A 144,179-nucleotide genomic window follows, 5' to 3' on the forward strand; every position below is an offset into this window, starting at 1 on the left:
ACACTAGTAACTGTCATTCATCCCTATTCTCTGTTCATAGTGCTTGGAGCTGGATAATGAGTGTCTGCTTTTTGGAATTTCATTCTTTTTACTGAGTGCTATGGATATTTTTTGTAATGCGCCTGATCAGAAATATTAAACATCACACAAAATGTCAGATCTCCAAAAATGTCTTAAACAACACGAGAAAACGATGCAATGCCAGTCCTTACTGTAGAATGTATCATAGGTTGTATTTCTGAAAGAGGAAGAGATTTCAAAGATTCCTGTTCAGACCAGGGAGGGGTGAAGACAAAACATCAGTCAAAAATAAACATCAAAGAATTCAGAAATACCAAAACATGAGATGAGAGATGAAATAGCCTTTATTTGTCATTTGCAGGCCTTTTGCCCACAACCGAGATGACAGACCTTGCCGACCGTACGTACAATACACAAACATCACATTGGGGAGACAGGTCAGGCTAGGTAGCGAGGAAAAAAACATCGAAATGTGTAACACAAAAGGGTAAAGTGTGTCAATAGCATTCAGAGACCAGTTGATCAAATCCATAATTCTCTTTAGGTTTTAGAAACAGACTGTGAGAGAGTGTTCCAGGAAAAGTAATACAAAAAAACACAAGACTAGACAAGGACATAAGAGCTAAGCAGGAAAGATAAGGGAGAGGAGAGGAGAAAAAGTGCGTCCGCCTCCCCCGAGAGCCAAAAAGAAGTGCAGACACATACTGTAAGTACTCGGGCTTTATGTTTGAATCCACTAACAAAAAGATTTAAGCATTTAAGCACATGTTTATACTGTGAGACCCTGATGGGAGTCTCTTATGCTGCATAAACCTGCCTTAATCATTGGCTCTAGAAGCTCTCCATGTTTATCTTAAAGCAATTAACCTTTGCCTCAGCAGTTCCCCTGTCTCTGTAACTGGGCAGCATGCTGTGAGACAGACATGCATGTAAAAGGTTACTGTAAATGCTGCTACACATATGTTCAACCCATTTTCTTTGTTTTTAACATTTTAGCATAACGTGTTTAATATCTTTTTTAGCATTTAAAAAATAATGTAGCATATTTTTTTAAAAACTAGATGCTGTGCAATTATTGCTGTTAACTCAGTAAAGTTCTGCCAACTAACAATGGACTCTACATGAGGGAAGTTGACTTTTAACTGGGATAAAAAAATAAATATTTCTGTTTACACATTAATTCTTATAATCCTACTCTGACCTTTGTAGTTGGTGAGGACTGGATGTCTCTCTGCCCCTGGCGCCGATTAAAATATCAACCACTAATTCACAATTAGTTGTGCATATTGAATATTGCACAGGAGAAGTACTGGAATCTTTAACTGTTAATCTGTGCCATTTTCAAGATTTTGAATATTCAGATTTATTAATTAATTCTATATTCTGCTGTATTCGTCACTAAATATCATCCCCCTAACCTTAGACATGGTTCAGAGGAAATTGATGGATTTCTTTCCAAATATACAACATAAATTGCCCTATGTCTGTGAAGGTTCTCAGTCATCCAGGTCATCGTAGTCAAAGGAGCTTGCAAAGAAAAGCGTCTGGACTTCTTTAAGTTGCTTGAAGACGTTTCACCTCTCATCCGAGAAGCTTCTTCAGTTCTGAGGTCAAATGGTGGAGAGTTGGGACCCACACCCAGTTTCACACCTTGGCTCAGGCGATTAGAGGATCATCAGGGGGTCCTTTTGTCCCTCTGTGGGGGGATACTCCCACTAGGTTTATATCTGGGACTCTCCACCATTTGACCTCAGAACTGAAGAAGCTTCTCGGATGAGAGGTGAAACGTCTTCAAGCAACTTAAAGAAGTCCAGATGCTTTTCTTTGCAAGCTCCTTTGAATAAATTGCCCTAATTGACATAATTTGATGTATCATTAGTTCAGGGGATATAAATATTCACACTGACAACAGCAACAATGAAAAGTGATATAAAACAGACAATCCCTTTATTAGAATGTTTTGACTTTAAATAGCATGTGAATGGACCCATTCATACAAAAGGTCACACACTTGCTCTAATTGTTTCCAAACGCCTTGATGTCACATTTACAAATGTTCAAAATGTTGCTCTCTCGAATCATTATTGTGTGTTTTATTTGTCTTGTCAAAACAAATACCAACCGATTAATTAACGAGCATTACATCAATGGCATCACAGGTGACATATTTATCAGCGAACTTTCAAAGCACACATTACAAGTACTGTTATCATATCATTAAATGCTGCATAATTTCTCCGATGCAATTTCTCAAATAATTAATTATATTGATTTTGCCAGAAATGTAGATATACATAATCCACCTAAAGTTCCTGGAAGAAACAAAGGAAAGGTAAAGATGGCAGAAATAAAATGCTGCAGACCTTTTATTCAGCTCACAAGTCAATTGGTTTAAGAGTTGGTCAGGTCATGTTTTTCACTGGTACTCATCATACCAAAAGTGCAAACGTTTTTGTGTTTTAATTCGTAGCTTTGGAACTGCTCAAATAAAAATTCAAAGGATTTTCCTTTGGGTCTATCACCGGTCTGTTACACGTTAACCTTCACATAGTCCTGCTTGGTGCTGTCATAAAAAATCTCAATATATCCCATCATTCTTATGCACATGACACTGCTTCACCTAACCTGAACCCTTTTCCTAACATGATCTAACCTTTTTTTTTTTTTTAACAAACTAATAAGCTGCACTGATGACATTAACTCTGGATGTCTAGAAACTTTATAGAATTTTTTTTAGAACAGAATTATTTGTAGTCAGTTAGTTCACATTTATCTTTCCTGCCTCTGAAACACAGCAAAGAAGTCAGAAACCTTGGCATCATTTTGAACAGCGATCACAGTTTTGATAATAAGGTCTGCTGCCAGAGTCGTTACACGTACATGGAAATTTGAACATGTGCTGAAGTGCTTAACTACTTCATTGGCTCCCAGTTCAAAAAGTTAATTTTAAACTTTATGAACTAAACGTTCGCTGCCTTACTGCTCACTGTCTGCAACCCAGTTAAACAACATCAGGTGTCCCCCGAATTAGAGCTACATGTCGTGAGGGTGGTTTCTGTTACTGTGCTCCTATATTTGTAACAAGTTGCCTGCTGACCTGAGGTAAGTTACAGCTGTGCCTGCATTCAAAAAACGACTCAATAAGTCAAAAGCTGAGTGTCTGTGAGTGTGTGTGCATGTGTATGTTAGCTGTTTTAACTATTATAAGATTTATTTTTCAGCTGTCATTATAAACCTATATAGATTTGTGTTTATTTTTACTCTCTGTAGTAAGCAGATTGAATTTGAGTATGACGAATTCTGCAACATGACTAAAGTTGCCATTACCATGATTTGGTCAAACATTGCAAATATTTTAGTATTTCTAGTATGTTGTTTGTATGCCCACAATTTTTTCCTTGTTGCTCCTTGTTTGTTGTGTGTCTGAACATCTGGATTGTTTTTTGGACTTTACTTTTGCCATATTTGGATTTGTTTGCCTCCTCTGCCTTCCTGTGTACAGCTTTCTGGATTAAAGATCTGGATTTTTGGGTGTCCTGCTTGTGGGTCTTGCTCCTTCATGATCATTGTAATTAACTGTTTACTCTTAAAAAGCTATAAAATAATCACTAATATAAAAAACATTAATAAGCAACAATCTCAACTCGTCACATTTTAATACAACCTGTTCAAGTTCAAACAAAATGAAACAGTGAAAATGAAGCCGGACACAAACATCAGCGATATTGCAAAAAAAAAACAAAAACAACATCCTAATGTTTATAAATGCACTACCTATAAATTGCTATTTTAATTGCAACCATCCATATAATTAATTAATTAAACATAATATAAAAACAAACTAGTAACCAATTAGCACAAATATTGTTTCAGTGTTTGTTTTCGGTAAGTGCGATTATGTTAAAGAATCAGCGGCTTTATGTCTCCACTGGGTTTTCAGTCTAAAAGATAGTTTCAGAAGCACGATGACAGTTTAAAGCCGCAGCAGCTTGACCTCTGCCTATTGATGCCAATGTACACTGTATGTCTGTGAAGGTTCTCAGTCATCCAGGTCATTGTAGTCAAAGGAGCTTGCAAAGAAAAGCGTCTGGACTTCTTTAAGTTGCTTGAAGACGTTTCACCTCTCATCCGAGAAGCTTCTTCAGTTCTAAGGTCAAATGGTGGAGAGTCCCAGATATAAACCTAGTGGGAGAATCCCCCCACAGAGGGACAAAAGGACCCCCTGGTGAAACTGGTTCACCCGAAAGACAAAACGCCAAAACACAAACTTAATAATGTGGTGTATGCTGTACAGTGCAGCGAGGAATGCTCAGACCTCTACATTGGAGAGACCAAACAGCCACTTCACAAGCGCATGGCACAACACAGAAGAGCCACCTCCACAGGACAAGACTCAGCAGTCCATCTGCATCTTAAGTATAAAGGACACTCTTTCGAGGATGCCAATGTTCACATTTTGGACAGAGAGGACAGATGGTTTGAAAGAGGAGTGAAAGAAGCCATCTATGTCCACTGTGAGCGACCATCTTTGAACAGAGGCGGGGGTTTACGACACCAACTGTCTGCCATCTATAATCCAGTTTTGAGATCCCTTCCCAGACGCCTTAACGCCCACTCACATCCTGGGCCATCTGACCTCAGGAATTCGCATGATAAGGTGGGGCCAGGTTTCACAATGAACACACCCGAAACTGGCTGATTGGGACCCACGCCCAGTTTCACACCTTGGCTCAGGCGATTAGAGGATCATCAGTGGGTCCTTTTGTCCCTCTGTGGGGGGGGGGGGGTTACTCCCACTAGGTTTATATCTGGGACTCTCCACCATTTGACCTTAGAACTGAAGAAGCTTCTCGGATGAGCAAGCAACTTAAAGAAGTCCAGACGCTTTTCTTTGCAAGCTCCTATGTACACTGTAATGTGAATTTGAAATTCTGTAATGTGAAACACTTCTATTTGTTTCAAAGATTCAACTCTTCAGAAATAATTAACCAGATCAACAAAAATGGGAAACTGAAACTTCAGCAGAAAGGTGACACTGTGAAAACACTGTCAGCAGTGAAGTTTAAAATGAACCGTAATAGCACTGAAGAAATAAGGTAAGTGTCATGTACACTTATTTTGTCATTGAGAATATTCCATCCAATTAAGACTTCTTTGTTCTAATGGGGCTAACAGGCCAACATTAATGTTGCACACTGAGCTACCACATCATTACATGGTTGCCTCCTACTGGGTGGTGTTGTAAGAAGGGAGGAAGGGGAGGCACTGGAAACATCTAAACCTTTTCAAAACCTTGTTGCAGAAAGGTATATCATAGCATGACTGGTCATGCATGTTTTTGCTTCCATCTTGCACCTTGTCCTGCCAGCTCTTGATACCTCTCTCTTTGTCAGTACCTGAAAAAGATGGGATGAGGTTAGATGATAGAACTTACTTTATAATTGATTGTCTTTAACACAAGTATTCTGTCATTCACCTGGAATGGTGTTATCCAGTATGAATCCAAAAAATCCACCGATGAACATATGTGTGGTAAAAAGCACTACAATCAATTGGTCCAGCTCTTTTATTCCTTTAGAGACAAGAACAAACAAAACAAGTCGTTAACCTTTATTAGCCAAAGATAAAAGAACTATAAATCTTGTACAAGATTATCGTTGCGCTTGCCTCTTCCATATGAAGGCAAGGATTCATTCTTTTTAAAACTAAATCAAGGCTTAATCATCCATCCACCCATTTCCTTAACTTCTTATGCAGTTTAGATCACAAGGGTGCTGGAGCCTATCTTAGCTGACATGCCAGTCCAGCATAGGGCCAACACAGAGAGACAGACAGCATTCACTCTTACTCAGTTTACTGTGTGAGGAAGCCAGAATGCCTGGTATGCACTTTTACCACGGTTGCTGAGTTTACCATACACATTTTTTTTTGTGTGGTGTTTGGTTGTATTCAAGCATCTTAGAAGCAAACGGGTGAATCCCTATATGTCTGACTGAGATGGATTTGTCTGAGATATTTTATATTTTATCAGTGGCCTGTAAACTGTTTGTGGTATTTTTTGACAGTTAAAAACTTTCTTTGTTTGAGGTTTTCAAAACATTCGACTTCACATAGACACAAATAAATGAATATATTAAAGTATCTTAACTTGCCCTTCACTGGGAGTTGCACTGTGCTCTTGTTTATATAAAATTTTTAACTGGAGAGTGGATCAACTTGGTGAGGTTATCTGGTTATGGCTTACCGAGAAATGTCTATTTCAAATTAATTAATTGTATTCACACATTAGGCTAAAAACTTGATAGTGCCAAGAGAAAGGATTTTTAAATCTTATCAAACCTTATTAAAACTTAAAAAAAATCACATTTAACAGGATATTTTGTATAAGTAACTTGTATGTTCCCTTGACCACTGAAATCAAAGACAAGCTAGATAATGCTTCCAAATAACTATTCAAATCACTTCCCGGATACAGTTAAAAATGGACTGACTTTTTGAAGCAATCTGGGTCAGTACAGAATGTGATGTCACTAGGTTGTTTGGTTGCTAATAGATTCCCATTAGTTTATGTTAGCTAGTTAGTGACAAAACCAATAACGCCATGGAAAGTGTTTAATTCAATTCAGTTCTATAGAAATAAAACTAAAGTGGCTTCATGGTGCTTCATATTGTAAGGTAAAGACCCTACAACAGGGGTTCTCAAACTTTTAGGGGCCAGGGACCCCATACAGGGGGTAAAATATTTCCAAGGACCCCCTTATAACTCTCATGCTTTGAGATGAGATGCCACTTTAGCTTGGCTGGCTTCATTGCTTCATTTTCTAGCACTTGAAGACACACAATGCATTTTGGTCTTCCATCAACATTCTCGATAAAGCCAAACTCGAGGGGACTGTTGTCACTGGCACATGTTTTTAAGTGCCACTATGCGCCAGGTGACACTATGTGTTTTCACAGACCCCCAATCTGCACCTTGCATACCCCTAGAGGTCTGGGGACCTCACTTTGATAGCCACTGCCCTACAATAATAGAGAGAAAACCCCAACAATGAAATGAGCAATCACTTTGAGCAATCACTTTGAGCAATCACTTGGCAACAGTGGGAAGGAAAAACCCCTTTTAACAGGAAGAAAAGTCCAAGAAGGAAGTGGCTGCCTGCCACCACTGGTTGAGTTTAATGAAAGGAAGAGAGAATTAAAAAAAGCACACTGTGAAAAGAGCCAGAGATTAAGTAAATCAAGGTGAACTCAAACTTAAAAGTGGTCTGATACTGTCCTTCCTGTGTTTTTTCTTTGTCTGGTGGGTAAACTGAGAGGGGCAATTAACTAGCAGAGCAGATGTCCACTAGATGTGATCAGTACCATTTTATGCCATAAAATACTTTCTTTACCCAAGCACATCCAAACATAACTAAGTTTCTTACCAAAGCACGATCAGGAATCCTACCATCCAGTGATATGTTCATCTAAGATAACTCTTTATTGTCATTGCACAGTCATACATAGTACAGTAGTACAATGAAATCCATCCATCCCTCCATTCATTTTCTTTCGCCTATCAGGAGCAGGGTCATGAGGGCAGAAACCCAAGCAGAGAAGCCCAGACTCACTGTCCTCAGCCTCCTCCTCTGCTTATCCAGGGGAATAACACCAAGACACTTTCAGGCCAGCCAAGAGATGTAATCTCTCCTGTTTGTCCTAAGTCTGCCCTGGGGCCTCCTCTCAGTGGGATATGCCCAGAACACCTCAACCAGGAGACACCTAGGAGGCATCCTTATCAGATGTGCAAACCACTTCAGCTCGCTCCTTTTGATGAGCATGTCCACGGAACAAAAAAAATCTCCCTGTGGACATGCTCATGCATTCTAGGATTATCAGTTATGCTTCAGTTTCTTGTGTGATATATAAGTAGTAAACTGGTTGGATATGCTTTTAAGAGAAGAAAAACTATTTTATTGCATAAAATAGCACTGATCGCATCTTGTAGACATATATCTGCCAGTTGATTGAACTGCTCAGTCTGTCCACTCAACCTAACAACAAAAATCACACACAGAGGGGACAGTGTCGGACAGTTTGTCTGTGTGGTGAATCAACCGTGAGCCTGACTCAAACAAGCTCTTTTGCACATAGTCTTCATTTATTAAACTGCTCGACAAACTCTAACACTACAGTCAGCAGGAGAATTTTCCCATTACAGTGCAGCTAGCCAACAATAAAGAACAACTTACTGCTTAGGAGACAGAGAGTAAAGTTGATTGTAAAACAAATTAGTTTTTTAACATAAAAGTTATTGCTACAGCCAGGGGCGATTTAAAAGTGACACCCCCGAGACTGCTTTTTACTTTTAGTTTCCCTGTTTTCTATTGAGTTATCAATTCTGTTACTAGCTAGCTAATGCAAGACTATTAGCAGCAACCAACCAACTTAGTGATCTCACATTCTGTACTGGCACAAGATGGTGCTACGCATGCTCTAAAAATTGTAACTCTAAATACTTATTTCTTAAATCAACATTCACAGATAGTGCTAAATCTTAGAGTATTTTAAGTTGGGCTCCATGGTTTATTACACATTAATACACAACCACAGCAAAGTGTGTAATAGACAGGCTGGTCCAAATCGAGAACTGGATACACATGCAGAATCTGCATTACCAACAGGGGGAGATAATATATTTAAAGTCAGGAAGTCAGTAGTGAGCACAGAAAGGTATGATTTACATTCTTGGGTCGTTAATCGACAGAAATGATAAAGCTAGTTGGCTAATATGTATTTACATATGAATAATGTCTGTTTAAAATGTGTTCCCATGATTATTTCAATGTTAGTTTGAAATAAAATATCTCACTCTGCTGGTTCTGCAGCTTACTGCAACTTTGCATGCGTCTCCATTTCATGCTTTGGAGAGGCAAAGTATAAAATGGCGAACTGGCGTGTCTGTTGCACATTTTGCCGTGATACTGTCATGTCCACTTTAAGGTGATTGCTTTCTTTATTAACATACAAAAAGTCTGCCTTTATAATAATTTTATAGTGGCCAGGAAGTCATGATGATAAAGCCATGATGTAAAATCTGCTTATGTATTAACCACAGTATATGTGACAGTATGTGTGACTGATTACTTCTTTTTGCTGCACTGCCCCATTACACTGGACCTTAGGGTTCCCCCACCTACCAAATCCTATTTTAACTCTTTTTTTTTATTAAGATTTGTACCATATCAACCCTTATTTATTTTCTTAGGATTGGGGTATAGAGGAAGGACATGACTTCCAGAAAACAGTTTGGAGAAACATGGTGCAGCGGTGCACAAGGAGATGACCTAGAAGGGGACAACGTCAATGTAAAACTAGCTACTATCTGATGCCAATAGTAAAAATACATATATTTTTGTAACTGATGAACTGATGTAAATTAATCTTTTACATGGAGACATTTTAAGTGAAGTGGATAATAAGAAACAGAACATGTAGTAGCATTCTAAAAGTGTCATGAATCGCTGTGCGGCAGGCAGGAGTTGGACCCAAAATGCAAGACTCACAGACTCAGGGGATGAACTCAAAAATCACAGCTTTATTTGCTGGTAGGACAAACATACAAACTAAACTAAACTAACCTAAACTAAACTAAACTGGGGAAACAACAAACTAAGAACTCACAGAGAGACACAGGGCGATCCACACAGCATGAGGGACGACACGACACTGACTCAGAGAAACACAGGGTTTAAATACAATGGGAAGTAACGAGGGGAATGAGACACAGAAGGAGAGCACAGCTGGGAGAAATCAGAACTGATGAGACAAGGGAGCAAAGTAGGATACACTCACATGAGACACAGACCTTCAAAGTAAAACAGGAATTAGCACAGATGCAAACTAGACTAGGGGAGACAGCAACTAAGAAACACAGAGGGCAGCTACTAAATAATCAGAGAACTAAACAGAATACAAGAACACCAAACTAAGACACTACACTAAAGAACAAGCTAGGACAACAACGAGAACTAAGAACATAATACAGAAAACTCAGAGGCACAAGAAACTCAAAACACTGGGTCACTGACCCAGGACCGTGACAAAAAGAGCAAATTTGCTGGTAGTTTAATAAAAGCCACATTGTTGACACAAAGTGGTAACATAGGTACAATTTGCCTGTAGCACCTCACAAGAGTGTCCTGTGACATTGACAAAAGAGCCACGGATGTTTAGATATATGGATTTGTAAAGGTTTCTGTTGACCAAGGGGTACCGTTTTTAATCACTAGAGACCACTAAGATACTCTAAAATCCTGAGTCAGAGTTGGCTTTTCATGTGGCATGTGTGACCATGAGCACATGGTGGAATACAGAGGGCCATTCAAAATGGAAATGCCTGCAAGTCCAAGGCCGTGCTTTCATAATCCTTCTCAGGCAATAAACTGCATAATGAAGTTGTACTGAATTGAATCAAGAACTGCAAACAGCGCTGACGTAGTTTGACTCTGAAAAAACTCTTGTTCAAATAACCCATCCCAAAACATATACACACAAAGGAACACACACACATTTCCTGCCCAAAACGACAGCAGTCAAAAGTTCAAGGCATCCACAGAGTTGATTTTAAATCCAACAGCTTGTACATCGAAAGACGTCGGGATGAGCAAGAGTTTGTTTACAAAGAGCATTGACAGGTTTCCTCTTGTCTGGTGCTATCAGCTAATGTTGAGGCTGGGGACAGACTCTGGAGCAAGAGTGCTTTATCTGAGCTGGGCAGATTACAGCCAGTTACATGGGGGCAAGCCAAGAGGATTGGGAGGTAAGCAGCCTAGACCAGAGAAAACCAGACAAGCCCTCATGCCCAGTATTGCACTCTGGATTAACACTTTCTTGGGAGACACTAGCATCACATGACACATAGGATCAAGGTCTCATGTCTGCGGAGAAGAACTGTTTAATCTTGAAGATTGCTCTTTTGATGGCGCTTCATAGGAGGTGGTCACAAAGCCTATGAATCAGCTAATCAAAATGTCATCAAAATAATGTACTTATCAGTTGTCAACCTGTGACGATCTATAACTCTCTTACTTCTAAGATCTCTGACTGATCATATTTATTTCACATTGTGTAATTTCATCTATTAGATTAATGTTTGGATTGATGACTGCATTAGTGTAAGCTGAGAGTGATCTATCAGTTGCATATGAATGCATATTTTATTATGTTTAATAAAATGTAGAAAAACATTTAAAGTATTACAAAACAATTTTACCCTATTCACCTTTCGCATTTAGCTTTATTATTATTATTTTTCCCCTTTCTGCTTTTTCACTATTGTTTTTCCCTGTTTAGTCATTCCTCTTACCAATAGGCCAATAGGCAATAATGTCAATGAAGAATTTGTGCACACTACATAAACAGAAGTGCAAGTAAACCTAGAGTTATCTATGATTATACCCTTGGAATGTTTTATAGATTTGACCTAGGCACTGTGAAACCTTTATAAGATGTATGTGATGGGATTACCATATTACAAATACTTACGAAGTTGCAGTGCTTTTTTTCTTTAAATTGTTTGCAAAATTGTCAGAGACCTGATTGAAGTTGGCAATATCTGCAATCAGCAAATTCCAGTATAACATAGAAAAAACTATATTTTTACAAATGAAATCTAGAGTAATTGTTAAAAACTAACAAACAAGAAACCCCCCAAAAATATTTCAAGCATTAGGTTCTTTTCTGATGTTTTCTGCAATCTGCACATCCCTAGATGTAGAAGTTTTCCAAAGAAGCTAAAGTCACATATAACCAAGCCAAGCCCTTAAAATTCTATTCTCAAAGCTGCCGACAACATCTACAGTTTTACACTTTAAATAAATGTGATTCCAACCCAGCCTCCTTCTTGTGCTAAGAAGAAAAGTCATGCATGGATGTACAAAGAATCAAGCTCAAGAGCCTTATCAGTGCCCCCTACTGGCTGTTATGCTGGTTTTATCCTATTCAACCCATATAAAACATGCCTTAAAAGACTGGACTCCAAACTGAATGTTTTTCTGTCCTAAGTACATAAAGGTAAAACCAAAGATTCCCAAAACACATTTAGTCTAAAAGACAATTTGCCACCTTTAGCCTAAAGACTAAATGTAAAATGTTTGCCATCTGGGCCTGTGGGATTTTGGAACACCTTGGCATTAGGAGCTTAGGCTGGCAAAACTACTGCATCTTTTCAAGGGTAATCTCTAAGTGTCTGTGGGAACACAGCCTGGAATTCACCGTAAGAGGACTATGTCACTGGATGTTTTATTTTTTGTCATTGTTTACTGATTTTGTTTTGATTAATAAAAAATAAAATGGTCAAACTTGTGTAATATCTCAAGCAGAAATCTTACAAAAGTGTCCCACAGCACAACTATTTGAACAATTATAAATGTTATTAAAGCACCATAGCTTAGTTTCTTCAATTATGCACCAGATGTTTAGAGCACTTTCTATTGTGATTCCTGTTAGATAAAATCATAAAGGAGGTGGTGAAATAAATGATAGATCACACCCAGTGTGGGTACAGACAAAGAGTTTGTCATGGTACAGTGGCTACTGTGTACCGAACTGAGAAGAAAATGACGTGAAACTGCTGCTTTCCAACATTTTTAATGCTCATTGATGCATAGTAACAAACTAGCGCTGTGCCATAACAAACAGACATGGGTTGTGTGGGCTTAAATAGACAAAAGAGCAGGTGCATGTGCCATCTTGTGTATTTTATCGTCCTATTTTGTTGATATTATGCTGTGAAATAAATTATTATAAACCAGGCTGAATAAGCTAAAATAGTACAGTGTGTTAGCAAGCTACATTCTTTGCTGTCTCTATAGGTATCAGATATCTTTTGTGCTTGAATTTTTCTCTGCACTCGTCATGTGATACCTGGGCATCGGGGTGCCAGAGCTGGGCCATGTACTATGAAACAAGTTCAGCATACACATGATATTCAATACCTGGCTTCACTTACCCTGCCAATTGTGTTAAGCAGTCACATGAAGGTGGTTATTAGCTCAGTAAGCCCAAGGTTTCCTAATCTAGCTATGCACACATTCACATGAAAGACGTGGCATATGACCAACCAGATGACCATTAGAAACGTGGTCAGATTTTTGTTTTATCAACAAAGTGTCTGATTTCACAAACGAAAGGAAAACTATTTAAAATATAAAGACATTAATAACATGATACAGCAGTGACACAGTTGCTGCAGACAATGATATCAGTTACTCTTAAAACAACTTTTGCTATCTATGCATCTGAAACTAATTTCTGGAAAATTGATTGGTCAGTGAGCAGCGATTTTATACGCTACTGAGCTATAACCTGCTTCCGAGCAGGTTAGTTCTGCAGCATATTTATAGCTTGATAGGCCCTAACCATACTTTGTACTATTTTGGAGGACTGTACTATGTACAGGATTGATTTTTTTTTTCATGTCCTAAGAATAACATCCATCCATCCATCCATCCATTTGCTTCCGCTTATCCTTTTCAGGGTCGCGGGGGGCGCTGGAGCCTATCCCAGCTGTCATAGGGCGAGAGGCAGGTTACACTCTGGACAGGTCGCCAGTCTGTCGCAGGGCTAACACATAGGGACAGACAACCATTCACACTCACATTCACTCGCACATTCACACCTAGTGGCAATTTGGATTATTCAATTAACCTATCCCCACAAGCTGCATGTCTTTGGACGGTGGGAGGAAGCCGGAGTACCCGGAGAGAACCCACGCAAACACGGGGAGAACATGCAAACTCCACACAGAAAGACCCCGGCCTGATGGTGGAATTGAACTCAGGACCTTCTTTTTTTTTTCTTTTTTTTTCTGGAAGTGACATCAGAAACAGCAGCATGTGACATCACGTGATGGCGGAGCTTCAGTTCATCCTTTGTCATCCTTTTCTTTTTTTTCTTTTTTTTAATAGGACAGGGGGAAAGAATGAAAGAAAGAGGGGGAGAGGAAGAAAGAAAACCAAAGGGGAGAAGAGACGGTGAGAAGGGGGGGAAGAGAGAAAAAAAAACAAAAAAAAAAAAACTCCTGGGTCACCTGTATGGAGAGAAAGAAAAACAAAAAAAACAGGGGAGACAGCAAACAACAAAGAGCAACATAATAATAATAAAAAAAAGCACCACCACAATAAACTAGCTAGTCATAGATATCAATAGTTACTAAATAATAAACGATATTGTGCAGCACGCAAGATAGACAGCGCACAGTGTGCTTTGAGGCAGCAGCCAAGAAAGCTGTAGTCCGCATCTGTGAATACCCGTGTGTACACCTGTGTGCATACCTGTGTGGATCAGCATGCTTGCATTCCAAAGGTTTCTCCATGTAATGATCTGCTAGAGAGTGTGGGGAGCCACAGCCCCGTCCTCTATGGTATCAAGCAGGTATGGAGGAGATCAAAACTCCAGACATCCAGAGGCCCCCAGAACACAAGAGACCAAGGAAGACCCACAGAGGGGCAGCCGCGCCACTGTCCCAGTAAGCGCTAAGGAGAGTCCCAGATGAGAGCTCATTCAGCAGCCGCGGAGCAGAAGCCAGGGGGAGTTGCAGTGACGCGCCCGTGAGCTCCGCCGGCAGCCAGCTGTGCCTGAGTGACCGAGCCCCAGGCCGAGAGGCCGGGGGCACCCCACCTCCAAAGTGGCCCGAGCGAGCCCCAATAAGCGGCCGCCAAGGAGTGAGCCGGTGTGTACCCGGACGCCCACCCCCAGATACAAAGAACCACCAACGCACCGATACCTGAGGGAGTCCGCCACCGGCAGGGGAAGTGGTGGTGGGTGGAGATAGGCCTCCAAACCTTGGAGGGCCCGAGATGTCCCCAGAGAGGTGGCGTCTGATACCCAACCTGACATATAGACACAGACATACAGGCACACACAGACACAAACATCCATTCCCACCCTCATGCTCTCATATGTACTTCACACTCAACCGACGTGGAGACAGACATAAAGGGACGCTGTATACACGATCACACTCCCCAAGCGTACTCTACTAACCGGGTCTAGGTACCCTTGCCCCTGGAGGGGGGGGACTGCACCCAGACTCAGGACCTTCTTGCTGTGCGGCAACAGTGCTAACCACCGTGCCACCGTGCTGCCCTAAGAATAACATATATACATATATAAATGACAACAGTTTCTCAGTTAATGACTCAGTCAGTGAGGTCGACTGTAGCAAGGTGTACAGAGTATAGACACAGAATCCAAATGTAGGACATAGAAGGCTGACTTGAACAACAAATGATGAGTCTTTAATATTGGCTATAAACAAAAGTCCAAAGCACATTTCTAGCGTTAACTGAACTTCCAAAACACTACCTCGATCACTTAAATTACACAATTGAAAGTATATGTGTATTGTTTGTGTATTTATACACAGGCACTCATATATATTCAAATAATAAAAAAAAAAAGTTCATTTACCTGTTACTACCACACACCTGTAAGAACCATCGCCTTAGATCGAAAAGCGTGGAAGATAATCGCTGGTCAAGCAAGAGAACCTGCGGCACCTACAGCAGCGTACTGGTACCGCCGCTGGTTGCCCGCTAAAGGACAAGACTACCACACACCAAATCTGGTCATTGGTACTTGCTGGCTTGTGTAGCCACTAGGTAACAAAAGCTCAACACTCCCCCTAGCATCCTGGAGCATTTCTGTTGTGTTTTGTACGTGTTTTGGAGTTTGTACGTGCTTTGTCTCTAGGGGCCACCGTAAATAGACTTTTATTTATTCACTCCACATAAAATGTAATAAATAAATCATACAATACAAAAACCAACTATTAACATTTCAACTTTTAACTATTTAAATTTTCAGCTTTTTCCTTTTAAACAAATTTAAAGTGAAACAACACAAAACACTGCAAACCACAACACAATAAAATATAAATATGAAAAAGTATGAAAACAAAAGGAAGATGCACATTCTCTTTCATATGGGCCTGCATGAATAAACTTTGAATCCTTTATCTTCCGCAACTGAAAATAGTTGTGGATGATCATTACACCTTTCTAATGTGACGTTGTTGTGCCTGGCGAGTGTAACTACCGCCCCTCCCCCCTCTTCCCAGCGCAAAGCACAAGGCTCGCGTGTGGAGTGAAGCGGGAAAAAAAGTGCAAGAGAGAGGGTGAGAGAAAGAAGAAAACCCCGGCTTGCGTCGTTCACTTCAAAGAGTCTGCTCTAAGAGCCGTTTCGTTCTCGACCGACACATCACTAATTAAGACAAGCAATAAGCAAGAAAACACAGAGCTGCACAGGAGCAACACAACTAATGCTTTAACAATATATACAGAAAGAGTTGATTACATGCAGACTGCAAAGGAACAAGACATAGGTAAAACTAAACACACAGAACTAACACAGGACACAAGAGGGGAAAAAAGAAAATAACATAAAATACTAAACAGAGAGAAAAGATGAGTCAAATTAACATGAAAACACAGACAAAGGAGCAGTGTTACTCCAGTGATGTAAAGCAGAGGAGTGAGACAGAAGAAGAAACGATTCAGGAAACAACCACAACAATAAATCACAGAATGAGGCATGAAAACTAGACAGGAACCAGAAAAATAACATAAAAGCTCAGGATACTGAGAAAACAAAGAAATTATGAGCCAAAACAGAAACGTATTATAAGAACATCATGTTATATTGGAATTAGATATCAAAGATTCAACAATATCACAAGGAGTCAAACTCAATATTAAAATAATAAATCAGCTCAGTAATCCAGAAATTAAAGTAGTTTAAACTTCACACACAAAAACAATAAAACACAAACAGGCACACAAGCTCAAGGATGAGCTCAAAAAATGAAACCTCACTATTGGCTGGTTTAGAATACTATTTAGTTAGATTCAACAAACAAATTTTTTTTTTTTAGTTTACTGGAGTAATTTATGTTCTTTCAACAGAAAAAAAGGTTTGTGGATTTACTTTAAAAAGTTATGTCAAATAGCTCCACTCAACCTTTCGGTGGAAGTAACTCCTGATTTTTATTTAAAAAGTTGAACCAAGTCCTGACGTTAGCCTGCCAAAACGGAGTGTCGTACTGAAAGAACACATGTGAATCAGGTAAAACCAGCGGTTCCCAAACTTTTTTTGGTGGGCCCCCCTTTGTTTTACAAGAAAAATGTTCGTGCCCCCCCGGGCGTGCGTGCACGCACAAACACATCCTCCAACCACACACACCCATATTTTGCTCCATTGCGGTTTATTTCACACCTCAAACATTTAGTAAACAATTAAGCAAATACAAGTAATTTGCAATAAATTACAGGTAGAAAGAAAGTAAACTACTAACTCTTTTACACTAACGTCCGCACCTACACGGGTATTTTTGAAAACGTAGCTGTTTCGTCCACACGTAAACGATGTTTCGAATCACCGAAAACTGAGATTTTTTAAAACTCCTTTTTTGCGTTTACGTGTGGACGAGGAATACAAAGTTTGTCACGCAACGTCAAAGGTATGTGCTTTATTTCACATTACACTGTGCGCCACGTTATTGTTTACGTGAGATGAATTGCAGATAGAGACAAAATACTGTTACTGTTAAATTGACTATGCGCACGCTTACACACACGCAGTTACTGTCCCTCTATTTAGAAAGGCAGAGGCGTCACGGTGTGATTATTTTACGTGTAGTTGTTTTTTTCCTGTGTTATAATATTCAACATTGCTATCAATACATTTTTCAATAAATGCCTCTCTGTGCAAAATGGGTTTAAAAACATAAACAACTGTGGCATACTGTTTGTCTGTGATTTGAACTGAGGGAACAAATCGTGGCAGGATCTGTCTGATATTATTTGTATCCCACTGTAACTTTACTGTATAAATAGCTAACATCTCCAAAATGTCAGGAGAAGTTTAGTCATTACAACAAGTGTTTGTGAACTAAAAATCAAGAATGTGGGATATTGTTTGTCCGTGATTTGAAGAGCGTCCGTGATTTGAAGAGCCCAGCGCTGCTCCCAACAAAGGGAAAAGCAGTTTTGCAGTGGAGACCTACCTTGCCACTTGTGCAGGTGAAACCAAAGGGCAGATATGCTTCACCATATTTTCTAGTCTTTGGCTTAGAATGAAGTTGGTTTGGAAACATATTCAGCGATGCTTCATCTCCTGCTTTGTGTTTGTGTGGGCACCTGTGCTAGCAGTGTCCAAGCATGGTTTTTTTTTTTCTCCTTTTCATACCGTGCCCCCATACGTGGGCGGGCCCCACACTTTGGGAAGCTCTGGAGTAAAACTAAAGTAAACTAAAAAATAAATAAATAAATAATAATTTTAATTTGTTCAGTAAATTCAAGCAAAGAAGACTTTGAGTGTGTTTTCACAGGTTGGATGGTACCACTTGACATTAAAAAAAACCACACACACACTTTTTGACAGACTATGTTTCACAGTCAATATGTAGATTATTTTAACTGTATTTCTATACTTTCATGCAAATACTGATTTTAAAGCCCTAAAAGTGTGTGTGTGTGTGTGTGTGTGTGTGTGTGTGTGTGTGTGTGTGTGTGTGTAAAATCACCAGTGTCAATGATGCCAGGATTGGATTGAAACCAGGTGGGTAGAACCAGACCGCTGAAGGTTGAAAAGCCCAGGATGACGAGGTTACGTGAAGAGTTAAGATCCACATACTGGAGAGAGAAAAGAAGACAGGATGGTGTGTGAAATAGGGTGAGAAAGAAAGAAAGAGAGACAGAAATAATGTGATACAAATTTGCTAAAACTGGTTTATTGACTCTCAGATGCAAGCCATTATTTTGTTGATCTGTTTCAGCTAGCTGACATTTCTGCTGTGGAAGTTCACTAAAATGAGATTAGGAATAATCAGGAAAAAAAGAGACCCAAATTCTATTTTGGTATGGGATTCACATTTATTTGGTCATGACAGGTTAACACGGGTCACAGTGAGGTCAGTGTAGATATATATATATATATATCTGTGTGTGTGCGGATGTATGTATAAGACTATATTACCTGCCTATAGTAATGAAACATGATACACAATAGTGTTACAACAGTACAAAACGAAATAGCTACAAAATATAGCTTGGGAAAACACCGTCATTTTTCATCTTTACAAAAACTGATAGAGCAAGTTCTTTAGCCAAAAAATACCATAGAGGGGTGGAACTAATAATACAGTTGTGCAACAATTCAGTTAAGGTATTTGCATTTACTGTATTTTCTAGCAAGTACTTCCTTAAACGCCGTCTCACTTATGTTTTTCAACAATTAATTAGTCTCGAAGTCGGAGACTTTTATAACAGCTAAAAATTCACAGTGTTTCGTTTTCAGTTCTCATTTAGGCATTAAGAAATATGTTTGTGGTTGAAAAACAAACACTCAAAAACCTTTTTTGGAATATCATTAAATTACTATCTTCTTGTCTGTATGTTTGTCCAATATGTTTGCTGTAATCAAACTGAAATAGCTTGATACGGGAAAGGTGATTACTATTGACCCTTACTCACTCAACCTAACCTTGAAATCACATATTACTGTACTTACATTGAATTTCATGTATTACGGATTACACTTACAGTGCGCTAACAACTGCCAAGCTCAATATCTAACATCAAAGCAGTTTTACAATATTGAGACATTTTTGTGCAGCAGATTTCTTAAAGGTTGCTTAAAGTGCCAAATGGTAGACAAGTTAATGACAATAAAAAGCAAATAAAGTTTTTATTACACACATGATCCTTATTTTCTGTTTTTGCCTGTATTCTAAATAGATTTAACAACACCGCTCACTGTGGAACCAGTGAGTCCAAGAAAGCCTTAATAGAGATGGTGTTTTGTTTAGCAGTGTTGTTTTATTTGAAGGGGTTAAGGATTAGGGCATCTTATTAAGCTATGCTCTAGTTACTCTGAATAAAAAAAAAGGTGCACCAAATAAAAGACAAATGCAATTTGATATGCTGTGAAATTAATTGTGTTTACCTGGAGGTTGGATATCCCAACTGCTGCAATCATTCCAAACATAATAAGGAACATGCCCCCAATGACTGGATCTGGGATAGTGATAAAAATTGCTCCAAACTTTCCAAAGATTCCGAGGATGATCATCAGAATTCCAGTTGTCTGGAGGACCAGCCTGCTACCAACCTAACATAAAAACAGAGCACAGGGACTCACTGTAAGGTGTACACAAGAAAACTTAAACCATCATTATTTTTGCAAGGATGTTGGAAGAATCTCTGGGTCTCACTGGACATGTGACATGACAACACAGGAAGAGTGGTTAAGCGTTTCGATGCCATAATATTAAATAATAACTATATCTGAAATTGTCCTGTGATAAGACAGGGTGTACATGTTTTTAACAGGTGTGTACATACTAATTGCAATTTTTTTTTAATTGAAAATACAGTAACCTGCACTTTCAAACAAGACATGAATACAAGTGGATTTAGATTACCATTAACCAATGCACAAACAAACATATATACATAATACATATAAATCCATCTTGAATGTTGTCAGTAGTCAAAAGTAAATTTGGTTTTGGTCCCTTTCAGTAATTGGTGAAAATCTCCCAAAGGTGTTCTTTTTAAATGGTGTGTGGTAGGACTTGACTTAAGCGGTCAAAGAAGTGCAGGAGACTGATGCTGCCCAGTGTAGCAAGTGATTTATTCACCATTTTGTGACCCAAATAATATTTACAAAAAAACAAATAAGAAACTCAACTCTATAACTAACTCAGTTCAAATAAACATAACTGAACTTAAATCAACAGAAATTAAGGTCAAACTGCACACAGCTACACTGACCTGAACCTTTCTTCTCAAACACCCGAGTTCTGCTTAAATAGTCCACTTAACCAAACGATTTCTCCTCTGGACTATTCCATTCGGTAGGTAAGATGAACATAATTATATTCAAACCTCTACTACTACTCTTTACTGGCAACATGAACTCTGTGGTGTAATCAATACATATTACAACAATAAATCTATTTCTTCATAAACCCTCTAAAATCAACTTTATTAAATTATAAGAGTTCTTCCCCTCCCGCACTTGGTCTCTTCCTGTGACCTCAGATGAACCCAGAAGCTATAAAGCAGGAAGTAAAACTACATTTCCTCCTTTTGTTTCTGGAAGACAGGTAGGTAAGGTAAGTTCTAAACAATACAAATTAACAGTTGAAATAAAGAACATGTTAACTTAACAAACTTGTAGGAATTGATTTAAACCAAGATGTTATATTATATAATCTGTAAAAGTGCAAAACATAAACAAACCCGGGATAGTAGATGTTTGCCTATTGCAGATTACATGTGAAATATGGTTAAATCAAAACAAGAATGTTAACTAAGAATATGGACAAGTGGTACTCTCACCCACTTTGTCACATGGTACCTATAGAGTATATTGATGTCATTGTCAAGTTGTTCAAGGAACAGTTTAAAAATATTTTTGTGCGTTGGGACATAGTATATTACCCTGCTGGAAACATCCCATTTAATATGGGGACCCCATGAAGTCTTTGGTTGGTGTAACCCACTAAAAGTGGTGTAAACCACTTTTATTCCCTGGCTTTTTGTCATCTCTTTTGATTGTTTTAAATGTACACCACTTTGCTCAACAGCTGTTGTTTTAAATGTGCTATATAAGTACATTTGACTTTGACTAACCCATGTGATTTGAAGTGATGTGTATTCAGAAATACTATTCTGACTAAGACCCTCAGGGTGTACACCGCACCCCTAGCGTCGTTGCCCACCTCTCAATTTTAAAAACACGTAGACACTGAGGGCTATCAGGAGGGGCTATGCGCTTACCTGCTGCTCTCTGGCAGGTAGCTCCATGCCCTCCTGGGTTTTAAATGCACCTTAGAACACACATGCATCAACACTACATAGGAGCGGGCGGAGGGAGGTTTGGAGTCTTCTCACACCCCTGTTCTCTCCGACCTGCTGGAGCGGGGGGCCAGGAGGAGGAGTTGGCCGTCCGACTGGGGTCTGGAGTGTGGGGCCTCCCTGCTGCTGCGGAGTCGGGGCGGTCTGCCTCTCCCCACCGCAGGGAAAAGGGTAACACCACCTGGGTCTGGGTGCAGTTTCCCCCTCCAGGGGCAAGGGTACCTAGACCCGGTTCTTAGAGTACGCTTGGGGAGTGTGATTGTGTGTACAATGTCTCTCTGTCTGTCTCCACATTGGTTGAGTGTTGAGTAATTGCATATGAGAAGATTAGTGAGTTACATTTGCCCTCTTAACTTCAGGCAGCCTGGCCATTCTCCTCTGACACCTGACATCAACAAGGCCAAGATAAGTACTGTTCAGTAGTAATCCCAGTAGATCATCCATTTCTCAAATACTGAAACCAACAACCATGTAAAAAACTACTTGAATTACCTTTACCCCTATTCTGATGCTTGATTAGAACTTCTGCAGGCTGGTGAGTGTATATTGGCACTTACAACAGCAATTTACAAAATCTGAGCTTTAACTTCTGCTATGAATCAAAACAGGGCTGCTTTGACTCTGTAAATTAAAAAAAAAAATAACAGTGACTGCTCCATCAGTTAAACTGTATATGGTTGTCAGTGTCATGGTCCTGGGTCGTTAGACCCAGCGTTTTGTGTTTACTGTTCCTATTGTCCTGTGTTCTAGTATTTATTCTGATTTTGGTATTTTGTTCAATAGTTCTCAGGGTTTTGATTCTTAGTGTTTTTTTATTCCTGCCTGTGTGCTTTCCCGGTGCTGTGTTCGTGTTCCTGAGTTTGTTTGTAAAACTGTTTATGATTTCCTGTTTTACTTTGAAGTTCTGTGTCTTGTCATGCCCATTAAGTTCAGCTGTGTGTTCCTCCTGTGTGTTCTTTCCTGATTACCTTGTGTCTGTACTTATAGTGTGCTTCTACCTATGCACCCCATGGGTTCGTCTGTGTTATTTTGCGTAATCTGGTGTTCTCAACGTCTCTCTGCTCCTCATCCCGTGTGTCTCCGTATATTATGATTTCAGGTTTGGTTTCTAGTTTTCCCAGTTTAGTTTTTGTCTAGCCTGTTCCACATTTCCTGTTTGCCACTTGCCACACTGTAAATAAAATTCCCTCACATCACCACCACTGTCTGCAACTTGGGTCCTCCTTCAATACATCACACGACTGCTTCCCCAGCTGTGACAGTTAAATATGTAGTTTAGTCTGCAGCACAAACAGTAAGACTCACAAACAACAACAATGCAATATAACTAAATCATTCGTGTTTATAGCCTTCCTCTCCCATTAATTGTATCACAAGACCATAATCTAAAGGTCAAATAAAATCATATTTCACCCTGCTTGCCCTGCTCACTATCTCTGGTTCCACTGAGTCCATCCAAAAGTTAAAACGGTAGTTATCCACTAAAATACAAATGTATAACTTATAAAAAATCTTACTTGTATAATCGCAGTTCTACTGAACTATTTCTGTATATAGTATGGATCTGCCAAGGCTGTTAACTGCTCCAACCACCCATCTGTATGGAAAAATATTTACAGATATTTCAGTCACATGGCCATTAATAGTATGTGTTATTATTATTTTTAGGCTGTTTCAGTGAATATTTTAGAATACTAAATTAACATCAAACTCTCTTCTTACAACTACAAATATGCAGCTAGTATTTATATTAATGGCTATGTACATATATCACCACCAAAGCTCTCAGACAGATGAATCACCATTGTTTGACATGAATCAACATTATTTGTGCATTGCAAAGTTAATTTAGTTTTCTCTCCTTTCATTTTTTTTATGGGGTAGGGGCATCATATGCCCAGATAATACAGGGCACAGGACATCATATTAAGTGAGGAATGAATGTTACTTATAGATACTTTAATGACAATAACATCTGTATCCTAAAAATGTTTTATTGCATAATAATAAAATAAAATGAATACAAAATTTAAGAAATCTTTATTGCAGTCACTTATTATTTAAGTGTTCAAATTCTTTGTGACAAATTATCCAAGTACACAATAGATACTGTGTGTGTCTCACCAGAGTTAGAGGGGTTAGTTTAGACCAGACAACTTAATGTAGCAACTTCAGTAACAAAACTACAGATAGTACTTCTGAGGACAGTCGTCTGAGGAAATTCAGTTATAAATTTGCTCCTCTATGCCTTTAAATGTCTTCATTTACTCAAATGCATGCCAAATTACCACAAAAGCTGATTGACATATGTGACTAATTGCACTTCAGAATTTCAGAATTTATGTAGTCTTACAGCCATTTTAGGAAACCCTACCAAAACTGGTGTGAAGACATGTATATTAACATGTTTAACTCTTACCTGGCAATGAATTAAGTGTCTGTAGGTAATGTGAAAGATTTGTTCATTGTAATATATCTGGATGCACACTCTGTGTCATAGTCCTTCTGTCCTCCTGGTAGTCCTGCCAGTTTTTCTTTCTCTCCAACTTGGCTTTCTTATTCCTCTTGACTGTTTGTGTGCCTATATGTGTGTGGGCGTGCATGTGTGGTAACCACACCTTAATTTCAGAGGCAGAATCCTCTTGTTTTTTGCACTCCAGCCTGGTATACCTACGGTAATCAACTCACCTGCTCCTCATCTGGTGATCAGTTGGCTCCCTTCAAATATGGAGGACATTATTATGCCCCTCTGCAGCCCCTAATCTCTTTGCAGTGGCAGTGCAAGAGTGTTCAGCTGTTGCTAATCAATCACACCTAGTCAGGTGTGGATAAAGGCATACTTGAAGTGGGCTTTCATAAAGGCTCACCAGTCTTTGTCTTAGTGGTACCAGCTACAGTATTTTAGCCACCTTCTTATGCAATTTAAAATAAAACCTCTGTGAAATTCTGGTATTAGTCTCCAAATTTATGTTGTGGCTTTTGAGCTGAGTCGTAAAATAAATGGGGGCTTGTCCAGGATAGTTTGGACATTTTTGTGGAGACAGAATATCAGTTTTTTGTGTCTATGCTTGATCGTTTAACTCTTAGTGGTAGATACTCATCCCTGTTCCGTAAATCTGTTCACCTGTGTAAATGTCATCCTTCTCTCTTTGGATTTATGCATGAGAGTTGGAGAAAGAAAACTGTTTCACTATCAAGTCTAAAGATGGAGTGGAATCTATCGGCCCATCAGCTTGGATTCTGTATATAGAAACTCTGGATGTCTTCCCTTTATTGAAAGACACTGTAAATACGTTTTTTCACATCACTGTCAATAAATTCACCAAACTGCATTCTGAGTCTGTGTTTGAGTCCTGGCTGTGTGACAGAATGCTCGAGCCAAAAATGGGCTCAGTGGACTCAACTGTGTTCTTGTCGCCGGCTTGTCCAGCAGGAAACTCAGCTGGCAAAACACAAAGCTCTGCTGCTCCACATATCAACAGAACAAGATATATGGGAAGAGCATGTTTTGAGGGGAGCATATTTTCATAAATTATTGGAAAAAATGAAGTCTGAGACTGTACAGTCTGTCCAAGCTGGAACAGGAGGCCATGGAGAAGTACATCACCCTCAGATGCCTGAGTCTCTGACGTGGTAGACTGAATCCATGATTTGTAATTGGTGGCATATGGTCTGGTTCACTTGCTATTCCAGCACTGACTGGACAATAACCTTCATCCAATGTCTGTTCTGCTGGTCCTCTCTCAAGAATGATGTCCAGGAATATGTGTCTGCTTGCCAGGTTTGTGCTAAAAATAAGGTTTGCAGCTCTCCACCCACGGGACTCCTCCGATCTTTTCCTACACCTGGGAGGCCTTGCCCTGGCCTTTCCCCGCTCGCCAGATAACATAGTCATCCTTACTATACTTTTCTAAAGCAGCCTACTTCATCAGCTTACCCAAACTGTATCCTCACTGGATGCCCAAGTAATGACTCAGCATGAGAATTCTTTGGGACATCTTGTTGGATTGTGGTCCTCAAATTACCTCCTGGGTGTGAAAAGAGTTTTGCTCTGCCCTGGGAACCCAGGTTAGTCTTTTTTCTGGGTTTTACCTGCAGACATTATGACCAGGTGGAGAGGATAAACCAGAAGCTGGAGGCCTTCCTCTGATGCACAGTGTCCATGAATCCCTCCACCTGGAGCTCCCAGATAGCATGGGAAGAATATGCCCATAACTCCCTGACATCATCAGCAACTAGGCGATCAGCCACCCTCGTTTCCCTCTGTGGAAGGAGAGTGTTCTGTACTGTCTGTGCAACACAATTTCTGCACATGTCCGCGGCTCTGGAGGGTGACACAGGTAGCTCTGCTTCGGACAAATGAGCAGAATAAATAAAGTGCCGATCATTGCAAGACATCCAAACCCTATTGCTTAACAGGTTAAAAGATTTTGGCTTTCCACCAAGCATGTTCTGTTACGGATTCAATCTTGCAGACTCTCCTACTTTCATTGGACCACTTGAGATTTACTCTTTATTTAACCATGAATGTGCATGGAACATGGTCGTCGGAGTCCATGTTTCTCGGATGGTATTACAAGACAGGACATGCCAGGGTTACAAGAGCATTCTAAATTCAGGAAATTTGGATAAAATACAGGGTCATCTACTAATTGGTTCCATTGTTCCATTTTTCCTTGGGAATGACAAAGAGTTGTCTTGTCACATATGAATTCGTGTGTGTGTGATTGATAAACCACTTGAGGGTACCAGTTTAGCACACTGGGTTTAACAGGCAAACCATATACTGTAAGGCCCCATGTCTTCCTCCTTGCGTTCCTGTCTTTTCTTTACTATTCTTTTGGACTAAAGGTTTAAAAGTCCCCCAAATGTTTGTTATGTTTTGAATCAAATGAATTAAAAATCTTACAAATTGCCTTCTTCAAGAGATCTACAACCAGATAAGAGATTGTATATACCTTTGTAATGCCCAGTGCAGCAATGTTTTGGCTGTAGGAAGTGGTGCCATTTCCAGTTCCCCACAGAGCAGCAAGTATGCAGCCAATACCCTCTACGGCGATGCCTCGGTTGACAGCGTGTATGGGTGGTGGAGGGGCACCAGACAAGCGAGCACAAGCATAGTAGTCACCAATAGATTCCATGGTCGATGCCAAGACCCCGGCCATCATACCCAGCACTGATGACAAACTCACTGTGGGCACACCCCATTGGCCTGTGGATGCAGAGGAGGCATACTTAAGCTTTCCTAAACTATAGGAACAGGAAGACTGAAATCATGTCAGTGGCTACAGTACCTAATAGATGAATCAGTCATTGTCAGTTTTAATAAACATGAAGATTTATTTATTTGCCTGAGTAAAAAATTGTAGTTTGAGTGCCCATTAGTTTAGTTTGATCAAACCATTTTTGTGCTTTTTAATTGTTTAACTTATTTTAACACTCTGGATACTTTAAATCATGTCGGCAATGATGACACCTGGTCTGTTGGAGCTCACTTGCATTCACATGTCATATTACATTTCATTTAAATTAATTTTTTTAAAGAGAACATTTTCTTAAATGCAAAAAATTATAAACACTTTCAAGTAGAGTCAAACCCAAATAAAATAAGATATATATGTATAAACTAAAGTATCTTTTTTTTTAAAATCTTTACTCATTTTGGAAGGTTTTATGAGTTTTTGTACATGTGTTGCAATGCGTTAAAGTGTGCAAGTGAATGAGTGAATGAAGAGACACAACCATATCAGCATTCTGAAGTTTGCTCTGTTCTTCAAAGTTTTTGTGCTGTTGAAAACAAGATGTTATGATGCTGTAGACGTTAATTAATATTAACAATAATTCATGGTCCAACCTAAAATCCCTCAGGTCAGTGGAGTTTTACAGGCCCATGTATATTTTTATTGGCTTGTGCAAAAAGCTTTAATATTTATATTTTTAATTATTAGTGCAATTTAATTGAGACAGTATTTTATATTACTTTACTTTCAATCAATGTTACGAAAACCTTGAAATACACACCATGCTCCCCTTTAGGTTCACCCCTGTTCGCTTCCATCTAAAATAGGAAAGCTGTCGTCAGCCTTCAGCAAGATGTATAATTTAACCATAGTATCAGACTAAGTCAGCATCTCATCTGCATATTTTAATGTAGCCTTACTTCTGATTTATTTACTAGATTATATTTATATATTGACTCTTTCCCTAATTGATCTTTTTTACTTAACTTCAGTAATTACTTCCTCTGAACCATCGGCATGTCTTTTAGAGCCCATTCCCACAAGACTACTCAAAGTCCTACCCCAATATCAAAAATTATTGAAAAAGTAGTTGTAAAGAGAACTGAAGAGTTTCAGCTATGAAACAATAGAGAAACAGCATTATTTAACGTTACAAATGAACTTTTAATGCCCTCTGACAATGGACTCATCTGTGTGCTTGTCTAATTTCCCCTTGTGGGACAATAAAGAAAATTGAATTGAATTGTCCTGCTAGACCTCAGTGCACCATTTGATACTGTTCACTTTAAATGTTTTATTACAGAGAATTTCCCATGCTTTAGGTATTAGAGGTACTGCAATGCAGTGGTTTGAATCATGTCTATCTAACAGACTTTAATTTGTCCATGTAAATGGCAAGTCCTCTTCACACACAAAGGTTAATTATTGAGTTTCAATGGTTCAGTGCTTGGACCTGTTTACAATGTACACATTTCCAATATTTTATTTTAATTTTTTCAGCATAGAAAACTCCATCAACAAACAAATACAGCTCAGGCGCTGAGATGATAGGACAAGAAATAGCACAATAATAATAGTCAATAGGGAAAGACAAAAGAAAAAAGAAAGAAAACATTAAAATCAGAAACTACCAGTATCCATAACAAATTAAATGTCATGAATATGTAATAAACAGGGAAATTGCAGTGCCATGGTACATGTTTATACAACGTGAGCTTTCTCAAGATGAGAACAAAACGGAGTCCAGGATTTTGAGAAAACATTTGCTGCAGGTGTTTGCAGGTATCGAACTTTTTCCAGCTGAATGACTGATAACATGTCATTGAGCCAGACACTGAAGGAGGGAGGAGCAGCGGACTTCCATTCCTTTAGAATAAGTCTTTTCGCAATCATCATTCCGAGGTCGATTGGCACCCGCACAGTCGCAGGGATAGTTCTGGAACGTACACAGCACAAAAACTGCAATTTCTGGATTGGGTAAGATGGAAATCCCATAAGCTTTAGAGTACCAATCAAATATTTTGGACCAAAAATTGGTCAATGAGGGGCAATGCCAGAAAGCGTGAGCCAATGTGCTCTCTGATGTTTTACATCTGTCACATATGGGGGAAGTTGAAGAATAAATTTTGTGTAGTCGAACCTTGGAATAATGTAGCCGATGGACAATTTTAAATTGTATTAATTGATGTCTGCTGTTAACAGAGCAGGAATGAATTTTTGATAGGCATTTGTCCCACATTGATTCTGATATTTCTATGCCCAATTCCTCCCTCCAAGCGTCTCTTATCCTCGTAGTCTGCACTTCAATGCTGTCATCAAACAAACGTACAATTGTAGAAATCAAATGTTTGGAGTAAGGAGGGCTCAGGAACACCTTAAAAAGGTTATGTTCATGTGGAACATCTTGGTAATTCTTCATATTGGATTGCATAAAATGCCTGACTTGTAGGTAACGGTAAAAATGTGAATGCGGTAAATCAAATTTTTGCTTAAGTTGATAAAATGATGCAAATTTTCCATCTATATAAAGATCTTTGAATTTGAGTAAGCCCTTCTCCTTCCAAACATAGTAGGATTTATCATCCCAAGGAGGCAAAAAGGCATGGTTATCACATATTGGTGCCTGCACAGAGGAGTTTGGCAGTTCAAAAAAACCTCTAACTTGGTTTAAAATCCGCACAGATTGTTTCGGAACAAACCCCAGTTTCTTAAGACTCTCAGCCCTCCCTACTTTTGAGAGAAGCAGGGCCTCTAGAGAGGAGCCCCTTACAATGCCAGCCTCCATTTTAACCCAAAGGGGGATGTTGAAATCACCAAGATCTGAGGATGTCTGCTGCCAGAAGGTCAAGGCTCTTAGATTTGCAGCCCAGTAATAATGTTTAAATATTGGTAAACTCAGACCTCCCTCCAATTTGGATTTTTGTAGATGTAATTTTGAAATCCTAGGATTCTTGTTGTTCCATATGTAAGAAGTAATAATTGAGTCCAACTCCTTAAAGAAAGAGGAAGTGAGATAAATAGGAAGATTTTGGCAAAGATACAGAAATCGAGGAAGAGAGACCATTTTTATGGAATTTATACGACCAACCATAGACAGGGGAAGAATTTTCCATGACTCGATGTTATGCTTTAATGTTGACAAGAATTCAGCAAAGTTCAAGCTAAAAATTAATTTGGGATCTTTAGGAACAGTTAATCCAAGGTATGTGAGATGGTCGTTAACTATCTTGAATGGAACGTTACAAAGAAAACTCGGTGAACCGGTTTTAGATAAAGGCATAAGTTCACTTTTAACCCAGTTAATTGTATATCCTGAAATTTTGCCAAATGAGGTGACCAGATTAAGAAGGGATGGTACAGAGTCTTCTGCATTACGCAGGTATAATAGTACATCATCTGCGTACAAACTAATAACAGTTTCAACCCCTCTGACCAAGAGCCCTTGTATTTTTGGATGTGCTCTTATCTTAATCGCAAGGGGCTCTAATGCCAGAGCAAATAGAGCAGGAGACAGGGGGCAGCCCTGCTGAACAGAGCGCTGCAAAGGAAATGGCGCCGACCTCTCTCCATTTGTGAGAACTGAACAGGTTGGATTTGCGTATACAAATTTTACCCAAGATATAAATATTTCACCAAACCCAAACTTCCGTAATGACTCGAACATATAAAACCACTCAACCTGATCAAAGGCTTTGTGTGCATCAAGAGCTAAAATTGCTGCTCCTGCCGAACTACCATGGTCAGAATAGATGGTGTTGAGAAGACCTCTAACATTGAAAAAAGAAAGTCTGCCAGGGATAAATCCCGTTTGATCGGGGTGAATAATAGAGGTCAAGTACTTGTTCAGTCTAGTTGCTAAAATTTTGGTTATCACTTTTCAATCAAAAATTTGAAGAGCAATTGGCCTGAAGTTAGCAGGATCTGAGTCATCTCTGCCTTTCTTCAAGATTAACGAAATATTTGCTTCATACAGAGTTTGGGGTAGTACGCCCCTGTTTTTAGAATCACGCATCATCCTAAGCAAGAATGGAGCAAGACCATCACAAAATTTCTTATAAAATTCTATGCCAAAACCGTCAGGGCCTGAAGCCTTCCCAGATGCAAATGACTTAATAGCAGCTACCACTTCTTGCAATGTAAAGTCCGAATCGAGTTGATCTCTGGCAGCTTCATCTAGCCTAGGCAGACTGAGAGAATCAAAAAAGTCATTTAAGGCAGACTGTGTTACATTCAGCTGGGATGAGTACAACTCCTGATAGAACTCTCTGAAGTGCTCATTAATTTCTATAGGGCTTGTTAGAAAAGCACCAGATTTAGATCTTATTTTGTGAATTGCTCTCGAAGCTCGTGTTCCTTTTAGTTGTTGCGCTAGCAATTTACCGGGTTTGTCTCCTATCTCAAAATGTTTATGTTTCAGCTTCAGTAGTAGGTTGGTAACCTGGTCACTCATAATTGCATTGTATTCGTATTTGAGTTTTAATATCTCTCTGTAATCCTCAGGTGATTTAGAATTCTGGTAAGCCCTTTCTAGACGAGGAATGGCACTATTAATTTCAGAAAGTTGCTTCATCTTCTCCTTTTTGAGGCCTGAGCTATAGGAAATAATTTCACCACGCATTACGACTTTTAATGTTTCCCACAGTGTTGAATCAGAGACCTCTCCGTTGTCATTTGAGTCAAGAAAGTCCTTGAGTTTGGGTGTCAATGTACACATTTCCATTAGGTAGTATTATTCCATTAGGCATAGCATACTTTTTTTTAAATACAGAAAAAGTTGGATATGTAAACCAAATGACATACACCAATTAGTTCAACTCCAGGAGTGTCTTAAAGACATAAAGAGTTCTAAGACGTCTAATTTCACTTTACTTCTAAATTCTGATGAAACTAGGGTTATTGCACTTGACCCTAAAAATCTTACAAATATGGTGTCCAACCAGATGCTTACACTGGATGGCATTACCTCCAGTAACACTGGCAGGAATCCTGGAGTTGTTTTTGACCAAGATATGTGGTTTCTTTCATTTGCGCAACATCTATAATATTTAGAAACATTCTGTCTCAGATACTGAAAAAGTAGTAAATACACGTATTACTTCTAGACTGGACTACTGTCATTTGTTATTATCAGGATGTCTTAAAAGCTCTCAGAGAAGTTTTCAGTTGATCCATAATGCTGCAACGAGAGTAGTGACAGGGACTAGAAAGAGAGCATATTTCACCCAAACTGGCTTCTCTTCATAGGTTCCCTGTTAAATCCAGAATCAAATTTAAAATCCTTGTCATTACATACAACATTGTCACAACTTTAACACAACAGGCACTAAAGCAGGGGTGGGAACTCCAGGCCTCAGTGGCCGGTGTCCTGCAGGTTTTAGATGTGTCCTTGATCCAACACAGCTGGTTTAAATGACCAAATTACCTCTTCAACATGTCTTGAAGTTCTCCAGAGGCCCAGCAATGAACTAATCACTTCATTCAGATGTGTTGGTCCAGGGTGATATCTAAAATCTGCAGGACACCGGCCCTTGAGGCCTGGAGTTCCCCATCGCTGCACTAGAGGATGCATTTATTTTTAAATCTGGCTCGCCAGTAGACTTTTTTAGCTATTGAAAAGATGATTTTCCCAGCATCTTTGAGAATTTGCAACATAAAACTTTGTTTTCAGTTCCTTGATATTTGGGGAAATCTCTTCCTTTAGCAATCTCCTGAGCAATTTTCCATTGATTAAAGGTATAAAAGGTATATATCTATTTCTACTGTACCAAAATCTTCAGATTATCACCAGCTAAACCCAATAAAACCCAAACATGCTAATTAAACTTATTTAACATTCACTATCTTTATCATTGTCTGCACTATTGCAGTTAATACTGCTTTCAGTCTTCAACTTCTAACATTAAAAACTATCATGTGCTGTCAAAATTCTTTGGGTTCACAACAGGACATCATTAAAAGGCAAGTGTTTTTCCTGCCATCATTTCAAACAATTTTGTGTATTTGTTTGGCAAGTATCGGCAAGTATTTGCTAATCTGCTCATCTGCCTTCACACACATCAAGTTGAGTGACATCCCATGGTTAATGCAAAGGGTTTAATATAATGTTGGCCCACCATTTGCAGCTATAACAGCTTCAAGTGTTCCGGGAATTTTTGACATTCTTCCAGAAGTGCATTTGTGAAGTCAGACACTGATGTTGTAAGAGAAGGCCTGGCTCACAGTCTCTGCTCTAATTTATCCCAAAGGTGTCAGGTTGAGGTCAGGACTCATGGACCAACGTACAAATTATGGGACCTTGTCCCCTTCTGTACTTTGCGTTGTGACTGGCTTGGATGCAGCTGTTTGGCCATTGAGACCAATTCCATGACATTCTCTATAAATTGCTCTTCTATATACACTGCACTATTCTGAAGGCCACATGAACTTTGGAGGTCTGTAGTGAGGCCAGAAGGTTGATGTCATATATACACTATGCACCTCACCTTTGTTATGATACCAGTAGCAGTTGACGGTGGGATAGTTAATAACGAGGAAATTTCAAGCCTGGACTTGTTGCACAGGTCGCATCCTATAACTGTGTCATGCTGGAATTCCCTGAGCTCCTGAGAGTGACCCATTCGTTCAGAAGAAAAGAAGGAGTAGACGCAGTTTGTACGCTTTCATCCTTGATTTTATATGCCTATGGCCACGATTGGAATATCTGAACTCAGTAATATGGATACTTTTGTACCATCTGTAAACAGCAGATGATAGGTGCAAACAACTAAAGTCCTACAGCTGACTTTCCCAGCATGTTTATTGAATAAAAAAATACTGACATCAAGCTGAACCTGTGAGTTTCCAACAGGGAAATGCATTTTATACCCTTACCTGGACTATATATTGTTCCTGTTACAAAATGATATTGTTTTGCTTTGATCTCCTTTTTGTTTTTGTTTTTAAAAAAGGTCCCAATCCTCTACAAACATGTGTTCTTTCAAACTACAAAACAGACATTCCGCAGTCAAATCCCACATGACTTCTTACCAGTCAGAGCAAACTGACTGTTGGCACAAGGTGTTATGCCCTGAATGATACAGTCAATCAATCTGTCACTCTTCACTTACATACCAAGGTTTTAGCAGATACGCATTAAGCAATCAATCATAAATAAATGTCTAGTTTCATATCTAATCATGTGTGAATCAGTTAACAGCAATTGTGCAACATTTAACCCTTTAAAGCCGGTCGGAGCAGGCACGCTCTGTTTTGCATAACTATTTTTAAATCCTGGTAGAACTGCAACCACGTAAGCTAGCGCAATATTTTTTTTTGCATATGAAACCGGAGGAGTTGTACTTACATCTTATGCCATCAGCTTTTCCTAGGTCACAGTTTCCTTCCACATGTAGCTTTGCAAAAATTGCATAAAAAGCGCTTGCAGCAACAAAAACATAATATTGCCGATCCGATCAGCTGTTCGTAACACTTCCTACGCTGGAATAGAACTATCACATGTCCGCCATTACCTGCCCGAAACAGGGAGTGACGTCATAATCTCGGAAATGTAGTTTTTTACCATCAGGGCCTTGTAAGCCTATACTGGTGTTTTTAAAAATTATGTTTGACTTTATGACTTTCTGTGTCGTTTCTGGGATGCTTAGGACTCATATTGCACTGCTGGAAATAGTTTATTTTGATGCATATGCTGTTTTTTTTTTTGTTTTTTTTTTGCAAATTTGCACTATAATATTTATTTTCGTTTTTCCTGCAGTACATAAAAATTGTTGTCTTTCAAAAATAAAACTATGAAGACACTCAAAATAAATTTCCTGTGGTTGGAAACTATTTTGTGCAACTATTTTGTATTTACAGTTTTGAGGGATAAGCCTCTTAAATTTCTGTATTATATGTTAAAAAAGCAAAAACTTCTTTCAACATTTTTTCCAACAATTACTATGCACTTAATGCATACATATTATTAAAATTTGGGCTATAATGGTTGTATTGATGTATAGCAACTTGAAATGCTCCCAAACATGGCACTACAGCATGTAAAAATATAATATAAGCTCTGGCGGACTTGGTTCTATGGTAGGTCTTAAAGGGTTAACTAACCACAGTTTTGCATGTTTATCAAGAGTAGCCTAATGAGAAGCAAGCAAGCCAAATGGTAACATAACTTCTAAGAATTTTTACTTTATTTGTAATACAGCAATAAATGGCAGATCTTTAATAATGCAGTTACTACAGGACTTTTGCAACTTTATATGTTTATGAAGCAAAGTAGTTTCCCTAATAAGGGTATTACAACTACTAAAATTAAAGATTTCTGAGGAAAGGTGTTCAAGAAAATTAAAAAAGTAAACAAAAATATATATATAGTAAAATAAAAGAACTGTTTGAAGTATGATACCTATTCACTTACCAGGATAAGGCACATGGAACCATGGAGAGTTTGTAACAGCATCCAGGTTTATGTCGGTTCTGGCTGAGAAGCCATACTTATCAGACTTTGAAGGCAGGACATCAAAAATGGTCAGCAAGAAACAGATAAGCCAGCCACCACACATGCCAAACAAAACCTGGAATTTGTTATCAAAAACAGAAAAACAAAAAATTTAACTAATACAAAAAATGCAAGTCCGAATTTGTTTTCAGTAACACTTTGAGGTGATAAGATGTTCCACGTGAATCTATCTTAAAACCAATAAACCAGCCCTTTCCATCCACACCCCTTCGTCAAATGTAAGATGGTGGTGACAGCTTAAGCACGATCACATTATTGATCAATTTGGTAGATGTACTTCTGCAGCTGTCATAAATATGAGCCTGAATACATGTGCATACAGTTTGTCTGGGACTCCAGTGGGGTTTTTTTAATCATCGCATTTGTACAGGGATTACATGGGAGAAAAGAACTGTGCACATGAATGCTTTTATTTAGGACATATCGAGGAAAGTGAAAGCATAACTCATAGTCAGGCAAACATGCAAGCAGAATGAGCTCATTATATTATCTAAATTTCTGCCTTAAAGTCATCATGATACATTGATCTGTAGAATCCATGAATGAAGATAACTGAGTGGGATTCATGGAAAGTTCATGGGTAAACTTGAGATAATTAATTCTAGAAGATTTCAGTTACCAAGTATCATATCCATTATAATGATAGCCTAAAAAAGAATATGACTTGACAGAAGATTGTGTGTACTTTTGTTTGTGGGTACACATTATGTGTGGGTACACATTATGTGTACACAATCTTTTCTTAGATAGAAAGAAAAATACCATATTTTATGATAATGAATACTGATGAATAGCTAGAGCAGTTAAGCATTGTTTACTCTAATATCAACAGGCATTTAGATGTTGTTGGTGTTTTCAGACTTTTCTGGAAATATTTCTACCCACCATTTGATCTTTTGCCATTCTTTTAAATCTCTATTTTTTTAGTAGCTTAAAAAGAAAGCCATGGATGATGCTGTCATCAAAACTTTTTTTAATTTTCTTTTATCTGCAGCAGAGATGTAGCTGCTGATATGAAACAGATCTCATTCTAGAAAAATGTTTATTGAAAGCACGCCAAGTTTTGATGCTTGTTGTCTTCTTGGGAGCCACAAAAGGATTGTGTTTCAGCCGAGCACAGACACTTTCAAGGTATCCCATTGTATGAACATGAAAGAGGAAAGAACAACAGCTTAAAAATAAATTATATTATTTTTTCTTTCTATTTTCAAAACGATTTTTTCAAAAGATTTTTTTCCCAGTGTAATGTTATCAGCACTATAGACTGCCATAATAATGTTTAAAAGTAGAGGCAACATCATCCCTACACAGAGTTAAAAGGCAGATTCAACATACTAGTGTTTAACAAAAAGTCAAATTGTAAACTTGTTTTCAGTATACAAATGTTGTCTATTATACAAATAGACAACATTTAGTTTTTTCAAGTCTAACTTGACTGGCAGACTTTGACTTGACTCCACATGATTTCACAACTTATTTTTCATTAAATTTTTTATGAAGCAAGGTTAGGATGGTCGAAACTGTTTTTTTGGGGTCCCATCATTTAATTTGATCTTTTTTATCACAACGGAAAGCAAGTGAAACATATTAGACTTGGAAATTTTGACAACTCACAGAGAACAGCTTGAAGAGTGGATACTGGAACACCATCCATTTTTTATTCTTGTAAGAAACCATTGGAACATCAACGTTGCTGAGATATTGGGAGAACAGTAGAATCAGACCCACTGTGCTATAGGAAAAAAGAAAATGGGATAAAATGTGTTAATCATAGTAATTTCCCCAAAGGCTTGGCCCTTGCTTCCAGCTATTTGTGGAATTTCTTTTTAGCAGGGCATGGTTCACTGTTACAGGGAGGTCAGGGCAAGTGAAAACATGCCACTTTACACAACAGGCATGGCTGGTACTTGACACCTGAAAATAATATGTTTTTGTAACACTTTAAATGTGATGAAAGATGTCATACTGTGCATGAATACTGGTCAGATAGAAGTAAAGAGGTGATTTACAAATAAGCTGTCCATGTCTGCTTCTACAAGCTGCAGGATATGGACTGACACTTCTATTGATGGATGAGGGCCAGAGAGAGACTGCTGAAGTTATGAAGGATATGACTGATTACTATCCATATATGGCACCAGGAGGTGGATGTGCTCAACCTTTTAAAACCCACAAATATCTCTCTATATAACAGGATTAGTCTGCATTATCTCAAGATAGAAATGTTAAATGAAGACAGATTTCACAGGGTAGCACTAGACAGGGCACAATTCTTAGCTGGAGATGTGGATTAACACAGTAGGCATTTATGTTTTAAAAATAAATGAGGGTAAATTTGTCAATATAGAATTAATGTCATGATGCTTGAGACTGATTGTGGTTTTTGAATTTGACCCCATATTTCAGTCTTGGTTAATGGTCGATGTTCATGGTGGTTCTAGTATTTGAAGATTTTATTTTTATTTCTATTTTAGGATTTTGGTTTGGTGTTTTGATTTCTCTCAGTGTCCATTTCAAAATGTCCGCATTCATGTTTGTCAGGCTCTTTTGGCTTCTTGTTGTTTTATTTGTAGGTTTGCATCATTTGTGTGATTAAATACCAAGGGTGAACCAGAAAGCAGAGCCAATGGAAAAGGTAATCAAATAGTTTCACAGCCTTTATTGGCACACAGAAAAGATGGATATAAGTACACAGGGGTCATGGGAGTTACCAAAGAGGAGGAGACTGGCTTCAGAATGATCAGCTCGGAGGAGAGAGAGGACCTCAAATCAAAACAGCGCCCAACTATAAAAGTGCTTTCTAGAACTGGAAGTATCATTTCTACTGGCGGATATGCATTTAAGAGCACGTCTTCCCATGGACTGGTTCTTATGTTGTGCTTTTCTACTTTGCTCTGAGTACTCAAAGCACTATACACTGACTCATTCACCGATTCATACCCGTTCATAAAAGAATTCTTTTTGTATGCTTCTTCTACACAAGAGCTTTCTATCTAACATTCACACATTGCATCGGAGAGCAACTTGGGGTTAGTATCTTGCCCAAGGAGCAGGCAGGGATCGAACCACCAACCTCATGATTAGTAGGTGACTTGCTCTCATAGGTAGAGCGGGTATTTGTTCTTTGCCAGGTATGGCATAGAACAGAAGGAGAGAGTGTTCGCCCTGGAGGCAATAAGATCTACTTCCGCCTGGCCAAATATATCCCATACCTGAGCTTCTACAAAGAGTGCTTCCAGAGAGAAGAGCCTCAGATGGCCTGTAACATGGGTGGCTCTTAAGAGACAGAAAATGCTTGAGTGCTGGTAAGCACTGGTATGTGGCTCATGCTGCACTGCATTTCAGACTCTTCTCATCGATGCACCATTGCACAGAGACATCTGTGCATACCACCTTGGAAAGTGACATCCTCCGAGTCTGAGAGCACTGGTGCAGCATCCTGGACTCCCTTCAGGGGCAGAGAGCTAGCATAGAAGGTGTGGTTATTGTCACCCTCAACTAAAGGTGATACAATGCCCACAGTGAGAAAGAGTACAGAACTGTAACATCATTTTTAACAGTGTGAGTGGCACTATGACAATGACAGATACCATCTTTAAGATCATTTTGAAATGTGTCACAATCAAATGTAGCCACTGGCAAACAAAAAAAGGAAAAATCAAAGATATTTCCAGCCTGAGGAAAATGTTCTGCAGGTTTGAGGTTAGGAAGCTCCTCTGAAATTTCACAGAGAAACCCAGAGCTTGGATGTTTAACACAGACAGAGCCAGCTGCATCTCTGCACGTACTCTGACCCACCAATCATGTAGATAGGCTAACATGTGGAGGCCCCCCACTCAGAGGTGAGCTAACGCTCCCTTGGCACATTTAATGGAATTGCAAGGAATGAGAGACAGCCCGATGGCAGCAACAGATATTTGCAAGCTACACTCCTGAAAGCACACTTAAGAAACTTATAAACTTACAGTTATGAACCGTATGTACAAAAAGTGCTCAAATATAAATGTGTGATGCATTTAAATCTGTCTTACATCTAATATTTGATCAAATGTCCTTTAGCAAGTTGCATATTCCACAGATGGTTTTGGTAGCTCTTGCCTGACTTTCAAGCATTGTTCACATTTTTGTAGTTTAAGGTTAAGACTTTGAGAAAGGTGTTGCAAAAGCTTACCATTGCCCTGGTTTATCCATTTCACAACCAGTTCATTACACCAGCCCATGTGTGCTTGGGGTCATTGCCCTGTTGTAATACCCAATTGTATCTAAGTTACAACTGATGCTTTCGAGCTATAATGAAGAACTCTGAAGTAGTCTGCCACTGTAATTATTAAGTCCACTGTGTTTTGTACCATTTCCACTGGTACACTGCAGTACGTTGTTATAGCTCTGTGCTTAACAGCTGGTATAGTTTTATTTGGGGTTGAATGCCTGAGCCTCACTCCTCCAACAATACTTGTGTTAACTATGGTCAACTTAATTTCTGTCTAATTTGAACATAAAACCTTTCTTTGCAAGCATTCACTTCAGAGGAATTATGGAAAGCTCAGTATTACCAAAACATTCAGGTCCACGGTGAGTCTATGTCTTTTGACAGCAACCATAGAGGCAAGTGGCAAGTAAAGCAACGTGTGAATATGGGTTTCCTGTCCAGTTAGAATTATATGCTTTGATATAATAAAGACAGAATTAGGACTGGTAGACACTTCTGATGAGCTTAGAGACTTCTTTCAACATATTTTCCAACATAAAGCTAATCAGGATTTTAACTCACAGAGCAGCTATTCCCCAGTGGCCTCCAGACTTCTTTCCAGCCTCAGTAAACAGTGACAGACCAATGAGATTGATGGTGGGAGCGATAGCCAGAGGACCAATATATCTTAGCACAAGGCCCACCAGCCCAGATAAGCCTAGTGTGAGCTGAAGGAGAGAGGATACCAGAATGGCTCCCTGGATCTGTGGAAGATAAGACAATAAGGACGTAATGTCATTCCCTATGCCAACATAAAGGTTTCATATCTAAAATTAAATGCTGTGCATCTTTTGCCATTATAATGCTTTCGTTTGACTTTAACCTTTCAAAATTAAGTTTTAGGCCTTTTGCAGAACTCAGTTTTAGAACATGAAACTCTAAAAACTGTTCAAGTTAAAAGTCTGACATTTTCACTGGTTTGACCCAAAATCTGAAATTTAGGACAGATAAAATTGAAACAGACTGTCTATTAGCGATTTAAAAATAGCAGAATTCAAGCAGTTGTGTAATTTGAGCACATGCTAACAAAGAACTTCACATTGACAGCTAGCCACAGTTTCTAAATAGTATGTACTGTGCAGCCTCTGATGAGAAATATCTATCTATCTATCTATCTATCTATCTATCTATCTTCATTGATTGTACTTATTTGTATTTTTGTATTTCCTTCTGATATCTGTACCCGAGCTGAGGTGACGCAGAAATTTCCCCATTGTGGGATCAATAAAGTCTTATCTTATCTTAATGTAGCTTTTCTCTCGTTGGGTTCTTCACACTGTCCTTTTTCCTGTTTGTCGAGGGACTTAAAATGAATTCAACTTCACATTTAAATGTTAAGTCTTGACAACATATTTTTCACTTCTTTGCTTATTTATACCCCCCCCCCCCCACACACACACCTTGTTTTGTTTTTTTAACCACACAAGTGAACATACCTCACGCATTCTTGTCATCCAGACCTCATCTGAATTTTCCATTTGTAGCGGACTGGTGCCATTATGAAACTGCACCAATGGTTTCACAGGTGCATTTGGCACAGGACACTGCCACTTGGGTAATGCAAGAATTGCCAGGGTTGGTGTGATGAAACTGAATGTGCCACCCTGGAGGATTGGTAACCTGCAAGTCAATAATTTTAAAGTTAAAGGTCAAAGGTCACTTGACCAAATGATGTAAAGTCTCTTCTGATTACGCTTGACTTTGTATACTCAAAGCAAACCTGAAGATAATTTTTATTTTTCAAAATAACTACACTGATTTTACTCTCTCACACAGGTATATACGTATATAGATCAATCTCATGAAATAACAATCCATAAGATTGGCCTAAAAGTTAACTTTAACCTTAAGTGGCAAATGGACAATAATCATGCTGATGTTTTTCTCCACACATAATCATTTAACTGTCAAAATAAATTGCTGCACATATTAGGCGGACTTATTATTTATAGCTGAGGAGGAACCATGGTTCATTCTTCATTTAGACACTTTAGGAATTGGCAGTTGATTATCACAAATGGAATCCCTTTCCTGATATTTCAAGTTTGTCAAAATATGTGACATTCAATTCATCCTGTCTTCCTCCCTTAGCCCATCAATCATTATCTGACTTGGTGGTATGTGTACCTGTCTGCATAGAGCTTACGACAACCTGTATCGATCAATCGTTTGTTTATTTTCTAGTCTATCTATGATATGACAGTGTTTTTCTGATTTAATTTAATTTACAGCATTTTACAAATCAGTTAGTGCTTGTAAAACCTATCTGCAAATGTATAGTATAGTGTACAATCCATTGGTTTTATTATACTGTAATCTGCCAAAGGGTAGTCAAGCTTTGTTATTACAGAGTCCTGTAATGTATTTTTTGGGAACGAAATCAAATGTTATTTCTTTCCTCTTAGTTTAGACTACACTCGTGTCATAGTTATGTACCTATTTTCCCCGTGCCATATGCTCATAATGAAGAGTGAGAATGCAGTTTGTGTTTAAAACTAATTCAAACATCCAGAGAAAAAATTTCAAACTAAATAAAATACACCCATAGTGTTCATTCTTTAAACAAAGGATTTGGCTGTAGTGCGATATTAATGTTAACCCCTCCTTGGTAGGACTTCCCAGCAAGTCCTGGCAGTAACCTGAATAGAATAGAATAGAATAGCCTTTATTGTCATTGTACAGAGTACAACGAAATTGGAGTGCCACTCCCTTGGTGCAAGTTTCAATAATAAATATAAATGTAAAATATAAAAAGTACAAAAAAAACAATCATAAGTACTCAAACAATAGTATGTACAATATATACAGGATAGCATCATTAATATAATGACAGTATGAATAGCAGCATAATATAATGACAGTGACGGTATGGAATAGGTTCAATTGTTTTTGTGCTTATTTACTACGGTGATAGCTCTGGGAAAGAAGCTATCCCTGAATCTGTTTGTCCTGGTTTTATGTGACCTGTACCGTCGGCCTGACGGTAATAGTTCAAACAGTTGGTTGCTGGGGTGAGAGTAGTCCTTGATGATGTTGCCAGCTCTGCTGAGGTACCGAGAGTTTGCAGTGACCTCCAGGCTGGGCAGAGAGCAGCCAGTGATCTTCTGGGCTGTGTTGATGACCCTCTGCAGTACTTTCCTGTCCGCAGCTGAGCACCCTGCATACCATGTTGTTATGCCGTACGTTAGGATGCTCTCTATGGTGGCTCTGTAAAATGTCACCAGCAGCCTCTCCTCCAGGTTGTTCCTCCTGAGGACTCTCAGATAGTGGAGACGCTGCTGGGCCTTTTTAACCACCGCCGTGGTATTTGCAGTCCAGGAGAGGTCATCAGAGATCTGCACGCCCAGAAACCTCATGGAGTGTACCCTCTCCACACAGTTCCCGTGAATGTAAAGTGGGGCCGGGTCTGCTCTGCCCTTCCTGAAGTCCAAGATAAGTTCTTTAGTTTTCGTTGTGTTCAGTTGGAGGTTGTTAACTGAACACCACTCACTCAGTCTGTTGACCTCATCTCTGTAGTCCGACTCATCCCCCCTTGAGATGAGTCCAACCACTGTGGTGTCATCCGCGAACTTTATGATGGTGTTTGAGAGATGGGTAGGGGAGCAGTCGGATGTGTAGAGCGTAAACAGGAGGGGACTCAAAACACATCCTTGTGGAGACCCGGTGCTGAGTGTGATGGTGCTGGACCGGTGGGGGCCGAGTCTGACAGACTGTGGTCTATTTGTCAGGAAGTCCTTGATCCAGAGGCAGATGGGGGTGGAGAGTCCCAGGTGAGACAGTTTCTGGACCAGGATCTCCGGGATGATATGATTGAATGCTGAGCTGAAGTCCAGAAAGAGCATTCTCACATAGCTTCCTCGGTGCTCCAGGTGACTCAGCGCAGTGTGGAGCGCTATGGTGATAGCGTCCTCGGTGGTTCGATTTGTCCTGTAGGCAAATTGGTGGGGGTCCAGAGTGGGAGGCAGACCGGCCCTGATGTGCTGACAGACCAGTCTCTCAAAACACTTCATCACTACAGGCGTAAGTGCAACAGGCCTGTAGTCATTTGGGCTGGCCACAGCTGTCTTCTTGCCGATGGGGATGATGGTGGAGGTTTTGAGGCAGGGTGGGACGGTGTTTGATGACAAGGAAAGGTTGAAGATTTTAGTGAAGACTCCGGTCAGTTCGTCAGCACATGCTCTGAGAACCTTTCCATGTATTCCATCAGGACCTGCCGCCTTCCTGGGATTCACTGACCTTAGAACACACCTCACTTGATGCTCCCTAAGTGTTAGTGTGCCAGTGCTGGGGGCGGGTGGAAGTGGTGTGGCAGCTGAGGGCCTGGTCGTCTCAAAGCGGGCGAAGAAACGGTTTAGATCCTCAGCCAGTGAGGCATCAGTCCTAGATGTTGCCTGGTTATTGCTTCTGCAGTTGGTAATGTGATTGATCCCTTGCCACATTTTTCTGGGGTCGTTGTCAGCAAAGTGATCTTCAATCCTCCTCCTATAGACAGCCTTAGCTTTCCTGATGCCTCTACTCAGGTCTGCCCTGGCCGCCCTATACGCAGCCCTGTCCCCTGACTTGAAGGCAGTGTTGCAGCTTTTTAGGAGGGATTGCACTTCGCTATTCATCCAGGGTTTTTGATTTGGAAACACCCTGACCCTTTTGTTGACGGTGACATTGTCAACACAGTTCCTGATGTACGAGAGTACAGTGTCCGTGTACTCCTGGAGGTTGTGGCTGGAGAATAAATCCCATACAGTTGTTGAGAAGCAGTCCTGCAGTTGAGAAAGGGCTCCTTCAGGCCAGGTTTTTATTGTCTTTGTCTGGGGCTTTGTTTTTCTCAGCAGGGGGGTGTAGGTGGGGGTGAGGGACATGCAGAGGTAGTCAGATCCAGCCAGGTGGGGGAGGGGTGTCGCTCTGAAAGCATGCCTGATGTTTGAATAGACATGGTCCAAAGTGTGTTCTCCTCTCGTAGCAAAGTTCACAAACTGGACAAATTTAGGAAGCACAGTCTTTAGGCACGCTTTGTTAAAGTCGCTTTGTTTGTTTATGGTGTTGAGCAAGAGGCTGAGAGCCGTGCTAACGTTAGCATCCGGCGGTATATAAACAGCTATCACAATAACTACTGTAAACTCCCTCGGGATGTAAAAAGGTCTGCACAAGACTGCCAGAACCTCCAAATCAGGAGAACAGTGTGTGTGAATGATCCTGCTGTTACAACACCACTCGTTATGCACGTAAACACATAGCCCCCCTCCTCTGCTTTTACCTGAGTTGCTGTTTCTGTCATGCCGGTGTAGCGTGGGGCCTGCTAACTCGACTGCAGCGTCGGGAATCAGCGGGTGAAGCCACGTTTCCGTAATAAGAATAATGCTGCAGTTACGTGCAAAGCTTGTGTTGGCTATCTGTAGCTCCAATTCGTCCAGTTTGTGGGTGATGGATCTGGCGTTCGATAGGAAAAGGCTCGGAAGTGCTGGCCGGTGTGAATGTTTGCGTAGCCTAGCATCTGAGCCCGACTGGCATCCCCTCTTCTGCTTTCTTTCCCCCGTCGCCTTCTACGCTTGCTGGGCAGACCATCCACGGTGACCCTGGCGGTCTCGCTATCGCCACCAGGATGTTGTGTGTTCGCTGATAGTCGCCAGAAACAGACAAACTATATTTAAAACCTAGGTCAATTAGGTTCTGGCGACTGTAAGAGATGGTGGTGTTGCAAACATTCAAAAATATCCACATTAAAAGTAAAAATTAGCACCAAACTGGAGAGCTAAGAGCCGCTGCACCCGTGCGCGCCGCCATCTTGCTAATATGCAAAGCTCATTTTAAGTTTTCTGTAGCCCGATAATAAAAACTGTCAATGCGTTGGAATCCATTCAATCCTTCGAATCACGTTTAAAAACCCACTTGTTTAAGCTAGCCTTTGAAACAAATTTGATTTAAAATTTTTACTCAGTTTGCGTTTGTGCCATACCACTTATCTGAAACTTTTCCGTAATGATAACTGTATTTTCTTCGTCACTCTATTGCTGTAACCCCGCAAATGCGGCTCTTGTGTGAAGCACTTTGATGTACCTTGGTCTTTTAAATCTGCTATAGAAATAAAATTGAAACTTAAACTGAAAAATTAGTGATGGGATTTCCGGGTCTTTTTAGAGAACCGGCTCTTTCGGCTCGGCTCACTAAAAAGAGCCGGCTCTTTCGGCTCCCAACCGGCTCTTCAGGTTGTTTTGTTGCTTTAATTTATTTATTATTAACAACTATATAAAATTATGCACAAAAGGAATTACTAATGTAAAAAAAACCCTGTAGTTATATATATATATATATATATATATATATATATATATATATATATATATATATATATATATATATATATATAATATATATATATATATATATATAAATATATATAAATATATATATGGTGGCCCCTAGAGACAAAGCACATACAAACTCCAAAACACACTTCTAGCGTTAACTGAATTTCCAAAGCTACCTAGATCACTTAAATTACACAATTGAAAGCATGTGTATTGTTTGTGTATTTATACACAGGCATTCATATATATTCAAATAATTTTAAAAAATGTTTACCTGTTACTACCACACACCAAGTCGTTGGTACTTCCTGGCTTGTGTAGCCACTAGGTAACAAAAGCTCAACACTGCCCCTAGCATCCTGGAGCACTTCTGTTGTGAATTGTATGTGCTTCAGGGTTTTTTTTATACACTCCACATAAAATGTAATAAATAAATCATATAATACAAAAACCAACTATTCACATTTCAACTTTTAACTATTTAAATTTTCATCATTTTCCTTTTAAACAAATTTAAAGTGAAACAACACAAATCACTGCAAACACACAATTAAATATAATTATGAAAAAATATGAAAACAAAAGAAGATGCACATTCTCTGTCATATGGGCCTGCATGAATAAACTTTCTGAATCCTTTATCATCTGCAACTGAAAATAGTTGTGGGTGATCACTACACCTTTCTAATGTGTTTCTGGCTCTCTTTCTCTCTCTTTCCCTCGGGCTCTGTTCTGTGAGTGTAACTACCGCCCCTCCCCCCTCTTCCCAGCACAAAGCACAAGACTCGCGTGCTGAGTGAAGCGGAAAAAAGTGCGAGAGAAAGGGTGAGAGAAAGAAAAAAAAACAACCCACGGCTCCCAATAAAGATCCGGCTTGCGTCTGTCACTACCCGATCCGTACCGGAAACCCGATCTGTACCCCGCATGTGCAAATCTTACGTCACTTCCTCTCTTTGCCAACATTGCGACATTCAATATATTTGAATGATACAGTTAGCACCCAGTTAGCTCCTAGCATTTCTCAACAGCTCTGCCTCCTTTTCGACTACCGGGACAGTTAAACAATGGATAACCCGTATCCGCAACAAATTTTTGCTTTTCTCCTCAACAGAGAGTGTTCCCCGATTGAACAACAGCGCCGTAAAATAAGAAGAATGGTGCCTAATGACAGAGTTAATAATACAGACTTTATAATATGTCACGTGAAGATTCAGAAACCAGATGAAGTGTTTACTGGCAATTGACAGTGATAGCGGACATTATCATCACTTTTGCAACAATCCTCTCCACACAGACAAGCATAAACACACTCGATTATCACTAAATCAAATTTAACACACGTTTGTAATGACGCTAATTCAGTTTACAATAGGGTTCATTCGCTCAGTCAGCAGGTGGCGGTATCCTCGTACACTGGGAGTACACTGCCATTAAACGAACAGAAGAAGAAGAAAACCCCTGCACATGCGCGGTACGGATTGGGTAGACCCGATTTGTATGGTCCGACTTTGCACATGCGCAGTAAGGATTAGGAGTCCCGATCTGTCACTATCTTTTTATTTTTTTGTTTTTGTCTACATTATATTAAATGTTTCATTATCGGAAACATTTTAAATGTCACGGCAAGTGAGAAGAGCCGTGTGGAGGAGGAAAAGGAGGATCCACACGCAGGCAGTCGTGAAGGTGTAAAAGGTGATTTATTGAACACAAAAGGAGAGGCAAACGGCAACACGGAGAACTGAACTAAACTGGGAAACAACTAAAACTACAAAGCACAAACCTGAATGAGAATGAGCAGAGAAGAATGATGATGGACAGCAGGGAGAACACACGGGTGAGACATGGTAGATACACAGATGAGGCAGGGTGGAATACACAGGGTAGTAATGAGGAAATGGGCCACAGAAGGGAGACACAGCTGGAAGAGATCAGGGCTAACGAGACATGGGGAACAAAGCTGCACACACTAACATAAGACAAAGACTTTCACAATAAAACAGGAAACATGAATCACAACTCAGAGACATGGACTCAACACAGAGACAGAAAATGAAACATGGAACTGTACTATACATGAAACCACCATTCCTAAAACATGGATAATAGAAACATGAAACTCTAATAATAATAATAATAATAATAATAATAATACTAATAATAAACATCACAACAAGAGAATGAGAAACAATCCAAAACACCAAGATAACTGAAACACAAAGTACCAGAGAAACAAAGAATAATCCATGATGCAAAAGTGAACCAAAACATAATAAACTCAAAATACTGGGTCCAACGGACCCAGAACCGTGACATTAAAAGATACTTGTTATTATTAACATCTTAACAGATACTCTGACCTGTAACTATCGTAAAATGCTTCGACCGGAAGTAGACACCTTTCGCGCATGCGGGGTACCGATCGGGTTTCTGGTAAGGATCGGGTAGTGACAGCGTCATTCACTTCAAAGAGTCGGCTGTTAGAGCCATTTCGTTCACGACCGACACATCACTATGAAAAACATCCTCCTTTTCACCCAAGCAGTTTTATTTGATTGCTCTACCAATGGCAATGCTGCTATTTATTTAACAGACTCTTCCTGTTGGATATAAATTTCATATCAGCTATCATTATCTGTTAACTAAGTAACTACTCTGCTACTGAGGATGCCGCTAAAAGATTTGAGAATGCTACATGTAGGACACATACCGCCACATTCTTAAAGAAAAAGAATGTGCATGAGAAAACTGGCTCTTATAATAAACTCAGAAAGAAATCGGAATCCAATCAGTGGAGTTCTTGGAAGAAAACAAACCCCTGGCCTTTGCAAGGTATTGTAACTTTTATATCTAACAGCAAAATAACAAAACATGTAACTATCATTTGCTGTTTTTATTCTTGTTTGTGAATCATAATAACCATAATAAAAAGTGATATGTCAAAGTGTTGAAAAGTGAAGTTGTTCTCTTTCAGAAAGTGTCCTAGCTAGGCAATTAATTACTACTGACATGAGATGTTCTAGAGCAGCGGTCCCCAACCTTTTTTGCGCCACGGACCGGTTTATGCCCGACAATATTTTCATGGACCGGCCTTTAAGGTGTCGCGGATAAATACAACAAAATAAAACTAGTACTGGTACCGAAAAAAAGAAAATTTATTCATAACACACGTGAAAAGACCCAGGAAAACCGAGTAAGATAAGATAAGATAAGATAAGATAAGATAAGTTAAGATAAGATAGAACTTTATTAATCCCTCGGGTGGGTTCCTCTGGGAAATTCGATTTCCAAAAAAGCACAGCACCGACAGAAGTTACAGAGTTATACACACACACATATATATATAAATACAGAGACAATATAAATAAAATATACAAAGGGGATAAATAGAATAAATAGGAATAAAAATAAAAATACAAGTGAATTGCACATTTCAAGTATTGAGTCTATTGCACCGTTGACTATTTACAAAAGTATTGCACAAGAGTAAACGATAAAAACAATACCAAAATAACGCTGAAAACCGATAAAAACCCTGAAAACTATACATTTCACGCCTGAGCCTCAACTCTCGCGGCCCGGTACCAAACGACTCACGGACCGGTACCGGTCCAAGGCCCGGGGGTTGGGGACGGCTGTTCTAGAGATTCCCACAATAAACTAACCCACAGTTTAAGTTCACATGAACCACTACAGGAGCTGGGCTGTTACTTTAGATCCTTTGTGGATGTGTTTTAGGAAGACTTATATTAATCCTCAAAAATCCTCACTGAACAAAGAAATGCTTCCCCAATATCAGGTGTGCCAAACAAATAAAACGCTCACTCATTCTTAGGTGGGGCATTGTCTCAGTTTGCGCACTGCGAAGCTAGTGCCAAAAGATATTACACAAGTGGAAATTCTTGTGTGAACTCTTGTGTCTTCGTCTGCTTTGGTTCACTGAAATCATAAAAGGGTGTTACCTGTTTCCAACAGTCGTCTGCAGCAGCGTACACAATCCTGACACAAAGAATATGGTGGAGATCAGCTGACTTTTAGCAATGTTGTTGTCCTTTATACAGAGCGGTTCAGCCAAGATCAGTGGAACTGCAATGATGCCACCGAAAGCAAGAATGTAATGCTGCAGAAAGTGGAATAATAGAGAGATTTTAAAGGATTAAACATATTTTCTTTTTATACAGATTAATTTATGTTTTTATCTTCATAAAACTCCTTTTTATTTGACTTTAATGCTTGCTGTGTTGTTGTTTTTTATTGAAAAACAGTCACAATGTGCAATGACATAGATGAGAATTAATTTCATACCAGACTGTACTGGATGTCATTATCTCAAAATATCTGCGTACAGATCAAATGCCAAGTGTAATTGAGGAAATGTCTAAATCTAAAACAGTAATACCAGTTTATCTGATGTTCTCTACTCAGTAAGCAATAAGAGTTTCCCTATATCAGTGTTTCTTTGCTTTAAATCATTATGACAAAGGCTATTTCTTGTAACTCAGAACTAGTGTGGTCAGCTAGAATAATAACAATCTTGTATCTGCTACATCAAAACACAACGGCCTGGCTGGCAGGATATGTTCAGTCTCAGATGTCTCACACTTTAATCTAATTTGAGTGATGCACAGACATATATCTGGACTCACTAAGGCTGCTTGCAGCCAAGTACAAAACACATTATATGTCATTGACAACACCATCGGTGTGGTCAGAGCTAATTCTCCTATCAACACAACCTACAATGTCGTCCAGAAAATGTTAAGTGATTTGTAAAAAAAATAAATAAATAAATAATATGGGCAATGGAGCGGGTATCCTTGGTGTTTCACCAATGCTGACAAAAGAAGGTAATGCCACAAGTATTAGCAAAAATGTCATATCCTTTTATGTCTTTGCAGCTGACATTCAAGGCTTTACTATACTTCACACAGGGGTGGAAAACACGGGCATTGTTTGTTTTAATCATTTTCCAAACCTGCAACAATCAGGGAGATATCAGTTCCATGGCAGTGAGGATTCCTTGTGGAATGAGATAGGCTGGTAGAAGTTACTCTTTCCAGATGTATAAACCTAAAAGATTTTACATTTTGCCCAACATTCATATTTTGTGGTCAATCCTAATCAGTAACATAAATGGCCTTTTGCCATGTCAAGTTAAAAGACACAATAGAACCTTCAGCATCACTTATTAAAAGATTTGAGTGAGTGGTCATATATATATATATATATATATATATATATATATATATATATATATATATATATATATATATATATATATATATATATATATATTAGGGGTGCAACGATATTCGTATCGATATTGAACCGTTCGATACAGTGCTTTCGGTTCGGTACGCATATGTATCGAACAATACAACATTTGTTATTTATTTTATCAACTTTCCTTCTGACGATGCTGTCTGTGTTGAGTGCTCAGTGAATCTGCGTTCGACTACTCCGCCAAGGCTCGACAGTGCAGCCTAGGCGGAGTAGTCGAACGTAGATTCACTGAGCGCTCAACACAGACAGCATCGTCAGAAGGAAGAGCGCAGGGCAAGCTAGCGAGACAGAAGTTAAGCTCTCCTTGCAACATGGACCTCCCCCACCCTCATTCAGATCTGGCGTTTGGAATTATTTTGGTTTTCATGTGACGTATGACCCTGAAGGTAAGCGAGTCATGGACTAAAGTAAAACAGTATGTTGGATGTGCCATGCAATGCTCAATTACATGGGTGGGAACTAGTGTGTTAGCTCGTTAACGTGTTGGCCGTCTAGCCCCATGCACGGGGCGATCGGTGGTAGCTCGTTAACGGAGATTTGCCATGTTGTGGCGTTAAGGTCATTTCAACGAGATTAACCTGAAAGCACTAGTGGGAACACGACGAATATGACTGCACATTTACGCCGACATCATCCTAGTGCAAAGACAAGTGGAAGCAGAAAAAAAACAAGCAAGCATGCTACTAACTTTAGCCGAGTCATTTAGACAGCTGTTAGCACATGATTCTCCTTATATGTTTAATATGCTGCTGAGAATATAGCCCAGAAGAAGCGGATAGTATAGCTTTTATTTTGGAAAGAGACATTTCTCTGTAATAAACTCTCTTTTCAAAGATGAGTGATTCCTCAATCAGATACAGGGCTCGCAATATCGCTAGCCCGACGTCCCGGGGCTAGCGATTTTTTTCAGTCGGGCTACCAAAATCTATCTCTGCCCTGCCCGTCGGGCTATTGTAGGAAGGAAAAATATATGTCAATGCTTTTGCATTCTTTCAGAAATGTAGCTGGGTAATTATGTCATTGGCATCGGTGAGCCGCTGTCAATATGTGACATATTGCAATCGCGTTTGAATTTGCGCTTGTTTTTTTGCTTTCACTTTGCAATCGCGCAAACTGTGTATAGAGAGCGACAGCACTGATCTGTGAGTGATGATAATTTGTGCACCAATTCTTCTGACATCGTCTTATTAATTGTTAGCTTACTATGCAAACATGACAAGTGAAATCTCACGCAGCAAGCTTAAACATGTGAGAGGTTGATCGCGCAGAGAATCGCTGAGCTTATGTGAGTGCGTGTGTAAAAGCAGCAGGATATATATTTGACTACGATGACCTGGATGACTGAGAACCTTCACAGACAGATATATATTTTAGTTCTGCTGAGCCAAATAAGACAGGTCAGGGTGAAGAAGTGACAGCCAAAGAAAAGCTTACCACAAAACGGAGAAGTTATGACAAATCAGACTATAAGGCAAAAAGAAAGTGCAGCTTTATGGTTTCATGGACAAAAGAATTTCTGTGGCTGCAATATGACGAGCTATATAACCAGGGGTGCACATAAGTGGTCCGCAGGTGCGCATTCGCTGTCAAAATAAAAAACACGCACAAGGGTTAGGGTTAAATTTAAAAACTGTACTTTTGAGTTAAAATATATATTTATAATTTTAATAAATGAGAAATTAAAAAGGCATGAACATTTTTTTTGTATCGAAAAAATATCGAACCGTGACACCAAAGTATCGAACCGAACCGAACCGTGAATTTTGTGTATCGTTGCACCCCTAATATATATATATGTATGCTAAAATGCTAACAGATTATTTTCAAATAAATACAAATCAATAATATGCTACAGGAGAAAATAAAGTCACCAACATTTTGGTCATTTCAACATGCCAGCCTTGGAGCTTAAATTTAATATATTTTTACAGCATGATCATATTTTCCTTGTCGCTGGTTCAACCAAGGTCACTCAGCCTGAAAGAAAACTGGTATTATTATAACCTTGAAAATATCTAAACTACTAACTTATGACCACACTTTGGATTTTAACCATATTGCAGGTCTTGTAAATAATGTTATTGAATGATTGAAATGCTGTTGCTAATCAGCCATGAAATTAACTCTTGACATTCTAGTCTTTGCTGCATGTCTTACCCACACTCTGGTATGTTATTAATAAAATAAAGTCCCATTTCCAAAAATGTTTTGACACGACTTAAAATAGTTTAACTAAAAATGTAAAGAAAATTACATGTCATATTTAGCTTTCCCTCCCTTTTTACTCAAAATCCCCCTTACTCATTTCTGCTCATGTCTAGAACCGTCTCACACATACAAGCACTCACATGTTAGCGACTTTACACTAAAGTCGCTAACGAGTCACTAAAGAATCAGGGTTAGGGTTACTGACAGACCTTATTGTGAGTAAATACATACTGTTGCCAACACACATTAATTATCACCCCTTTTTAAAGTGAGACATTTTCTTTAACTACATTAATGTCATTTTTTGAATTATTGTTTATTTTTTAGTTCGCAAATGTTGCAACAACAAAAAAGACATTACCATCAACTTGTCAGGATTATGGAAATCTTCTAGTTATAATTTCAACTACATTTACCTCAGCTTTAGTTACACTTCTCTTTCTCTGTATTAAAAAGCTGGAAAACACTGACAAACCCACTTTCCTAACTGTCCAGCACTAAACTGCAGATAAAGGAAGCTGATGGTGCAATATCGATCATTAAGTTACTGAGTTATAGAAAGTTTTTAATTGTCTCAAAAAGAAATTGAGAAGGATGTGGAATTTGGGATTATGAATAATGACTGCTAATTTGACCTCGCATTTGCTGTAGATGTAAATGAGAATTGGTTTAGCCAATGCAACTTTATTTTTACAGAGCTGTAGGTTTGTCTCCTTGCTTTGGCATTGATCTAACATCAAGAGGCTTCATTATAAGAGTAAATGGACTGTTTCTTATATACCCCTTTTCTATTTGAGCACTCAAAGCACTTATTCGCCCATTCACACAAGCACTTTTTTTTCTGCACCTAAGTGCTGTCTTTCTAACAGTCACACTTTCACAGTGAATGTATTGGAAAGCAACTTGGGGTTTACTATATTGCCCAAGGATACCTTGGCACGCAGACTTGAGCAGGCTGGCTTGCCCTACCAACCTTTCAATCAGTAGATGACCGGCTCTACCTCCAGAGCTACAGCCAATCAAAGATGTTCAATAAATGAAAGCAGAATGTTTTCCTGCAGTAGTAGCAAGGTTAGATACAGTTTTCTGCTGTGACACTGGGCTAAACCACCAGTGTGTGAATGCGAGAGTGAATGAATAGTGGCATTGTAAAGCGCTTTGGGTGCCTTGAAAAGCGCTATATAAATCCAATCCATTATTATTATTATCCATTAAACAAGTCAGAAGATAGATTTACCTGGAAGCCAAGCAAAATGCAGAGGTACCATGGTGGCCTGTCATTAAGGGAGTAAACTAAATCTATTTTTTTTCCTGTTGTCTCTTCTAGGGTTTCCTCTGTGTGAGACTCCCCAGGATCAGCTGTCAGCTGTGGCTGTTCGTCGTCTTTGTCCTTTAAGAGAAGCATAGCAAAAGTCATTAGTCATTAATTAGTCATTAATTTAGCAATAATTAGTTTAATCCACTGCAATGCATTTCTTCCTCTGCATCATTTCAGCAACTGTTTGAAATTTTAATTACTTTAAATCCCAATTAATTGTATGCACAAGTTTGAATTTATTTAGGATTTTTTTTTAATGTATGTATATATTTGAGCTTGTATGTATGTTTTTACATAAAAGGCCAATATACACTCAAATCTTTTAATAAGTGCTCCTGCAAATTGCTGTGAAAGTGTTACTTTCTCAGCTGGAGTTGCTTTTTTTTCCTTACAGATGCTGCCTCCAGTTGGAGCTTGTATTCCATTTCCTTAACTGCTTGCGGTAGTATTGTGCTTCCATATTCTGCCAGATGGCATTACTACATGCATGGTAGTAATGTGGCTCTGTGATCCTCTTGCTTTGCCCCTGCTTTGGCAGTTATGAATCCTGAATTTTTGTTTGTCTGTGACTTCCTGGTGAAATGCAATGCTTGTGCTTTGTGGGAAAACTGAGCTCAGGTTCACTGTCTCACTTACCTGTCTCTTTAAGTTGCTTGCCTGCTTACAAAAGACATATTCCCCTTTTACTCAACTGCCTGTCCAGTCTCCACCACTTTCTTCTTCCACTGTCCCTGGGATCCTCTGGCCTGCCAGTAACAGCTCCCCTATCTTATCTGAGTATTTATCTGTTGCTAATAACTTCTTGCAAAACACGACAGAATTATCTGGCCAAACACTGGACTCAAGAGACTCAGCTGCCATACCTATATGGCTTTATCTAAACAAGGTTTGTCTTTGGGCCAACACAAGCATGTGCAACATTTATTCATGGAGCAGCTATAGACCAAATGTGCACCGTAATTGTGACAAGTAATTCTGGCCTCAGTGACCATAGCCATTCACCCCACTTCTTCCACAGTGATTGGTATCAATTGGGAGAGCTTAAAAAGTGTTAAAGCTTTCCCTCCTATGAAGTTTTTCTTTGTCTAAAAGAAGAGTAAGACTCTTAGGCCATTTTCTGATTGCTGGGGGTTACCAGAGGTTAAATCAAATCACCAGATTTCTTCTGTTCAGTTCAGCTTTTGAGGCACCATAATGTTTTTACAAAATTAGATCTGTGTAATGCTTATAAACATAAAAGAAAAGGATGAGTGGAAAACTACTTTTACCACTCATTTGGGACATTTTAAATACTTGGTGATGCCATTTGGTCTTACTAATGCCCTTGCTGGTCTATGTAAAAGCAGAAAAATGTCCAAACAATAGCATTTCTGCTCCTTCTAAAATTGCATGGACACCCTCCATGCAATTATCAGTGCTTTCTTTTTGCTATTTATTATCAGTAATTTATGAAAAAAAAAATAGTACTCTTACTAAACTGGCCTTTAAGTGATTGGCCCCAGATGGTAAGTTAAACCCATGTGGCTTTTTCTCCCAGCATCTGTGCTGCTGAAAGGAAATATGATGTCGGGAAATGTGAGCTACTGGGAGTGTAATGCTACCATTAGACAAGTGCAAATGCTGGTTGGAGGGGATTGAGCAGCTATTTATCTTCTGGAGAGGCCACAAGAATCTCTCTTACTGTACATCTGGTTATGCTATGATGGAGAAAATAGTGTAGGGTCAGAACCCCTGATAGCCTGTCATGAAAATACCCCATACAACGTAATATACAGGGAGTGCAGAATTATTAGGCAAGTTGTATTTTTGAGGAATAATTTTATTATTGAACAACAACCATGTTCTCAATGAACCCAAAAAACTCATTAATATCAAAGCTGAATGTTTTTGGAAGTAGTTTTTTAGTTTGTTTTTAGTTTTAGCTATTTTAGGGGGATATCTGTGTGTGCAGGTGACTATTACTGTGCATAATTATTAGGCAACTTAACAAAAAACGAATATATACCCATTTCAATTATTTATTTTTACCAGTGACACCAATATAACATCTCCACATTCACAAATATACATTTCTGACATTCAAAAACAAAACAAAAACAAACCAGCGACCAATATAGCCACCTTTCTTTGCAAGGACACTCAAAAGCCTGCCATCCATGGATTCTGTCAGTGTTTTGATCTGTTCACCATCAACATTGCGTGCAGTAGCAACCACAGCCTCCCAGACACTGTTCAGAGAGGTGTACTGTTTTCCCTCCTTGTAAATCTCACATTTGATGATGGACCACAGGTTCTCAATGGGGTTCAGATCAGGTGAACAAGGTGGCCATGTCATTAGTTTTTCTTCTTTTATACCCTTTCTTACCAGCCACGCTGTGGAGTACTTGGACGCGTGTGATGGAGCATTGTCCTGCATGAAAATCATGTTTTTCTTGAAGGATGCAGACTTCTTCCTGTACCACTGCTTGAAAAAGGTGTCTTCCAGAAACTGGCAGTAGGACTGGGAGTTGAGCTTGACTCCATCCTCAACCCGAAAAGGCCCCACAAGCTCATCTTTGATGATACCAGCCCAAACCAGTACTCCACCTCCACCTTGCTGGCGTCTGAGTCGGACTGGAGCTCTCTGCCCTTTACCAATCCAGCCACGGGCCCATCCATCTGGCCCATCAAGACTCACTCTCATTTCATCAGTCCATAAAACCTTAGAAAAATCAGTCTTGAGATATTTCTTGGCCCAGTTTTGACGTTTCAGCTTGTGTGTCTTGTTCAGCGGTGGTCGTCTTTCAGCCTTTCTTACCTTGGCCATGTCTCTGAGTATTGCACACCTTGTGCTTTTGGGCACTCCAGTGATGTTGCAGCTCTGAAATATAGCCAAACTGGTGGCAAGTGGCATCTTGGCAGCTGCACGCTTGACTTTTCTCAGTTCATGGGCAGTTATTTTGCGCCTTGGTTTTTCCACACGCTTCTTGCGACCCTGTTGACTATTTTGAATGAAACGCTTTGATTGGTAAATGGCCTGTATTTATATAGCGCTTTACTAGTCCCTAAGGACCCCAAAGCGCTTTACATATCCAGTCATCCACCCATTCACACACACATTCACACGCTTGATTGTTCGATGATCACGCTTCAGAAGCTTTGCAATTTTGAGACTGCTGCATCCCTCTGCAAGATATCTCACTAATTTTGACTTTTCTGAGCCTGTCAAGTCCTTCTTTTGACCCATTTTGCCAAAGGAAAGGAAGTTGCCAAATAATTATGCACACCTGATATAGGGTGTTGATGTCATTAGACCACACCCCTTCTCATTACAGTGATGCACATCACCTAATATGCTTAATTGGTAGTAGGCTTTCGAGCCTATACAGCTTGGAGTAAGACAACATGCATGAAGAGGATGATGTGGACAAAATACTCATTTGCCTAATAATTCTGCACTCCCTGTATAAAGGTGTGGATGCAAGATAAGTGGTGAGAAAAGAAACAAAGGGATCAAAGATTTTAATAATATGACTAAAACCACAGAGAGTGTGACAAGGTTGGGCGTCAGCCAATCAAAGAAAAAGAAGACCAAGTAGTCTCATTCCCCACTGTCTTGTCTGCCATGGTGGATTCACAGCCACAGAGCACAGAGAGCCACTGTAAGTTTCCTTCAAATATTTATTTAGTACATTACTACTGTGATTAATGAGAAAACCAACACAGACATGAAAATCCTTCATGACTATTTTAGTTAATGGTAAAGGTGTTAGCTAACTAGCCATAAATAATGTGAGTGAAGTGGCCCCCCCACCTTCTTCAAATCCAACAAAAGTGGTATCAAACGTTTGTGCTACGTTTGTGCTGGTTTGTGCTGCAAAAATTTTCGTTTGTGCTGCTATCATTTTAAAGATATTAATAAAAATTTCTAGAGGTCATCAGAGGTCAACCAGCCCCCCCCACATTAATTAAATCAAACAAAATGAGTGTCAATCAACTGTGCTACGTTTGTGCTGGTTTGTGCTGCTAAAATTGTCGTTTGTGCTGCTTCTGTTTGAAAGATATTAATGAAAAGGTAAAGGTCAAAAGGTCAACCAGCCACCCCATATTAATGGAATCAAACAAAATTGATGTCAAACGTTTGTGCTGGTTTGTGCTGCAAAAATGTTTGTTTGTGCTGCTAACATTTTAAATGTTTAATAAAATAACGTCTTGATGCGTGCTTAATCATCCAGGTAAGTAAATCCCAAAAGGTTGATTCTGTTTATCTGGACATTTTCAGTTGGAGAAACGTTTCGTCACTCATCCAAGTGACTTCTTCAGTCTCAGCTGACTGCAGGTTTCCCCAACTTTATAAACAGTACACATTTGCATAGTGAAGGAAACTAGCACCACTGAATGAACAATGGGCTGAGGGGTTAGTTCCATGATTGTTAGTATGCAAATTCTTATGACCATTGATCAATGACAACTAATCAAAGCCTACTGATTAATGGCCATGAGTACCATTCACAGAAAGTGGGGAATGGCTACAATCACAGCATTGTAGGATGGTGAAAGATGTACCCTTGGGCCCCCCCTTCTCGATGGACGAAGCTGTCTCTCAGTCTGTGTGTTCTGGCCCGGAGGCTCTTCAGTATCCTTCCTGATGGCAGCAAACTGAAGACGCTGCTGAAGGGATGAGTGGAGTCACCTGTAATAGAGAGCACCTTCCAGATGAGGCAGGTGCAGCTGCTCTTACTACCCGTTGTCATTTTTTCCTGCAGGAGTCATACTTGTGCTTCTCAGTTTGCAGAGGAAGTAGAGTTGCTGTTGGTCTTCTCCACATTCAGGGACAGGTTGTTGTTGCTTTACCACTCTGCCAGATGGTTAACTTCACCCCTGTAGTAAATCTCGTCGTGGGTCAGCAGAGTAAAGAGAAGGGGGCTCAACACACATCCTTGGGGAGCCCCCGTATTCTGTGTTCTTGGGCTGGAGTTGTTGCTGTCGACCCGTACTGTCTGCTGTCTTCCTGTCAAGAAATCTAGCAGCCAGTTATACAGCAAGGTGCTGATCCCCAGCAGATCCAGTTTGTGAATGAGCTGCTGGGGAATGATGATGCTGAAGGCTGAACTGAAGTCTATGAACAGCGCTCTGACATATGAGTCTCTAGTGTTGAGATGCGTGAGGACTGAGTAAGGGGCAGTTGAAATTCCATCATCACTTGAGCATTTTGACGAAAGCGATAATTTGATTTGATGCATGACTAACCGTTCAAAGCACTTCATAATGATGGAGGTGAGTTTGACAGGACGGTAGTCCTTAAAGCAGGAGGTAGATGACTTCTTGGGAACAGTAATGATGTTGGAGGCTTTGAGGCATGTGGGAACGACGGTACTGATATTGGCAAGGGATCTCCACACACTGTCTGGGGATTGTGTCACCACGGTCTGCAGAGTAGGCTTGTAGTCTGTGATGGTTTGTATTCCTTGCCACTGCCTCAAGTATCTCTGCTGTCGCTGAAGCTTTGCTGTAGCTGATGCCACGTGACAGGTTTGCCCTTGCTGTTCTTTGGCTCACCTAATTCCCGGCTCTGAAGGCTTGCATTTTTCAACCTTAGGAGCATTTAAACCTGACCTGTGAGCCATGGTTTCTGATTGGCCCGGACAGTGATAGGCCTGGTGTCAAGATCTGGAGGATCGGCAAGGTGCTGATCAGAATCTCTCCACTCCTAGCCCTCCTTCTCTTCTCTTTTTCCCTCTCTCTCCCCCTCTCTTCTTCTCTGCCCTGTTTTGCAGGGGCGGAACGCATGGCGGCTTCACGCCCTCGGTCCACGCCTTCCTGGATTGGGAACACCTGGGCCTCATCAGACCAGCTGGTATATTAGAAGGAGGAGATCAGCTGTTCAATGCTGGATTGTTGTGAAGGCTCTAGTCAGTACACGTCTAGCTCAAGTTTCCTGTGCCTCCGTCTCAGAGACTTAACGAGTGTTTCTTTGTTCCTAGATTCCCCGTGTTTCCCCATGTGGAGTGTGGAAGGAGTGACTGGTCGCTAGCAGAGAAGAGAGAGGTTGAACTGAGCGCGTGTGTGATTTCCCTGTTTTCCCTGGAGCCCTGCCCCTCACGTCTTGTATATAGTACATACACTTGGTGAAGATCTGTAAATAAACAGTCTCTGTTTAAACGCTACTCATGAGTCCTGCGAGTGGATCCTCTAAGCAACCCGTGACACCTGGTCTCTGTGACATCATCAATGCATTTTGGGATGTAGGCAGTAACACTTTCTGTATATTCCTTAAAGTCTGTGGTGTTGTCGTGTGTAGCAGCCTGTGGTGCCTCAGTCTTGCAGTGCCTCTGAGGACCCTTCTGGCCACACCTGTACCTGCTTACGAACTGGTTTGGTGACTTTGACCAGGGGCCTGTGGGAACCCATGGCACACCTAGGTTTCCGCCAGTACTGACCCTTATGCAAAATGGAAGTGGAATTAAGACACAGTTCCAAAAGCAAACACAACTGATCAGTGCTGAGAGTGGTCCTGTTGCTGAGGTTGGGGTGATCCTGTAATCTCTTATGAACTACCTCCAACGCTTCTATGACTGGGCTGCAAGTGAAGACAGATGTAACATCTCTCTCTCACAGGTTATGTTTCTCACTCTTAGGGAAACATAACCTGCACAAACAAAATAATTTGCAGGACAAATGTTTGACATCAATTTTGTTCGATTTGAAGAAGGTAGGGGGGCCAATTTCACTCACATGTGTACTGTTTATAAGGTTGGGGAAACCTGCAGTCAGCTGAGACTGAAGAAGTCACTTGGATGAGTGACAAAACGTTTCTCCAACTGAAAATGTCCAGATAAACAGAATCAACCTTTTGGGATTTACTTACCTGGATGATTAAGTACGCATCAAGATGTTATTTTATTAAAAATTTAAAATGTTAGCAGCACAAACAAACATTTTTGCAGCACAAACCAGCACAAACGTTTGACATCAATTTTGTTTGATTCCATTAATATGGGGTGGCTGGTTGACCTCTGTTGACCTCTAGAAATCTTTGTTAATATCTTTAAAATGATAGTAGCACAAACGACAATTTTAGCAGCACAAACCAGCACAAACGTAGCACAGTTGATTGACACCCATTTTGTTTGATTTAATTAATGTGGGGGGGCTGGTTGACCTCTGATGACCTCTAGAAATTTTTATTAATATCTTTAAAATGATAGTAGCACAAACGAAAATTTTTGCAGCACAAACCAGCACAAACGTAGCACAAACGTTTGATACCACTTTTGTTGGATTTGAAGAAGGTGGGGGGGGGGCAACTTCACTCACATCCATAAATACACTGATCAGTGTGCTGCCCTGACATTAGCTTTCGCTCTGAAATTTGACAGACATTCTGTCCATATTTCAGCAGTCATTTTACTCAGTTTGCTCCGCTGTTGGCAGTAAAAGCGCATTTTACTTCACCTCAGAGCCCTCATTCTGTATCACAGCATTGTGACTCAGGGGCATCAGTACATCACACTTTAAGTCACTGTGGAGGCGTGTGGTTTGTGGCTCAGTTCTAGGGGAGGGATGGACCAGTGTGTTCAGTTTTGTGGTGTCGGCTGGAGAAAGAGTGTTTAAAAAGCATTATATAAACTGGATAAACTGTCTGGGTTGTTGCTATAGCGTTCCAAAAACTTAGGCATGTCACGATGGATCCGTGGTCTGCTCAGCCAGTGGAGGTGCAAGCCAAGATAGTGACTGACCTGGTGGGGACACAGCGCCATCTTCTAGACAAGCGGCAGGAACAGTCCAAGCGGCAGATAAGGCTGCTCAAATGTCTGCTTGCTTGGGCTGGCTCCTCACTACCGCTGTTTCTGCTCCCCAGAGTCCGAGCATTGACGCTCCACCCAATGGACAAGAGGGAGGACCCCCAGGACTTCCCTGAAGTTTTACAGGCCACGGCGGAGACGTGCTGGGCACCCGAGAATGAAAAAAAAAAATGGCCTGCATTTGTATAGCGCTTTTCTAGTCCTTAAGGACCCCAAAGCGCTTTACACTACATTCAGTCATTCACCCATTCACACACACATTCACACACTGGCGATAGCAAGTTACATTGTAGCCACAGCTGCCCTGAGGCGCACTGACAGAGGCGAGGCTGCCGGACACAGGCGCCACCGGGCCCTCTGACCACCACCAGTAGGCAAACATGGGGTTAGTATCTTGCCCAAGGATATTTGAATGCTCACTGTGGCTGCTGCTTCTGGTAGAAGTGGCAGCTTAGAGCTTAGCCTTTAGGTGGTTGTTAGGAATTGCTTTCTCAACATCCAGCAAATCATCATGGACCGACTGGGACTCTTGCATGAGCATCAGTGCTATTGGTTCCTGGAAGGGGAGATGGGGGTGAGAGGTTAGCCATTCGCCTACACTAGGAGGCTCCACAATTGAGTAGCCTGGGGGAAGCTTAGCTGTTGAACATGCTGACACTGATGCAGCTTATGGAGGGGTTCCCAGCATAAACAGCAGAGTCAGTTTGGCTGTCATCAGCCAGCAAGTCTCAAGCTGGCCATAATGCTGGTTAAGGATCACCTTGCAGCAGGGAGCTGGCAGGGACCCACAGCTGATGGCCGATCTCAGCCCCAAGGAGGCCCTGTGGTGCATCCCCATTGCAGCCAGTGGAGTCCAACGTTTAATCACACTTCCACTTCTGATATCTCTCCACGGTCCTGGCATCTAGCGTCTTTGTACCTGCTATCATTAATGGAGGTCCCATTGAATGCATTGGCATGGACCTCATTGAGCAATTTCACCAGCATCCAAGCAGATAGTGCTTTTTATTATTTCTGGTTGCAACACAATATCCCGAAGCAGTGCCACTGTGCACCATTTCTACAAAGACTCTATTTTTGACTGGTTTTGATCACATGGTTGCAGTTGTACATAGTAAAACAAATAACAATACAAAAATTTGCAGTTCTCGTTATATATTTGAGAAAATGTCCATCCTTGAATTTGTGAATATTTTTTCTATAAATTTAAATCACAAGTATGTGAACATTTTTTACACGCAAGCATTTCAAATTACAAGTTCATATTTTTTCTACACATTCTCTCCTTTTATTTTACAAGCTCTCACATTTACAACATATTTACCCTCATAGTAATGCCAACAGACAGTCAGGTCAAACAAAAGGGGTGCTGAGAGTGAACGGGTCCAACCACCTATGCTGCCAAAGTTTGTTTGGATTTAGAGAACATTAGTATGGACCTAAAATCCAAAATGAAAAGTGTCATTCACAAAGTCCTCTAAAATAATATGAAAACCTGGAGCAGCTCAAACAAGAAATAAACCGCAGTTTAACCTCATTTAACACAAAGCTATAGCGACATTATATTGCCAGATGTATTTGCTCGTCTGGCTTCACAGCTGTATGAACTTGAGTGACAATCTGTTCTTAATCCATAGGATTTAATTTCGTGTTGCACAACTCTTTGCAGGTATAACAGCATCAACTCTTTTGGGAAGCCTGTCCACAAGGTTTAGGGGTGTTAGGCTGTTAGGTTTGTTAGGTTTTGGAGTGTTGGGTTTAGGCTTACAGTCTCCACTCTAATCCATCACAACTATGTTCTGTTGGGTTGACGTCAGGACTCTTTGCAGGCCAGTCAAGTCTTTCCACACTACACCAAACTTGCTCATCCATATCTTTATAGACCTTGCTTTGTGCACTGGTGCAAAGTCATGTTGGAACAGGAAGGGCCATCCCCAAACTGTTCCCACAAAGTTAAGAATATGAAATTTTCCAAAATATCTTGAAATGCTGAACCATTAAGAGTTCCTTTCGTTGGAACTATGGGGCTGAACCCGGCTTTTGAGAAAAACCCAACTCTATAATTTGCCTCCACCAAACTTTATACATGGCACAGTGCAGCCAGATAAGTACAATTCTTCTGGTAACCACCAAAGCTAGACCTGTCCATTGCATTGCCAGATTGAGACGCACAATTTTTACTCCAGAGAACATGTCTCTACAGCTCTAGAGTCTAGTGCCAGTATGCTTTAAACCACTGTATATGATGCTTTGCATTGCACTTGGTGATGTAAGGCTCAGATGGAACTGCTCTGACAAGGAAATCCATTGCATGAAATTCTCCATGCACCGTTCTTGAGCTAATCTAAAAGCTACATAAAGTTTAGAGGTCTGTAGCAAATGACTCTGAAGTGGTGACCTCTGTCCATTATGCACCTGAGCATCAGCTGACGCTGCTTTGTGATTTACAGTTTTTTCTGATTGCTTAAGCACATTTATTGTAACTATTGGCTAATTTTGCAAAACTCTTCACACAAATAAGAAAACCTGTCACCCAATAATCAAAACATTGTAGTTCTCTTGTAAAAGAAAACACAGCTAGATTAACTCTTCACACCTTCGTAAAAATGGTGTTTCCGTATCAAACAGTACACACAAGCCATCATCTACTAAGCACACAATGCGCCAACTGCACACTGATGGTATGAATACAAAACACATCTGGCTTTTGCTTTCTCTGTGCACAAGGTAGGCTATGTCAGTTTGAGCTCATACTTCTGTCATAGATCCATAAGCATAGAGGGATCCAAACTTCAAGTACTGGTGTTTATTCAAACACATCAAAACAAACACAAGTGTTTATTTCCAAGTATAGGATTATTTGCAATCGCCATAATGACTATATGGGTTACTTGGTCTGCAGTGAACATGCTTCCTCTGCCCCCAGCATCTGGTCATCTAGCAATTCTGTAAAGTAACAATTTCAGTATTTTTACATCAATGGTATTGGTGTGTTTCTCATTGGCATATGGCAGTGCTACAAATCTTTGTGCGAAGTGACTATACTCACCGATTCTCATTTCAAGATGTCCTTATGGTACTTGCTACAGTGTAGCGCAGGGGTGCTCAATACGTCGATCGCGATCGACCAGTCGATCGCAAAGGTAGTATTGGTAGATCGCATGGCATTAAAAAAATAGATGCCAGCCTATCATCCATCCCGTCACTTGATTGATACAGGGAAGCCAGTCAGATGACAGCAGATTTTTTCTGACGCTTAGGTCACTGCGCATGCGCAAACAGCGGCGCGAAGTGTAGTAAAACTGACAAGCTAGTCAGCGAGTTAACTCCAATTTTTAGCTCTCGGTTTTTTCTCTTAAACCTGGCCGTCAGCAGCTACTGTCCGGACTATGCATCCCTGGCTGATTCAATTCAGTGCAAGTCATCAGAGTAAACTCAGGTAATGACAAAAAATTTACATAGTTAATTGTGTTGTGAAATATTGGATATTGCGGTTATGCATGTATATACATTGTAGATATAAAGAATCCTCAATATATTTATAAATAAGTATATGTTTTGGATTTTTGTAGTGGGTAGATCATTTTGACTTGGTCATTTTATAAGTAGCTCACATGCGGAAAAAGTGTGAGCACCCCTGGTGTAGCGGCTCGAGTTAGGCTGGACCCGTTGGCCAGCTACCCTCAGGGTCATTCCACGGTTGATTACATGGTCCACTATTGTAGCTCTGATGTCATCAGTGATTCTATTTCTTACTCTTCCTACCCTTCCTCTCACCCCTCCTCATCTTCCTCTCCTCCCTCCTCGTCTTCCTCTTGCTCCTCCTTGTCCTTGTCGTCCTCTTCATCCTACTTCTTCACCTCCACGTCCTCTTCCTCGGCCTCCTCTTCTACACCTCACTCTTTCTGCTCCCTCCATTGTACTCCGCACACACAGCTTACCTGTATTATAGTGCTTAGGCTGATTGCAAAGTGAACTAATTATCTAAAAAAGTTTTCACATGTGAAAGTGTGCCAGACAGTTGGCAAATTAGTGTTAATGATAGCCATACATGTGTATACTTTTGCTAGGAGTGTGTTGGAAATTTGGTAATTGAGTGTTGTGCAGTGAATTGTGCCTACAGTTTTGCAAAGTGTGTGTTACAAAATTGCAAACTGAGTGCAAAGCAGTTTTTGTGCTTTTAGTTTTGCAAACTCAGTGAGTGGTTTTGCTATAAGTCTGAATAGTTTTAGAGATTGTGCTACAGGAATCACAGTTAGGGTTTAAGCATTCAGAAAAAACTGTAATGTGGAATACCACTTTGTGGATGTTTTTCCCAATCGTTTCCACTCTGTTATATATTACTAACAGTTGACTGTGGAATAATAGTATGAAAATTCCATGACTGGACTTGTGACACAGGACATCCTACCACAGTATCACACTGTAATTTGTTGAGCCCCTTAGAACGACCCATTCTTTCACAAACATTTCTAGAAGCAGTCTGCATGCCTAGGTACTTGATTTTGGATTAGAATTTCATTTTTTGATAACATTTCACTTGAACTCTCAAAATGAAGTCCATACAGATGTTGGAGCATGTGAAGAAGGCCACCATTAAGTGAAAAAAACACCATCATTGATAGCTGATACAGGGAGGTTTGAAAGCCTCACCTTTAAACCACCAGTATACCTCTTGCCATTCTGGCGAGATACTGTAGCTTAATTGTTGTCTCATCTTACCCTAAAAATCTTCTCCAGAAAGCATACACTTCAGTTGTGATTGAAGGTATTTATACTGGAGCAGGGGCTTCGTTTTTAGTCTGCATCTTTCCAGTTTAATGATGTTAAACTTTGTAGATCATAGAGCTTCACTGAGTCAAGCTCTAAGAATAATGCCGCCTCCTTAAAATTTTCAAATTCATCTGAGTATTTGTTGAACCAGTGAGTTCTTTCAAAGAAATCCTTTTCATTCTTGCAAAGAGAAACTACGAATTCTATTCAATCATGATGCACTAATAAAAAGTTAACAGGCCTTAAACCTGCCAAATCAAAAGACACTTGAGAACCTTCAGCATATTTATTAAAATATCTAAGTGAGTGTATGTATATATATATGAGCCTGTGTGTATGTTTTTAACCCTGTATGGTTTAAAGAAATCCAATATAAATTCGAACTTGTCCACCTAATTCTTGTTTTTTTTTTTAAAAATGCATTAAAGATGTAGAATTCAAAGAAAGAATTAAAAGCCCCAAACTACCATGACATACATGCCCATAATGAGTGTACAGAAATGTCTGACCTTGTATATCATGTTATACAATCTTTCTAGCTTCCTTCTTCTTTTACCAGTCATAGTCCCTTCATTTAGAATCTCACCACTTTCACCTTTGCAATTCTAGCCTTATTTCTCTCTTGCTTCCTCCTAGCATGCCTTCCCTCCTTTCTCACCTTTTGTGTTCTGACAAAAGTGGCACAGTTTTCACCCTATTGGGCAACATTATGAGATGAAGTCATTTTGAACCTGGCCCCCGACCAAACAGGTATGGACATGTCATTCATCTCATTCATTATGTCATTCATTATCATCCAGTGATTCGGTCAATATTTTACTTCTAACACCTCTCCTTGTACAACATTCCCGCCCCGTGCGCCAACAAAAAAGAAAAAAAAGAAAAGAGAGAAAGACAACCCAACCAAAACAACCAAGGACAAAGCAAAGACACTATTGGACACTGTTGTTATGGCGGAATCTTCATGAAATCCATCCATCCATCGCTTTGTCAGTGTACTTAATCACTATGTATTAACAGGGTCTATACTATTGCAACAGCATTCTTTCTACGTGCTTCACATATTAGAACCAGAAGGTTCTAAAATTCACTAAAGTCTTCATCACTAGGTCCACAGTGGGACACAACTGTCTTTGAAACCTGCTGTGTCTCAGAGGTTGTGCTCTGCACTCATGTCTGTGAAGGTTCTCAGTCATCCAGGTCATCGTAGTCAAAGGAGCTTGCAAAGAAAAGCGTCTGGACTTCTTTAAGTTGCCTGAAGATGTTTCACCTCTCATCCGAGAAGCTTCTTCAGTTCTAAGGTCAAATGGCGGAGAGTCCTAGATTTAAACCCAGTGGGAATATCCCCCCAAAGAGGGACAAAAGGACCCCCTGATGATCCTCTAATCACATGAGTCAAGGTGTGAAAACGGGTGTGGGTCACAATCAGCCAGGGTTTCGGGTGAGCTCATTGTGAAACTTGGCCCCACCTTATCATGCGATTTCCTGAAGTGAGATGGCCCAGGATGTGAGTGGGCGTTAAGGAGTCTGGGGAGGGAACTCAAAACTGGATTATAGATGGCAGACAGTTGGTGTCGTAAACCACCGCCTCTGTTCTAAGATGGTCGCTCACAGTGGACATAGATGGCTTCTTTCACTCCTCTTTCAAACCATCTGTCCTCTCTGTCCAACATGTGAACATTGGCATCCTCGAAAGAGTGACCTTTGTCCTTAAGATGCAGATGGACTGCTGAGTCTTGTCCTGTGGAGGTGGCTCTTCTATGTTGTGCCATGCGCTTGTGAAGTGGCTGTTTGGTCTCTCCAATGTAGAGGTCTGGGCATTCCTCGCTACACTGTACAGCATACACCACATTGTTAAGTCTGTGTTTTGGAGTTTTGTCTTTCGGGTGAACCAGTTTTTGTCTGAGCCAAAATCAGCTTTTAAGTGAAAGGATAAGACAGGTCCATTTCACTATAGATGCCATCCAGATCAAGATCAGCCAGACTCTGCAGGAACTGGAAACCCTTCTACCCTCTCCAATCTTAGAAGAGGTTTACAAGTTTGTGGACGAGGCTCAGCAGGCCCAACACTCTAAAGCAGGGGTGTCAAACTCAAATACACAGTGGGCCAAAATTCAAAACTGGAACAATGTCGCGGGCTAACATTAATATTTATTGAAAAAAAATCTTCCTCCAGATATAAGAATCAATCTTTTCTTATTGACTCAAACAAGTTTTGCTGAAAAACTGAATATGGAACAAGCAAAGCTTAATACTAAACAAAATATATATTAGCTGTATAATACCAGTAGGCCAGCTCTAATAGTAATTTGGTATGGCTTCGCGGGCCAAATGTAATTACACTGCGGGCCAAATCTGGCCCGCGGGCCAGAGTTTGACACCTATGCTCTAAAGGAAAAGAAAGACAACACAGAAAATTTCACACCTTGCTTTCAAAAACACACACTCCTCATTCTGAACCTACACAACTCAGAGAAGAAAACACACCTGAAGACAGGAGAAATGGGTAAAGATCTTTTCAGACCGGAATCTCACTGAACCTGAAAAGAGAGTATTAGCCAAAGTACTCAATTTTGCCATTTCTCCGCAACAGTTGCCCATAGTGGACCTCATCACAGCCACAGAAACTGCCATACAGATGAATAAATTATCACCGACAGAAGCAGAGCAAATCAGGATGAAAGTCTCAGCCACCCTCTCCAGTGCCAAAGTCCCTCCGTCCAACCTCACAATACAAGAAAAGTAGGCCGTCGCTTCCCTGAGCAAAGACCACAACATCACTATTTTACCAGCTGATAAGGGAAGATACACTGTGGTCCTAAACACTACAGATTACCACACAAAGATCATTACTCTCCTCAGTGACAACAATACCTACGAAGCCTTAAAGCGAGACCCCACAAGCAGCTACAAATAAAAAAGAAAAAGAAAAAAGAAAGTTATAGCTTGCCTTCAAGACCTTGAAAAGGACAAAATCATTGACTGCCTTACATATCACCACCTTTACCCAGGGGATGCCATACCCTGCTTTTACGGACTTCCTAAAATCCACAAGGAAGGTGTCCCACGTCAGTAGCATAAACTCAGCTACTTACAACATTTCAAAACACCTTGCTACCATCCTTGCACCTCTCATGGGGAACACCCCACACCACATCAAGAACTCCACCGAATTCACCGACAAGGTCCAGAAACTTACCCTGGATCCAGATGAAACCATGGTGTCCTTTGATGTAGTCTCTCTCTTCACTTGCATACCCACCACGGAGGCAGTGTAGACTGTCAGAAAACGACTACAAAAAGACAGCTCCTTAGAAGACAGAACCAACTTCACACCCGATCAGATTTTCACACTGTTAGACCTCTGCCTTACCACAACATACTTCAAATACAATGAAGGCTTCTACAGACAAAAACGTGGCTGTGCCATGGGCTCCCCTGTGTCACCTATTGTAGCCAACCTTTACATGGAGGAATTGGAAAGGAAGGCTCTTTCAAAGGAAGAGTACCCAGCCACTGGTACAGATATGTAGACGACTCCTGGGTCAAAATCAAGACACAAGAAGTGGAATCTTTCACTGCGAACATTAACGCCTTGGATAAAAACATCAAGTTCACTAGGGAAGACACAAAGGACGACTGTTTGCCTTTCCTGGACTGCGCTGTGCACATTGAAGAGAATGGCAACCTCAACATCGAAGTTTACCGGAAGCCCACACACACGGACCAGTACCTCCTCTTTGACTCCCATCACTCTCTGGAGCACAAACTTGGAGTAATTAGGACCCTACACCACCGGGCAGAACATGTTCCCTCTAAGCCTAAAGGGAAAAAGAAGGAACACACATATGTAGCACTCAAAACATGCGGTTATCCTAATTGGGCGTTCATAAAGTCAGCAAAGAGGCACAGAAAAGAAGATCAGACATCAGCGAGGGAGGATAAGAAAGACAGACGCAACAACATTGTCATCCCCTATGTAGCCGGTGTATCAGAAAAACTCCAAGCATGACATCCCGGTGCATTTCAGACCCAGCAACACACTCAGACAAAAACTGGTTCACCCGAAAGACAAAACTCCAAAACACAGACTTAACAATGTGCTGTATGCTGTACAGTATAGCGAGGAATGCCCAGACCTCTACATTGGAGAGACCAAACAGCCACTTCACAAGCGCATGGCACAACACAGAAGAGCCACCTCCACAGGACAAGACTCAGCAGTCCATTTTGGATCTAAAGGATAAAGGTCACTCTTTCGAGGATGCCAATGTTCACATGTTGGACAGAGAGGACAGATGGTTTGAAAGAGGAGTGAAAGAAGCCATCTATGTCCACTGTGAGCGACCATCTTAGAACAGAGGCAGTGGTTTACGACACCAACTGTCTGCCATCTATAATCCAGTTTTGAGTTCCCTCCCCAGACTCCTTAACGTCCACTCACATCCTGGGCCATCTCACCTCAGGAAATCGCATGATAAGGTGGGGCCAGGTTTCACAATGAGCTCACCCGAAACCCTGGCTGATTGTGACCCACACCCGTTTTCACACCTTGACTCATGTGATTAGAGGATCATCAGGGGGTCCTTTTGTCCCTCTTTGGGGGGGTTACTCCCGATGGGTTTAAATCTAGGACTCTCCACCATTTGACCTTAGAACTGAAGAAGCTTCTCGGATGAGAGGTGAAATGTCTTCAAGCAACTTAAAGAAGTCCAGACGCCTTTCTTTGCAAGCTCCTTTGACTGCTCTGCACTCATCTCGTCAAACAAAGTTGACACCTTGTTGTGTGAATGTCACCATTCCATCAGTCTCAACCACTCAGTTGCAAACCCATCTGTACCACATTTCCTCTCCAGCAAGAAGCATCTTCAGACATTTGCTTCAGTTATTATTTGCTTCCATCTAGTGGCTCTCTTCCTGTAACCCAGCATCTACAGATAACAGAAATACATATGACTGGATGTGGGTAAGCTGTTCACGTCAGGGTCAGCTGAACAAATCTTCAGCTGTTGCTGCATTGTTTTTATTTGTCTGGGTTTTGAGTCACTGAGTCAGATTTCTCACTTTAATGTTTAAAATGCTTTTCACTCTACAGACATCTCAATATTAACTGCCAAAAGTCTATTTGATAATGTTTTTAGGTTTGTTTATTATGTAAGATGCTACTTAATAAAATGACTATACACTACATCCTTTCAAAACTGAGGCAAACAATATGCTACAAAACCATGTCTGGGTTTTGATATCCTCTCCAACCTCCACCCAGAGAGGGTAGAGTGCCCACTCTGGGTCAGGTTTGAGTTCCTGCGCAAGTAGAGGAGTTTAAGTATCTCAGGGTCTTGTTCGCGAGTGACAGGAGAAGGGAGCGGGAGATAGACAGCAGGATTGGAGAAATTGCGAATACAAGCAGCGGAAATGGGCTTCCTCCCAAGGGTAATTCAGCCATCTGGGAGGGGCTCAGAGTAGAGCCGCTGCTCCTCCACATCGGAAGGAGCCCGTTGAGGTGGTTCAGGCATCTGATAAGGATGCCTCCTGAGCTTCTCTTGAGTGAGGTGTTCTGGGTATGTCCCACCTGGAGGAGGTTCCAGGGCAGACCTAGGACAAACTGAAGAGATCATATCTCTTATTTGGCTGGCCTGGGGACACCTTGGTGCCAAATAAGCTGGAGGAGGTGGCCGGGGAGAGGGAGGTCTGGGCTTCTCTGCTTAACTTGCTGTCCCCACGACCTGGCCCCGGATAAGATGAAGAAGATGGATGGATGGATGATTTTGATATACTGAGTTAGATTTTTCATTCTCCCATTAAAAGTAATCTCAACACTGTTTGATCACATTAAACAGCCAAAAAAAGGGTCATTTTAATACAGTGCCACACCACTTTTGCTCCAGAGCTCTTGGAATACATTAAAATTGGATTTAGACGACAATAAAACAAGAAGTTAAAGAGACAAGTGAGCTATTCATAGATAAGCTGATTGTTTATTTAACGTTTAACCTCAACCGTTAAGCTATGTACAGGAGTTGCCTGATGGTCAGGTGATCAAGTTCTGCCAAGTGATCGTGGACTGCTGTTAGCTTCTTCAGCAATGTGCTAGTATTGTCTCAATTGACCGACTAACATTAGCTTTCCTGATTCTTCTTCACCACAGGGGCTTTCTTTACTTGCATCCTTGATGCACAACGCCTCTGTCAGTGCGCCCCAGGGCAGCTGTGGCTACAATGTAGCTTGCTATCGCCAGTGTGTGAATGTGTGTGTGAATGGGTGAATGACTGAATGTAGTGTAAAGCGCTTTGGGGTCCTTAAGGACTAGAAAAGCGCTATACAAATGCAGGCCATTTACCATTTATTTACTTGATCTCATACCTGAGACGAGGCAGTTGCTTTATCCTTAGCTCAGCAGATGCTCAGTTAAAATGCTGTTTTCTACCAGAGTTGGCTTATCGTGTCCATGCATCTCACTATTGTTCCCATTGTGCTGGCTGTAGTCTCTGGATCTCTTGCTTTGATTGCACCAGGTGCCAGGTACTTCTCGGTCAGTGTGGATATTGGTCGTCTGTTAATTCATAACTACTCATGGGTTTGGATGCCACAGTACACTTTTTATCAATATGTCCTGGTTCCACAAGAGGACATACTGATGAAAAGTGGCCTTGTTGAGACAGGTGATGTCCGAGCTGTTATTACTTTAGTCGTGTATCTCTTGCTCTTCCAAGGTGTGTGGGGGTGTGTGCATGTGTGTGTGTGTGTGTTGATTTTCCTTCTCTCAAAGTGACTTTGTTGCTCAAATGAAATATCACATAGGATCATAAATGTATTATAAATCCTACAGACTCAAGGGACACAATAATCTTATAACACTTGTTTTTAGCATGTTTTTGCCAGATAACTATTGTAGAGGTTAAAATTTAAGAGAAAAATATAAGTAGACCTTTCTTCCAAAAAGGCTAAAACAAAACTTTGACAATTGTAGATGCGTGTTGTGTACAATGCACTTTAATAAAACTAACTTAAAAGAGAGACCTGAAATGAAGATGTGATTTTCCCCAAAGGAGGAGGCTTTGATATATAATACAAGGTTAGCTAAATATGATAAACAAGGCCCAGTTTTGCAGATGATGACAGATTCACGTGCTTGCCCATCTGCAGTGGAGTTTGTTTATGTTCCAATTTTCTTTCTTCAGTCAATTGCCATGGGTAGGAAGAGGAAAACATCAGCCTTAAAGTCAGCTGTGTACACTTGAACACCACATGCAGTCTAAACTTTTTTTTCCCCATTTATACACAAACAGCCATGGAGTCCGCTCCACTTACATATCCCTCCTTTTGGGCAACACATGCACCCTTTGTTGATTTCACATTCCAGAGTGGCTTACATTTAGCTCTTAGTGCTGTATTGAAAGGATATCACACTGTAGCTCTTTTTTAACTCTAGTCTGCTAATATAAGCAAACATACAACATTGTCAAAATCTTAAGTAGTGACTCTGTGTTATTATATGTTTTCCATTTGTCTTTGTGACAGAGTTGGAGTCTTATGACACCAAAAAAATCAATCAAGATCAGCCGGTGCGCCGAAAGAAGAAAGAAAATCAATGTGGAAACTTTAGAGCAGATAAAGACAAACACATCACTTACCCCAAATGCAGGATTGTCTGTCCCCTGGTCATTGAGTCCAAGCTCTATTGTTTCTTCTGTCGTGAGATGCATTGTGGAAAATCAGGCAAGGTGTTGTAAACTCCGCATAAATACAAAAACACACAAGGTGGGAGTAAATCTCTAACTGAGCACAGAAATAAAAGGGACAACATTAATAACCCATTTCCCTAGTTTCGCTAGGAATGCTGACTATCGCAGTCAGAAAGAGAACGGCTTAGTTATTTTGTAATCTCCTCTTTGGCTCTGAAAACTTTCTGGACTGCTGCTGGGTGAGTGTGAACTCTAGTTACTCTGACTTTGGGTCATGTGCCTGCTGTTGTGTGATGATGGACCTATTGAGAATAGCGAAGCAAGTTTGTCACATGCATCTTTATTTACACATGAATCATACTGTTATCAAATATTTGCAGGTGAAATATTTAAGGAATTTAACAAAGTGGCAGATTTCAGCTTTTGATGTTCATCTTTGGATTGGATCCATGGATACCATGTTTCCACTTGACACATTACGATACCCGACACTAATTGCAACTGTATTAAAATAAATCACAAATCATTGTATTTTGCTCACTGCACTGAGGCAAAAACTTAATTTAAAAAAACTTTTGAAACTTACTGTGACGCACAATCATCTTTCCTTATAAGCAATATAATTTATTTTCTCCTAGAATTGTTTTTTTGTGGTCTATTAATTTGCAACAGCTCAGTGATAAAGAGATTGACCTCGAGTGCTATCATGAGCAAACTAGTTCAAAGACGTTACATAATTATGCATTTTACGTCCAACATGGAAAAATTAAGTGCTCACACAACAATAAAGCATTTCAGAAGCTTAAATGCAGATTTCTGTATTTCTCCTATAGAAACCTTGCCTTCTTTAACTAAACACCTTATAACTAGACTTGATTCTGCATTTCTCATTGTAACAGTGCTTAACAAATTTATTTGACCACCTCTCGTAAAACAAGAAAACTTAAATGTTTTAGAAATCTATCTAAACCTTTTTTAAAACTAAAACTAATATTGTTATTTATTAGGGAAAACAATGAACTGGAAAATTAATTAATCACCCATAACATTCAACCACTAAAGTTACTTTTTTTTGTTTTTTGTTATGCAGAAGCCAGACAACACACACCATCCAGCCATCCATCCATCTTCTTCCACTTATCGGGAGCTGGGTCACGGGGGCAGCAGCCTAAGCAGAGAAACCTAGACCTCCCTCTCCCCAGCCACCTCCTCCAGCTTGTCCAGGGTAACACCAAGGGTTTCCCAGGCCAACTAAGAGATATAATTTCACCAGCGTGTCCTGGCTCTACCCTGGGGCCTCATCCCGGTGGGACATACCCGGAACAGAAGCATCCTTGTCAGATGCACGAACCTCCTCAATTGGCTCCTTTCGATGTGGCAGAGCCGCTCTAGAGTACTTTGAGCTCTACTCTGGCAGACTCCCTAATAGAGAGGCCAGCCACCCTTTGGAGAAAGCTAATTCCTGCTGCTTGTATCCATGTCACTACCCAAGGCTCGTGACCATAGATGAGCTTGGGGATGTAAATTGACTGGGAGAGGAGCTTTGCCTTTATGCTCAGCTCTCTCTTCACCACGATGGACTGGTACTATGTCTGTATCACTGCAGCCACAGCACCAGCTCTCGTCTCCCCTCACTCATGAACAAGACACCAAGATACTTAAACTCCTCCACTTGGGGCAGTAGCTCATCCCTGACCCAGAGTGGGCACACCACCCTTTTTTGGTGAGGATCTTGGCCTCAGACCTGGAGGTGCTGATTCTCATTCCGGCCGCATCACATTCGGCTGCGAACCGCTCCAGTACGAGCTGGAGTCCACCACCTGATGAAGCCAACAGAACCACATCATCCACGAAAAACTGAGAGGATATTCAGAGACTGGCCAAGTGGAAGCCTCCCACCACCTAGAAATGCTTTAAAATTGTGCAATAAAAATAGTCACTTATTTTGTTCACAAAAGAATTGTGAACAGAATAAGTTAGTAAATTTGGGAGACAAACATCCTCTCTAATTTTACAAAGCATATATTTACAGCTGGATCTGATGACCCTGCAATAAAAAATATGTGCAGGTTTCTAATTATATTGCCCAAGGGAAGCATTTAGAATATAAAATGCATCGATGTCACCACTGAACCCTGTGGAACCCTGTGACTAACTGTTGAGTGTGAGCAAGACTCTATTTACATGCATATACTGGAATCGATTAGATTGATATGATACAAACCATTGCAGTGCAGTACCAATGGTGTTTTAATCTCTGTAATAAAACTCTGTAGTATACTGTGGTCAGCAGTATTGAACGTTGGTCTAGTAGAACAACCACAGAGATGACTCCACTGCCAGAGGCCATAAGTTATCATTCATATCCTTTACTATTGCTGTTTCTGTGCTATAATATACTATAAATCCTGATTGAATAAACCATTCATTAATGTTGCTGTAATTAATGATATCTGTTGAACTGATGTGAATTTTTTTATGGTTTTTCTAATGGTTAAGATTTTGTTTTTGTTGCTAGTTAAACTTGGCTACCTAAGGTTATTCTACGGTGGCTGGGAAGTGCAAATCGCAACAAATTAAAAAACCACAACAAATTAAAAACCCCACAACAAATTACAAAAACCCACAACAAATTACAAAAACCCACAACAAATTAAAAAACCCCACAACAAATTACAAAAACCCACAACAAATTAAAAAAACCCACAACAATTTACAAAAACCGACAGCAAATTAAAAATCCTTGACGGAAAGGGATTGTCTGAAATACCAGAAGTGACGCAACGATTAGCCTAATCCGGTTGTTCAGTGATGACGCGAAGAATCCTACTTCCGGGCCTAATATGGCTTTTGTGTTGTTAACATGTTTAATGCTATGTATTTTCTTGTATTTGATCTCAAAAAGCTCCTTAGGATGTAACTACAGCCCAGCCCATGCAGCAGTATATGAATGACTAACTTCGTATTATGGATGGATTATCTCAGTTGTTCTCCTGGCTGAAGTTTGGTCCTTTTACAGCAGGGGTGTCAAACTCAAATACACAGTGGGCCAAAATTCAAAACTGGAACAAAGTCGCGGGCTAACGTTAATATTTACTGAAAAAAAATCTTCCTCTAGATATAAGAATGAATCTTTTCTTATGGACTCAAACAAGTTTTGCTGAAAAACTGAATATGGAACAAGCAAAGCTTAATACTAAACAATATATATATTAGCTCTATAATACCAGTAGGCCAGCTCCAATAGTAATTTGGTATGGCTTCTTGGGCCAAATGTAATTAGGCTGCGGGCCAGATTTGGCCCGCGGGCCAGAGTTTGGCACCTATGTTTTACAGCCTCCTGCCATGCGATTACATTTGTTCCAGACCACCGAGAACACTCACGTTAACTGTTATCGAGTGGAAAAAAAGTTAGCCTGTTTATATTATGCTAACATAGCTGTGTCGCTAGCGGTCACGTAGCACATCATTATATACCAGCTAGCCCAACTTCAGTAACCCTACAAACGTCACTGCTGTTTAGTTTTCTGTCTTCATTTATGTTGGAAGTGATAACAGAGGTGTACGTTTTAATTTGTTTCCAAAACCCCGCAGTCAGGACATGCTATATTGCAGAGGTGTGGACTCGAGTCACATGACTTGGACTCGAGTCAGACTCGAGTCATTAATTTTATGACTTTAGACTTGACTTGAAAAAATTTTCTAAGACTTGTGACTTGACTTGGACTTTTACACCAATGACCTGGGACTTGAATTGGACTTGAACCGGTTTACTTGAAAAGACTTGATATTTCACCCCAAATATAAAATTTAACATGCATATTATATAGAGATTGAAAATGTGACGTCATTCAGGGGTAAAACCACAAAGGATTCTGGGAACTCGTGGCAAGAGGTATTAGCGCACGCAGGCTTTCAATTGAAATCAGTCACACAGCGATAAAAAGAAACACAAAAATGTCAAGAAGCTGTTGTATTATTAACTGCAATAGCCGGTCGCATGACAGCCACGGGAAGCCGACGGGTAAAGAGATTGGTTGTTATCGGATTACGTCGTTGAAGAGAAATTGTTCGAGCCATGTTTCCGAAGTAACAAAGAGGCGACGGATGGCCTGGATTGCAGCCATTCAAAGACAAAATATAACGTCCCAGAACACTCCAGCTCACAGGTTAGTCTGCTCCAAGCATTCCCACAAAGGTCAGAGTTTTGTAGTAGTTAATACGTCATTTTTCTTAACATAATTGGTGATATAGGTTACAAGCAAGTCTGGCGCTGAACAGAAATTGTCGCGCTATGCTCCTTTATTTATTGTGCATAAATAGTAAATTGTCCTGACACAATATTGTGTTTCGCTTCTGTTATTACCATGGTACATTGACAAAAACATATACTTTTATTCACAGGGTAAAACAGGTTTTTGTATCACCAATTGCCCAGTGCGATTACAGCATACAATATTATTGTCACTGCTACATTTCAGTAATGCGAACCAGAAATTATTTCCACTACTAATTAATTACCGTTGAGCTCAAAGGTTATATTAATAAACGGTTAACGAATGTGTATTTATGACGACGATTTGTGAGACTGGTAAACTTATGATAGGTACGATGGTCTTTCGTTCTACACTGTGCATTTCAAGGTCCTGTACCCATCTGTCGGTAAACTGTACCTGGGCTTGTTGCAGTGACCTGAAGTTACTAAACTTCATGAGTGTATGCACTCACTCCAAGAACCGTATGATTATAAATATGCATATAAATATGCTACGATGAGATAGCTGACTTCATCTAACTAGCAAATGTTGTCCAGGCTACGTTGGTGATGCAGTTTTTTTAATGTATATGATATTTTTGTCAAGCGATTTTAAAGCCAGTCCTACAACCGCATCCAAGAATAACATGCAGCTTATCTCAGAACCGTCGGTGAAAATTATTCTAGGAGCTAGGTTTAATTGAGCTGCATTTTATAGAGGTGCAATTTCACAATTTGTGTATATTTTCTACGTTCACTATTTCGTCATGTGTTGAGAAAAACACAGATTTAAAAATTACATGGTCTAATATTTACATTTAGCATATAACTGCAACATTATTTTTTCGTTTTTTTTTAAAGACTCGAAACGACTTGAAATTCAAAATTTCAGACTTGTGACTTTACTCGGACTTTTACACCAGTGACTTGAGACTCGACTCTGACTTGCCTGACATTACTTGAGACTTGACTTTTGACTTGTGGATAAAGACTTGAGACTTACTTGAGACCAGAGGAGGAGCCAGACATTTGAAACACCCGGGGCTTAGCCCTAAAGGGTAGTATGCATGTGGGATTTTTTTTTTTTGGGGGGGGTGGGGTTAGAAATGACTGAAAGATTAATTGGCTCTGTTTTGAGTTTTGTTCAAAAAAGAATGACTTCATATAGGGAAATATATATATCACACATGCAGGACACCTTAAACTAGTTTTTTAATTAAGCAGCAAGACAGAACGAAGTCGGGGCTGTATCAAGACACAGGGACTAAACCCCAATTCAACCAGACGCAGAACTGATCCAGAATTAAAACAGGACTACAACAGTTCAAAAGCAGGACTACTGAGGACTTAACCAAGACATAACCACAATCAGAACTAGATGATAGTAGCACTAAAAATCATCATAGACCTGCACTACACTTATTTATTTAATTCTACCAAAGTACAATATTTAGATTGAGAAAAGTTTATATAATTATTTAGCCTTGTTGTGCAAACAAGCCTGCAGAACTTAATAAATATAGAATTTGAAAAATAGCAAACCTAAAAAGAAACACTAGGTACGAGATACATGAGTACCTATGATACAGTGATACTTTTAGTAAGCAACCATTTGACTAACATGTGTGTCTCACCTGCTCTTGTTCATCTCTGTTCTGTCCTCATTCTCCATCTCAATCTCTGCTCCTCTCTCTCTCTTTGTGCTGACAATCATCAAATATACAGTTGAAACCAGATATTTACAAACTCTTCAGATCAAAACACAAACACTTTTTTAATTGTAACATCAAATCAGACTAAATGTTTATTTTTTTAGATTGATAAATATAAAAACATATTTGTTAACTTTAAGAGTAAAGAGAGAAACTGTCTGTGTTTTTTAATTGCAAATGGCACCAAATTGTATTCAAACTGAGCCACACTTATGGAGCTCCACAGTTCTTTTCCTGGTGTTTTGGTTGACATCTCTTGATTTTCCCATGTCACAGAAACAGGCTTTGTGTTTTGCCTTATGTGCATCCACAGCTGTGCCACCAATTTACTCACATGGACTCTACTAACCTATCAGAAGCTTCTTCAGCTCAGAATGGAATCCTCTGGAGTTTTCTTATTAATTAACAATAAACTTAGTGTATATGTACTCCTAAATTTAATGAAAGTGATAAAAAATAGACAGCTCTGTCTCTCTTTATTCTGACATTTAACTAATTCAAAAGATATTTCAATATTTATCTAAAACAAAAGTTTACTCTAAATTGATGTTGTACAGTAAAAATGTTTTATGTTTTCTCCCTAAAGTGTATGTAAATATCTGGTTACAAATGTGAATATCCTGCTGTGTACTGAAATCCCTCTTGTTTTGCATAGAAATATACTGAACAACATACAAAGCACAATATATAAAATAACATTTACCTGAGTTTTTTCTTTGAAAGAACCCTCTAATGTCCATTCTTATATTTCAGTACATAACTGAAACCGAATTAGTCGGGGAGGGTAAGAACTGAAAATATGAAATAAACACACGTAAGCTAAGACTCTCTAAAAAATAGCATTTGTTCGGCTTTTCATTTCGCCATTTGTTGATTCACTTGAAGAGCAAGTAAAATAATATTGGTCAAGTGATCAGTTTCATATCAATCTTTCGTGATGCACCGTCATATTTACATTATTTGTACGGTACGAATGATTTGCTTTGGTACCTGGTCAAACTTAAGCTCTCCTTAGTATGGCTGGCTCCGTCTCTCCAACAGCGCACTCACGGGCAGCAGCTCCCCCCGCCCCCTCGCTCAGTCGCTTAGTGCCTGAGCTTGGATCATACCAATATCAGGGGGGGATTCACGCACAGTCATAAATTCCCACAGTGTGCACTATGTGCTTCGAATATTGTGTGTACTTTTTGTTTTATACAGTTGTCAGCCAGGCATCTAACTATGAAAAAATTACACTCCAAAATACCCCGGGCTTCTGACAAAACAACCCGGGCTTAAGCCACGTAAGCCACCCCCACGCTCCGCCCCTGCTTGAGACTTACAAAACAATGACTTGGTCCCACCTCTGCTATATTGTATTTAGATAGAAGCTAGCGAGCTAACTCCCTGCTAACTTCTAACTCTGTTAAATGTCATAAATTCCATTTTCATGGATGCCTGGATGCTAAACTCAATTGTTACACCTGGTAGAGCAGAACGCTGATCATTTTATTAAAGATGAAAGACTTTAGACAGTTTTTCAACTCTCAGTAATGCCATAGTGATCATTTGATATATGGACCTGCAGCGGAGTTTAGGTCCAGACACGGCTAGTGACGTCAGACTGAACAACCGGATTGGGCTTTTGGAGCGTGATGTCACGAGAGGGGGCGTGGCCATGATTTTTGTTTGAGGCGCTATGTTTCTGGGCCAAACAAAGCGCTCCTAAAAGCAGTCAGTGATCACTGTTGGCCTTCCTCTGCTTTTATCACCACTAATCATTTGAAAGCTCAGTTTTTAAAACCTTACGATGTAGCTACAGCCCAGCCTATGCAGCAGTATATGAATGACTAATCCTATACATCCTTGTGGATGAATTATCTCAGTTGCTCTCCTGGCTGAAGTTTGGTCCTTTTACAGCAACCTGCCATGAGATTACAGTGGGGCAAAAAAGTATTTAGTCAGCCACCGATTGTGCAAGTTCCCCCACTTAAAATGATGACAGAGGTCAGTAATTTGCACCAGAGGTACACTTCAACTGTGAGAGACAGAATGTGAAAAAAAATCCATGAATTCACATGGTAGGATTTGTAAAGAATTTATTCGTAAATTAGGGTGGAAAATAAGTATTTGGTCACCTCAAACAAGGAAAATCTCTGGCTCTCACAGACCTGTAACGTCTTCTGTAAGAAGCTTTTCTGTCCCCCACTCGTTACCTGTATGAATGGCACCTGTTTGAACTCATCATCTGTGTAAAAGACACCTGTCCACAGCCTCAAACAGTCAGACTCCAAACTCCGCCATGGCCAAGACCAAAGAGCTTTCGAAGGACACCAGGAAAAGTATTGTAGACCTGCACCAGACTGGGAAGAGTGAATCTACAATAGGCAAGCAGCTTGGTGTGAAAAAATCAACTGTGGGAGCAATCATCAGCAAATGGAAGACATACAAGACCACTGATAATCTCCCTCGATTTGGGGCTCCACGCAAGATCTCATCCCGTGGGGTCAAAATGATCATGAGAACGGTGAGCAAAGATCCCAGAACCACACGGGGGGACCTGGTGAATGACCTGCAGAGAGCTGGGACCAAAGTAACAAAGGTCACCATCAGTAACACACTACGACGGCAGGGAATCAAATCCCGCAGTGCCAAACGTGTTCCGCTGCTGAAGCCAGTGCATGTCCAGGCCCGTCTGAAGTTTGCCAGAGAGCACATGGATGATACAGCAGAGGATTGGGAGAATGTCATGTGGTCAGATGAAACCAAAGTAGAACTTTTTGGTATAAACTCAACTCGTCGTGTTTGGAGGAAGAAGAATACTGAGTTGCATCCCAAGAACACCATACCTACTGTGAAGCATGGGGGGTGGAAACATCATGCTATGGGGCTGTTTTTCTGCCAAGGGGACAGGACGACTGATCCGTGTTAAGGACAGAATGAATGGGGCCATGTATCGTGAGATTTTGAGCCAAAACCTCCTTCCATCAGTGAGAACTTTGAAGATGAAACGAGGCTGGGTCTTCCAACATGACAATGATCCAAAACACACCGCCCGGGCAACAAAGGAGTGGCTCCGTAAGAAGCATTTGAAAGTCCTGGAGTGGCCTAGCCAGTCTCCAGACCTCAACCCCATAGAAAATCTGTGGCGGGAGTTGAAAGTCCGTGTTGCTCGGCGACAGCCCCAAAACATCACTGCTCTCGAGAAGATCTGCATGGAGGAATGGGCCAAAATACCAGCTACTGTGTGTGCAAACCTGGTAAAGACCTATAGTAAACGTTTGACCTCTGTTATTGCCAACAAAGGTTATGTTACAAAGTATTGAGTTGTATTTTTGTTATTGACCAAATACTTATTTTCCACCCTGATTTACGAATAAATTCTTTACAAATCCTACCATGTGGATTCATGGATTTTTTTTTCACATTCTGTCTCTCACAGTTGAAGTGTACCTCTGGTGCAAATTACTGACCTCTGTCATCATTTTAGGTGGGGGAACTTGCACAATCGGTGGCTGACTAAATACTTTTTTGCCCCACTGTATATTTGTTCCAGACCACCGAGAATCCTAACGATAACTTTTATCAAGTGGAAAAAAGTTAGCCTGTTTATATTATGCTAACATAGCTGTGTCGCTAGTGGTGACGTAGCAAATCATTATATATAACCTTCAGTAACCCTAGAAAACGTCACTGCTGTTTAGTTTTCTGCCTTCATTTATGTTGAAAGTGATAGCAGAGCTGTACGTTTGAATTTGTTTCCAAAATCCCTCATTTAGATGGAAGCTAGCGAGCTAACTTCCTGCTAACTTCTAACTCTGTTAAATGTCATAAATTCCGCTTCGTTTTCATGGTTGCCTGGATGATAAACTCAATTGTTACACATGGTAGAGCAGAGCGCTGATCATTTTATTACAGATGAAAGACTTTAGATAGTTTTTCAACTCTCAGTGATTTATGGACCTGCAGCAGCCGTTTGAGCCCATGCTAGTGACGTCAGACTTAAAGACCAGATAAAGAGTGATATGAACATATCTATAACTTACCGGAATGAAAATGTCTGGAGCACACCAACAGATATTTGGAGATGGAAGAGAACTGGATATCAGCTCGTCTCACAGCTGCTATCCAGACTAGACGCCTTCTTTTGGTAACATCTGATACAAGAGGTCTGTGAAGGTTCTCAGTCATCTAGGTCATCGTAGTCAAAGGAGCTTGCAAAGAAAAGCGTCTGGACTTCTTTAAGTTGCTTGAAGACGTTTCACCTCTCATCCGAGAAGCTTCTTCAGTTCTAAGGTCAAATGGTGGAGAGTCCCAGATATAAACCTAGTGGGAGTAACCCCCCCCCCCCCCCCCCCCCCCCAAAGAGGGACAAAAGGACCCCTTGATGATCCTCTAATCGCCTGAGCCAAGGTGTGAAACTGGGCGTGGGTCCAAATCAGCCAGAGTTTCAGGTGTGTTCATTGTGAAACCTGGCCCCACATCATGCGAATTCCTGAGGTCAGATGGCCCAGGATGTGAGTGGGCGTTAAGGCGTCTGGGAAGGGATCTCAAAACTGGATTATAGATGGCAGAGAGTTGGTGTCGTAAACCCCCGCCTCTGTTCAAAGATGGTCGCTCACAGTGGACATAGATGGCTTCTTTCACTCCTCTTTCAAACCATCTGTCCTCTCTGTCCAAAATGTGAACATTGGCATCCTCGAAAGAGTGTCCTTTATCCTTAAGATGCAGATGGACTGCTGAGTCTTGTCCTGTGGAGGTGGCTCTTCTGTGTTGTGCCATGCGCTTGTGAAGTGGCTGTTTGGTCTCTCCAATGTAGAGGTCTGGGCATTCCTCGCTGCACTGTACAGCATACACCACATTGTTAAGTTTGTGTCTTGGCGTTTTGTCTTTCGGGTGAACCAGTTTCTGTCTGAGCGTGTTGTTGGGTCTGAAATACACTGGGATGTCATGCTTGGAGAAAACTCTCCTGAGTTTCTCTGATACACCGGCTACATAGGGGATGACAATGTTGTTGCGTCTGTCCTTCTTATCCTCCCTCGCTGGTGTCTGGTCTTCTTTTCTGTACCTCTTTGCTGACTTTAAGTCCAGACGCTTTTCTTTGAAAGCTCCTTTGACTCTGATACAAGAGCTGTCTCATGTTGCGCCCAGGTGGGGAAAGAATGAAAAGATAAACCATTTTCAACCTTATTCCCTTGCCGGTCGTGCGATCTAACTTTACAACCGACCGCACAGCAAGTACGAACCATAGCTGGTGTTATCCATGTACTTTCGCTCCTCTTTCGCTAGCGCTTTGTTTGGCGCAGAAACATGGCGCCTCAACCAAAAATCATGGCCACGCTCCAAAAGCCCTATTAGGCTAATCGTTGCGTCACTTCCGGTATTTCAGACAATCCCTTTCCGTCAAAGATTTTTAATTTGTTGTGGGGTTTTGTAATTTGTTGTGGGTTTTTGTAATTTGTTGTGGGGTTTTTTAATTTGTTGCGAGTTTTTGTAATTTGTTGTGGGTTTTTGTAATTTGTTGCGGGTTTTTGTAATTTGTTGTGGGGTTTTTTAATTTGTTGTGGGTTTTTGTAATTTGTTGCAGGTTTTTGTAATTTGTTGTGGGTTTTTTTAATTTGTTGCGGGGTTTTTTAATTTGTTGCGGGTTTTTAATTTGTTATGGTTTTTTAATTTGTTGCGATTTGCACTTCCCAGCCACCGTATTATTCCGATAGTCTGATATGTAGGAATCGACGGTTATAAATATATATTTATAGTTTTATTTGGGGTATAGTTTTTTACCCCATCTCTCACCCTCTGATAGCTGGGATAGGCTCTAGCTCCCCCATGACCCTGATAAGGGTAAGTGGAAGGGAATGGGGCGGTGAATGGATGTTTTTTGTTGGGTTTTTTTAATATGTGTAAATCTAATGTAACAGACTATGTTTTTATTCTTGTTTATTTTTAATTGACAGAATTTTTGTGCTGTTGAAATTTTAGATTATGTCATATTAATGACTGACGTTAAATAGTACTGCTGACCAAAGAGCACAAAATGACTAAGGCTTTTAGTTCTGGCATTTTAAACAGCACAGCACAAGAAATTGAAAAATAAGCGTGAAACAACACTCATTTTTCAATTCATAGCTCTATTGGTTAATAAATTAATCCCTTTTCACAGTATGCAAAACATACTATACAAACTATTTTTCTCATTTTGGAGTGTTATCACTCTATCTGCTGTATCACTTTATATTTTAGCGCATATGCCATTATCTGCCTTGAAGTTTAAGTTGTGGTCTCCAAGTTGCAGCTATTAGAAGTCTGCTTGACAAGAAAAAGTGCAACTGTTTTTATGAAAGGATTTGGTTTAATGTTCTTCTCAGTGTGCACTGCACCATGTTGAGTTGACTGAAAGGAGGTAAAACAGCTTGGGATTGCTGACTTTAACACTTATTTATGGCTTTCTTTATGTAACTACAAAACATACTCAAACAGAGAGACAAAGAGACTCCTTGGTCATGGTTTCTATTTTGCCTAGGTGTTTATAACTGAATAATGCTTGAATTGTATTCATGTCTGGAGAAATAAGAAGTAACAGTCAGCAGGACAGTTTTAAGGTACTCATTTATTTCCCCTTTGATGCTGGTTTTAGTGCATCTTACTTCTTTGGTATCTCAGCTCACACTTAACAGTGTTGCAAAAAATGTAATAAGCCAAAAGAGCACAACTATCTAATGCTGAAGAAAGTTTAAGGTTGTTTGGAATTGTTTTGATTTTCATAATTTGAATAAAGTATTTTTCATATAGTGTACACACTTGCAGGTTTTATATAAAAATATACTATTAAAATATTTTATATATTGCAGGTAAACATATAGTATAGTTAAAAACATTCTAATGTTAGGACAGTTCTGGCAGACAGCGACGAATGAATGAAACGTGAAAAGAATGGATCAGAGCTTTACTTCAAGGTTTTGATTAACCATGGATCCTTGTGATCCTTGTGCATTCACACAGTAGCTCCATATCCAAGTGAAAACAAGTTACAAGCATGTGCTCCTTACATAGCTAAGGTCAACCCATATATTTTATTAGTGAATATAGTTTTTAAATCCTTGGTGAAAAATCACAGGAAGAAAAGGTGGATAATCTACCAACAAAGCATCCATCAGTGACAAGAATCACTGTCAGTTAATTTAAGGTAACATAAGGTTACCTTAAATTATAATTTCATTTCTATTATTATTATTTTTCAGTCATCTATTTTCTACATTTACATTTATAGCTGTATAGCTGGTATTTTTAGATTTGTTTTTATTGATTTTTTTTGCAAATATTGCTGCTAGGGAGTTGCTTCTAATTTCGTTGAACATCTGATGTTTAGTGGTTAGCACTGTTCCCTCAAAGCAAGAAGGTCCTGACCAGGGCATGCTCCAGCTTCCTCTTACAGTCTAAACACATGCAGTTAGTAGGTTTAGGTTAATTGGCTAATGATCTGAAATGCTTGTAGATGTGATGTGCTGTTTGTCTCTCTGTGTTAGCAATGCAACAAGCTGCTGACCTGTTCATATCCAGTGACCCTGAACAAGATAAACAGTAAAAATCGATGGGTCGACAGTTAAGTTGTTAAGTTGTAGGAAGAAAATTGCCAAGAGCAAACATGGGAACTAGAGTGAAGTTTTAAATTGTTAGTGAAAAAAATAAATAAAGATATGAACTCTGAAAACAAGAAAAAAATGGAAGAAAGAATTTTAAAGATATGACTCAAACAGTTAAAATAGTTTTGCTTTCTGTGGCTGTATTTTGACTAAAGATTAACCTACCGATCAGTTTAGCAGAGTAATAAAGCAAAGCTTTATTAAATTATTTATTAATATTATCTACGCTGGGGAGCTGCTAAGATGCTGCTGAAGAACATATGTCAAATTAATAAAGCCAAAAGTCAGAGTATGAATTTGTAGTGTATGGATCGTTAGCCAAATTGGTATTATAGGGTGCAGTGGTAGTGCAAGAAATACAGAAACTGAATTGTTAAATATTAAGAACAACCATAAAGCACCAGATTTGGTCCAGGAACATCACAGGCACAGGGATTACAGCGACTACATTCAGATTTTCACAGATGGGTCTAAGGAGCCACAGACAGCAACAACTGTTATTTCCACATAAGATCATCACTGGGAGAAGAACATCTAATTCAAGTGTATATGTAGAGGATTTGTGTGCAGTGGCTTGAAGGTGTGAGGAATAGTAAGAAGCTAAAATGCAGTGATTCACTCACTGTCAGCATTATTGTCTATTGATACAGGGACAGCAAGCAAGCACCTAGAGATGGTTTACGAATTTTTATCACATAATTCACGTTTAACTGAACAGGCAAAAAACATCTCATTAATGCGTGTAGAGAAGCAGGGGCTCTAAGAGGAAGGAGCATGTGATTATCAGCAGACTTCAAGCTGGATGCAGTAATTTGAATGGCACGTAAATTGCGTAAGAATGCAACTTAATACTGTAATCAGTGTTAAGAAAGATAAATAGTACAACACGTTTTGATTTCAGGCAGGGAAATCGGTGAAGCGAGAAGAGAGCCAAGTAGAGACATGCAAAGTTTAGGGCTAGGGGAGGTCAGTTTAACAAAAAATGTGATCATGTCTGGAGACTCAGCAGAGAGGACAAGAATTTTATTTACTGTCTTGAAAGCGACCAGAGTTGAATATGTCACTAACATGACTATATGGGATGACTTTGTAGGTGAATGACAGATCAAAGAAACTGGAGGGGTGGTTGATAAAATAGAAATAGATGTAAGGGACGTAAAATTTAGAAAGTAAGATTAATTAATACTCAGTAGTTTTGCCTAGGGAACCAAAAAAGAAGTTTGGAGAGGCAACTAACTAAAATTGTCAAAGATAATGGGAGAGGGTGTCTTTATACATGCTCAGTCATTCAGGTAAGGAAATCCTAAAACGTTTATTGTGTTCACGTGGATGAGTGATGAAACATTTCTCCCACTGAAAACACTATGTCCAGATGAACAGAATCAACCTTTTTGAATATTAGAGGGACTAAATTAATGTGGGGAGTGATTACAGGAATGCCAGTGGGCAGCGATCTAGAGAAACCTAAACAAAACATGCATGATAGTGAGAATTACTGACTGAAGAAATCGTCTAAAACAACTATGGGGAGAGAGCTGATAACTTATCAGTGCCTTTGGAATTCATTCCAAAGGTACAGATTAGACAGTCGGGGGGGGGGGGGTGATGAACTTTCAGGTTAGACCTTCTGTGCTTCCTCCCCTCAGGTGCTACAAGTGTCAGAGATATGAGCATTGCAGTGTGCAAATGGAAGCAGAGGTGCTCTAAGTGTGGGGGTGAGCACAGATATGGAGACTGTGATAATGCAAAAGATAACTGTGGTAGGCAGCACAGGGTGACCTATGGGGGATGTGAGGTTAGGAGAAAAGATATGGAAATAGAAATAGAAGTTAAAGAAGTTCACAGTATAAGTTGCATAGAAGCTGTAAAGAATTAACGAAAAAAGTTTTGTGAAATAGACATATGACTGACAGGAAAGTCATTGTACACTTACATTGCAGAAGATGATTTTGCTGATTGCTTATCTGATAAATTGCATGGACCAACTGAAACACTAAACAGCAAGACAGAAACAGAACAACAGAAAAAACTGTGAATGGATTAGATTAATTTTTTGTATAAAAGACACGCTCTGGGAGTTAATAAGTGAACCAAGACAGATAAGAAGGCAGGAGGACCAGAAGAGAAGACAATATGATTATTTTAGAGTGGGACACTAAAGGTTTGGAGAAAATTGGAGAATAGTTTAAAGGAATCACTGAATTTCAAAGGAACCCATACGGTAAAAAAATATATTTTAAAATACATTTTGAAATATATTTCAAAATATACAAAAAATGGCCAAAAAATATATGTGCTAAAATACATTTTAAAATACATTTATATATTTAAAATGTATTTTAGCACATATATTTTTTGGCCATTTTTTGTATATTTTGAAATGTATTTCAAAATGTATTTTAAAATACATTTTGAAATATGTTTATGTATTTTGAAATGTTTTTTAGCACATATATTTTTTGGCCATTTTTTGTATATTTTGAAATATATTAATAAAATATATTTCAAAATACAATTTAAATTTATTTAAAATCATTCAAAAAAATATAAATTTAACCCTTCATATATTTCTAAGAAAAACACATTCACATGTAACATCTGAAAGAAATCTTTATTTGATGTTTAAAACATACATATAGCATATCAGTCAAGCAAGGAATATTCATTTTATAAGTTTATTCTCATTACATACTCAAACATTCTAAAAGAAACACACACACATATACATATATGTGTGTGTGTGTGTGTATATATATATATATATATATATATATATATATATATATATATATATACACACACACACACACACACACACACACACACACACATATGTGTATGTGTGTGTGATTGTATGAACATAAGTCAGCATACTTAAAATGTAATTTCTTTTCCTTTTCCAGCAGTCTCAGTTCCCCCAGCTTTCACGGCAATCCTCAAAGCCCTTCTGGACACGCTGGGAAACCCCTTCCTTACCGCCACTGTAACAAACAAAAGTCACAGTTCTATTACTTTTATCAGAGTTAAAATAAAAATGTGATTTATGTTAGCTGGCTTCATTTAGCAAACAGATATTTCTGTTTACCGTATTTCCCGGACTACAGAGCGCACCTGAATATTAGCCGCACAAGCTAAAAGCAGGGGAAAATCCTGTTTTGTACATACATTAGCCGCACCTGACTAAAAGCCGCAGGTGTTTCAATGTTGACTTATCATATGTAAGAGAATATGCACAAATCGAATTGTCAGGAAAGAGATGGCTGTTTGGAGACACACCACTTTTATTAATATTTTGAAAAACAAGTTATGGGTACATATTTGCATAACCTTTTAGGGTATGTGTACAAGTAGTGGTAATTACAAGTACAAAACATGTACTGTGCTTCATAAATGAGTAACAAATGTAGTACATAACAATAACCTACAGCACACCAGAAAAATAGATTCAGACTACCTTTTAGGCTCAGGTGCAGTGACACGGCTTTAACAAGAAGAAAAGTCAGTCATTCACCACCATCTTTCTCTTCTTCCTGCGCACTAAAACCACCAAAGTCCTCTCCTCCAGTGTCGGAAACGAACAGGCTCAGGGTGGCTTCATCATCCACTCTCAGCTCCTTTCTTTCGTTGTCACTTTCAAAACCAAAGAAATCCTCATTGTCAGTGTCAGAGTCAAACACCTTCTGAAGAGCCTCCTCTCCATCAGGCAGCAGTCCAGCCCTTCGAAATCCGTTGGTGATCGTGGATGTTTTCACACTTTCCCACGCTGTCAGAATCCAGTGGTGGAGTTGGGCATAACTTGCTTTTTGCAAGTTTATCGCCGCTCATCATCCACGCCTCCAGCTGAACGCGTAGCGCTACTTTGAAGTTTGTTTTTCGCGCTACTTCGTACGGCACTACGTTGCCTGGCGGATGGACATGTGACTAACATACCACTCTTGAACTCCGATCCTTCCGCCAGGCAACGTAGTGCCGTACAACAGCGGAACAAACAAAACAAATCCGCTCATGGACAATCCATAGAAAAGCCGCACCTGACTAAAAGCCGCAGGGTTCAAAGCTTGTGCAAAAAGTAGCGGCTTATAGCCCGACAATTACGGTATATAGATACAGATATTAATACAGATATATTTTACGCATAATTTTACCTCTTTTTTTTCCTAGATGGGAAGTCTATCCAGTTCACATTACAGTAATGCTAACACCCCTTTTGGTCGTCTCTCCTTACCTTCCAGCATTCATAAATCTGTTGACCTTCTTTGTCTGAGACCAACCACTACAATGCATCATCACCTATTTGTATTGGTAACTTACTTGTGCTGTATGCAATTTTAGATACACAGAAAGTCTTCACTTACTATATATGGCTGTCATAGTGTCCTTATCAAGGGCAGTTCTTCACTCTGCGCCGATGTCCGTTTTGCTCTGTCCTCCTATAAAAAGCATGAACATTTGAGTGTTTGACTAGTTTTAGATTTCCAAAAATTTGATATTTGTACAACTAAACATTTGAACTACAATATATGCTATTGAGCGATACTTTTATGGGTAATTTTTGGTAAAGAAACTGGTGACAGAGTTGTAGGCTTTTTAAAGTACTATTAGCTAACCATTTGAACTGACTTTCAAAGCTGATTACCTTTTAAATTGCTGTGGATCAAAACCTCCAGTGGGAAGGCGGCCATTGGAAGAACACACACCACTGAACCTGAAAATAACAAAAACAAACAAAAAACAGAACAATATATAAGAGTCCGGTAGGGTAATAAATCTCTTCTGAAGCAATATAGTTCATTTTGGGTGAAAAACAAAACATTCCTCTAAAATATATATACTGACATCAGCAATCAACATCATGATTGTAATTATTTCCTTTTTAGTACATCTACTGCTGTTTGCATGTGTCAAGCACTACGACTGTATCTATGCATATAAATTCACCATATATATCCAGCAAAAATGTTTTGTTATAGTCAAAAGGAAAACAAACAAAGGCATTCAATCAGAGGTGAGAAATTAATTGGGAATATGAATTATAGGTGAACTATTCTTTACCTACTAGCAATCAAGCTTCTTTAACCAAGAAGCTTGAAATATTTGAATGTAAAATAAAATAAATAAATAAATAATAATAAAAATAACATGATGTAATTAAAATGCACAACTTACATTAAGGAAATCTGCATTTGTATCCACAGGCTAAAAGTAAAACAGTAAATGTGTTAGTGATAGTACAGGTATTTGTAAAAAAAAAAAAAAAAAAAAAAGAGGCAGTAACTGTGACGCTTCTAGTGGGATGCTAAATGCAGAGATTTATATTTACAGTATAATACTGCATGTACGGGTAACTGTGTTGTGAACTGTAACTGAATATTAGAGAATCTCAGAGAAATTAAATGTATTTATTTTTTGAATTTATCAATCATAAAACCGTCTGTTTTGAAGGCCTGTTACGATAGCGACTTTTTGTTGGTCGGTATATTGCCCCATAAACAATTGCGACAAGTTATGTCATTGTCATTTTAAGACCATTTTATGTCTTTGAATGTATAATCATAATATAACACCATAATAATGCAAGATCTACACACTTTCAATTGACAAACCAACATCTAATTCTTAAAGTATTTAGATCATTGAAATTAGGAATCAAAATATTAGATACCTTAAAAACTTGAATAAATAGTAAATTTTCTAACAAATAGAAAACAATGTTATTTAATGTTATTGTTTTGTTATCATTATATTTTATTTTTGTAAATATAATGGCGGATAAATTACATCATCAACAATTATTGAGGTCATGTACATGTATTGTGTGTTAAGTCGATATATCGATTATTGTGATAGGCCTACTGTTTTTGTATCATAACGAGCTTGTCAAACATGCATGACCACTAAACAATGTCTAAGCAGTAGTATTGGTCTGAATGACAACAAACATAACTAGTGTTTTGGAAAATCTGTTAGAAAACAGTTATTTCAATAATTATGATTAGCATGTGACACAGACACCGCATAAAAAACTACAACAACAAATACTTACTTTAGGAGGATGGGGGAGGGCAGCATGAGGTTGAGACTTTGACATCTGTAAAAAACAAATTCATGTATTACAAACAAGTCACTTAAAAATACATTAATGTGGCAGACTGTTCCCTGTTCAGATGCAGTGTATAAGTACAATCAGGGCTGTCACAACAATGGGGTGGGGCCAAGTGGCTGCAACCCTAGGTACAATGTGCAGGTACATATAATATATGTGAATAAAGCAAGAATCTGTTTAGGTTAGTCACTGTGCTGACTGATGCTTGCTAGGTTTATATGATTGCAAACTGCACAAAAACAACAACAGCAACAACATTAATGACAATGACAAACAAAATTACTTACATTTATGTAAATCTCACATTAGGAAGATCTGCATTTGATTTCATGGGCTGAAATAAATAGGCAGAAACATTACTGCTAAAAAAATAAAAAACAAAAACTCTAAAAAGCCTAAAAATGACTTAAAAAGCAAGGAAATGTGGAACATTGTAATTAGCGAACATTAATAAAGCATAACTGTTCTTTGTTTCTAACCTTGGTAAGTACTCTGTAGCCAGAAGGAGAGGTAGGATTTCTGTGAAAGCCAAATTAAATGTGAATAGGCTTTGATAGTTATTGAGAAGGCAGAATAATAAGAAAAGGCAAAAGTACGTCACAATATAATTAATTAAGTTACATATTTTGATTACCAAATTATGGAAGCGTGGAGCTGCCACCCAGGCAAAAGAAAAATAAAGCTGTATCACGTTATGACGTGAAATGTTTATTGTTCTAACATTATGCTTTTCATGTTTGTATAATATAATATCACGTTATTATACATAATTGTCACGTTCGCACAATATTGTACGGACGTGATAATTATGTACATTTTTCGTACAATGTTGTTCAAACATGATAGTATATTGTTAGAACGATAAACTTTTCACGTTATAACGTGATATACTTATATTTCTCTTTTGCCTGGGTGGCAGCTCTACGCTTCCGTTCCAAATACACGAGAATAAAGTAATATTATATGGGAAAAGGCACCTGCTAGCTTGATGATGGAGGCTTCTTAGACTGGCCACCCGCCTTGGCTTCTTGTCGCCACTCCACGAAATAAAGGTCCGTTTCCTCCATGCCGGCTAATTATTCATCCTCATTAAAATCTCGTATATGTTCAGTTGGCAGAATTGAGAATTTTACATCTTCCAACCACTTAATTAACGCGAACATAATCGGCTTGTTTCTTCCCGTCTCCTGTATCCGGCCGTTCCTCTCGCTGTCAGATTTCGCGCCTCAGAGACGTCGTTATTTTTCAAAAAAAAAAAAAAGAAGAAAGAAAGAAAGAAACAGCAACAACTACTAAAGAGAGTTTTTGCACGTTCATTGCACATTTGTGGGAATGTTTAAATATTTAATTTTTATTAATTACTTTTCATTGTATCTTTATTTTTTAAACCACCGTGGCAATGCGCATGCGCATACACTCCTGCACGCAAAGGGCTTTGGAGTTGACGTAATGTCGCAATGCATTGTGGGAGCGCAGCACCATCTTGGCAGGTCACGAATCAAAACAAGATTGCTACGAACCATTCTGAAACGTAGCTCAAAAGAAAATGACGGTATAGAGACAGATTCTGTCCAGATGCAAAGAGACGGTACTTGATTGTTGAAATGTGGACCCGTATGAAATATAGCCGTGGAGTAGAAACCCTGAAGACCAAACCGCTATTGACTTAGCATGATCTACTCTCATACCTTGTCTGTGGAGTCAGAGCATACACGGCGCACCAATTTCGCAATTATAAATCTCTGGAGGCGCACATCCAATTCACCAAGGACTGGGTACAAGATTTGGCTATTTTTAAGCCTCCACGTTGTGAGTACGCCGTCATTCAAGCAAAGGTAAGTCAGCTTGAGTACTGCGAGTAAAATGCGTTTGATTCCCCCCAACATTCAAATTAGTGCTAGCAAAAATTCATTCGTGAGGGGGAAATTACAGTGAGAACATGTAGAGGCTCTGTTAGAGGGATAACATAGTGAGTTCAGTGCATTGATGTGACATTGTCCTGAAGGATTTAGTTATTCTTTATGGTTAAAGAAATTGCCCTAATTAATTCATATTTATTATAAATAATCCTAATTACACATCTTGCTTCCTTGTTTGTGTCCTGTGTCACTAAAAATACATTCTGTTTTAGTTTTATACATTGATTAATGACCTGCAGAATCTGCTTGTCATATTAGGTGTCCATAGTTGTCACTTAAAGTCGAACTTTATGTTTTCTCCCTCTTGAAAGTGATTACATCCTTGCATTACATACTTTAGGTTCATTTTTTGCTGATAGGTTTCTAAAAAGAAACATGCAGATTTAGAATATAACATGCAGCGTTCTATAGATGGATACATAAAAACACTTTATTTGTTACATTTATGATAAATGGATTTGAAAGTAAATAAAACACATTTGTGTCGGCCTTGGCTTATTAAAGTTCTTGTCTTTAAATGAACTTTGTCTGTGTGTGTTTTAGGTCCTGCACTCTTAAAGACTGAATTGCAGCATTGCAGCCACAGGTCATTGTGAGCATCACAGGGAAGGTTGAAGCCGCCCACTGCAGCTGTATGGCTAGAGTCGTGGAGACTTGCAGCCATGTCACTGCTCTTCTGTTTAATGTAGAAGCAACAGTGAGGATCTGTGGCACAAGGACTGTTACAGATGAACCTGCATACTGGGTTTTGCTGGGTAATATGACCAAGATACAGCCAGAGGTTGGCCATAAGATAGACTTCTCCTCTTCAGCTGCCCAAAAAAAAGGTTCTTGATCAAAACATAAACAGACCATTCGTTGTGACAGGTAAAAGAAGCCATCCTCAAAAAAGAAAAGTTCCACCTGCTACTGTGCAGGAGTTGGATCAACTGATGGGACAATATTTTTCCAAGCATAGTTCTGTTCTGAATAACCCATAATGTTTTAATTTAGGGGGCCATGTAAATACTTTGCATTTACTGAATATGTACTTACTAAATACCACTGTTCAAAAGTTGAATAAAGAAACAAAGAAATGTTTGCCTATTTTTAATTAAAAGCACTTTGTCGAACATCACATCAGTTACAATGTAGAAAAAATGTTATGTATAGTTTACAAATGACAAAATGTTCACATAAAATCATGACAGCATTTGTATAATATCACCCACTACTAGCATTCTGTAATTTACTGTCTCTTTTGAAAACTTATCACTACATAAACAGCACAAGACTTAAAAGTATTTAACAAGAGCATTTTTCCCTGGTTTTACTACCACACTGGGGCACATGTTCACCAAAACGCAGCAAACCTTTGCCATCTTATCCAGGAAGGTCACCTTTTTACCCTCACATGGAAGAAGTAATCTGATTGGCATGGTGGTATGTAGCATGTAGTTTGAAGCAGGGATTTCGTAGTGCCCCATGTGTAGTGTTGGAACCCAGTCAGGATTTGTTTCATTCATTTCATAGGCTGGTTTGTTGCAATAATGCCAAATAATTAGCAACTCTATAAATAGAAGGTAGTTCTGCATGTTTGTTCTAAGTTTGTGCTATTGAAAATAAAATTAACAGGCTATAAATAATAATATGAACTTATTTAGAACTTACCTGAATGAAAATACTGGAGCACACCAACAGATATCTGTGGCTGGTAGAGAACTGAATATCAGCTCGTCTCGCAGCTGCTATCCAGGCTAGACGCCTTCTTTTGGTAACATCTAACACATAAGCTCCCTCATGATGTTTCCAGGTGAGGAAACAATGAAAAGAGAGCCTGTTTTCAAGCTTATTCCTTTGTCGGTAGTGCAATCTAACATTACAACCGACCACACAGCAAGCATTTGTTTGGCCTGCTAATATGGTGCCTTGACCAAAAATCCTGGCTACGCCCCATCCCGTAAGATCACGCTCCAGAGCCCTATTAACGTACGGATCTAGAAAGAAGACGCTGCATTTTTAACTCTGAGGGAGATGGAGAATGAGCCTATTTCCAAAACAGTGGAGTGTGTTCCTTTAAGTACTAAATTGTATATATTGTCAAAAACTAAAGTGTACATAGCAGTTGTTGTATCTTGTTTACTGTATCACTGACAGATAATTTCAAAGTCAATGAACGCTACATTATAGTGAGATATTGTGTAATGTGAAATACTGTAAGCAAATGAATAAACAACCTAATTCGTGATAGACCTTTGACTCTGTTTTGTTTGAATCCAACTGTTTTTTGCAGATGTGCATAAAACATGTTACTTTTAGTATTGTTATCATTATCATCATTATTGCACTAAATAAATTTTAAATAAAGGATACTTTGATATACATTCTACTGTAAGGTTGGAAATGTATTTTCTTCACCCTAAAATATGTTTTGAAATGTATTTTGGTTTGAAAGAAATATATTTTCAATTTCAAAAATATTTTTTTTTGGAGCATCACAAATACAAAATATATTTACCATATATTTGAAATATATTTTGGCCAGGAAAAATGTATTTTTTTACCGTATGGGAAGGACAACAGAAAATATCTGTACAGAGGAAACCTGGTTAAAACGACAAAGGAGAAGATAATGAAGTAGTATGTATAAACTTTGTAAAATGGGGAATTCAGTATAGAGTCTTTGGAAAAGGAACACATAATATACAACAACTAACATAAAATACATAGAATAACCACTAACTAAATGCTAACATACAACCACTAACAGTAATATCTAACACCAAGTTAGCTGTCAAATATTAGGCTAAGAAAGCATTTGATCCAAAATCTTACTATCATGAAAACGAAACTGGATCTTATTGCTTTGCTGTGAAAGAATTGAGTCAGTCCATGTGTATTTTTTATAAGACAGACCAGGGGCGATTTTAGCCCATTTTTCAAAATGAATCGAAGCACCCCCAAAGATTTCTTACTTTTTTTTTTACAATATTTGCTGTGTGTGTGTCACACTACTAAAAATATAAAAAGCATACAGAACTTGGTTGAGACGTAACATTTTAACAACAAAAGTATAGATAACCACCCTCTCCCAAAATGGTTTGTTCCAGCTCGTCTTTCCCCTACGCTGGCTCTAGCACCCTTTCTGCCAGCGCGATGGTGGCTGAGAGGCAGCGGAGCAGAGGTGTAAGTGCCTGGCTTAAAACAGGACATATTAGCTCCATTTAACCCTAAGTTACTCTTTATATAGTTAGGTAGGAGTCAGGCCATGTTTCTTTTTAGCTGAAAAACATTACACCCAGTTAACCTGCAGTGTTGAAAACGTGTTTTCCGACAATGTTTGCTAACCTACAATCCGTCCTGCTCTGTAGTAAAATCAGTGACATTTGGCCGCCCTGTTGCTCCCATTGAAATGTATACAGCCTATTTAAAATCTAAAACTTATAATTGTCCGTAGCCTACTGTTGTTACCACTGTCCTGTTTGAAATGGATACTAACTAGCTAACTGACTGAATGCCCATTAACCTTATAACTCCTGTTGTGTGTGTGTGTGTGTGTGTGTACAGAGAGACAGCCAGGTTCATAATGGATATAAGGAAGTTTTTTCAAAAAAAGGAGCCACATTCAGGTAAAAGTGTAAAATCAAATGATCCGTTAATCAAGAATAATGTTGGATCAGTGTTTCAATATTTATATCTTTTATTAGATGTTCATGTGGTTTGGTTATTTGCCTTTTGGTTGAAAGTACACTGATAGATGATTCTTGATAGAATTTTTTTTTCATATTAATTTAATTTTTTCATCTAATTGAATACAATTTATTTGTGTATGATTGTCAGTCCGAAGAGGGAAAGAGGAAAGAGGGGAACGTGAGGAGAAAGTACAAGGTCAGGAAGAACCAGGTAAGAAAACAGACAGGGAACAGTGACAGCCAAAACAGAAACTGTTAAACTGACAAAGAGAAAAAAAAATCTGATTTTACTCACACAAACTGGAAGTTGTGTTCTCCCTGTATCAAACAGTGAATGAGGCTGATAACAGATTGTTATGTATTTACTGACATTTGCATCATATCCACACAGCCTGTGCACTTTGTAGCTTTTCTTTGGAGAGCAGCATAAATCATGCTACTCGCATGAATGTAATGCTCGCCATATTTCTGAAAGATGCACCACAGGAAGCAACAGCTATACTAAACCAGTCTGGTTGTCACTTTGTTACAACGCCATCTTTATTACTCTTCTTTTTTTTACAGTTATATTGGAATTGCCATTTTCTGGCAACTGCAATACATCAACAGCCACTTTTGTAAATAAGTCAAGATTGCATCTTGTAACTCTGAGCTGTTGCTGGTTTTCTCTGAGATGAACAAAATAATGTTTTAGTTCAATCCTGGTTTCAAAGAGCGGTAGAAAAAATGTCTCAGTTGGCCTTTATGAATATTCCCCATGAACTGTTTCCAAACATAACATTGTTCATCTACTAGTTACAAATACATCAAAAACAAGTTTACTAGCATTTCCACGCCACATTTAAAGAGTCTTTTACTAGTTTGATAAGCATTAAAATCGTTTAACAACACAAAAGTGAAGTAAACCCCATATTCAGCTGTATGTATGATTTAAATGTGTTTTATTGGAGCACACACAAGAACCACTGCAGCCAAACACAATTTCAAAGAAATGTACGTCTCTTTTTAACTGTTTTGTTTGACCAAAAATCCACTGAAAGTTGTTACTGTGCTGGCTTTATAGACATGTGTACCCGCCTTTAAACACATACACTGTATCACCCTGCTGCAGCTGCAGGAATGCCGCATTTTCTCCATTATCAGCTGTGTCAGTTGACTGGTGATCATGGATGTGTAAGATCACCTCATTGTTCTTGTATAAATGCAGCCATATTCTATGGCGACCTCCAGAATGAGAGAAAATGTTAAAGTACACACCTGAAACAGGTGCTGTAAAGACACCTGGAGAAAAAAAAAGTAAACTCCTTTAATTGTTTGTCATTTTCTGAAGAAGCAAGTTTTACACGTATAAATGCAAGAAACACCTCAGTTGAACACTTGTAATATCTTTAAATCTCTTTCATTTTTTCAAAATTCTCGAAAAAGTTTCAGTATTACGAATCTGCAAATGTTATTACTGAATGTAAACATGCATAATCACATGACACATTTTTTGGGCTTTATTTACTTGACTAACACAAAAATGTGAAGAAGAATCTTACCTGTAACTGGGCTGTAGGCATTTCCAATATTTAAAAATGTGTAATCGTAGATCATAGTTACATCTGTGTCAAAGGGCCCAAATGGTGAATCCACTCCAATTCCAACACTGAATATGACCGTGTTTCTCTCTAAGAAAAAAAGAAAAAAAAACATGTTTATTTCAGATATGTGTTAAAGTATGATTCTTCACATCATTTTATTTCTCCAGATGTTGAAAATCACAAAAAAAACCAACCCAAAAACGTCTGCTTCAGCTTTATTCTTTACCTTTTTGTCCCAGCTGAAGTTTTCCAGCTTGCTTTCAATGTTCATCATCTTGATTTCCAAAGAATTTAATTTTTCTGTCATGGCATTGGTTTTGATAGTATCCTAGGCCACAGCCAGGCCACAAAACAACAAAATCAAAAATAAACTGTTGAGATTCATCTTCCAAATTTCACCACTTAACAGACTTCTGACAAATGATCTCATTTGGTTGCTTTTATGTCATCTACTCATCCGCCATTAATTATTAACATGTACACACATTTTTCTACGTATTTGTTATCTAACTATGTCAACCAAGATCAATGAAAGAAATCAATAAAGAAAGAGCAACACAGCAGTCCACAACCTTTTTTTGTGTCACCGACCAGTTTAATGTCAGAACCAAACCATGAATGTCACAATTAGGGTTGTCAAAAAAAAATTATACTCGGCGATACAAATCGATACTGAAAAGAACATTACTATCGGATTTGGTACTCACTTGCAACAGTATCAATTGGAAGAGTGCCGTTTTCGCCTCCTCCAGCTGACACACAACTTCACAGCCTCACTCACTAGCAGCTGAAAGAGCTGACGTTCACAACACTGAACAAGACCGTATGACGGTCACTAAAGCTCCTGTTTCAACAACATTGACATGTTAAAGAATAATATCTAATAATATATAATTGTGGGATATGTGACTATGGACTAAAGGCAATGGTGCTGTTGCATTATTTGATTTAATGTTAAAACCATGTTATAACCAACCATGTTATAACCATGTTATAACCAACCGTTTTATAACCAACCGTTTTATAACCAACCATGTTACAACCATGTTATAACCAACTGTGTTATAACAAACCATGTTAAAACCAACCATGTTATAACCATGCTATAACCAACCATTCTATAACAAACCATGTTATAACCAATGGTGTTATAACCATGTTATAACCAACTGTGTTATAACCAACCATGTTATAGCCATGCTATAACCAACCATGTTATAACCAACCATGTTACAACTAACCATGTTATAACCAACCGTGTTATAACCATGTTATAACAAACCATTTTATAACCATGTTATAACCAACGTTTTCATGACCAACCATGCTATAACCAACCATGGTATAACTAACCATGTTATAACCAACCGTGTTATAACCATGTTATAACGAACCATTTTATAACCATGTTATAACCAACCATTTTATAACCATGTTATAACCAACGTTTTCATGACCAACCATGCTATAACCAACCATGTTATAACTAACCATGTTATAACCAACCGTGTTACAACCAACCATGTTATAACCATGTTATAACCAACGGTGTTATAACCATGTTATAACCAACGGTGTTATAACCATGTTATAACCAACGGTGTTATAACCAACGGTGTTATAAACAACCATGTTATAACCGACCGTGTTATAACCATGTTATAACCATGTTATAACCATGTTATAACCAGCCATGTTATAACCATGTTATAACCAACCATGTTCTAACCAACCGTGTTATAACCAACCATGTTATAACCATGTTATAACCAACCGTTGTATAACCAACCGTTTTATAACCAACCATGTTACAACCATGTTATAACCAACCATGTTATATCCATGTTATAACCAACGGTGTTATAATAACTATGCTATAATCAACCATGGTATAACCAACCATGTTATAAACATGTTATAATCAACCATGTTACAACCAACCATGTTATAACCATGCTATAACCAACCATTTTATAACCAACCATGTTATAACCAACCATATTATAAACATGTTATGAACACCCTTGTTATAACCAACCATGTTAAAACCAAGTTTGACATAACAAACCATGTTATAACCAACCATGTCATAACCATGTTATAACAACCGTGTTATAACCATGTTTTAACCAACCATGTTATAGCCATGTTATAACCAACCATGTTACAACTAACCATGTTATAACCAACCGTGTTATAACCATGTTATAACCAACCATTTTATAACCATGTTATAACAAACAATTTTATAACCATGTTATAACCAACCTTTTCATGACCAACCATGTTATTACCAACCATGTTATAACCAACCATATTATAAACATGTTATGAACACCCTTGTTATAACCAACCATGTTAAAACCAAGTTTGACATAACAAACCATGTTATAACCAACCGTGTTATAACCATGTTATAACCAACCGTGTTATAACCAACCATGTTACAACCAACCGTGTTATGACCATGTTATAACCAACCGTGTTATAACCATGTTATAACCAACCATTTTATAACCATGTTATAACCAACCATTTTATAACCATGTTATAACCAACCTTTTCATGACCAACCATGTTATTACCAACCATGTTATAACCAATGATGTTATAACCAACCGTGTTATAACCATGTTATAACCAACCGTGTTATAACCAACCATGTTACAACCAACCGTGTTATAACCAACCATGTTACAACCAACCGTGTTATAACCATGCTTTAACCAACCATATTATAAACATGTTATAACCAACCATGTTATAACCCTGTTAAAACCAACCATGTTATAACCAACCGTGTTATGACCAACCGTGTTACGACCAACCATGTTATAACCATGCTATAACCAACTGAGTTATGACCATGTTATTACCATGTTATAACCAACCATGTTATAACCATCTTATGACCAACGTTGTTATGACCAACCATGTTATAACCAACGTTGTTATAACCATGTTATAACCAACCATGTTATAACCAACCATGTTATAACCATGTTATAACCAATGGTGTTATGACCAACCATGTTATAAACATGTTATGACCAACCATGTTATAACCATGCTATGACCAACTGTGTTATAACCATGTTATAACCAACCGTGTTATAACCATGCTTTAACCAACCATATTATAAACATGTTATAACCAACCATGTTATAACCATGTTATAACCAACAATGTTATGACCAACCATGTTATAACCAACGTTGTTATAACCATGTTATGACCAACCATGTTATAACCATGCTATGACCAACTGTGTTATAACCATGTTATAACCAACCATGTTATAACCATGCTTTAACCAACCATATTATAAACATGTTATAACCAACCATGTTATAACCCTGTTAAAACCAACCATGTTATAACTGTGTTATGACCAACCGTGTTAGAACCAACCATGTTATAACCATGTTATAACCAACGGTGTTATAACCATGTTATAACCAACGGTGTTATAACCAACGGTGTTTTAAACAACCATGTTATAACCGACCGTGTTATAACAATGTTATAACCAACGGTGTTATAACCATGTTATAACCAGCCGTGTTATAACCATGTTATAACCAACCATGTTATGACCAACCGTGTTATAACCAACCATGTTATAACCAACCGTGTTATAACCAACCATGTTATAACCATGTTATAACCAACCGTTTTATAACCAACCGTTTTATAACCAACCATGTTACAACCATGTTATAACCAACCGTGTTATAACCATGCTATAACCAACCATGTTACAACTAACCATGTTATAACCAACCGTGTTATAACCATGTTATAACCAACCATTTTATAACCATGTTATAACCAACGTTTTCATGACCAACCATGCTATAACCAACCATGTTATAACAAACCATGTTATACCCATGTTACAACCAACCGTGTTATAACCAACCATGTTATACCCATGTTATAACCAACCGTGTTATAACCAACCGTGTTACAACCAACCATGTTATAACCATGTTATAAACAACCGTGTTATGACCATGTTATAACCAATGGTGTTATAACCAACCATGTTATAAACAACCATGTTATAACCGACCGTGTTATAACCATGTTATAACCAGCCGTGTTATAACCATGTTATAACCAGCCGTGTTATAACCATGTTATAACCAGCCGTGTTATAACCGTGTTATAACCAACCGTGTTATAACCAACCGTGTTATAACCAACCGTGTTATAACCAACCGTGTTATAACCAACCGTTTTATAACCAACCATGTTACAACCATGTTATAACCAACGGTGTTATAATAACTATGCTATAATCAACCATGGTATAACCAACCATGTTATAAACATGTTATAACCAACCATGTTACAACCAACCATGTCATAACCAACCGTTATAACCAACCATGTCATAACCATGTTATAACCAACCGTGTTATAACCATGTTTTAACCAACCATGTTATAGCCATGCTATAACCAACCATGTTATAACCATGTTATAACCAACCGTGTTATAACCATCCATCCATCCATCCATCCATCGTCATCCGCTTTGTCCGGGGTTGGGTCGCGGGGGCAGCAGCCTAAGCAAAGATCACCAGACCTCCCTCTCCCCAGCCACCTCCTCCAGCTTGTCCGGGGGAATACAAAGACGTTCCCAGGCCAGCCGAGAGATATAATCTCTCCAGCGTGTCCTGGGTCTGCCCCGGGGCCTCCTCCCGGTGGGACATGCCTGGAACACCTCACCCAGGAGGCGCCCAGGGGGCATCCTTGTCAGATGCCCTAACCACCTCAGCTGGCTCCTTTCGATGTGGAGCAGCAGCTGCTCTACTCTGAGCCCCTCCCGGATGGCCGAACTTCTCACCCTATCTCTAAGGGAGAGGCCAGCCACCCTTCGGAGGAAGCTCATTTCTGCCGCTTGTATCCGCGATCTCGTTCTTTCGGTCACTACCCACAGCTCGTGGCCATAGGTCAGGGTAGGGACGTAGATCGACCGGTAAATTGAGAGCTTCGCTTTTACACTCAGCTCCCTCTTCACCTCGACGGACCGGTGCATTGTCCGCATTACTGCAGCTGCAGCCCCAATCCGTCTGTCGATCTCCGGCTCCCTTCTCCCATCACTCGCGAACAAGACCCCGAGATACTTGAACTCCTCCATTTGGGGCAGGAACTCATCCCTGACCCGGAGTGGGCACTCCACCCTTTTCCGGTTGAGAACCATGGCCTCAGATTTGGAGGTGCTGATCCTCATTCCTGCTGCTTCACACTCGGCTGCGAACCGCTCCAGTGCGAGCTGGAGGCCTTCACCCGATGAAGCCAACAGAACCACATCATCTGCAAAAATCAGAGATGAGATTCTGAGGCCACCAAAGCGAAAGCCCTCCGCCACTTGGCTGCGCCTAGAAATCCTGTCCATAAAAATTATGAACAGAACCGGAGACAAAGGGCAGCCCTGGTGAAGCCCATCACCCACCGGGAACGAGTCCGACTTATTGCCGGCAATGCGAACCAAGCTCTTGCAACGGTTGTATAGGGATCGAATGGCCCGTAGCAATGGGCCAGACACCCCATATTCCCGCAACACCTCCCACAGGACACCCCGAGGGACACGGTCGAATGCCTTCTCCAAGTCCACAAAACACATGTAGACTGGTTGGGCAAACTCCCATGCACCCTCAAGTATCCTGGAGAGGATAAAGAGCTGGTCCAGTGTTCCGCGACCAGGACGAAAACCGCATTGTTCCTCCTGTATCCGAGGTTCGACTAACGGACGAACTCTCCTTTCCAGCACCCTGGCATAGACTTTCCCAGGGAGGCTGAGGAGTGTGATCCCCCTGTAGTTGGAACACACCCTCCGGTCCCCTTTCTTGAAGATGGGGACCACCACCCCGGTCTGCCAGTCCACAGGTACTGCCCCTGATCTCCACGCAACATTGCAGAGGCGTGTCCACCAGGACAGCCCTACAACGTCCAGAGCCTTCAGGAACTCGGGGCGGACCTCATCAACACCAGGGGCTCTGCCACCAAGGAGTTGTTTAACTGCCTCAGTGACCTCGCCCCCGGAAATTGGCGGGTCATTCCCCTCATCCCCAGACTCTGCTTCCTCCTTGGAAGAACTGTCAGTGGGATTAAGGAGGTCCTTGAAGTATTCCTTCCACCGCCTGACAATTTTCTCAGTCGACGTCAGCAGCGCTCCGCCAGCACTATACACAGTGCAGGTAGAGCACCGCTTTCCCCTCCTGAGACGTCTGACGGTTTGCCAGAATCTCTTCGAGGCAGTCCGAAAGTCTTTTTCCATGGCCTCTCCGAACTCCTCCCACACCCGAGTTTTTGCTTCAGCCACTGCCCGAGCCGCATTCCGCTTGGCCTGTCGATACCTGTCGGCTGCCTCCGGAGTCCCACAGGCTAACCAAGCCCGATAGGACTCCTTCTTCAGCCTGGTGGCTCCCTTCACCTCTGGTGTCCACCATTTGGTTCGGGGATTACCACCACGGCAGGCACCCACCACCTTGCGGCCGCAGCTCAATGCAGCAGCTTCGGCAATGGAGACGCTGAACATGGTCCATTCGGACTCAATGTCCCCGGTCTCCCTCGGAATGCTGTTGAAGCTCTGCCGGAGGTGTGCGTTGAAGATCTCGCGGACTGGGGCCTCTGCTAGACGTTCCCAGCACACCCTCACTACGCGTTTAGGTGCACCAGGTCTGTCCAGCGTCCTCCCCCGCCACCTGATCCAACTCACCACCAGGTGGTGATCAGTTGACAGCTCAGCCCCTCTCTTTACCCGAGTGTCCAGAACATATGGTCGCAGGTCTGCTGATACGATTACAAAATCGATCATCGACCTACGGCCTAGAGCGTCCTTGTTATTATTGCTCAAGCCTGTAGTGCTCGAATCTTTTATAAGTTTTTATAACCAACCATTTTATAACCATGTCATAACCAACCGTGTTATAACCAACCATGTTATAACCAATGGTGTTATAACCATGTTATAACTGCCCATGTTATACCCATGTTATAACCAACCGTGTTATAACCAACCATGTTATAACCATGTTATAACCAACCGTGTTACAACCAACCGTGTTATAACCATGTTATAAACAACTGTGTTATGACCATGTTATAACCAACCATGTTATAACCATGTTATAACCAATGGTGTTATAACCAACCATGTTATGACCAACCGTGTTATGACCAACCATGTTATAAACATGTTATAACCAACCATGTTATAACCATGCTTTAACCAACCATATTATAAACATGTTAAAACCAACCATGTTATAACCATGTTATAACCAACCGTGTTATGACGAAGCGTGTTATGACCAACCATGTTATAACCATGCTATAACCAACTGAGTTATGACCATGTTATAACCAACCATGTTATAACAAGGGGACCCTGGGGATGAGCATCCGTTCCTATACCTAAGCCGCAAGCTGCTGCCCCGGGAGACCAACTACTCAACGGTGGAGAAGGAGGCCTTGGCCATTAAGTGGGCACTGGAGAAACTCAGGTATTATTTACTTGGAAGAGAGTTTGAGCTGGAAACTGATCATCGAGCGCTCACCTGGATCCATTCCATGAAGGACCATAACAGCCGACTGACACGCTGGTACCTTTCACTGCAGCCTTTCAGATTCATCATCCGTCACAGACCAGGCAAGCTCAATGTAGTGGCAGATTATCTCTCCAGGTTGCCGCACAACGCCAACCTCCGGGTGGAAGGGGATGATGTGACGGAGTTACACCGTCCCGAGCCGCAGACAGCCGATCTGGGCGCATACACGCACCACCATTAGTTTCTACAATCACCGTGGCCGCGCGTCTTTTCGTCGACCGGGCAGATAAACAAAAGGGGTGAGGGGTATATGGTGAGCAGCGCAGAGGGTGGCCAACATATTTTCCCACTTACCTTTTAATAAAGCCGGTCGCAGAGACGCGCTATGATCGCCGATTATGCGGGGTTATGCAAGCCGATGGCATAGTGTTCCGGGGTTTAAATAATGGGTTCGCGCGCGCTTGGAGGGTCACGTGAACTGCATTATTTTTTGGTTTGTTTTGTGTTATTGTGAAACACTGTAGGCTGCCTGGAAATGGCCATAAATGTCTGTATATACATATATGTATTGTAGGAATACAGCAGGAAATAAGCTGAGGGGGAAAGACTGTTTGATAAAAGAAATAATAAAGAGATGACCATTACGCCTAGTGGGAGGGGCTATGGGGTATAAGAGAAGGCGGTCAGGGCCTACCTGTGTTCTTCTCTCCAGAGAGCTGTTACCGAGAAGGTAACATGCAGACTGTGTTTTGTATATAGATGTTTGTTTGTGATGACTTAAGTCAGTTCTATTTTCTTTGTAAATAACTTTTTGTGCACCTGGGAGGCCGGCAGAATAAATTATCCTCACTGAATGCTTTCTGACTACGCCTGGATTTGTTCGGGAGAAGCTTAGGAGAGGACCCCGCGATACCATGTTATAACCAACCGTGTTATAACCAACCGTGTTATCACCAAGCGTGTTATAACCAACCATGCTATACCCACCCGTGTTATAACCATGTTATAACCAACCGTTTTATAACCAACCGTGTTATAACCAACGGTGTTATAACCATGTTATAACCAACCGTGTTATAACCAACCATGTTATAACCAACCATGTTATATCCATGTTATAACCAACGGTGTTATAATAACTATGCTATGAACACCCTTGTTATAACCAACCATGTTAAAACCAACCATGGTATAACCAACCATGTTATAAACATGTTATAACCAACCATGTTACAACCAACCATGTTATAACCATGCTATAACCAACCATGTTATAACCAACCATATTATAAACATGTTATGAACACCCTTGTTATAACCAACCATGTTAAAACTATGTTATAACCAACGGTGTTATAACCATGTTATAACCAACCGTGTTATGACCAACCGTTTTGTAACCAACCATGTTATAACCAACCATATTATAAACATGTTATGAACACCCTTGTTATAACCAACCATGTTAAAACCAACCATGTTACAACCATGTTATAACCAACCATGTTATCACACACCATGTTAAAACCAACCATGTTATCACACACCATGTTAAAACCAACCATGTTATCACACACCATGTTAAAACCAACCATGTTATAACCATGCTATAACCAACCATTCTATAATCAACCATGTTATAACCAACCATGTTATAACCATGCTATAACCAACCATGTTATAACCAACCATGTTATAACCATGCTATAACCAACCATGTTATAACCAACCGTGTTATAACCAACCATGTTACAACCAACCGTGTTATAACCATGTTATAACCATGTTATAACCAACCATATTATAAACATGTTATGAACACCCTTGTTATAACCAACCATGTTAAAACCAACCATGTTATAACCATGCTATAACCAACCATGTTATAACCAACCATGTTATATCCATTTTATAACCAACGGTGTTATAATAACTATGCTATAACCAACCATGGTATAACCAACCATATTATAAACATGTTATGAACACCCTTGTTATAACCAACCATGTTAAAACCAACTTTGTTATAACCAACCATGTTATAACCAATGGTGTTATAACCATGTTATAACCAACCGTGTTATAACCAACCATGTTACAACCATGTTATAACCAACCGTGTTATCACACACCATGTTAAAACCAACCATGTTATAACCATGCTATAACCAACCATTCTATAACCAACCATGTTATAACCAACCGTGTTATAACCGTGTTATAACCAATGGTGTTATAACCATGTTATAACCATGTTATAACCAACCATATTATAAACATGTTATGAACACCCTTGTTATAACCAACCATGTTAAAACCAAGTTATAACCATGTTATAACCAACCATATTATAAACATGTTATGAACACCCTTGTTATAACCAACCATGTTAAAACCAACTTTGTTATAACCAACCATGTTATAACCAACCATGTCATAACCATGTTATAACCAACCGTGTTATAACCATGTTTTAACCAACCATGTTATAACCAACCATTTTATAACCATGTTATAACCAACCTTTTCATGACCAACCATGTTATTACCAACCATGTTACAACCAACCATGTTATAACCAACCGTGTTATAACCATGTTACAACCAACCGTGTTATAACCATGTTATAAACAACCGTGTTATGACCATGTTATAACCAATGGTGTTATAACCAACCATGTTATGACCAACCGTGTTATGACCATGTTATAACCAACCATGTTATAACCAATGGTGTTATAACCAACCATGTTATGACCAACCGTGTTATGACCAACCATGTTATAAACATGTTATGACCAACCATGTTTTAACCATGCTATAACCAACTGTGTTATAACCATGTTATAACCATGCTTTAACCAACCATATTATAAACATGTTATAACCAACCATGTTATAACCCTTTTAAAACCAACCATTTTATAACTGTGTTATGACCAACCATGTTATAACCAACCGTGTTATGACCAACCGTGTTATGACCAACCATGTTATAACCATGCTATAACCAACTGAGTTATGACCATGTTACAACCAACCATGTTATAACCATGCTATAACCAACCATGTTATAACCATGTTATAACCAACCATGTTATAACCAACCATGTTATAACCAACCATGTTATAACCAACCATGTTATAACCAACCATGTTATAACCAACCGTTTCATGACAAACCATGTTATAACAAACATGTTATAACAACCATGTTATGACCAACCATGTTATAACCAACGTTGTTATAACCATGTTATAGCTAACCGTGTTATAACACACCGTGTTATAAACATGTTATAACAAATGGTGTTATAACCATGTTATAACCAAGGGTGTTATAACCATGTTATAACTGTCAAGTGTTCCTCTGACTGTGAGGTGTCCACACTTGAAAAAGACCAGACTTTGAATTTCACTCAACTTTATTTAGACTAACTAGTTTGATAGTTGTTAGGTAGCAGCAGGTAAAAAACCTTTCAACACAAAAATAAAGAACATTTCATTGACCATTCAGAACTGTGGTTCATAAATATACAAAATGTGTCTTCTTTGCATTAACACTTTTTTATAAACAATTGTATTTTAAAGTATACATTTTAGAGTTCACAAACATTTTAATAGACTCTAACTAAGGATTTTCTTTACAAAGAATTATTTTCTTTAAATCAAAACCAAACATTTGTTCTCTATTTTTATGATCCACCCAAGGATTTGGGGTAACTATTTTTAATATTAATTAACATAAATATGTGGGAACACTAACTGCACAAACAATTTATTCAAACTTAAACATTCATTTTTGTCAATATAATTTTTTTTAACTTAAATGCAGCAACTATTTCCCTAAGCGTAAAACATTTGCACAACTGAGCTTCCATAGTTCCAAATATATGTGCAGCAAATGTGAGCTCAAGAGCTTACCGATAGCCCGTCTTGTTCAAAGTCTTCCTCACAGTGGAAAAGTGGATCGTACTTTGTTTGCTGTCCTCTCAGTATGTCGCACACGGGTCAAATGACTGCTGCATGCATTTTAAGGTCTACTAGGCACGCCCACCCTTGATTGCTCTAATGTGGCTCACCTGGCAGGGCGGCGCACACCAGGCCGTGCTTAGTTGTTGATTGCACCCAAGGTCTAATCAGCGGCCATGCACAAACAGCAGCACCGAACAGGTAGTGGGCAGGAGGAGGAAGAGAGGAATAACAGCCACACCTACTAGGTCAGCGCGACAATAACCAACCGTGTTATAACCATGTTATAACCAACCATTTTATAACCAAACATGCAATAAACAACCGTGTTCTTACCAACCATGTTACAACCGACCATGTTATAACCATGCTATAACCAACCATGTTATAACCAACCATGTTATAACGATGTTATAACGATGTTATAACCAACCGTGTTATGACCAACCATGTTATAACCATGCTATAACCAACCATTTTATAACCAACCATGTCATAACCAACTGTGTTATAACCATGTTATAACCAACCATGATATAACTAGCCGTGTTATAACCATGTTATAATCAACCGTGTTATAACCAACCATGTTATAACCAACCGTGTTATAACCATGTTATAACCAACCATGTTATAACCATGTTATAACCAACCGTGTTAAAACCAACCATGTTATAGCCAACTGTGTTATAACCAACCATGTTATAACCAACCGTGTTATAACCATGTTATAACAAATGATGTTATAACCATGTTATAACCATGTTATAACAAACCGTGTTATAACCGTGTTATAACCAACCATGTTATAACCATGTTATAACCAACCATGTTATAACCATGTTATAACCAACCATGTTATAACCAACCGTGTAGTAAATAAAACCATTTTATAACCAACCATGTTTTATCCATGTTATAACCAACCATGTTATAAACATGTTATAACCAACCATGTTATAACCATGCTATAACCAACCATTTTATAACCAACCATGTTATAACCAACCATATTATAAACATGTTATGAACACCCTTGTTATAACCAACCATGTTAAAACCAACTTTGTCATAACCAACCATGTTATAACCAACCATGTCATAACCATGTTATAACCAACCGTGTTATAACCATGTTATAACAAATGGTGTTAAAACCATTTTATAACCAACCATGTTATAACCAACCATGTTATAACCAACCGTGTTATGACCAACCATGTTATGACCAACCATGTTATAACCAACCGTGTTATAACCATGATATAACCAACCATTTTATAACCAACCATGTTATAACCAACCATGTTATAACCCTGTTATAACCAACGCTGTTATAACAACCATATTATAACCAATCATGTTACAACCAACCATGTTATAACCAACCATGTTAAAACCAACCATGTTAAAACCAACCTTGTTATAACCAACTATGTTATAACCATGCTATAACCAACTATGTTATAACCAAACGTGTTATCACCAACCATGTCATAACCAACCATGTTATAAACATGTTATAACCAACCATTTTATAACCAACCATGTTATAACCCTGTTAAAACCAACGCTGTTATAACAACCATGTTATAACCAACCATGTTATAACCAACCATGTTATAACCATGTTATAACCAACCATGTTATAACCAACCATTTTAAAACCAACCTTGTTATAACCAACCATGTTATAACCAACCATGTCATAACCATGTTCTAACCAACCATTTTATAATCATGTTATAACCAACTGTGTTATAACCATCTTATAACCAATCGTGTTATAACCAACCATGTTAAATCAACCATGTTATAACTAGGGATGGGTATCGTTTAGGTTTTATCCGATACCGGTGCCAAATCGGTACTTTTGAAACGGTGCCGGTGCTTAAGCGGTGCTCAAACCGGTGCTTAAAGAATGGAGAACACAAAATTGGTCCAAAAACCTCTCATGTTCAGCTGTTTTTTGTAAAAAGATAACAATGTTAGCCTTTTCTGCAGCTATGGGGCATATATGGTATCACTCTTGGCTGGAAGCAGTGCTTAAACAATGGAAAAAACACAAACTTTGTCCAAAACCTCTCATGTTTAGCTGTTTTCCTCTTTTTCTTTGGTCATTTTAGCCTTTTTGGCCAGGGTGAAGGGAGTATCTGCCATCAAACAAGAAGACAGCCGCATGTAGCTATGATGATGTTTGCTAGTTCACCTTACATGCATTAATGTAATAACGTGGTTAGCCTACTCAACGTAAATTAGCTACTCACGCAGAGAAGAACGGCTGCTGCTGCCATCATCATCCGTCATTATTTCTGCTACACTGGCAGGGCTAGGGGCCAGGACTCTCCTCTTCCTGTTTTTGGGGGATGTTGCATAACAGGCAACCCACCCGCAGTAGATGTGCACGGTGTGAGGTCTCGCAGCACGCTATCAAATACGGCGCATTTCTGGGCTTTTAAAAAAAAAAACGCTATGCGTTGCCAGGTGTTTCATCGGATTTGAGGTGTTACCTCCTTTGACAGTATCCCAGTATCACCTTAAAGGACTTGTTGCAGGCTGCTGAGTTTGCATATTTTGCTATGAAGTACAGCCAGACTTTTGACCGCTTCGCCTTGGACATTTTTAATCTGTAGCTCTGCTCTAACAGAACGTACGTACCTGGCCCCGCCTACTATCCTCGGAAACGTAAAATGATTGGCTAGAAGTGTATCACAGCTCAGGAAAAAAAAGCACCGAAATAAAGCACCGAAATGTGCGCTGCTTTTCGGTCTGGTTACTACCGTTTATGTCAGAACCGGTGCCATCATGGCACCGGACACCGGTACCCATCCCTAGTTATAACCATGTTATAACTAACCGTGTTATGTTGGGCTTGATGTACCTTGCACTCTCTGATGGTTTTCAGCATTCTCACGTCTAACAGGCAAAGGAAGCTTTGGAACACACTTGTAATCTTATGCTGTTGGAAGATAAACAATTAGAGAATGGTAAATTTACATGAACCTCACTCTAAATGGGTTTATATAAATATCATATCTACTATGGCATTGACAAACCTTAGCAGACTCTTTGGGTCCAGCTTGCGCAGTGAAGCACGAACGATTTGCTACTGCACTGGGCATTCCAATGTCCTCCTCAACCCACACATTGCCGTCTTTCGCTGTGTGGCTCTGCCTGGGCTTCCCAGTACCACAGGGCCTCTTCCGTGGAGGCATGTTGGGATCTTTTTCCGTCTCCTTTTCAGATTCTTCTGAGGAGGTATCAGTGGCCTGCTGGACAAATGAAACCTCTCCTCCATCAGAATCTGCTTCATGCATTTCCTGAAGCAAGGCCAAAGCCTGTTGCGCGGAGAGGTTCTTCCTGCGTGGCAGTGATACGGAGGCCATCCTGATGTGCGTTCTCAGAAATGCGAACAAGAAATGATTCTCCCGCCTGGGTCGGTCTGCTTTTATGCACAGCACTGTGCTGTAGTCAAGCAATGCCACTTCCTCACATACACAGTGACAATGGAACAATGGAAGATCTGTGCTGAGAGTCAAGGAAGGTGTGAATGTGTGTCTTTTATATAGGGCTTTGGAGTTGACGTCACGCCGCAATGCATTATGCAGAATCTCCTTATCATATTAAGTGATTCATAATTGTCACTTTATGCTTTCTCCATCTTGAAAGTGATGACATCCTTGCATTACATACTTTAGGTTCATTTTCTGCAAGGCAGGTTTCTGACAGAGAACAGGCAGATTTAGAATATAACATGCAGCGTTCTATAGATGGACACATAAAAAAATGAAAAATTACATGTATGTGCTAACTTTCTAAACACTTTGTTACATTAATGATAAAGTAGATAAAACATATTTACGTCGGCCTTGGCTCATTAGTTCTTGTCTTTAAATGAACTTTGTCTGTGTGTGTTTCAGGTACTGCACTCTCAAAGACTGAATGAACCAGCATTGCAGCCATGGGTCACTGTGAGCATCACAGGAAAGGTTGAAGCCGGAGTCGTGGAGACCTGCACCCACGTCGCTGCTCTTCTGTTTAATGTAGGAGCAACAGTTTTGATCCGTGGCACAAGGACTGTTACAGATGAACCTGCATACTGGGTTTTGCTCGGTAATATGACCAAGATACAGCCAGAGGTTGGCCATAAGATAGACTTCTCCTCTTCAGCTGCCCAAAAAAAGGCTCTTGATCAAAACATAAACAGACCATCCGTATTGACAGGTAAAAGGAGCCGTCCTCAAAAAAGGAAAATCCCACCTGCTACTGTGGAGGAGTTGTCACTGCTATTGGATACTTTGCTGGAACACAGTAAAGCTGTGGGTTGTGGGAATGACCCATAATGTTTTATCTAGGGGTCTAGATTTATGCCTGTAGTGCACTGCCGTGTAAATAATTTGCATTTACTGAATATATACTGACTGAGTCCCACTGTTCAAAAGTTGAATAAAGAAACAAACTAATTTTTGCCTCTTTTTTTTTTTATTAAAACCACCTTATAGAACATCACATCAGTTACAGTGTAGAATCCATGTCATTTATAGTTTACAAATGACAAAATGTTTACACAAAATCATGAGTGTTTACATGACATCACCCACTACTAACATTACTTTATTTACTGTATCTTTTGAAAAAATACAGCAATTTTAACAGCACAATACTTAAGAATATTTAACAGGAGCAGGTTTCATTTTTCCCTGGTTTTATTATCACACTGTTCACCAAACGCAGCAAACCTTCACCATCTTATCCAGAAGGGTCACCTCTTCACCCTTACATGGAAGAAGTAATCTGATTGGCATGGTGGTATGTTTGAAGCAGGTCCCTTGTGTAGCGCTGGAACCCAGTCATGATGTTTCATCCATTTCATAGGCTGGTTTGCTGCAATAATGCCAAATAATTAGCAACTCTATAAATAGAAGGTAGTTCTGCAAAATCACTCAGTAGGATGTTTGTTCTAATTTGCTATGAGCTCAGAGCGCATAGAAAATAAAACTAATAGGCTATAAAGAGTGATATGAACATATTTAGAACTTACCGGAATGAAAATGTCAGGAGCACCAACAGATATTTGGGGATGGAAGAGAACTGGAAGCTGTGAGAAGCTCGTCTCACAGCTGCTATCCAGGCTGGACGCCTTCGTTTGGTAACATCCGATACACGAGCTGCCTCATGTTGCTTCCAGGTTGGGAAAGAATGAAAAGATAAACCCTTTTCAAGCTTATTCTCTTGCCGGTCGTGTGATTGAACATTGCAGCCGACCACACAGCAAATACGAACCATGGCTGTTGTGTGTGCCTTCGCTCCCTTTTCACTTGCGCTAGACCCCCAAAATGGCGGATCGGGCCAAAATCTTTTCCACGCCCACCCCAGTGACATCACGCTCCAAAGCCCTATTTGCAGATCAGTCAATGTGTAGGATATTTTGTATGGATACGGCAGGCCAAAAAAGTTGTAACACAGAGGTTTGGCCTGACTTGGATCTGAGAAACTCTGAGTGAGCAAATGCAAATGTGCCAGGCCTCAAGGATAATGGGTGGTTTGCACAACAAAAGCTGAAGGAGAAACGAGTTGACGACCTGTGAAAATCTCAGCAGGGGTGATTAACACCTCGGGACTTGCACCAGAAAATAAAAAACCCAGTGTCATGGGCTGGGTCTGTGACCCAGTGTTTGAGTTCTTATATATTCTATATATATATAGAATATATATATTCTACTACTTCAACGGGGTCCACAGTCAAGAAAAAGCGGTGTTTGCGTCGCCCTCACACCGCCCAACACTCGGAGGTGAGTGAAACTGTTCTGTCATCCCAAGTTACCTCTGAGTGGAAGGCGTGTGAAGTAAATACAGACTTAGCCAGAGATATGGCTAGTAATGAACTATTAACCAAGCCACAGTCTAGAGATAGTTCTTCTCAGTCAATCACAAATAATTCACTCAACCCTGCAGGGACCTCAGAATCTACAAATAGACTGAAAAAGACTTCCACTGCTTCTCATGTTAATAGTGGGAGGGAGGTGTTTCCTTTTGTCTCTTACCATGTCTGCAGTTCCGACCAAGTCTGAGCTGCCTATGGCGAATGTCTTCCTTCCTGAGTCGGCTCTGCCCCTCCACCAGTCACTTAATGAAGGTAATGAAAGCAGAACTCAGTCACTGGTGAAGGTCATGTCTGGAAACCATGTTCTAAATAAAGGTTCAGCTGTACCAGAGCTGACCGGCTCCCAAGCCGCACCCTTCCTCAATGGGCCAACAGGTGTGCTTGTGTCAGAGCCGGACCTCAAGAAATGTGTTTTCCGACCTCTGGGACCCTCTGCAGCCACAGTGAGCAAGGATAATGCAGAGGTGGTGAACCATGAATTAAAGGGTGACATGACTAGTGATCCTGTTTTCCCAGCCACACTTGTGTTTAATGAACTGAAAACTGTGAACGCTGATCATGAACTCATGTTAAGTTGTCAAGATGCAAACATAACTGCAGATCATGGTGACCTGGACTGTGTAATGTCACAACATGAATTCTGTCTTCCTGAAGGTAATAAACAGGGTGATTTTGAACTGTTTTGCTCCAGCACCATTACCTCCAATCAGGAGATGGAGGCTGAGATCAGACACCATTTTCCCCTGTCTCTGTGAACTCATCACTAGATAAGATTTTGGCCTCGAACAATGGTGTTACCACTCACTCACAGTCTGAAGTGTCACCTGCTTCAGTTAAGGGTTCAAGTACCGTTTTACCTGTATCTGTCTCTCCACTTGATACAGTTATCACTCTGAAGCCACAGATCACTGCGGGTGTGGGTTCAAGCAAACGTGTCTGGCCAACATATCACAGTCATGCTACTAACATGCCATTAGTTAGATCCATACCCGAGTATTTAATGTTTGTCCAGGAGCCTCACCCTGATGGTCTAAGTCTTGTTTTTGTGGGTCAGGTGGTAATTCTTGTTTTTTGTATGACTAAACCAGCCCCTCTGAGCCTTACACTGCCATTGATTAGGTCCAACAAGCTTATGTTGACTTCTCCTGTGACTACAGAGACTGGGCCATTTGCCTTTAAGCCAATTAAAACCGATGCAGACTCTGAGAACCTAAGGATTGCTGGCTCAGAACTGGTGGTCATTAACACTGCTAAGATAGTAAGCACTATGGACTGTTTTCCACCTGCTCTCTCTCTCTGTGGGATTATGCCTCAACAGCTTGTTTTTCCTCAGCCTTTACCGCAGTTGGCAGCTCTGCTCCCGGTCAAGCCAGGAGCCTCCATAACTGTTCATCCTGCGTCTGCTGCTGGATGCCTGGGTGTGCCTACCCAGCACCCTGCAGCATCCACACCACTTCACATCATGTTAGCTGGAGGGCCCGAGGAGCCCGTCCAGCCTCTCGCCCCGTCAGCTGGAGGGCCCGAGGAGCCCGTCCAGCCTCTCGCCCCGTCGGCTGGAGGGCCCGAGGAGCCCGTCCAGCCTCAAGTCACGTCGGCTGGGGGTTCGGGAGAACCCAGCCAGCACATCCTCATGTCTGCTGACGGTCCGGGGAAGTCTGTTCAGCCGTCACCTGCTGTGTCATCCCCTGCGGCTGCCTCGCCGTCGCTGGGTCCAGCTTCAGCGTCGGCTTCGCCGTCGCCTGGTCCAGTTTCAGTTTCAGCTTCAGCGTCAGCTTCGCCTTCGCCTGGTCCAGCTTCAGCTTCGCCTTCGCCTCGTTCAGCTTCGCCTGGTCCTGCCAAGCTGCGTCCACGACTGTACAGTCACTGGCCGTTTTTGGGGCCATTAGCTGGACTTCTTTGCCGTCCGCACGGTCGGCCGCCTGAGCTACCTTCGCATCGACGCCGTCCACCCGGTCGGCCGCCTGAGCTGCCTTCGCATCGCCGCTGTCCGCACGGTCGGCCGCCTGAGCTGCCTTCGCATCGCCGCCATTGCCGTCCGCACGGTCGGCCACCAGACCTGCTCTGTTATGTGCTTTGGTGCCATCACCACGGGGCGACCGTGGCTCAGGGGGTTGGGAAGCGTATCTGTAACCGGAAGGTCACCGGTTCGATCCCCGGGCTCTCTGTCCTGGTCGTTGTGTCCTCGGGCAAGACACTTTACCCTACCGCCTACTGGTGTTGGCCAGAGGGGCCGATGGCGTGATATGGCAGCCTCACTTCTATCAGTCTGCCCCAGGGCAGCTGTGGCTACAACCGTAGCTTGCCTTCACCAGTGTGTGTGAATGCGAGATTGAATGAATAGTGGCATTGTAAAGCGCTTTGGGTACCTTGAAAAGCGCTATATAAAACCAATCCATTATTATCACCCCCCAGGTCGACTCCCTGAACTAATGAATTGTGGGCTTTTGTGCCGTCACCCTCCGGGTCGACCTCCTGAGGGGTGCTTTTGGACTTTTGCTCACCTGGGCTCGGGGCCGACTCCTGAAATGTTTTATGAACTGTTCTTGGGCCTTTTGTTTCAGACTGTTTGAGCTTCAGATTTGTTGTGACTCTTGTTTTCTTGGTCGGTTTCGTGTTTCCATGCCCAGTCTTTTGTATCCCCAGCCATAGCCTTACCATAGTTTGTTCCCAGTTTAGGTTTCTGTTTAGTTACTGCTCTTGTGCTGCCCTCATTCTTGTTTGTTTCTTTCGTGATCATCAGCCACAATAAAAGGCTCGCTTTTTGTTTAAGTTCACTCCCGTATCCTCACTTGTGTTCGCACCTGGGTCCACCACACACATCTCCGCATGGTCTGTCTCCACAAACCGTGACACCCAGTAATTCTAGGGGGTGTTGGGTTTAGGGAAGTTACGCAAATTTGCGCAGGTTTAGTAAACCTAGTGTTAAAGCTGCTATACAGAATCTGCACAACAAACTGGGTTGAAATATTTTTGACCCTCTTTAACAACATTCCAACATAACATTACAATTGATTGGGGAGATTAAAATTAATGATATATTTTTATGTGGTTCAGCCACAACTCTACTAAAACCTCAGCCAGTAATAGGTAGGCCAACTTTTGGACCATCCAGTTGTCTGTATGACTGCCGCAGTACGTGCGCCACATTTGCGCACTATCAGAAAGTGCCAAACAGCCCTGGTGGAGTGAGGAGCTGTAAAGAGAAGCAGAGTGCTCTGTTTCTAAAAATGTTTTAAGCTAGCTTGTTTCAAAGATTCTGTACAGCTGCTTTAAATGTTTTCCAAAAGCACACATACACTTCTCCAAAAGTTGATTCTGTTCATCTGGACGTAGCGTTTTGTGGGAGAAACGTTTCGTCACTCATCAAAGTGACTTCTTCAGTCTCAGCTGACTGCAGGTTTCCCCAGTCTTATAAACAGTACATTTGCATAATGACTGAAAACAGCCCACTGAAGGAACAATGGGCTGGGAGGTCCGTTCCGTAATCTTAATCACACATACACTTATCAGTGTTTCTCAAACTTTTTACAGTGTGTACCACCTGATAAAAATTTCAAGCTCTCCTAAGCATGAAACTCATAAATCTTACAACACAAAATTAGTATTATTAAATTAGTAAAATTAGTATCTGCAGTAAAGATTTTTTCATACATTGTATACATTCTACCACAGGCAAAGTTGCCTCCAGTTTTATATTTTTTATTAATATTTTATAATAATTTATTTGTAATAATTTATTCTGTTTTGGGAGTATTTTTTTTATGTATCTGTATTATATTATGCATACACATTAAAAATCTCTGTCCAAAAAATGCGCTCAGTTTACTTCTTACTCACTATGAGCGTCATTCATTATTCTCCCCCAGTAATTAAGGTTAGGATATGTATTTTTTTTTTTATTCCAATCCATTCTTCTTTTGCAGCATTTAAATAACCTTTATCAGATTTGATGGTTTTGTTACAGACTTTTCAAAAAAAGTGTTTTGCTTTTCTTTCATAAATGTGGGATTAAATTGTGTTAAAATGTACAAAACAGTGATGTCATGTTTTGTGACGAGGACCCAGGCACAGAGCGACTTGATGAATTTAAGAATCTTATGATTTAATAAAGAAATTTGCAGACTTGCACAGAGATGGTAAAATTATGATGACTGATAACGGAGAAGAAGACAACAGACGACAAGGACAGGGAGGAACAGGGGTTTAAATGCATCAAGGAGACAGTCAGAGGGAACTCAGGACAGCTGGAGACATTTAAGGATGCAGGGACTGACAGAGACAGGGAAGAAGTCTCATTGTGATGTGTAAAGTTTATCTTGCCTGGCTGGGCAGCTCTCTGGGTGCTCAGCACCCCCAAAGCTCTGATCCTAGAATCGCCCCTGAGACAGACTAATGTCTTTGGTTTATGTGTGTCTTTTTTGGTGAAGGGACATTACACTCCACACCAGTTGGTGGCGATAATGCACAATTTTGCTGTTTGCCAACTGCCAATAAAAATTACTAAGCAGAAGCATAATAGAAACACTGAGCAGAGAATGATAAGACAAAACAATATCAAAATAAAGAACATTATAAGAAACCAAGCGATAGACTTAATTAATCAATTAGTGACTTAATTGATAAATATTGTAAATTATGTGAGAGAATAATGTGTCTTTTTTGATTTGGTATTTTGCATAAGGGATAGGGGAAATGCTAATGCTCACAAGTGGAATGTAAATACTGTCACTGCTACAGTTTCTACCACATTACGGAAAACACATGATGGCCCTGATGATTAAACACAGCTGCTGAAGACATTATGCTTAAGAGACACATATCCAGCTTTTTCCTTTCTTTTGTGATTTATGCACAAGCTTTGGCTGAAAATAAGCTCCCAATACTTCCACCACTAATTATACTTTAGTATGTTGCTCTAGGGAGGCATCTTTTTGTACTGAAACCATATTGTTGTTTCATAGAGGATCAAATGTTTGCTCCTCCAAATACAGCGCCAAAAAATTTCATGACTGCCATCACAGTGAATGTTTTCTGTTGTTTTCTGCTCAATTAGTCTGTGCTTTCTGACTATAGTAGAATTCAAACATATGAACCGAAATGAAGGGCGGACAGCTGCTGTCCTTTTATGAGGGAACAAGCAATGCAAACGAAAATACCAAGGCAACAAGCTCCAGACAAGTCTGTCATTTTCCTTATTTTTGCACATACTAATATGTACAATGGTCGGGGTGTGATCACTTAAACAGTAATTTTTTTTATATTATTATAATTTATAATTACTCATCTTATGTATCTTTTTATGTTTTGCTTATGAGTCTTAATCATTTAAATGGCAAAATCACCCAAATGTCCACTATTTCCTCAAAGGCAATTTGGGGGTTACTGCAGGAAGTTGCAGATGTTCTGTGTTTCATGACCAAATGATTTCACACTTTCATACAATATTTTTTTTTTCAATGTGATGTAAGAAGGTGGCAGCAACAAATTGTTTTTTCACACCTTACTTTTAATCTGAATGTTTTTTTGTTTTTTTTCTCGCCTGTCCCATTTGGTTCTTTAGCCATCAGAATTGTTGTCTGAAGACCAACAAGGATACCCAATGGATTTACTTTGCCAAATGGATCATCGTGGCATTGCCGTATTGGTCCATTTGGTCGATCTTTGATTTTATTATTTATTATATTTTATTCTCAGATGTTACAGACGGGACAGACATGAGTGAGAGATAGGAAAGGGAGAAAGAAAGAGGAAGGAAAGGAAAAACAGAAGGGGAGAGGGACAGTGAGAAAGGGGGGAAGAAAAAAAAAATCTCCTGGATCACCTGTTGAGAGAAGAATAGAAAACAAGCAAAAAAAAGACAAAAAAAACCCAAAGCAACATACTAAACACAACACCATCGCATTAATCTAGCTAAGTGTAAACAGCAGTAAATACTAAATATTCAATGTTGTTGTGCAGCACGCAGGACAGATGTGCTTCGAAGTAGCAGCCAAGAAAGGTGTAATTTGGGTCTACAAGCAGTGAACACCCGTGTGCATACCTGTGTGGATCAGCGCGCTTGTATTCCAAAGGTTTCTCCATGTAACGATCTGCTAGGGAGTGTGGGGGGGCCATAGCCCCGTCCTCCAGGGCATGAAGCAGGTATGGAGGAGATCAAAACTCCAGACATCCAGAGGCCCCCAGAACACAAGAGACCATGGAAGACCAACAGAGGGGCAGCCGGTGAGTACCTGGACGCCCACCCCCAGACACAAAGAACCACCAACGCACCGACACCTGAGGGAGTCCGCCACCGGCAAGGGAAGTGGTGGTAGGTGGAGATAGGCCTCCAAACCTTGGAGGGCCTGAGGTGTCCCCAGAGAGGTGGCGTCTGATACCCAGCCTGACATATAGACACAGACATACAGGCACACACAGACACAAACATCCATTCCCCCCCTCATGCTCTCATATGCACTCACTCCACACTCAACCAACGTGGAGACAGACATAAAGAGACGCTGTACACTCGATCACACTCCCCAAGCGTACTCTACAAACCGGGTCTAGGTACCCTTGCCCCTGGAGGGGGGAACTGCACCCAGACCCAGGTGGTGTTACCCTTTTCCCTGCGGTGGGGAGAGGCAGACCTCCCCGACTCTGTAGCAGCAGGGAGGCCCCACACTCCAGACCGCAGTCGGACGGCCAACTCCACCTAGCCCTCCCGCTCCAGCAGGCCGCAGAGAATGGGGGTGGGAGAAGACTCCAAACCTCCCTCCACCCGCTCATTGTAGTGTTGATGCATGTGTGTTCTAAGGTGCAATTAAAACCCAGGAGGGCATGGAGCTACCTGCCAAGGAGCAGCAGGTAAGCGCATAGTCCCTCCTGATAGCCCTCAATGTCTAAGTGTATTTAAAATTGAGAGGTGGGCAACGACGCCAGGGGTGAGGTGTACACCCTGATGGTAATTTGGACTCCGTGATTGTGCCCACCCCCAAGATCCTATATGTATGTGTAATGAGAGTGTGAATAATGTGAATGTCTAAGTTGTGGGATAAAATTGAGGCAGAGGCAGCCAGAAGGGGACAGGGGGGGGGGGGGGGGGGGGTAGCCTCCTCTGCACCCTGGTGACATACCCCTACTCCAAGGCCCTGCATGTGTGGGTGGTTGTGGGGGAGCGGGAAGAGGGAGGCAGCTGGAGATGGGGAGGGAAGGAAGGTAGGGGCAGGTAACCCCTCCCTGGGGCCAGCTCCCCCGCTGACCCCCAGTAGGCACTCCCACACTCCGCGACCCGCCAGGGAAAGGGGGCCCAGGCCCACTTTCATACAATATTGAATCAGTGCATCAAACGTAGTTGAGATTAAATGAGTGTGATGTTATTTTTGATTCTATGCATATGATTAACATCATACCGCACCATGTGAATCACTGTACGTTTTTTTCTCATCTCATCCAGCTCCTGACATCATCTTTATTTTGTGTCTGTATGCATATATGTCTTGTTTTTGTCTATTATCCACACATAAAAATGATTATGCAGTGCTGAACTTAATCGATTCATTGAATTAGGCAATGTTAGAAATGTACCCCTTAAAAAGCTTTAATCTCATGTCTGACCACAAGATGGCAGTACAACCTAAGTCAGTCTTTCTTTATGTTTCTTCTTTTTTCAGTTGTTTTTATGGATTACTTGGAAGATAGCTATTATTTTTACATAAATCATAGACGTCTACAGCATATTTCCGACCCCAGCCAAGCATCAGAACATTTTATAGCAAACACCTTGGGTAAATAGTTAGGATTTCATAAACAAACTTTAATTGTGAATCTGACTGAACACTCATTTTTGAGTTTTAGAGCACATAACTACAACACATCTGTGCTACTGACTTTTTACAGGTACTTAGAGTAAATCGGTTTACTTTGTGTCCTGTTATTGCTCGCTCTGTTGCTTTTTTTCGTTTGTTTTTTCTTCTTAGGTGGACACATTTTAACATGCCCTCCTTGTATCTGTGTTTTTAACAAACAAACTCAATACTGACGCAAACAACAACATGAGCCATTGGGAACAATCAATTTATCCAATTTAACCCTAACGCTGACATAAACACACAGACATCACATGCACTCCCTGACTCCTATTCTGACCTCTGTGTATGTGAGAGTGTGACTGAGGCACTGGTCAACAAAAAAGGCCTCAGACCACAGTGAGTTCAGCTGACCCAGTTTACAACAATGTTTTAAGGCATTTAGGAAAGATTATCTTATGCTTATTGCCCTCGTGAAATGAGCATTTTAAAGTGAACTTCAGTTCCTCTACTGTTGACACAACATTTTTTAACAAGCAGAACAAGAAAAACTGTATAAGAATGACACATCAATGATATCGATGTAGGGTCTGTGCCTTACAATGTAAAGCTTTCACGGGCTTCTCATTTTCCTTCTTCCTGATGTTTCTGTCACTTGGTATTGCTAAAACTATGACTACGGCACTAAGTCTGTCTTCCTCTCTTTTTCCACCACTACTATATCCTATTATATATAAATGAGTGACTTCATTACTCTGTGGCTGTTATGAATTTGAACATTAAGAACCAAAGGTTATTTTTCTTATACCAGAGGTTTTTTGGAGGTTTTTTTTTAAACATATTTATGTCTGGCAGGGTGTAACTCCTCAGGTTGCAGAAATTCTTTTTTCCAAAAACATCTTCTTCCAAGAAGCAGTTTTTGAGAAAAGAGGCACTGTTCACTCTGTAGCTGAGGCCTTCAAAATAGTTAATTCGTGCTCTCTGATAAAAAAAAAAAAAAAAGTACAGTACACCCTGCATTTCTCATCACAATACATGTAGAGCTCTCCTTACATCCCCTCCTCCTTTCTCAAATTTGATCTTCCTCTTCTCTTGTCTGCACCAAAGCAGTGTTGCACAATCATTACAGTTAAATTGCTAAATTCCCTAAGATATAAACTATAGCATTTTAAGTGTGTTCCACTTTTCAATTTTAAACTCTTCTTATCTCCTATTCTTGCGTCTGTTGTTTTTATAATAGCACTAAAATTCTTCCTTTTTGTCTCACTGATGCAGTGTTAGCTGTTGCTATCCCTCCTTTGTTCTCATTTCTGAATGAGCATGTTTCCCCCAATGACGACATGCTTTTCCCTCCCACTTAGGCTCTCTGGGGTTTGCTCTCCCTTCCCCCTCTTTCATCCAGCTGCTGTTTTACTGAATGAGCACTGAAATCATCATCATCGTCACAAACCACTGCTGTTGCTATGATATGCAGCTACCAGAAACATCCGGTTGTCTCCAGACAATCGCATGTGCACGTACACACAAAACTCCGACATGCATGCGCACAGCATCCCTACATTACAGGATTATAGCATTTAATCTGCACAGCAATAGCCTCCAGATGCTGCTGTAATGCTGAACTGGAGAATGAGTGAACGAGATGGAGGAGAAACGAAAGGAAAAGAAAGCATGAGACAGAAAAAAAGGAGAAATGCCAAGACTCAGTCAGCGATATCATAAAGAAAGACACAGCTATAGTAAGAGATCAAGAGATGCGAACGATGCAAAGGCAGCAAGGAGAGACAAGATTAAGAATGGCTGCTTTTTCATTCATAATTTCCTCTTCATTCAGATTGCCTGTTAGCCCCGTGGACAGCCGTGATCACTCGATTATATAAGCAGCGGAAGAAGGGATGAAGAGGCAGAACTGGTAGAAGGGAGGGGCAACAGGAGGTTAAGTCAGGTAAAGGAGGATGGAGATGGTAGAACAAAAATAATCCGATCCTTTCACTACTGGCACATTTACCCTAATGTGCCAATCAGGAAGCAGTTCATTTATTGTGATGATGTCTACAGTAATTCAGTGGCATACATGCAGCACAGAAACTGTTGTCTATATTGTTTGACTGTAGGAGAAATCTGTGTCCATTGTTATATTATGTTAATCTGAAAAAAACTAAAATTAGTATTTCAAATAAACGTTTCAAAGCTCAGACTGTAAGATTTAGCTACATGGGTGTATCACAGTAAGGTACTTCTTTCAGATAAACGGAAACATGCACTTAAGAGGAGTAAAACTGAGAGGATTGAAGAAAAAAAATGGTACAAACTGCTGCAAAAATTAAGAAAGATTCAGTATACATTTTTGTCCAGATGTCTACTTTTAGAAGTTAAGTTTAGTTTGCTGACAAAGGACAACAAAGGGCAGAAGCAGGAAAATATTATGGCAGTATGGAAGCCTGCAGAGCCATTCTTGAAAGTGTTGACAAGTGCTGTGGTAATGAAAATAAATTTGATTTTTCACTGTATGCATAAACTGTGAAAAACCCAAAGCTGTCTGTCTATATTCCATTAATCTAAAAAATGGGTATCCATTTATTGGATTATTATGGATGTACTTTAGTAATATTCCATAAACATTATTGTGGAACAAATCTGTAACTTCAAAGTGTTATTTATTGACTTTATTGGCTTCATAAATATAGTAGCAGGTCATTATTCTCTGAGTCTCTGGTGCTGTGCTGCCATGTTTGTAGCCAGGGTATTCAGGTCTGCAACAATTCTATAGCCAGTAAATCTTAAAGACTGCTCATTTAAATGTTCCACATTTCCAAATTAAAAGAGCAGTCATGATCAGTGTGTTACATATTTTGCTTACTTAAACACACAATACAAACATGATCTTACATCAATGATGAATCATTCCTAAAAGCTTAACTATTATTTTGACTGATAAAAGTGATATGGTAGCTCACGGAAAAGTGTTTCAAATGCTGACTCCCATAGCTTTATGGATTATGAACTTGACTAATAGTAAGATAAGCAAGTAATATTATATTAATGAATTTTCTTTTTCATTCAGATATAATTACACATGCGTTTGCACATAATGTGAGAAAACAGTACCGTGTTTGGGAACCTATTATCCCAGTGTTTTGTTTTTTGTTTTTTTTGTTTGTTTGTTTTTTAGCAGAGGTGGTGGAGATACAATTTCTCCCAGTCCCATGCATGTTCACAATGTAATCTAACCTGGTCTTTTGCTATTGTTTAATTTAAAAGATATGTAAAAGAAAATATCCAAAGCAAAATAAATTTGAAAATATCTTCCATGTTTTGACATCATCAGCACATCAGTTTTAAATGGACAAATGGACAAAGACATCCTAAAAGAGAGGCATGGCACTCACACAATCTTGAACTGAAATCTACGGGTGACACCAGAAGATAGTAAATATCAATTAAAGTCTCATACACTTTGGCATTACAGCTTTTCTGTCCAGAGTTCCAGGTGAAGATTATTTTGAAAGTGTTATATGTCAGCTAAATGAAGGGTTAAACAGTTTTTGCCTGACTTAACTGGTCGATCTATACATGTCTGAGGACCACTGGAATTAAAGTTATATGTAGATTAAAATAATCAAAAAAATACCTGCCAATTTTGTACAAGTGGCCAGATGCATTGTCAAAAAGGCTGCAGGGTGGCAAGAATTGCTTATAGAAGGGATTTATTTTGTTTTGTTGGCCTTGAACTGTGGAATTGTCTATGCCCAAAACTTATTCAGAGAACCATTTTTTTTCTTTAGGCTTTTTTAAGTCATTTTGGAGATGCAACACTTTCTGTTTTAGTGATGATTTGTTCGCTGTGAAGTGCTGCTGTGCTTTGTTTCACAGCACATGTTTGAATTAAGATGACTTATTTTTTGGTTGACCCAAATAGGGTTTTTTTTCTCACCCCTAATAACAAATACACAGCGGCCAGTATCTTATTGCATGTCACCTTGTCACGGCTGCCGAGGCGAGCCGTGTGGAATAAATGAGGATCCAAGCGCAGGCAGTCGTAGAGGAGTGAAGGTGATTTATTGAACACAAAAGAATGTGGACAAACAGCAAACGGGGCTCGAACTAAACTAAACTGGGAAACAACTAAACTACAGAGCACAAACCTGAATGAAAACGAGCAGAGGAGGATGACGATGAACAGCAGGGAGACGACACGGTGGATACACAGACTGACACTGAGTAATACAGACGAACCGGCAACAGGCAGGAGAACACACAGGGCTTAAATACACACACCAGTAATCGGGATGAGAGACAGGAGGGCAACACAGCTGGGAGGAATCTGGGCTGACGGGACAGGGGAAATGTAAACTGATCACACTCACATACGACACGGACCTTCACAATAAAACAGGAAACTCAGATACATGGAACCAGACAAGACATTGAACTAAACAGACAGATTCACAAACAGATGGGGAGACACCATAGACAGACAGGTACAGACGCAGACTTAGAGGCAGATCGAAAATAACACAGAACTTAAACAATCATCATCTAGAAAATGATAACAAACTAAAAGCGCTGGGTCACCGACCCAGGACCATGACACACCTCCTGTAACCTCACTGGAAAGAGATATGAAACAGAAGAAGAGTTTAAGGGTGGGGGAACGAAAGAGAGAATGAAAGAGAGTGAACCAAGGGATGAATCATACTGTGATGACTAACGTCTTGCATAACCTAGTCTAAGAATCCTTATTGCTTGACAGCAAGCGCCCACAAAAAAAGCTTTTGTAAGCCACCCACTGTGCCCTCCTCAAAATCTACTCCTGTATAAATACTAATAGCATTTATTACCTCATAATACCTGTGTATATGTATCTTATTATAAGAAGGCTATCACTGTTTAAATGTCATTGTGTTCAGTAAGACATTTATCAGATGAATGACTGAAAAACACAGATGAAAAGTATCTTGTGTGGATGCAATAAAGGCTGTAGCCCAAATGGCACTGAGGTTTGGATTCAGTTAGATGGGCAGGACTTGCACTTTCACTGGGCCTTATCAAAGATATTGGTATTTTTGGACTCTGTCATAGTTCATTTACATAGTTCATTTGATACATTTGGAAATGTATCAAATATTGCTTAACTTTCAGGTTGGATACAAGTTTCATTCATGCTTCTCAAATATACACATATATATATATAAAAGAAACAATATGGTCGTGTCCAAATTCATGGGCTGCATCCTCCTGAGGCCGCATTTGTAGGCCGATTACGTCACAGCGACGCGACGAAGGCTGTCCAAATTCGTAGACTCCTCCAAATGCAGCCGACAAATGCGTCCTCCTTTTCCTCGAATTTGAAGGATGGGTCGGGTGTGTCCTTCGTGGCCCACCATATCCCAGAATTCATAGCACCGCTACTAAGTTTTTAATATTACTCTTATTACTCTTTCTGGGTCACAAAATAAACTTTTAACATATTTTCAGGCGAGAATGTAGCTGTATAACCTTCAAATATCTGCTCGGTTTATCAAGATATCGCATATTTGCAAAAGTGCTCCGGCGTTTTCGGAGACGTCTGTTATCCACCAGCTCGATAGCGAGCCAGGAGCTCGAGGGTCACTAGAGCCGCCGAGAACGGCAAACTCCCAGCACATCATTTTCAGATCACCGCGGACTTTCGCTACTTGGGTTAAACGTAATATATAAGTCACTTAGATAACCTAAAAATGTTATTGTTGGGCTTTTTCAGTGTTTTATTTGTTCGTGAGTAAATCGGTTTGGCTGAGATCAAAGTTATTAGATTAGATAAAATAAAACTTTATTAATCCCCCGGGTGGTTTTCACACAGCTGAATAAACGTCAAACAGAAAACTCATTAAACAGAAGTGTGAGATGGTCGAGTGTCCTGTTATATTTTAGATAGCAAGGAGCAGACAGTCATTATTTTTGAACATATAGACATACATAGACATATACCTATCCATACACTAGTGGTCATAAGTTTGAGAAACACCCCAGCTTTTCCAGTTATTTACTGCAATTCAAATCATTCAAGTCCAATGAATAGCTTGAAATGGTACAAAGGTAAGTGCCATAACTGCCAGAGGTTAAAAAAGGTAAGGTTACACAAAACTGAAAAATAATGTATGTTTTAGAATTATACAAAAAGGCCTTTTTCAGGGAACATAAAATGGGCAGTGGGCAAGTTACTTTGAAAAAGTCCTTTTGCCAGACCCTGCCTTCGTCATAAATGCTGTTCAGAATTTTTATGGCTGTGGTTAGAATTTCCAAGTGGCCAAGTAGCAAAGGATTTTAGTGGTCTCAAAATATCATTTCTGTTTTTTGCAGATAATGTGGTTCTATTGCCCTCATCAGGTGGTAGCCTCTGACTGGACCATTGCATCATCACAACAGGGCAAGTCAAAGTCCTGATCTCAACCCAATTTAAACTCTGTCCAAAAAAAAAAGAGCTGTACATAAATGAATGCATGAAAACGTCAATTGAACTGAAGCAACAATGTAAAGAAGAGGGTGCCAGAATTGCACCACAATGATGTGAGAGACCGATAATGTTATGCAGAAGATAATTACCTGAAGTTATTGCTGTTAAAGGTGATTCGGCAAACTACTGAATCATAGAGGCTACTTTGTTTTTCACACAATCAACTGCGTTTTGGATTAGTTTTTGTTTAATAAACAATGATACTGTGTAATGTTATGGCATATGTTACTGCTGTGTTTAAAGAACAGGGTGTCCTCTCTTTTTGTAAATTGTATCCAGTAGCATACACAGATACAAGTTTATGTAAGGTTGTGTTATGAGTAATTTCTTTGCTGGTTTCCCCTAATTTAAGACGATGGCCTACTTTTGATTGTGACTACACCCCCACCCCCAAACCATCACTACTCACCCCCCAGTCACCTCTCAAACACACACATCCCTTTTACGTCCTCCTGCAGAGGCTTCCGAACTTCCCTCATGGATTTTGTTGTTCCATCCAACTAAAAATAAATACCCGATGGGAGAGGATGAATCAGACCACCCCACAACCACCAGCAAACTCTTCCCCCTCCTTTTCTCTTTTTCCCTTCGTCACTTGTACATTATGATGCATTGTGAATAGTGTCTCCTCCTGTTTCTGTAGTCATCCACTTTCTTCTCTCCTTTTGATTCAGGATTTTTATTCTTCCACCCATACATTCTGCACTGTCCCCTCCCTCCTCATTGTTCCCAACATTACTTTTACTCACTGTTCACTCATATTATTTATTTATTTATTTTTAATATCCCTTTAAAATTTGGACTTCCGTATTGTCAAGATTGCCTAGAATGTAATTCTAAATATTCTTGCCTTTTTGGTCAAAACATGAAAGACTCGATAGTAACAACATGAAAATCCTTGACCCTATATAAATTAAGCTGTTAATCATGATAATATGTGCAAAAAATATGAAAAAGTGAAAAAAGCTGTTAAAAAAAAGAGCATAAATGCAGAACGCAAAGCAATATTTTTATTTATTCATTTATTCATGCTTAGCTACCAGAGTCTTACTTAATCATGCCAATACATAAATGATGAATCAAATTATAGCACTATATCTTAGTAGCTTTAATGCTGACTACCTGGTAAAACTGGCAAACAGGTGTGGATATACACATGGTGAAATTGCTGGCTGTGAAAGATTCTTGCATCGAGAAGCTGAGCTGTGTGCAGAATGTTCTTTAGCCTTAATGTGCCACTGGAACAGGCAGGAGGATTTCCTGTAAATCTAAAATAAGGATTTGGAATTTCCCTGTTTTGCTACTTAATAAGAGATAAAGGCTACTGTCAAATGCTTCATTAATATGCATGACAGTATGCATGCTTGCTGTGGTAATATTTAGGGTATGTTAATGTTGGATTTGCACCCAGAACAAATGTTCTGATGTAGCAATGTTGTGCTTAAATTCTGCTTCTCCAGATTTTATGGCCACAGCTGAGAAACTCCAGAACCAGTTCAGTAACAAGAGTTTAGATACGTGTTGTTTTAAAGTTGTATGAACTCTTGAGGATGTAAGGAGAATGCCGTTCTATTAAGTTGTCCAAAACTGGCCTTTTCATGCACCTCTACCAAGGTAGTTGAAGGGCAGAGTTTGTAGGAGGCAAATGAAATGAAAGTGAATTTTCCAGACAACTACTTCCTTTGTATTCACATAGACTCAACTAGACATTGCACTGACTTGGGCAGAGCTAAAGATAAAGACCATTTAATGTCATCATGACTGATTTGTATATTTGCATTTTTCATCTCTTTTGGGTAATGGCAAAAAACATTCAGGGCTTCAGTTTAGCAGTTCAGTATTTCATCGCCTGGGAAGTGAATGTGTTGGGCATTATTGTCTGAATTTGGTTTTATTCATTTAATTTTTTTGGTATCTGCTCACATTATTTCAATCTGAATTTATGCTTTCTGTGTATTAAAGTTTGCTTCCCATCAGACTTTCCCATTGCACAGAACAAAAAACAGCCTTTAGATTTTGCTGGAATATTGCTGACCACAGTGATACACACATGTAAGTGGCAGTACTTGCAGCTAAACCACCTCCCAAATTTCATGACCTCTCACTAGAAATCACATGTATCCATGAAGTAACAGGTGGGTGGTGTTTCTGTTTCCAAAAGCTTCACTAAAAGAGGTGCGACACTGACAAGGGAAACTAATAATAACATATCGCAGCTCCAGTGACATCTCACACTTTTCCAGAGTTGTTAAAGAAGAAAGAAAATGAGAATGCAAGTATAATTAAGCCCTTTCTCATACGCATACACACATGTAAGCTGTAGACTCAAAATGTTGGACTGATGTCTGTCGTATTTTACCCTCCAGAATTTTCACAGGCTTCCTGTTTATACGTATTTCTCCATTTGTATGTTACTGTTTTCCATATGTGCCCATAAATTTATAACTCTAATAAAACCAAGACAAGACTATGATGTAGACCGGGAACATGTGGAACTAATCTGAGTGTCTTATCACAAGTAAGTGGGATTCAGCAGTTTTTGATTGCTGAGTCTAGAGCTCATCTACTCCTTGTGAGTAATAAATTAGAAAATGCTTTCATGAGATGTGATGGATGACTGAATGTTTTCAGCAACTCTGTTTCCCACCAAACAGCGCTCCTTTTTTACATTTGACATTTTTTTCACACCAGTGTTTAGCAAATCACAATTGTGACAGAGGACAGAATGAAATGCTTCACCTGGCCTGAAAATTTGCATTGTGTCATCAGTGAATGCTTAGATTTTTATTCATCTGCATTTGGATTTCCTTATATCCTTTTAAACAAATCTTAATGCATTGTTGATGACTAAGGCTACGTGCACACTAATGCATTTTTGTTTGAAAACACGTCGTTTTCGCTGATGGAAAACGCAGCGTTTTGAAAACGCTCTCGAAGACGCATACATTTGGAAACGGTGCTTTTGCGTTGCAGTGTGGACAGCAAAGACGCAGACTTGCTAAAACGATGACACGTCATATGATGCAGTCATGTGACCAATTAAACTAAGATAGCGGAGGGCATTATACAGCAGTTGTTTTGTTTGCTCTCAATTTTGACAGCCCTATTAAAGATTAATATCAGTCTGTACATGCTTCAGATAGCTTTTCTTCAAATTCTTTAATTCTCACTCGCTTTTGCAACTTTGTACTTCTGTGTTACTCGCAGCAATAACTCCACCTCATTGTTAGTCCATTTGAAAAACTCGGTGCTTTTCCTCAACATTTTGCCGCGACATTTCAAAGAGCCGGAAAGTAAATAAGTGGCAGACATTTTTTTTTCTCCGAACTTTATTTGAAATTATAAAGTGAACAGTCAGTCATTCCAGTTCAGTTTGTACAGTAGATATACAGGGCAAATAAGAGTAACAATAAACAGTACAATGAAATAAGAGGGGTAAATAAATAAAGGAAAGAAAGAAAAAAGAGAGGGATGTGACAGACTTCATAACAACTTTGTACTTGAAATCTGTGACAGCTCATTTGTTAAAAATTTCTGAATGAATTGCAATCAATGATAAACCTTTTTTATTTGAAGTTAATTTAAGAGAGTTTAAGTAATATTCAATTTCAATCAAAAACAAATTAAATGATGGGGTTGAGTTTTGAAATTTACATTTATGTAAATGGCATTTCCCTAATAAGATATAAAGATTGACAATGGCACTTTTTTTTCCTCTTTACTTTCAAATTAAGTGATAATGTTCTTCCCTTCAGTTTTGACTTCGTATGTTGTTTTGCACAGTATATAAAATAAGTGGCAGACTAAATGAGGCAGGTCGAATCTTCTTGCGTTTCACGCATGCGCGGTACTGGAATGTAAGTGTTTTCGGCCGTTTCAATGTGGACGCACAACTCTGTGAAAACGACTGAAAATGCTAGTGTGGACGCTTAGCGGTTTCAGACGATAACGCCGTTTTCAAATCTATCCAGTCTAGTGTGGACGTAGCCTAAGGATAGGCTCAGCCACCCTTTAGAGCACAGGTGTCAAACTCCAGGCCTCAAGGGCCGGTTTCCTGCAGATTAACATGTTGTCGCCTCTTGGCCAGGACTCCCTTGAAAAAGAGGTTTTTAATCTCAATGGGACTTTTCCTGGTTAAATAAAGGTAAAGAAAAAAGAAAGAAAAGATTTTAGATGTGTCCTTGATCCAACACAGCTGATTTAAATGGCTAAATTACATGCTCAACATATCTTGAAGTTCTCCAGAAGCCTAGTAATGAATTAATCAGGTGTGTTGAACCAGGGTGATATCTAAAACCTGCAGGACACCGGCCCTCGAGGCCTGGAGTTCGGCACCCCTGCTTTAGAGGAAGCTCTTTTCCACCTTTGCATCCACAGTATCGTTCTTTCAGTCACCGTCTGGGTGAGTGTAGGAACCTAAATCAGCCACACTCAACTCTCTTTACTACAACAGTTGATTACAGCATCTGCATCCACTCATAAAGGGAGACTTAGGTCAGTGAGTCATTCCTGACCCAGACTTAACCCTTTTCCAGCAAAAGACCATGATCTCAGACTCTAAGATGCTGATCAAGGTTATTATATTAAACTAAAACTAAACTAAAACCGAAAACTAGATTTGAAAAATCCCTTCAGTTAACAAAAATAACAATAAAAACAGACTTTTGAGAATAATTAGTTTGGTTTAAAAATAAAAACTGTTATTACAACTTGCCTGATCAGCATTTATGAATGTGCTTGAGACTTTGGATGTATACAAGACTCTGAGTCAACTGCTTCAAAAAGTTTTGTGTTTTTGTTGTGACACCTCTGCTGATTTTCCTAAATCTTTTGTCTGACTTATGCACAACAATATACAACATATACATCAACAATTAAACAGATTTTTAAGTGATAAAAACTAAAGTGAAATAAAACCTTTCTATCTATAGAACTTATAAACAGAATTAGTGAAAAAAGACTGCCCTATAGGAGTCCAACTCTCACTACCAATGTGTCTGACATACTACATAAAGTGCCAACTCTTAGTATGGTTGTACTAAGACTGAATGGCTAGTGAGCCAATACTGCCAAAATACACAATACTGCATGTCTCAAGAGATGAAATAATGATTTTCTCCAAGTGCAGAAAAGGCATGGAGACTGGTTAGGCAAATTCCCATAATGGATTGGATTTATATAGCGCTTTTCAAGGCACCCAAAGCGCTTTACAATGCCACTTCACTCTCACATTCACACACTGGTGGAGGCAAGCTACGGTTGTAGCCACAGCTGCCCTGGGGCAGTCTGACAGACATCCACCCTCTCACAACTTCAAAAAGATAAAGAACTGGTTCAGTGTTCCATAACTTGGAAAGAAAACATATTGCTCCTCCTGGATGTAAGTGTATGCCAGGTAGATTTCCTCCCATCCTCCTTTATGAAAATGTGTCCACCATTCCAGTCTGCCAACCCAGGTACTGTCCCCAACTTCCATGCAATGCTGTGGAAGTGTATCCATCAAGACAGCTACCTTTTTATGGCTGGGGACTTTGCGTATCTGTATGATCCCTAGAGCTATGCTGTTGGAAGCAACTCCAGGCAGTTGGTATTTGGTGCTGAGTGAGGGATCAGATTAAGATTGATAAAACATACCTTCTTCACAAAATTGTCAGTTAACTTCAGTGCATAACTGAAGTTATACCAATGGCAGCGTCAGTGCCACATAGAAGAAGTTGTTTTGGTTTTTTCACACAATAAATTCCAATATGCTCCCCATTTATACCAAATTTGTGTTGTTTTCTACTGGCCAATAGGGTTTTGATTTTCACATCCTTGAGAGAACAAAACATTCACAATGAGGTAATAGTACATGTACATATATGCGTACTGAAGCATATGAAGTATTAATGAGAAACTTAGCACATACATATTGATATGAAAAGTTAAGCACAGTCTGAGGAAACTAAGATGACTTCATGTATATTGTATATGCACATTTTGTTTTCTCATTCTTAAGTCTTACATATACTTTCATGAAGTCACAACAGCATATTTGGAGCCATTACACAGTTATTCATCCTGAACTCACAGCTTGAGGCAGAAAACAGACAGAAAACATGAATTCTTTATGAGCATTCTGAGAGAAATGTTACTTGATGTTTACTGCTAAACATTTTCAAACTACAAATGAGGTTTACTTTCTTTCAAGGAGTTTTTTTTAGGTTTTTTTTTTTTTTACCAGTTATATGGTTTTAAACTTTTTGTAGTTCTCAAGTTTTGATTATTATTGAAACCTGAAATGTGATTAATATAATTTTTTTTTTATCATTTTTGAGCACATGTAGGTTCAGAAACATTTGCATCTTTGTATCTTAAAAGTGTGTCCTTCACCACTGTTTTATTAGTCATTTTGCAGACAAAGTAGCTATCGCAAAAGGCAGAGGGAAGTTGTGCAGTTCTACTCCACAACATGCACTTTGTTTAAGGAGATGATAGTAAGTAAATGCAGTACTCAATCTGCTCTCAGTCCATCAGGAGAAGATAGAGCTCTCATATAGCTAGAGATCACATTCTAATAGACAATCAACATTGACATCAAGCTTAATTTGTGTTTATGTCAATTAAATTGGGTTTTGACAGATGGAAGAACCCTAAGATTGGGTGCAGCCCAGTGTTCCCTCTAAGCTGCTCGCGTGCGTAATTGCGCACTGCTGGCACGGTCTCTGCGCACAGAAAATCTGCGTTGCACAAAAAAAAAAAAATCTAACCTGAATTGAAATTAAAATTAAAGCTTTAACAATTCTGTTTTGCAGTGTTAGTCAGTAAGTGACTGGCTGCTCCATATGGGATTAGAACGATGCTGCCTTATCCCATAGTCCAGCCAATAATGCAGGCTATGACAGCGTCCTTATTTGCCAACACTGGTGTTTTAACTAGCAAAGCGGCGTGGCTGATGTGGAGTGAAGCCACGGTAAGGACAACGTGTACAACCATTGGAGATGTGAGCAGGACAGACGGAACAATTGACAGAAAAAGTGTGGACTTTATACCATGTAAAAACTGCGTTTTATAAGGAAAACCCCCAAAGCACTCTCCACCTGTGAGCAAAAACAACACCAAAAACACCCCACCCTTTCCTATTGGTCAAAAAATGTACCATGTCGACCAATCAAAAAATGATATGGCAACATGGCATTTAGTTGTTTAGGAAGGGGGGAAGTTTTAGGAGTGACGGTAGTTTTGTTGCGTGCGTCAGAACAATGAGGCGACTGCTGAATGTTACAGGTGTTACAGGAGTGATACATCTCCTGTTGTCAGGCCTGCAGGTATTAGGCTGTTGTTCTCCTTTATCTCATAGTGGACAGAAATTATTTTTGGAGTGGCACAAATAATTTGTGTGGCATCAAATTTGATGCAGAACAGCTGATTGTTCTGAAAATAGATTGAAATGTTTATTTAAAACAAAACACCTTAGCTGCATTTTTAGGTTAAACAGCTGCAAAAAACTTTGCTGTTTGCAAAACTCAGTAACTATATAATTAATTGCCCAACATTGGTCATTATATACTGTATTTTGCAGACAGAGAGTTACAGACTCTCTCCCAGACCACAGACTCATACTCATAATACCAGTCAGAGTTTTATATATATATATATATATATATATATATATATATATATATATATATATATATATATATATATATATATATATATATATATATATATATAATAAATAAATAAAATAAAATAAAAAGGAAAGTTGTGTTTTCAAAATTGGAGTTCAAGTTATTTTTACTTCCAATAGTGTTAACATACTACACAGGTCATGAACAAGATTTTTTTTTAAATTTTCATTGTAAGTGGGCTAAAGCAGTTAATTAAAGTAGTCTAACATAAATGCTGTAATTTGATTATTTTAATAAACCATGTAACTTGGATGGATTCGATGCTGCCGTGACCACAGTGCACATGTCTGCTGTTGCTCACAGTGGTCCAAGTGTCCACTCAGGGAGTTTGTGTGTTCGCTCAGACACATGAAAAATTAGAGGTAACATTGGTGTAGCCCCTTCACTAAATGCAGAATTAAATCAGATCTACAGTGATAACCCATATTGCTAATCAATTAGTACATTTTTTGTGTTCTGCAGCCTGGTGTTGTTTCCATAATACTATAGATATTGATATTTGCTTAGTAAAAAAAAAAACATCCATGGGCCCACTTACACCCTCAACACATTACATTTCCTTTCTGATGCTTTTTGCCATGTGTGCTATATGGCAGTACTTAACCATATAGCTTTCAATGTGAGAAGAGCAAGCATAAAGGGAATAATGTTTTTTAAGTGCCAGGTCATTGTAAATGGAACTTTGCACAGACGGAGTTTGTGAATTTTGTGATATTTATTAAGTTGTCATCTTACTAAATATCTGAAGTCAAAATATGTTTCAAGAACACATTCAAAAACATAACAGATAAGTTAAAAAGGACATTTTATTGAAAAGAAATTTCTATAATTATGTGTGCTTCTGGAAAGTCTGCTTAAATTATTTGACTGAATATGGAAAGAGTAAGTTTGAGAAAGTTTATTTTTCCCAAATTTTACTTAAAAAGCCATATGATGACAGGAGGAAACACCCTGGGTTTGACTCAGGCATGTATATACAAAAAGAATGATCACATCACATAGACTTACCTTAGATTAGTCAGACTGCACAGGAGCTAGAAAATGTTTCCTACTGTTAAACCTTCTGTTCATCAAAAGCAGCTGGAGATTTTTCATCCTTTGTTTCTGTCTTACACCCACACAAGTACATACGCATGTCAGCAAATTACCTCTGCACCTTGGCTCTCCCCAAAGAACCAGATCATTAAAAATCCATGACCCATTTCCCTCCATTTTTTTAACGAATGGTTGTCAGAACAGAAGGCTGACCTCATAGCCAGAAGGCTAAATTATGTATGTGCGTCTTGAGATGACATCATTCAAGAGTCTACATCACTGGTGATTCCAACTTGACAAGAAACTAAGGGGGTCAAAAAAGGAGTTCTATTGGATATTCTTTTCTGTAGATTACAAGAGAAAAATTGTTAGCTAAAGCTTACGTTCACCTTTATGCGCGTTTTAAGTGTACTGCATATATGGTCTGGATCTTGGCAACACATTAAAAAAAGTATAAAACCCTTTAGTCTATGTTTGATATTCAGCACCTGGATGTGCTGTAACAGTTTCATTTCATCCATTCTCTTCTTCCAATTCAGGGCTGTAGGGGAGCTGGAGCCTATCCCACCTACAATAGGGTGAGAGGCAGGGTCCACCTGAAGCTACGTCCACACAAGCCCGGATAGATTTGAAAATGACATTTTCATGAAAATGCTCTGTGTCCACGCTAGCATTTTCAGTTGTTTTCACAGAGTTGCGTGTACACATTGAAACGGCCAAAAATGCTTACATTCCAGTACTGCGTGAAACCCAAGAAGCTTTGACCTGCCTCATTTCTGTCTGCCGTTGATTTACTTTACGGTTCTTTGAAACATCGCGGCATAATGTCGAGGAAAAGCACCGAGTTGGGTTTTTTTTGCCTGTCCCGTTTGGTTCTTTTGCCATCAGAATTATTGTCTAAAGGCCAAGAAAGATGCCAAACAGATTTACTTTACCAAATGGACCATCCTGGCCTTGCCGTATAGCACCGAGTTTTTTAAAGGGACTAACGATGAGGTGGAGTTGTTGCTGCAAGTAACACAAAAGTACAAAGTTGCAAAAGCGAGTGAGAGTTAAAGAATTTGAAGAAAAGCTATCTGAAGCATGTACAAACTGATATTAATCTTTAATAGGGCTGTCAAAATTGAGAGCAAACAAAACAACTGCTGTATAATGCCCTCCGCTATCTTAGTTTAATTGGTCACATGACTGCATCACATGTGTCATCATTTTAGAAAGTCTGCATTTTTGCTGTCCACACTGCAACGCGAAAGCACCTTTTCCAAATATATGCGTTTTTGAGAGCGTTTTGAAAAAGCTCCATTTTCCTTTAGCGAAAACGCATTAGTGTGGATGTAGCCTGAATAGGTCACCAATATGACGGAAGGCTAACACAGATAAACAGAGAACTATTCACACTCACGTTCACACCTAAGAACAATTTAGAATTTCCCATTAACCTAACCCCACTGTGCCATGGGTTCCCAAGTTTCACCCATTCTGGCCAACTTAAACATGGAAGAAGTGGAAAACAGGGCTTTGTTATCCTACCCTGGAACACCACCAAGTCATTGGTTCAGGTATGTGGATGACACCTGGGTAAAAATCAAATCTCAGGATGTACCACAATTCACGGATCACATTAAGTGGACCAA

At 39.7% G+C, this 144,179-nt stretch overlaps 1 protein-coding gene and 2 long non-coding RNA genes across 3 annotated transcripts; all 3 read right to left on the reverse strand.

Annotated features, from left to right (window-relative positions):
* Positions 1-5,092: 5,092 nt before the first annotated feature.
* Positions 5,093-75,653, reverse strand: LOC146665355 (solute carrier family 23 member 2). The gene is made up of 12 exons (XM_085412968.1): positions 75,224-75,653; positions 54,952-55,104; positions 50,186-50,343; positions 41,361-41,544; positions 40,447-40,628; positions 37,290-37,407; positions 35,574-35,730; positions 26,885-27,138; positions 20,008-20,172; positions 18,587-18,695; positions 5,498-5,593; positions 5,093-5,417 (listed from the first exon to the last, which is right to left on the reverse strand). Exons 1-12 carry the CDS (start codon positions 75,293-75,295, stop codon positions 5,248-5,250), a joined length of 1,818 nt encoding a protein of 605 aa, XP_085269094.1. The 5' UTR covers positions 75,296-75,653; the 3' UTR covers positions 5,093-5,247.
* A 16,648-nt stretch (positions 75,654-92,301) lies between these two features.
* LOC146665356 (uncharacterized) lies at positions 92,302-96,078 on the reverse strand. The gene is made up of 7 exons (XR_014912597.1): positions 95,944-96,078; positions 95,446-95,485; positions 95,254-95,300; positions 94,907-94,951; positions 94,030-94,059; positions 93,500-93,568; positions 92,302-93,293 (listed from the first exon to the last, which is right to left on the reverse strand). It is a non-coding gene; the product is annotated as an uncharacterized LOC146665356 (long non-coding RNA).
* A 3,680-nt stretch (positions 96,079-99,758) lies between these two features.
* On the reverse strand, positions 99,759-102,547 carry LOC146665357 (uncharacterized). The gene is made up of 3 exons (XR_014912384.1): positions 102,366-102,547; positions 102,098-102,226; positions 99,759-101,837 (listed from the first exon to the last, which is right to left on the reverse strand). It is a non-coding gene; the product is annotated as an uncharacterized LOC146665357 (long non-coding RNA).
* Between the last annotated feature and the right edge of the window lie 41,632 nt (positions 102,548-144,179).

The sequence above is a fragment of the Rhamphochromis longiceps genome, linkage group LG7 (genome assembly GCF_057381845.1).
Source record: "Rhamphochromis longiceps isolate RC_006_pf linkage group LG7, R_longiceps_female_GT1.1, whole genome shotgun sequence".
Taxonomy (NCBI): Eukaryota; Metazoa; Chordata; class Actinopteri; order Cichliformes; family Cichlidae; genus Rhamphochromis; species Rhamphochromis longiceps.

Bases quoted from the DNA above. Each gene is read 5' to 3' on its own strand.
- LOC146665355 (XM_085412968.1), bottom strand. From the start codon at position 75,295: ATGCATCTCACGACAGAAGAAACAATAGAGCTTGGACTCAATGACCAG. The intron at 41,545-50,185 runs GTAACACCCTTT...ATTGACTTGCAG, and splicing joins CAGACGACTGTTGGAAACAG to GTTACCAATCCTCCAGGGTG. The intron at 5,418-5,497 runs GTGAATGACAGA...CATCTTTTTCAG, and splicing joins ACTGGATAACACCATTCCAG to GTACTGACAAAGAGAGAGGT.